Here is a 144,179-nt window from a genome sequence, read left to right on the forward strand (position 1 = left end):
TAGGGTCCTTGACCCTAGCATAAACTGTAAGCTCAAACCACTGTATCTTGGACTGCAACGGTCTTTGGAGTGATAATTGAGTGATAACTGCTGCTTTTCGACTCAATGTGTCTGCCACAACATTAGATTTCCCCAAATGATAGGTAATCTCACAGTCGTAGCCCTTCACTAATTCAAGCCATCTACGTTGCCTCATATTCAATTTCTTTTGGGTGAAGAAGTACTTTAAACTTTTATGATCGGTAAATATCTCGCACTTCTTGCCATATAAGTAATGTCTCCAAATCTTCAATGCAAAAACTATTGCTTCAAGCTCAAGATCATGAGTTGGGTAGTTTTTCTCGTGGATTTTTAACTGTCCCGGTGCATAGGCTGTAACTCGGTCATTTTGCATCAGAACTGCGCCCAAACCAAGTTTATAAGCGTCGGTATAAAGAACATACTCTCTTTGCCCAGACGATATAGATAAAACTGGTGCTAATATCAAGGCTTGCTTCAACTTATCAAAACTGTCTTGACACTTGGATCCCCAAATAAACTTTGCATTCTTCTTAGTCAAGGATGTCAAAGGTACTGCAATGGACGAGAATCCTTGAATAAATTTGCGATAATAACCAGCTAGTCCCACGAAACTACGAATCTCGGGAACAGTCTTCGGCACTGGCCACTCTTTCACTGCCTCAAATTTACTTGGATCGACTTCCACACCGTCACTAGAAATAATGTGGCCTAATAAAGCCACTTGATCAAGCCAAAACTCACACTTGTTGAATTTTGCATAAAGCTTCCTATCTTGCAGAACTTGCATTGCTGTCCTTAAATGGCGACTATGCTCCTCTTTGTTCTTAGAATAGATCAAAATACCATCAATGAAGACTACGATGAATTGATCTAAATACGGCTGAAATACGCGATTCATGAGATCCATGAAGATCGTTGGTGCATTGGTCAACCAAAATGACATGACCATAAACTCGTAGTACCCATATCTAGTGCGAAACGTTGTCTTGTGAACATCATACTCTTTCACTTTCAATTGATGGTATCCACAACGCAGATCAATCTTAGAAAATATCGATACTCCTTGTAACTGAACAAATAAATTTTCAATTCTTGGCAGTGTATACTTATTCTTGATAGTGACCCTATTAAGCACTCGACAATCAATGCAAAGATGCATACTACCATCTTTCTTCTTCACAAATAATACTGGTGCGCCCTACGGAGAATAACTCGGGCAAATAAAACCCTTGTCTAGCAATTTTTGGATTTGATCTTTTATTTCTTTCATTTCAGCAGGTGATAGACAATAAGGCACTTTAGAAATAGGTATTGTCCCCGGCATTAGTTCAATAGAGAATTCCACTTCACGATCGGGTCGAATGCCAGAAACGTCCTCGGGAAACACGCTAGGAAAATCTTTGACAATATCAACATCTTCTAACTTCTGACTGATAGGAGCATGTGTGGTAGTGACACATGCTAGAAAAGCTTGGCATCCACGTTTAATAACTTTCCTCGCACAAAGACAAGAGATAATGTGCGGCATTTATTTGTTTCTCGCCGTCTCAAAGACAAAAGATTTACCACTAGGCGGTCTAATAGACACTTATTGCTGGCGGAAATCAATCGAAGATCCATTTGCTGATAACCAATCCATACCGAGTATGATATCAAATTCAGGCATATGAAGCACAATACGATCTGCCCGAACCACATCTTTGAATAAGCGAAGCTCTAGATTCTTGACAATTTTCTATGTGAGCATTTGAAAACCGGAGGGAATATAAACTTTGAAACCCAAACTCATATCTTGAGGAGTAATATTCAGTTTTTTGATAAAGGTTTCAGATATAAAAGAATTTGTAGCTCCCGAATCTAGCAGTGCATAGGTTGCAACACCTAAAATGATAATCCTCCCTGCGGCGAAAATGTTTTTTAAATCTTTTCATGTTGGAGCTTAAGGAAATTTCTATCATTATTCTCCCAAAGTTAGGTGAAGATTACGTGTTGAACTTAAGCATTTCTTGAAAAATTACATTTTAGCCCTTCATTTTTTCGAAATTTACATTATAGTCCAAAATTTTTTTTAATATTTTCAATTTGACCCTTATATTTTCGAAGATTTAAATTTTAGTCCCTTAAATTTCAAAAACTACATTTTGACCACTTAAGAATTCGGAAATTGCATTGAAGCCCATAATGTTTTTGGTATTTGCAATTTAGTCCCTCAACTTTCGGAAAGATCAATTAAGTCCTAAAATTTTCGAAAATTGCACTTAGAACCCTTCCAAATTCGAAACCCCATAAAACCTTAATTATGATTTTTCTTAATTTTGGCCCTAAAACTTTTATTTGGAATTAATACATCCTTTGCATAAAATAAGGCTCAAAATAAAATACCATTTTCTATGGTTTCTAAAATCATATCTTAAATCCAACTAAGGTAGAGCATGCAACATAATTTCCACTAGGTTAATTTTGATTTGAATTCAATTCTAATAACTAATTTAACATTTCATGCAATAAAAGCAATATAAAAATGTTAAATGACTAGGTTACCCGTGATAAGCGTAGTGTCTGCCTCCTCCTCAGCTTCTTCAGCAGTCATAACATATGCTCTTCCAACAGTAGGTGCTTTTATCTTCGGGCAATCATCAGCCTTGTGCCCATTCCCTTTGCGATAGAAACATTTGAATGTCCCCACATTCAAATTGGCCAAGATGTAAGCGATTGCACTTCTTGCATGGTTGCCTCTCTGCAGGCTTTGGTGCTCCATGAATTTGTGGCCTTTTGGTGCTTGTTTCTTGACTTGACCTTGAGGCTTTTGAGGCCCTTGAGGTCTTGGAGGACCCGTATATGGTTTTTTATTTGGCTGATTGTTATTTTTGTGTTGTTGCCTCTTGCGCTGCATCTCAAACTCAATATTCCTCAAAGATTGCTCAGACTGGAATGCATAAGTAATAGCAGTGGCATAGTCCAAAGGACACATCATCATAACATTATTTCGTAAGGTGGGTCGCATACCATCCATGAAGTGTCTAATCTTCTCTGCAGGATCCCTCGCAATAAAGGGTACAAAGTGACAACCCCTATCAAATTTCTTCACAAACTCAGCAATATTCGAGTTTCCCTGACGGATGCTCATAAACTCTCTCTTCAGTCGCCCTCTAACATCAGCAGTGAAATACTTCTCGTAAAATAACTCCTTAAATCGAGCCCAAATAAGAGTAGCAATGTTAACACCATGCTCGTCTCCTTCCCACCATAAAGAAGCATCATCTCTAAACAGATAAGTGGCACACCTCCCACGGTCAGCATCCTCCATATTCAGATAACGAAAGTGTACCTCAAGTGTACGAATCCAAAGATCAGCAGCAAAGGGATCGGTGGTGCCAGAAAAGTTCTTTGGACCAAGCCTCCGGAACTGATCATATATGTCATGTTGTGGCCTAGGTGCTTGTTGGAACTGCTGTAACTGCTGTTGCAACTGTTGCTGCTGTAACTGCTGCTGCTGTAATTGTTGCTCGAAGAAACGATCCATTCCCTCTAAGGAACGAGCAGCAGCATCCCCATTAGGAGGCGGGGGTGCATTCTCTTGTCGGTTAACACTGTGCTCAACTTGATTCTCAATAATAGGGGCACGTCTAGAGACATTTTATCTGAATGTTTTCAAAATACTAACGTAACCAACATGCATTTAAATCTAAGTTTTCTAATCATGCAACATATCCTTATTCATTTTATCAATTTAAGCATACAAAGCATATATACTCAAAAAGCTAGTAAACATGTGACGTAAACATATTATTCATGTAATCATACAGGTAACATCATATTAAATCATATAAAACATGTAAAACTTACAATTTGAGGCTTGACGACTGATCTTTCCGGCGCTGATGGTGGCACAACCCTTTACAGGAAACTAGCTCTGATACCAACTGAAACGTCTGCGAATCGTTTTCTTATAAAGTACTAGAAATTTTTTTTTTATTTTTTTTAAAACCTCTCATGATTTCCGCCGAACCCTTACAAAATATATAAAATATTTTTGCACCATTTTTAAAATAAAACAACCAACTAGTATTTGAAATTCAAAGGAAATATTCCAATCGTAAAATCGTCAAACATTTACCAAACCTAAAAAGCAATAAATTTGAAAAGTATAGTCCATACTAAACCTCTCAAAAACCTCTCAAAAGCATAAATAAATAGTCTTAAAAATCTTTACCGTAAATCATAAACATAAATCATAAGTGCGAAAAAGTAGAAGCGCTGGTCCTTCGGATATGTGCACATTCATCCATCAAACTCACCTGCATCCATCACACCTGATGAGTCTAAAGACTCAACACGACATAATCTTTATAACAAATAATACGTATAAAACCACAAGCAACAATGAAAAATTTACGTAAAAATAACATTTAGATGACATGCATAACATAAACCTCAACATTTTTTCTTTTTCTCCTAATTTCATAACATAAATCCTTTCATCATGAACATATACATTTTTCTCTTTTTATTGAATTCAGATCGTTAATTGTGATTTTTCTCATCCTCAAAAAGTCGATGGATCCATCTACATATAACCACAGTACTGGGCGGCAGGGATATCATCGACACGCTCACCCGTCAACTAAGCCTTAGCCTATCCTCATCGAATGGAAATACGATTATCGGGCTCCATCTGGGGCCTCCTCCCATAAATTGGTTCCCTCTGGGGCATTTTCCCTCACGATATCCCCATTCATATCCTTATATCCGTAATAGTCACAATTACTTCACATCCTCCAATATTTTACATTTTCATCACTCTATAAAAATCATGCATTTAACATCATTTTCTTTTAAAAACAAGCATGCATCATATCTTTTAACTTTATCGTTTCATCATAAAAATCCATAAAAGTTTGAAATAAACTTTTTAACATCATAAAAATTCATAAAAAAATTTAGAATAAAAATATTAGCATATAAAACAGCATTTGGAGCACTTCCATGACGTTTACTAATTTTCGGTTGTAAAATTATCGTTGTACCCCTAGACGTAAAATTTCATGTTTTTAGACTTTTTCCTAATTTCATTGACTCTAACATGACCCAAATAATTATTTAAGCTTAAATTAATTTCTTCATAATTTTATTTTGCTTAAATAATTGACTTTTTAATTTATCTTTAATTATTCATTTTTAATACGTTTTAATCTCGAATAATTTCAAACAAAAAAATAAAACTCCTAAATTTAAAACTTAGACTTTTAATAATTATTTGACTCTCGTGAATCATGACTCGACCCCCGTGAGCCATGTTTCGATTTTATTCTCAAAAAGAAAACCCTTGACCCTCGCACCTAGCCATCTTCAAGCCAACTTGATTTTTCATCGAGCCAAGCTCGAGCCACCCCATGTCAGCCCATGCCTAGACCTTCTATGGACCCTACTAGACCGATATGAACCGATGAACCTTATCCTAGCTCAAAACCGAAGCTCCAACTCCAGCTGAAAGCAAGGCCGAGAACTCCTATGGCATGGACTCTATGTTTGTGAGCCTAGGACTCTAGCCTTCGACCCAACTCTTGAACCAGACCCCTGTACTCACACTAGGACCCTAAGGACTCACCCTAGCCCAGCCCGAGACCCCTGGCCGAGCCCCTCAACCCACGCGCAAGCTGCACCTCCGCGATGCCTTTGTTGTCCCTCGGGTGGAGTCCTAGCTTGCCAGGACTCCTCCCCAGCCCCCTAAATCAAGTCCTAGCGTGGATAGGGCCCCCTCCCTGACTTAGACATGACCTTGTCTAGCCCTGGTCCCAGCCGAGCCAAGCCATGCCAACCCTTACCACAAAACCTAACCCTCAAGACCACATGACAGAATATGAATTCAGTTTGATTGTTTCTGATGTGCAGCATTTTTGTGCGTGTTCCAGGACCCTAACTCTCGTGTAAACTTGACCCTTAACACCCTAACACATGGCAGTCCCCTTCGTGCACGGTATAAATTACGTTTTGGACATAACAACACAAGTTATTGGCATAGCATGTAGTAAAATGAAATTAAAATAATTCAAAAAGGATAATGTTTTTCATGCAAACTTTGATAAAAATCGTAGTAGGATGTGATCGATGAGAAAAAAGAGATGTATGGCGTGCCTTTGCGTTTTAAACACACGATTTTACGTAGACGACGAAGAACGACGACGACGAGGGCCTAGGATTGTGTTCCCTTGAAAGCTTCGACTGTTTCTCTTCAAATAAGATGTGTGTGTGTCGTGTATATGCTGGTGGAGAGAATTGGTGTGTGAGATCTGAATGTGGGCGTGAGTTTGTGGGGTTTAGTGTAGGTTTTTAGCTTATAAATATATAACTAAACCACTAATAAGGCTTAGGCCCATTAAGTAGGTAATTTAGGTCCATTAGTGTTTAATTGAAATATTAAAAATATTTTTGTTTAGTAAAGTTTTTGAATTTATTAGCCTGGTTGCCAAAACTTTCGTATTTTTGTTGAAATACCAACACCGATTAAATTTACGTCCCGACGTATAAAATTACCTTAAAACCCCTTATTCAATCATATTTTAAATAATTAAAAACAATTATTTAATAAAAATATTTTACATTCTTCAGCCCTCAGTCTCCGTTCCTCGATCACAACTCGAATAATTCCTTAAAAATACATTTTTAATGCATGTAAGTAGAAAAATACTAAAACATCATGTAAACATGTCACATAATCAATTAAACAATTAAAATAATTTATTTAGCCATTTTTCAAATTTCCTAGATTTGCATGCAGTTGGATTACGTCGTCTTAATTTTGGACCTTATGCTCAGCAACAGTCCAGTCTCCTTGCCGGAGGCTCATAAACTACTTCTTCAATCGCCCTCGAACATCAGCAGTAAAATACTTCTCATAGAATATATCCTTAAATAGAGCCCAAGCAAGAGTAGGGATGTCAATACCATGGTCGGTATGAGTTAATAAGTTTACACATCTTAAAAGCTTTAAACTGATTAGCTTTCTTAACAAATGATTATTTCGAATATTTTCTGCTTGTTTTAAAACCAAACTCGATCTAATTTATCGGTGTTTACATTCTTAGAACACGAGCTATTGCAACTCATTGAGAATATTGTGTTTGAAGCACTGTCAGAGGTGTACGAACTGATCTATCACCCTCTCACAGGTCTATATCCATGGAACGGATTGACCCGACAAATATTTACCATGAAATTTAATAATATTTTTTAAAAATATTATTTTTCATAATTTAGGCATGGTTGAAGATATGACTCACAAATTGACATGTGAGATGATCTCATAAAATTTTTCGTGTAATAATATAACAAGGTGCCGAAATTTCATAAAATATTTTCTAAAAAGCAATATCACAATAACTTATAATATCCACTGCAAATATTTTATTGTTAAAATTTGATTCAAGAGCACCTAATTTTTTTTTATATTCATCCGAAATTATCTTCTACTCTCTGTTTTTTATCTCGTTAATTTTTTTCTTTCCCCCTCTTTCTAAAAAATTGGACCTTCTTGCCTTGATTTTTCCTTTCTCTTCGGTTATAAATAAATTTAATCTTAATGTTGCAAGAAATCAATTTCAAAACAAAAAACGAACAAACTAACGAATTTAAAAATACATTTTAAATCTGAAATGAAATTTAATAATAATTTAAAATAAATTTATTAAATAGTATATCAAATTTAATCTACGTCACATTACATGCATTTATTTTTATTTTACAGTAAATTAAAGTCCGTCATTATATACATACATATTGCCTTGGAAATTCACTCTACACCATTCAAATTCAAGCTATCATTATTACTAGTAAAAAGGAAAATGGAGCGAAATGGATTGAAGCTTGAGTTTGTATCAATTGCTATGGTGCTTCTCGTATTCATGGCGGTGACTGCAAGTGCTATTGAAATTAATGGTAGAGGTGCACCTATTAATTCTAATGACTGCTATCTAGATTGCATAGAACGCAAAGGCTGCACAATGTATAAACTGCTTACCTGTTTCACATCTTGTGTGGAGGAGTGTGCTCAGAGATCGCCAACCAAGCCATTGGCACTGGAACCGTATCGTTCGTAATGGATGAAGCTAACATTTTAAATCTACTCGAACTAGAATTTTTTGAATGAAAAAAAAAATAATACATAGCAATTAAAATTAGAAGTAAGATACAAGTTCATAGTATAAACAAGATCATCAATATTTTGCTATAGAAATAGTAAGATTAAAAAACATTCGAAAAAACTTTTACTTTATAATATTTTGTATCCTCACCATTCTGTAAGAAATTAATGAATTTTAAATAAAAATGAATGTATCTAAAATCAATCATTATTCATGATTAAATTAAACATTTCTAACTAAAAACACAAAGATGGATCGATATGGACATACACATACTATTAAATTTGTGATTTACAATTCTTTAAAGTATAGTTTTTTATCACCAAAATTTAGGGGAGTGTCAAACACAGAATCGTGCCAAAGTTTTAAATACTCTGACTTCTTCTCTCATGTGACATTAATCTTGATTTGGTTGTTATTTAACTCTTTCGTAAGCCACAAACTAAGAAATTAAATGAAGAATTTGACAGAAAACGTGATCTTACAAAAGACCTTAATATTAAATCACGAATATTTACCTCTCTTGACTGTCATTTTCATCTTCACTTTGCACATGTTTATCATCTTTATTATATTTGATTAATCCAGGCCAAAATAAGGTTATATACATTCTCAAGGTTCTTCAATTGTTGATTCCGTGCGATGAAATGTATTCATAAAAGATCTCTCATCTGATAATACTCTTTGCGCCATCACGGACTAAAAGAAAAATATGATCGAGAATGCTTTCCCAATGCACGAAACCTTATTTCGCCCAAGTTGTTTATGAACTGGAAAATATTACGGGACAAACAGATCATGTTAGAGATTTCCAATGTTTTTCCATCAATTTCTTTTATTTTGTTGTATATTAGATTAGGAGATTAGAACTAGCGATCAAATTAAGGATTTCACATTAGAAGTTAGATATTTATTATATTTCACACAAAATGGGGCTTTTAAATCTCACATACTTACAACTCTAAATATTGTGCAAATAGATAGAATATAGAGTTAATGGTTTTCGGTCATGATTGTTAGGATCGGAAAAGATTGATAGGATTGATTAACGTATCAAGAGTGTTTAGAAGGGGGGGGGGAGGTTGAATAAACACTGACAGTTAAAACTGGTCTTTTCTAATTTTGAGTTCAGTTTGGTGACAAACTGATTCTCGGAATCTTGTTGGTCAAGGAAAATCAGTTAAACTAAAGTAGTTGCGGAAAATAACTGACTGAAAGATAGAATACGAAACTAAAATAAAGTAGGCAAGGGTTGTTTCTGGATGTTCGGAGAATTTAATTACTCCTACGTCACCCCTTCTATCTCAAGGATAGGATATCCACTAAAAGACTTTGATCAAATACAAGAATTGTACTGACCCACTTCAGTTTGGACTTAACACTGCCAAAAACTGAAACTCTTAGTTTAACGGAATGTTCTCAGTGCGTAACTGATCTTAGCAATATCGAATTTCAACGATTATTACAACTTGCTAGTGAGCTCAAATTGTAGCATTAACTGCTACGAATATATCAAGTAAGAGTGAGCTAAGATTTTGACAGAGTGACAGCAAGCTTTTGAATAGTGTTGACTCCCCCTTTTTCTTCAGCTGTTCTTCTATCATGTTTATAAGCTTCTTTTCTCCAACGGTAACTTGAGATGAATTTGAATCTTTGTATCCGTTGATTTCTACTTGATTATTCTTTGGACATTGTTTGCTTCATTTATTGTGATGCGGCGTCTTAATTGCTTTCGCCGAAATGCATTTTTCTAAGTTGTATTGATTGAAGTGCGGCGTTGCAATCTTCTATGTCTCTTGACGGTTGAATGTTCTTTCCCAAGACAGGTTCAGTTGAAGGGTGCTTAGCATACGGCTGAATATATCAACTGATCAGTTTCCATTTGATCAGTCTTCTTTATTAGATCAGCTGATTTCAGTTGTTAAGTACAGTTGCTGAGTTCAGTTTACTCGATCATTTGGTTTGTATTTTCAGTTAGTTCATATTTTGTCAAATGCCGGAATTTAGCTTCCAACAATTTCCCCCTTTATGGTGTTTGACAAAACTAAGTAAATAATAACTGAACATCTGAGCTCATTGTAGATAAAATAAGAGATTGAATTTCTTGAACTGAAAGGGATCTTGATTTAATAACAACTGAATCTAATAATCTGATTAACTGCTTCTGCTGTTTCTCAACATGTTCTTTGATCTTTGATTTCTTCCACCTTTTTGTCAAACAAATCCATCTTCTCAGATAATTTTCGAACGTCAGTGGAAAGAATTTTGACATCTGCGGAGTTACTTGAGACAACAGTTTGTAAACAAGTCCGCAGCAATTCCATTTTATTAGAAACAGAAGTTTCCATTCGCTCAACTCGTTGACTGATTATATCCTGAGTTGTATAGAGACTTTGAGCTAGACCTCTGTTATTCTTCATCTCAAGTACAGTTCGGGTAAGAGAATCCATGTTTGCTTGAATGTCTTTCAGTTTTGCTGAATCAGATTCAATAAGAATCCAATTTGACAGTATGAGACAATTGTGTGGATTGAATTTTCTTGATTTCAGTAATCATCTGCTGCATATTGTTCTGCATATTCTGGATTTCATCAAGAACAAGATCCATTTCTGTGGATTGAAGAGGAGGTGACTGATTAGATGTTCTTGGTTCATGTGAGACTTGATCAAAGACCACCATGGTCCTATCAGATAATATTGTTTCAGAAACAGTCTGTGCTAGAATGTTTGTTGCAGCAATTTCTTCGTGAATTTGAGGTGGTGAAAGTGGATTTTGATCAACAGATAACGCTTGGTCAGTTTCCACTGGTGCCTCTTGTTGAGAGTTTACTGAACTTGGTTCTGGCTCCTTTGTTTGAATGAGCAATCGACTCACCACATTTTCAGCAACTGCTTGACCTGGAGATTTTTCAAGTTCATCAGTTTGAGTGACTTGTTCAGCAGAGATTTCTTGCTGAACTGGTGCTTCTTGTTGTTCTTGCATTGAATCTGGGACTGGCTCTTCAGCAGCAAGTGGTTCAACTAGTTCTTCAGATGGTATCTGAACTTCTTGTTCTGGTTATTCAGTTGAAGGAGCAACTGATTCAGAATGTATTTCTTCTAGCTGAGCTTCTAGAGCTACAGCTTGAATGATTTCATCAATGTTTGCAAAAGATAGTTCAGTTTCAGAATACAGCTGATGTTCAAGCTGAGAAGATTGAGGCATATCCTGAACTGGCTCTTCAGCAGCCAGTTGTGGAGATGGCTCGTTCCGTTGGGAGGAGGATGAATCTTTTTCTGCATTTGAATTGGAGGATTTGTCAGGAAGAACCAATTCCTGATCCTGTTCCCAAAATCTGATTTCATCTTGTAGACCACTGAGATCTGTGTCCAGTTGGGTGATCACAGCTCTATCATTATATGCAGTTGGACCTGTGGGATTGTAGTTGGATTTCAGCTTTGCAACCATTCTAGTCAGCTTTTTGGCTCGAATTTGATCAAAGAAATATTTTTGCCTTTCCAATGCCTGGCCAATAGTAGCAGCTTTGACTATTTTCAGCACAATTGCTTCAAGTTTAATAAACTTTTTCAGTTGGGATTTGTGTTTCAACTCTTTGGCAAAAATCTCAGTCCTAAAACTTTTCCAATTATCAAAAGATTTTAATTTCGAAGTGGCAAATGCGTTGACCTGTTCCCAAACAAGGTCAATGTGAGTTTGGATAGTATTAGATGGCCTTGGTTCTTCAACTAGCTTGTCCTTTCCTTTTTCAGTTGTGAGAATGTGAGGAATATCCAAACCAGAGTGAGTGGTTTCCACTGGTTACCTCAATATAACACCTTTAGATCTGGCGCGAGGCAAAATGGTAGGTCGATTTACATGAGTCAAAGGAGTTCTTACCTTAGCGGGTGCCTTTTCTTTAGTAACTGAATCATCAGGTGGAACTACCTGCAAAGGGATAGCCTGAATAGGCTGTTGGGCAGCTGATTGAGTAATTTTCTCAGTTGGAATAACTTCCACCGCTGTTATTGGTTTAGTTCTTTGCGTACTCGGTCTGTTGACAAGCTTAGGAGAAGGTGTTTTCTCCGAATCTGAATCACTGAGAATCAGTTTTCGTTTTGCAGTTTTCAGTTGGGCCAAAGTTTTGGCCTTCTTAACTGATTTTGGAGCAGGTGATTGCATTCCAATCTCCTGTTTGGTTTTTGGCGGAAAGATATTTTTAGGAGTGAAGACTTTGAACTTTGATGATGTTCCAGCATTGTCAGCTACCAATCCCTTTAGTCTCAAAAGATAACTGATTGGGATGGCAAAGCCTCTTAACTGTTTGGTTGATTGAAGCATATTCTTCAGAGTATTGAAAATAATATGTCTCCAGTTGGCTTTCTTTTCTCCCATGATGATGGTCATCATCTGGAATTTCTCAAGTGTAAGGGCAGCATAAGATCCGGCCTTAGCCAATATGCCCTTCGCCACAATGTCGGCTAATAACTGTATTTCTGGTTTCAGCTCTTTCTTTGGATCGGAAACTTTAATTTTTCGTCCATTAGCAGATAGCAAAGATTGCATTTCCTCAATGTCAGATGTTTTGATTTCAAAAACGTTGACGTACCCATCTGATGGCAAAGAGAAAATTTCTCCAAATATTTCTACCTTGGGGTATATTTCCTGCGAAGATTGTCCCAAAAACATTCTGAGACCAGCAGATTCAATCTTCAGAAAAACGTTCTTAACATCAGCTTCTTGAACTGATAAAACTGAGTCAAAATCAATGGCCATAGCATTCAACATGTAAGCTGGGATTTGATTCGCCATTTCGACAGATAAAATGATCTGAAATTCGTAAACGATAAGCTCTTGAATTAGTATGCTATTAGAAACTGATTGTATGCGTAAGAAGAAAACTGAATTGAAGCGGGCTTAGTACAGTTGTTCGTGACTGTTCAAATTCGGGACATGTGTCAGTCCATTAAAAATTTTGAGTAAAACTATGTGTACGTGTGCTGTGGGCGTTTGGGAAAAAGATGAACGGTTTAAAATAGGCCACGTTATGAATCTGCAGTCACGTCAGTTGATTTGGAATATAATAAGTTTTAAATTTGTTAACTTATGTGAGAAGATTTGTAAAATATCCAGCCGAACGATCAGTTGGGAAACTGATTCATTTCAGTTGAGAGTTCACAAACAATTGTCTTCTCAGTTAACCTCTTCAAAACTGATATTCCCCCTTAATCAGTGCATAGAATTAAAAAGAATAAATTTAAAGGTCAGAAAGATTATCGTTTGTTGAATCGTTGACGACCCTTCATCTTCCATGACTCCTGGCTATAAGTAGAAGTGACATGGTTAGTTTCAGTCATATTGAAAAACATATTCAAAGTAAAAAGAATGGCAGATGCTAGTAGCTCGAGTGCTTCGCCATTTTCTTTGGAGACTAGGAAGGCTGTGATAGAAGATGAAGTCTTCTATGAGAGTCTTCTGTGATAGAAGATGAAGTCTTCTATGAGAGTCTTCACTACTGGGAGAAGCTTAAGAAGCTTGAGTTCCTATATAATTCTGGCGAGGCTACCACTCCCGAGCTGATGGCAGAGTTGAGAAAAGTGCGGGAGCACTTGCACATAGCTATGTGGGTGGATATCTTCACTGATGGTCATATCTATCAGCTGATGCTTCGAAAGGAGCTGAAGATCCTTAGGCGCATAGCTGGTTCTCACAGCTTTTCCAAGACATCTACTGGACCTTTATCTGCTTGGTTGAAGATGTGGATAATTGTTGTAGAAGATAAATATAATGATGTGATCCAAGCAAATATTTATGGTTGAATGAAACATTTATATTGGCTTAACTTTGTTTTTCTTTTTCCTGCAAATAATAAGTTTAATTAGTTATTATATATGAATTACGATCATAAACAGATGAACTGATGACTGGTTAAGCGTTAAGTAATAAATGTCAAACTGATATCAGTTGATAATGAACAAATGATAGTTAAGAAGCCTCGGTAAATGAGAAAGACGCTTCAGTTGATTTGAGTCTCTTCAGTTTCTTCAATATTTAAATTTCATCTGCCTATAAATAAGATGATAGAATGTGCGACAATAACAGTTCAATATGTAAAGCCCCGAAAATTTAAAGGTCCACGCAAACCACATGCATGCAATTATTAAATTACTTATGTATTCCAATTAAATGTTTTAATTACATTAATTAATTATGTTGTGCATATTTACATGTTTAAAATCTATTGTTGTACATAGTTGCATTAAAATATATTTTTAAAGGTTATTCGAGTTGCGATCGAGGAACGGAGACCGATGGCTGAAAATAGAAAAATGCTTTTATTAAATAATTATTTTTAATTATTTAAATTGAGGGGATGCTTTTTCTTATTTTTAAAAATATGGGGTTTTGAGGTGATTTTATACGCCGGGACGTAAATTTTATCAGTGTTGGATTTTCAACAAAAATACGAACTTTTTGGCAACCCGGCTAATAAATTCACAAACTTATTTAAGCAAAATTATTTTTAATGTTTTAATTAAGCACTAAGGGGCTTAATAGGTCTAATTAAATTTATTATTGGGCTAAAGCCTAATTAGTGATTAATTAGACTATAAAATATGTTAAACCCCACCCTTAAACCTACAACTACACGCCCCCTTCGCCAACAAATTCAGAATTCTTTTCCTCCCAATTTGAAGGTTCTTCAAGGAAATTCAAGCCATGATCGTTCGTCGCCGTTCTTCGCAAATCGTAAACGTTTTTATCGTGCGATTAATACGCAAAGGCACGCCATATTCTCCTTTTACTCATCTTTCACACCATATTATGTGTTTGATACATGGTTGCATGAAAAACATGATACAACTTTTATATTTTCGTTTTTATGGTTATACATGCACAAAACAAGAGTTTTTCTTTTTTAAAACTCTTTATAATGATGCACAAAGGGGCTGCCATGGTAGGGGTACTTGAAGGGATGTTTTTCCACATGTTTAATGGTCCCTAGGTGTATTTTTAAAGGCTGAAAAAAATAGGGAAAGAATAAAAACGAAAATAGACTCCTTAAGGGAAAGGACTCTTCGACTAGGAGTCTTAGCGGGTCACGGCTGCTAGATGCGGTTAGGGAGGGTCCACTAGACTTAATTGGGCTGCATAGGAGGGATGGGTAGAGGCTGGACATGGTGGTTAAGGGCTAGAGGCGAAGCTAGCCTAGGTTCGAATCATATTAGGACTAGGACTCTTGTGCAGAAAAATTCAGTAGCTTTCTAAGCATATTCAAGGGACTTAATGGGCTGTAATTTGGTCGTATATGGGTTAGTTAGGTGTTATTAAGCTTTGGTTCAAGTTTGGTAAAGTTTGGTTAAGTTTCGAGTCCATACGAGTCAAAATTAGGAAGTACGTCTAAGTTTAAAAACGAATAGGAAAACACCTAGATTTAAGCTTAATAAAATTATGAAAAATTATATTTAAGTTTAATGATTATTAGAAGTCTAAGTTTTTAATTTGGGAATTTTATATTAAGGTTTGGTTTAATTCGGGATTAAAACGTAGTAATACGTCACATTTAAAGATTTATTTAAAAGTCTTCGTTTTATGCTAAATAAAAATATGAAAAAATTCTTGTAGGCTAAAATAATTATTTGGGACATGTTAGAATCAATGAAATTAAGAAAATGTCAAAAACGGGAAATTTTACGTCTAGGGGTAAAACGGTCTTTTTACACCTAAAAATTAGTAAACGTCATGGCAGTGTCCCGAATGCTGTTTTATGTGATAATATGATTATTTTCAATGGTTATGTATGTTTATGAATTTTTATATGTGTAAATATGATTTTTAAATGTTCGTGAATTATTAAATATTAAATTGGACATGTAAAAGATATGTTGCATGCTTGGTTTCAAAATAAAATGATATTATATGCATGTTTTTATTAAGTGATGATAACATGTTGAAGGACGTGAAGGGATTGTGACTACTGAATATGTTGGAAATATCGTGAGGGTTATGGTCCCAGTGGGAGCCCGACGATCGTGTTTCCTTGGATACGGATACGAATACGTGATACGAATACGAATATGTTAATACGTAGGCCAAGGCCCAGTTGACCGGTGAGAGTGTTGCTGGTGTCCCCGCCGCCCAGTACTGTGGTTTTTTTTAGATGGATCCATCGCTCAATACGTTTAAGAATACGAGTCACAATCACGATCTGAATTCAACAAACACGAATATGAACATGATCATGAATATGATGATATGAATATGTTGATATGAATATGGATACGAATATGAATATGTTTATGTTTATATGAAAATGTTTACGCATAAGATTATGAAAAGATTTTTATTTAAAGGTTTTATGCATCATGAAAATGTTTACGAAAATATTTATGTTTATGCATCTTCATGAAAACGATATTTTAAGTACAAGTATTTTTCACTGTAATATGTTAACTGTATTACGTATTACTCGTTATCAAGAATATGACGTGTTGAGTCTTTAGACTCACTAGGTGTGATTGATGCACGTTATATTGATTATGAATATGATAATGGAGGTCTTGATGGTTGACTTTGCTGGACTGAAGGTGCACATAACCCGAGGACCGACGCTAGTTTTCCGCACTAGTTATGATTTATGATTTTGAGTTATGTTAAAGATATTTTTTCGACATTTTATTTGTGAGTGGTTTTTGAGAGGTTATAGTATGGGCTGTACTTTTCAAATGTTAGATGGTTGATTTATTTTAAAATGATGTCAAAAATATTTTATGTAATTTTTGGTTGTTCGACCGATGCTAAGGGAGGTTTTTTAAAAAAAAAATTTAGCACGTTTTAAGAAAACGATTAAGCAGACGTTTCACAGTATGTCGGATTCAAGTAACTCTGATGCATGCAGTAGTTCGCATATTCAATTTAATGAGCAATTAAGTTCTTATTTAGAAGAATTGAAGAAGACAATGGAAGAATATGTCTTGATGAAAGTGATGTCAACATGGTTCAAGATTCATGATTTGCAGAGGGTAAGTAGTAGTGGTGCTGTTCCTACTCGTGCTCAAGCAGCAACAGCAAGAAAATACATTGATCGTTTTGAAGTTAGGCATGTTACAGATCTGATTGATGACAAATGTCTGTTAGAAGCAATGTTATGGAAGGAATGGCATGTGGTTGAGAATATTTTTACAACTAGGTCATTTTCTAGAATCCAAATTTATGAGTTGAATAATTGGATTAGAGAATGGCAGGATTCAGTTGGTTCTATGATATCTTCTGTAAACTGGGATCGATGGTATTCTTAATAAAGTATTATTTTTAATTTGTTGTGTTCTTATTTCTGCAGATAATTCTATTAGTAAAGCAACATTAGTAATAATTTTAAGACAGATCAATTAAACCAAGAATATTGCGAAAGTAAGAAAACTTAGTCTCGGGTAATGGTTTGGTGAAGATGTCAGCTGCTTGTTTCTCAGTTGATATATACTCCAGTCTAATGTCCTTCTTCAAAGCATGATCTCTAATGAAGTGGTGTCTGACATCTATATGCTTTGTCCTTGAGTGAAGAACTGAATTATAGGTGATGGCAATTGTACTCGTATTGTCACAAAATATGGGCGAATTATTTGTAATTACTACATAATCTCTCAATTGTTGCTGGATCCAGATCAGTTGTGCACAGCAACTACCAGCAGCAAGGTATTCTGCTTCAGTTGTTGAGGTAGCTATATATGTCTGCTTCTTGCTGAACCAAGAGATCAGCCTGTCTCCTAAAAACTGACAAGATCCACTTGTACTTTTACGATCAAGCTTACATCCTGCATAATCTGCATCTGAATATCCAACTAAATTGAAAGTAGAGTCTTTAGAATACCATAAGCCAACATTTTGTGTACCCTTAAGATATTTCAAAATTCTTTTAGCAGCTGAGAAATGTGATTGCTTAGGATTTGCTTGAAATCTAGCACACATACACACAACAAATACAATATCAGGGCGACTGACAGTTAGGTATAACAATGACCCTATTAAACCTCGATATAATGTCGCCTCAACTGATATTCCCCCTTGATCAGTGTCCAATTTTACTGATGAGCTCATGGGAGTATTTGTAGCGGAACATGATTCCATGCCAAATTTCTTCAGCAGCTCTTTTGTATATTTAGTCTGACTGATGAATATGCCAGTCTCCAGTTGCTTCACTTGCAGTCCAAGAAAGAATGTCAGTTCACCCATCATGCTCATTTCAAACTTATCCTACATCATCTTAGCAAACTTTTCGCATAATTTGGGGTTTGTTGACCCAAATATGATATCATCAACATATTTTTGAACTAATAAAATGTGATTATTCTTAGTAAATTCTAACAAGGTTTTATCAACTGATCCAATAGAAAAATCATGATCAGTTAGAAATTTTGAGAGAGTTTCGTACCAAGCTCTAGGGAGCTTGTTTAAGACCATATAATGATTTGTTCAAATGATATACATGATCAGGAAAGTTGTGGTTTACAAAACCTGGGGGTTGTTCAACATATACTTCCTCTTGTAGTTGACCGTTCAGGAATGCACTCTTTACATCCATCTGAAAGATCTTGAAATTCTTGTATGATGCATAAGCAAAAAACATTCTGATTGCTTCCAGTCTTGCAACTGGAGCATATGTCTCATCATAGTCAATTCCTTCTTCTTGTTTGTATCCTTGTGCTACTAATCTTGTTTTGTTGCGTCCAACTGAACCATCTTCGTTCAGTTTGTTCCTGAAAACCCATTTTGTACCTATGACAGTTTTTCAAATCGGTCTTGGAACTAAGTTCCAGACATTGTTATGAGTAAACTGATTTAGCTCTTCTTGCATTGCATTTACCCAGTTAGGATCAGCAAGAGATTCATCAGTTTTCTTCGGTTCTAGTTGTGAAACAAAAGCTGAATGGATAAATAAGTTTAGCATTTGATTTCGAGTTCTTACTGGATCTGATGGATTTCCTATTACCAGTTCAGGTGGATGTGATTTTTTCCATCTGTACTCAGTATTTGTTGTATCAGCAATTCCTTCAGTTGGTAACTGAACACAATTTTCAGTCTCAGTTGGTGCTTCGTCAACTGGTATTTGAGTGTTATCATTACGCTCTATCAGCTGATCATCACTAACGACTTCTTGTGCATCTGATTTATCCAGTACTTCTGGTTCAGGTGTTTGAAATATGTTTTGATTATTATGAAATTCATTTTTGTCATCATCTTCCAAACTGATATCTGTAAATCGATCAACTAGCTCAACTTGATCAGTTGGCTTATCAGTTAGTTCAGTTTCATCGAAATCAACATGAGCTGATTCTTCAACATTTAGGGTTTTCTTGTTGAAGACTCTATAAGCTATACTAACTGATGAGTATCCAAGAAATATTCCCTCTGGAGATTTAGAATCAAACGCTTTTAAATAATTTTTACCATTATCAAGGATAAAACATCTGCAGCCGAATATTTTGAAATAAGTAATTATACTTTTTCTTCCATGCCAGATCTCATATGGTGTTTTCATAAGATTCTTATTAATCATTGATCTGTTCTGAGTATAACACGCAGTGTTTATTGCCTATGCCCAAAACTTTTGAGAAATACCAGAATCAGCAAGCATTGTTCAAGCAGCTTCTTTAAGGGTCCGATTTCTTCTCTGAGCTACACCATTTTGCTGAGGAGTTCTGGCTGCTGAGAGCTCATGCTTAATTCCAGCATTCTCTAGAAAATTTGAAAGAGTTTTATTGATGAATTCAGTTCCCCGATCTGATCTGATTCGATCAATTCCAACCGATTTTTCATTTAAAAGTCTTTTGAAGAGCTTTATCAGTTGTGAAGCAGTATGGTCTTTAGATTTGAGAAAAGTAACCCAAGTAAATCTTGAAAAATCATCTACGACTACCAAGGTGTATTTCATTCCCCCTAAGCTCATGACTGGTATAGGACAAAAGAGATCCATGTGCAACAGTTCTAAGCATCGGGATGAAGATTTACAACCATTGTTTTTAAAAAAAGATCGTACTTGTTTACCATACTGACATGCTGAGCAAAGTTTTTCTTTTGAAAAGTCTATTTTGGGCATACCCGTTACAAGTTCATGTTTATTCAGATAGACAATGGTTTTAAAGTTTAAATGGTTTATTCTCTTATGCCACAACCATTTTTTAGATGATTTGGAAGCAATAAAACAAACTGGTGCATAAGTTTGATCATTCCAACTGATTTTATATGTGTTTTCACAACGTTTGCCAGTTAGTATGATTTCATCAGTTGATGTTTTGACTGAACATGAGTTTTTGTCAAAATGTACTGGGAATCCACTGTCGCATAACTGACTGATGCTAATCAAGTTATACTTCAGGTTTTCTACTAATAGAACATCTTTAAAAGTAAAGTTACCATGGATAAGCTTACCCTTACCCACAGTTCTACCTTTGGAATTATCCCCAAAACTGATATTTGGACCACTGTATTTGATCAGTTGAGATAGCACACTTGCATCTCCTGTCATATGTCGCGAACATCCACTATCCAAATACCATATTGAGTTCTTGTTTGTACCTGTTACCTGCAGTCACACACATAATATAATTTGGTACCCATATCTATTTGGGTCCTGAACTGATTAGTCCTTTAGGAACCCATACTTGGATTAGTCTAATAGACTTTCCAGTAGCTGTATTCCAAATGGTTTTTCTCGGCTTTTGTGTGCTTGTGTAGTGTACGGATGATACAATATGTGTTTTAGCTTTATTAAACTGATTGTTCAGTCTATATCTCTTCTGAGCTGGCTTGCAGTTATAGTAATTGGAATAGCCATTCGAATAGTTTTTGTATAATCTCTTTGATTACTGACTTTGTGAATCAGTTGAGAATTTTTTACTATAACCAATCCCATATCTTCTAGCCTTGTTTATATTCTCAGTAGGTTGCTCAATCAGTTTACTGGGCTCAATTTGTTCTTGTACCACCGCTGATTTGACAAAGTGAATGTATTCCCTTTGTCTATTGTTAGCTTTGGTTGAGTATCATTTGGATACATTTCTCCTTGAGTGTTGAACCCTAAACCAGTTTTATCAGAAATTGATTTTTGTGAATTCTGCATCTCACTTAGTGCAGTTGATGACTTGTTCCAAGACTGAATAAGCTCAGTCTGTTTTGAGTTTTCAAGCATCAACTTTTGTATTAATGACTGATTTTTGTTTCTTTCTGCTTTTAACTCAGCAATTTCCCTTTTTAGACTCAACCCATCGCCTGATTCATCAGTTTTGGTTTTATTGTCTGTGGGATCTGTTTGCTTTGCTTTGATTTTTTCGAATGATGATGCAAGCTTTTGATACTCATTTACCATGTCATGTAGTGTTAGAATGAGTTCTTCTCATGTGAAATCAGTTGAGCAGAAATCAAATACCTGTTGGCTAGTTGATTTTTTTGCTGCATCATTAGCCATCAAGCACTTTACTTCCTCATCATCACTAGAACTGCATGAGCTTTCTGGTTCCGACTTTTCACTGTCAGTTTCTGCCCATTTAGATTTGTTTTCTTCAGCTAAGAGTACCTCATGTTTCTTTCTGAAGACCTTCTTATCTTCCTTGGGTCTTCTTTTGTGTTCAAATGATTTCTTTCTTCTATCAGTTGAGCCTTGACTGTCCTTCTTGGGTTTAGGACAATCAACAATAAAGTGACCTGATTTGCTACAGTTATAGCAGGCATTTGGTTCATCTTTGGAATTGTTCCTTTGGTATGGCTTCTAGAAGTTCCCTTGATTCTTTCTCATGAACCTTCCAAATTTTTTGATGAACAATAACATAGCATCATTACTCAACTGATCAGCATATTTTTCAAATGAACTGATTGGTTCAGTTCTGACAGCAGCTAGAGCAGTTGTGGCTGCAGAGGTAGATGGTTATCCTTCTCTGGTCTGCAGCTCAAATTCATAGGCCTTTAAATCAGCAAACAGATCATGAAGTTCGATTTGGTTCAGATCTTTGGACTCCCTCCATTGCCATGGTCTTGACATCCTATTCCTTGGGAATACCTCTTATTACCTTCAGTGCAATCTCTTTGTTGGTTTACACTTTTCCAAGTGCATTTAGCTCATTGATGATATTGCTTACTCTTTCATCATACTCGTGCATCGATTCTCCTGCTTTCATTTTGATGTTATCAAACTTTTGCACTGCAACAGAAAGTTTATTTTTTTTGGTTTGATCATTTCCTTCACACAGCTGGATCAGCTTTTCCCAAATTTCTTTGGCTGTCTTACACATTTTTATTTTGCTGAAGGTTACTTTGTCCATCGTTTTGTACAGAATGTCTTTAGCCACAGATTTGCTTTTCTTTTATCTTCAGTTGTCCATTCATCTCTGGGCTTTTCTATTCTTTGTGGTGCTCCTTCTGTAATGGCAACTGCTGTATTTGTTTTTAGAATCTTCATGGGTCCATCAGTTATGACATACCACATGTCATCATCTTGTGCAGCCAAATGAGCCTGCATTCTGATTTTCTAATCATCAAATTCTTCTCTAGAGAACATGGGAATTTTGTTGAATGAAGTCATGCTGGCAAGTTTTTAGATCAAAAGTATTCAAGAACAAGATTCAACCGCTCTGACACCACTTGATAGGATCGATTAACGTATCAAGAGTGTTTAGAAGGGGGGGGGGGGGGGGTTGAATAAACACTCAAAGTTAAAACTGGTCTTTTCTAATTTTGAGTTCAGTTTGGTGACAAACAGATTCTCGGAATCTTGTTGGTTAATGACAATCAGTTAAACTAAAGTAGTTGCGAAAAATAACTGACTGAAAGATAGAATACGAAACTGAAATAAAGTAGGCAAGGGTTGTTTCTGGATGTTCGGAGAATTTAATTACTCCTACGTCACCCCTTCTATCTCATCAGTTTGGACTTAACACCGCCAAAAACTGAAACTCTTAGTTTAACAGAATGTTCTCAGTGCGTAACTGTTATTAGCACTATCGAATTTCAACAATTATTACAACTTGCTAGTGAGCTCAAATTGTAGCCTTAACTTCTACAAATATATCAAGTAAGAGTGAGCTAAGATTTTGACAGAGTGACAGCAAGCTTTTGAATAGTGTTGATTCCCCTTTTTCTTCAGCTGTTCTTCTGTCATGTTTATAAGCTTCTTTTCTCCAACGGTAACTTGAGATGAATTTGAATCTTTGTATCCGTTGATTTCTACTTGATTATTCCTTGGACATTGTTTGATTCATTTATTGTGATGCGGCGTCTTAATTGCTTTCGCCGAAATGTGTTTTTCTAAGCTTTATTGATTGAAGTGCGGCGTTGCAATCTTCTATGTCTCTTGAAGGTTGAATGTTCTTTCCCGAGATTTTTATGGATGTTTGGAGATAAAACTCTCACTTCATCCCTTTTTCCTCTGTAGGAAGGATTCCACTAAAAGACTTTGGCTTTACAAACTTATTGCAATAGCCCACTCCAATTAGGACTTATTACACTTCTTGTTTTGGAACTCTTATTCATCACTTTACACTTCTGGATATTAAGAACCATCGGTTCACCAGACAACACATTCAATCAAATCATCAAAAGGTTAGTGATAAAAGAAAACTATATGTTTTGAGAAGCACGAAATTGATCCATTAATGATCATATATCTTTCTACTGAGTGCGTGCTTGATGAACGATGAATTATATGAAATTTAAGTGGGCTCAGATCTTTGAGTATGCAATTTTTAGAACTGTGTCAATCGCGTGGTTGAAAAGCTTAAAATGATCGAAATGTATTCTTAATTCTTCAACTCTTCTTTTATAAGCTATCATCCCAAAGGTCGGAAAAGATGAATAACATAAACATATATCGCTGGAATGATGTGTTACTATCAGCTGCAACTGCATTTAATGTTCTTCAGCAAACATTTAATGTTCTCTTTGCTTGTGTAGCTTTGAATCTCGTTCCTTTGAAGAGTTGCTGTTGAGCATCCTTTTATAGTAACCATTAGTTCCTTCAGAGCTTGTAGGATATTTAAGCACTCTTTCTATTCTTGGTTAGTGACATAAATGCAGATCTCTATCGAGACTAGTGCAGAACATGGTTTACTTGTAGCGGTGAATAATCATTGAATGTTCCGAGCCAGTCAGAGAATGTCTTTTATTAAGTGATCAATGAATGGCTCGTAAATAAAACGTTTTGAAGACTTTGAACATCCAGTTGAAAGTCTTCTTCTGCCTTTCTCTCTCCCCATTTTTGACATCACCATGCATCAGGAATTGCATGATTTTAGTAAGTTGTGCTCCTTGGGTATCCATGCGCTGATCAACATGTGCTTTAAGTTTATACATTTGGCTTGAAAGCTCAGTGCACATGTTGAGATGCAAAGAATTATGTCTTTCTTGTCGGAGGGTTATGCTTGTATTCATGGTAAGAAATTCCTTGGAAAGGTCATATTTCATGGATTGAAAGGCTTCCTTAAGAACAAATTGCTTCCGTTGAGGGCAATAATTGATTGATCCATAGTCTTCAGACGATCCAAAATCTCCTTCTAGCTGTCTTCTTCCACAATTTCTTCCTCTTTAGGTTCAAATAGATAGGATGAAGAGAGTATTCTAGCTTTGAAGGAGGCCGGTTGAGAAGAAGATGCTTTTACGGTAGACTTGGAAGGCTGAGGTTCGTCGATTTCATAAGCTAAAGCATCAACCGTGGTGGAAAATTCTACAGACGAAACAAGGATTGCTTCGCTGAGGTCTTTTTGTGCTACCAAACTGGTTGATGGATCCTCAGCAACAGAAGATACTAGTGGCAGAGAAGCAATAGTTACACTGTCATCCTTGGGTATAGCAGGTGAAGATACTAACGGTTATTGGAGAATGACCTGAGCAGTATCATCAGTAAATTCAGACTTTTAAAGAGAAGAGATCTCCATGTGATTTGTGCCCTGGTTAAATTCAGAAAGAGATTGAACAACTTCTTCAGCAGAGATAAGATGGGCTTCTGAAATACCGATATGCACCGAGAGAGGATGCACAAATGAGTCTGACTCTTGAACATATATATCTTCCTCATGGATCTCTTGAAGATCTATCGATGACACCGGTTCATCTGGTTGATAGATTTCCTCCGTGATGAGAACATCCTTTGTCTAATGATCTCAGCGGTTGGAAGAATGTAGTCCACATCACTGGGCATAGCGATTTCAACCGATATCTCAGAAACAAGAAAAGTGGTAACAGATGAAGATGGTGATATCTGACTTGTAGTTAAGTCGTTGATGGTCTCAGGTGCTAGAACTTCATCAATGTTCAGGTTTGAGTCAAACTTTGTTTTCTCTTCAACCGCAGGCAGTTGAAGTTCCTACCGTTTTTGATCGACGATCATTGAGAGTGATAGAGCGTCCATCTCAAGTTGAGAAATGACAGATGAGTCATCCTTTGTGGTTTGGAAAGTAGGAACAAAGTTGTTCCTCTTCAATTAAATCAGTGCTATGAGAGCACTTTCCTACATCTGTAATTCCAAGAAGTCTCTACAAAGAAAAGTGGTTGGAACATCATATGCTTATGTCCATTCCAATATGGAGGGTTCAAGTTTGGTAGCTGCTTTGATCTTGTCGGTTTGAATAAGCAAGTCGAAGGTTGTGACCGTTCGAAATTAAACCCACTTATCAAAAATTTCCATGTTTTGTCGAACATTCTCATTGACTTGTTTGCTTATCAGCACAATGGCAGTGTGAACACTGTTGTGTTTTGGTGGATCTTCGAGCAAAAATTACTTCCCCTTTTCTGTAGGATGGAGGAGAGGAATACTGGAGAAGGAGGATGTGATCTCTGGTTCAGTGATCTTAATTTCTTTTAGTTTTGTTGCTTTAGTTGTGGGGAATGGAGGAACCAACAGTGGAGAAAGATGTGATAGGATCGGGTAAAGGTGAAAAAGTGTTTAGAAGGGGGGGTTGAATAAACACTAAAAATTTTCAAAACCTTTTCTCTTTTTACTGATAGATAGAAAAAACTGAAATAAGAAGACACAAGATTTTATGCATGTTCGAAGATTTCAAACACTCATACGTCACCCCTTCTATCACAAAGATAAGATACTCACTAAAATAATTTGATCAATACAATGAGTTGTACAGACCCACTTCAGTTTTGGACTTAACAATGCCAAACTGAAACTCTTAGTTAAGAACCATTTTACGGTACTCAGTTGGACTGATGGGAATTGGGAATCAAAGCTACCTCTAGTGGAGTTTATCTACAACAACAACTTTCAATCATCGATAAGTTGGCTTCCTGCGAAGCATTGTATGGAAGGAAGTGCACATCAAAGATTCATTGGGATGAAGTCGGTGAGAGATCAAAACTTGGCCCAGAAATTGTTCAGCAGATCGCAGACGTAGTGATCAAGATCCGAGATAGGATGAGTACCGCCCAGAGTTGCCAAAAGAGTTATGCTGACAAGGGAATGAGAGATCTCTAATTTGCCGTATGAGATCACGTATTCCTGAAGATAGCACCCATGAAGGGTGTTATGAGGTTTGGGAAGAGAGGCAAGCTGAGTCCAAGATTTATCGGGCCATTCAAAATTTTCGACAGGGTTGGGACACTCTCTTATCGTGTAGCTCTACCGCCGAATCATGCCGGAGTACACAATGTGTTCCACTTTTCGATGTTGAGTAAGTATATGGCAAATCCTTCGCATGTTTTTAGTTATGATCCGTTGCAGCTTCCTCCAGATCTGTCTTCCGAGGAGACTTCGGAACAAAGTGACCACGTTGGTCAAAGTCTATTGGCTGAATCAATAAGTGGAGGAGGCCACTTGGGAGGCCGAAGAAGATATTAGAAGTCGCTACCCGAAGTTGTTTGATAAGATTTAATTTCAAGGACGAAATTTATTTAAGTGGGGGAGGAATTGTAGAGCCCAAAATTAGTACATGTAAAACCTATGCATTTATTTAATTGTTAAATTATTTATTTAAGTTTAAAATAATTTTAGAGATGCATGGTTGATGAATTTGCATTATCTTAAATTATTTCTATTTTTTGATTCATTTTAAAACATTTTCCTTGAGTTTTACGTTTCAGGCGAATATTCGATACGTGATCGAGGAAAAGGGACCAGCGATGATTTAGGCGATTTTAAAATGTGGTATTTTATTTTAAGTCAAGAAAGTTGCATTTTAATGATTTATTAAGTCTTTAAGCATTTTAAAGCCTAATTTAATTATTAGGTGATTTTTAATATTTTAAAGTTTCAAAGTCTATCACTTGAGTATTTTATTATAAATTATGCGATTTTTAGTAAAGTTAATAGTGGGTTAGTATTCTTAATTAGCAAGTTAATTATTAATTAAACCCCTTAAATCCCACTAACCCATTAACACACACACACGTTACTCACTCACACAAATGCACATATACACATACACACACTTGGCCTATGCACACACACACACATTTCGTTGCATTCCACTTCATTTCTTTGGAAGAGGTAAGGTACTTGGAGGGCACCAGCCACCCCATTTTCTCCTTCATCATTTCAGCAATTCTTGATCATTTTTGTAACAAGAAATCGCGCCACAATTCGTCTCGGATCAACCCTTTTTTCCGCTTCGATAGTCGTCGTTTCATGAGTAAAATCATCAAAGACATGTATATTCTTTCGTTTTTGCATCGATCTTGTCATAATATATGTTTTGATGTTTATTGTGTACAAAAATCCATCAATGTTATTCAAAGTTTGGGCAAAAATTGTTGTATCGATTTTGAAACAATTTTTAGAGCTTAAAAATCGAGTTTGCTGTAATTTTGAATACTGTGCATTTTTGGTGGATTTTCTGGAAACACTTTCAACATATAAAATATAGTACTATTTGATACCTTCTATTTGACAGTAAACTTGTAATTCTTGAACAAGAAACGAGTGAGCTATGGTCGTTCTAGTGGGACTGCTCAAGCTATGAAATTTTTGTGTCACAAAACCCGTCGCCCTCTGTTATTTTGAATTCTGCGACTTATAGATTGTTTTTCTGGAAATAATTTCAACATAAGAGTTGTAGTACTCTATGTTATCTTTGATCTGATAGCAAATTCATAATTTTTCTGATAAGAAATGAGAGAGATATTATTTTTATCGTAAAACCTCTCAAGCTGTGAAAATTTGGGCATTTTCTTCACGTTTTCTCAAGTTTTAGTTGCAGACTTCGTTGGGATCTACTGAATCTTTGCTGCTGTGGTTAGGACAGCATGTCCAGAGCATTCCAACGAAGCCCTCGACGTTTTTAAGTGAAACGTCTGCTTATTCGTTGTCTTAAAAAGTACTATAAATTTTTTTTTTACCCTCAAACTTTCGGCCTATGCATATAAATATACATAAAAATATTTTTGCACATTATAAAATAAACCCTCCAACTAGTATTTGAAAATCCAAAAGGAATAGTCAACACCAGAAATCGTAACGTATTTTACCAAACCTAAAAAACAATAATTTGAAAAGAATAACTCATACTAAACCTCTCGAAAATCTCTCAAAAGCATAAATAAATAGTCATAAAATCTTTAACTTAAATCATGAATCATAAACGTAAATGCGGATAAGAATAAGCGCTGGTCATCGGGTTGTGTGCACCGACAGTTCAGCAAAATCACCCATCAAGTCCTCCCACATCATAATTATTAATATCACCTGCATCAACACACCTAGTGAGTCTAAAGACTCAACACACATATTCTTGATAAGGAGTAATACATATAAAACCGCACGCAACAGTGAAAAATAATTGTACTTAAAATAACATTTTCATAGACATGTAAAATCATAAACATTTTCGTGTTTTTATAAACATATACATATCATCGTCAACATATACATATTCATATTCATGTCAATTACGTGTTTGTTGAATTCAGATCGTTGATTGTGACTTTCATATACGTGTTGGGCGATGGATCCATCTACATGTAACCACAGCACTGGGCGGCGGGGACACCAGCGACACTCTCACCCGTCAACTGGGCATTGGCCTTACGTATTAACATATCATCATATACATATACATATCCATATCCAAGGAAATACGATCGTCGGGCTCCCACTGGGACCATAACCCTCACGATATCTCCAACATATCATCGTGTTAGTCACAATCCCTTCACATCCTTCAACATGTTATCATTACTTAACACAAATCATACGTATATGTATCGTTTTTATTTTTGAAACCAAGCATGCACCATTTCTTTTAAATGTCCAATAATTAAATCCATAAAATTTCATGAACATTTAAAAATCATAACTTGACATAACAAAATTCGTAAACATCCATAATCATTGAAAATCATCATTTTAGCATAAAAACAGCAATTAGGACACTGCCATGACATTTACTAATTTTCTGGTGTGAAAAGAACGTTTTACCCCTGGACGTGACATATTACGTTTTTGACTTTTTCTTGACTTTCTTGACTCTAACATGTCCTAAATAATTATTTAAGACTATATTAAAATTCTCATAATTTTATTTAGTTTAAAACTAGACTTTTTCATTTATCTTTAATTAATTGATTTGACGGTGTTTTAATCCCGAAAAAAATCCCAAACCTTAATATAAAATTCCTAAATTTATAATTTAATTAGAGCGAAGTTGGTAAATAAGTTATTTAGGTTAATATTTAATTAAAGCTTAAATTAAAATGTGTAAACAAATAAGGATGAATTAATTTAGGTTTAATATATTCAAGAAATTTAAATATAGTATTTAAATACTTAAAAATTGTAAGCCATACAAAGCCATGCAAGAGTAGTCTAAATTAATGTGTTAATTTACAAAAAGGTTCAAATGGGTGTTAAAACATTAAGAAGCTAAAATACAAGATTTAAAATAATAATATACCATGCAAATTAATAATGATTTTGACTCAAAGTTTATAATATTTCAAAGAGTTTGTAACTCTCCATTCAAACCACTCCTAATTGCACATCATGGAGTATTCATTTCTCATTTTAATTCTTTAATTAGTAATAAGAATTCAAACACAATAATACACCTTAATCCTTCCTCAATCCATTGTGCCAGCAAATAAAAGAATACGTGCAACAAGAATAAGAACAAAAGCTACGGCAGCTAAGTGAAAGGAAAATATTTCAAAAACAATTCAAATTCTCACTTGTAACCTTCAACTAAATGCACTTCAAGACCCATTAATCCCCACTTATAACATTCATCTTCATTACTTACATATCCTACACTAATATACTCGAAAAATCAGAAGGGAACTGCTGAGCAAAAAGTTGTGAAAGGCAACGGCAACAAGAGAAGAAGAAACCATTCAAAACCATTCCACTCCTTGACTTGTAACTCCTAACTAAATGCATATTATTACCCCTTAACACCTCCTATATCATACACCTTCATCCCTAACATCAACTACACCCTCACATTCGAAATATCAGAAAGAACCAGCTGCTGAATTCGAGAGAACAACAGCAGAAACAAGAAGGAAAAGCCAACTTCGACTCCGTCGCGTCGTATTGTCGTTTTGATTTGTTTTTGTGTCAAAACAAATTCCATGCATGTATATATTATTCCTTTGCTCTTCAATCAAGTCATAATAAGTATTTTAATTCAATATATGTTCAGGAATCAAGTGACAACACGAAATATGACAGCAACTTATTCAAAACTCAAAACCTGCATCTCGGCTTCTTGTTTGTGCATTACCGTTGCTGGTTTTTTGTTGGTTTCAGGAGTTGCTTCGTTTCCAGGCACACATGGATGCTTCTAGGCATAATTTAGAGTGTGTTGGGGTGTTATTGGTCCATTGTTTTATATCCATAACCTCACAAATAATGAAATGACAGCAAAATCTTTCTTAAGTGCAGAAGTGAGTCTCCGTTTTGGTTCTTTGAATGGTTAAGGGGTGTATTCGAATCTTGGCTGTTCTAGGGACTGTAGCCACGGTTAGAACACTCCCTTAACATGTCTAGGACATGACCAAGGTGTCCTTTCCAAGCTTGGTTCACGGATCCATCAAAAGGTTTAAACAACAACACAAGTGCATATTTCGAATTTTTCATTTCCTGTGCTAGTCGAATTCGGTTTTTAGTGTTTGTATGAATGATGGTTGGATCCTAGCCCATAGCCATGGTTCATACCACACTTCATCATGTCTGGATCAAGCCATGGTTGATAATGTAGCCACTGGAACGATCTAAGATGACAAAACAACTCATACATTCCACTGCACAGAATTAGTGCTCTTGGTAGAAGCTTGGTATTGTCCTAGAGGTTTGCTTGGATTATGGTTGGCTTTTAGCCCTTAGCCACGGTCCAAGCCATGCATTAGGATGTTGGTATGAGTCTCTGGTTGATGGTTCAAGCCCACAGCCATTTGTTTCATATATATACCTCACGCACACATCATGGCTTCTAATGAAATTTCTGTATTTGACAGCAACTGTGCGTCCGATTCAGAAGGCTTGTGTGAGTTCTTGGTGGGCTTTTAGCCTATGACCTTGGACTGGACACTACCTTAATGAGTTAGGAAAGTCATGTTTTTGGCAGTTTGTGATTTGGTCGAGTTTAGAGGTCGTACGAGAATTTACGGTGAAAGGTGCAAAAATGACTCTCGAAAGAGTGTTTTATGTTTTTGGATTCCTTTCACCTATTTTCGTGTTTTACAGTTATTATGCATATTTTTCAGTATGTTTGGGGTATTTTTAATCATGGTTAAACGTCGGTTTAATGTTTGTTCGGGTTGGTACAAAGCCATGGTTAAAAATCAAGTTGTTGGTCCGAATCATCTCGTTTTTTGTTCTATTGTTAAAATTTTGTCAAGTTAAGATTTATTGCATGTGTCACATATAGTAGTATGTCGCAGCAAGCCTGGGAACGATCCAACTCATCCGGTAAAAATAAGGTTATAATTATATTACGTGCATAAAAATATAAAATGTTTATTTTTGAGATATATGCTATATGTCTTGTGGCCACCTTACGTTTATGGGTTTGGAAGTCGGTAGGCGCAACCGAGGACCTCTCCGCCCGGTGACTTACGACCGGTTTATGATTATGTATAGGTACGAACATCCAGTCCAAGAGCTGTGATTGATCTCTACCGCCCAGTATACTGTGGTTTAGTCTGATCAGGCGCTCACGTTATGTCATGGGCCACTTGCTTAGAAACATTATCTTTACTAGAAAATTATGATATGATATGACAGAGCTCTATGGAGCAAAGCTTTTACGTATGATTTTCAGATATGCACGTAGTTATAATTATTCATGATACGATTTTCACCATGCGCTTTACGATACCATATTTTTACGTTGCATGCGATTTTATGATATATTTACTTGTTATTCACGATATATACATGTTGAGTCTTTAGACTGACTAGACTTGATTGTTGTAGGTACTGATGAGGTCGAGACGGAGGGCGTAGACCAGTGAGCAATCTTGTGGCAGCAGTAGTAACCCGAGGACCTCATGTTTTAGTTTATGCACCTTTTATTATTCAAACTCAGTTTTAATACGTTGGATTATTTTTAAATTGTTGTTTACGTTGGATTATTTTTAGATTGTTGGTTAAAAACAATATTTGCTTCCGCTGTTATTTTAAAGGTAAATTTATTTACATGTTTATTTTATAAATAAGGCAAGATAATTATTTATTTAGAAAATTTTTAATAATTCTGCTAAAATATGAATACGAAATACGGGCCTTTACAGTTGGTATCAGAGCCAATGATCTTGTAAAGGGTTGTACTACTACTGCTTTCGAGAAGCTCATGAAATCACGTCTTCGGTCTGTAAGTTTTACGATTACGCATTTATTTTAAAGCTTGAAATATTTTTACATCATGATTGCATGAAAGATTTTATGTCAAGATTACGATTATGCATTATTTATTTAAATTTAAAGAAATAGTGGAATTATGCATGTTGGTTACGTATGGGTTATAATTATGGAACAGCATGCCTCCTAGACGTCGTGTTGGACGCCCGAGAGGTGATGATGAGCGCCGTCATGAGGACGGTGAGGATCAGAGACAAGGGGAGAACGAGGAGAGAGATTTACCACCACCCCCTCCACCAGACATGAATGCCCAGATGCTAGCTGGGATGACTCAGTTCTTCGCACAGTTTGCGGGGAACAATGCAGTGGGAGCCAGACAGACGGGGCCGAAGGCTATCTATTAGCGGTTCATGAAGATGCGACCGAAGGAATTTTTAGGGACTTCAGATCCTATGGCTGCCGAGGGCTGGATTAAGTCCCTCGAGGTTATCTTTTATTTTATGGGGCTTGAAGATGGAGATAGGGTTCAATGTGCGACCTATCTGTTCGGAGGAGACGCTCGCCTATGGTTGGAAGGAGCATCAGTGGCTTTGGATTTGACTACTTTGAGCTAGGCGCGCTTCATAGAGGTATTCTACTCTAAATATTTTACTGAAGAGGTGCGTTCGAGGTTGACCACGGAGTTCATGACCCTGAGACAGAGAGACTTGACTGTTACGGAGTTCATCCGTAAGTTCGAGAGGGGATGTAATTTTGTACCCCTAATTGCTAACGATGATGGAGCCAGATTGAGGCATTTTCTGAATGGTCTACGGCCGATCTTACGCCGTGATGTTAGGGTGGCTGGCCCTACAACCTATGATGTTGCTGTTTCCAGAGCGCTAGCGGCAGAGCAAGACCAGAATGATACTGAGCGCGATCGCCATAGTAAACGACCATTTCAGGCACCACATCGTCCCCCTCAGCAGCAGCATCAGAATAAGAGACCTTTCCGTGGTCCACCCAGGAACAGAGGGCCGCAGCAGCAACAGCAGGGACGAGCAGTCTCGAGGACAGTGGAGTATCTAGTCTGTGTCAAGTGCTCACGTCGTCATGCTGGGACTTGTATGTATGGTTCGGGAAAGTGTTACAAATGTGGTAGTACCGACCACATATTGAAGAATTGCCCTCAGAAGAATCTGCCTACCCAAGGCAGAGTTTTTGCTCTACATGCTGCGGAGACTAACCCGGAGATGATGCTCATGACAAGTATCCTAAATCTTTAAGTTTTATTTGAAGTTTAATGTTTTGGGTTAAGATTTTGAACTTAGAAGTATGATAGGATTGCATGTTCTAATCAGTGTTAGCTACGGGAATTTAGGTTAGAAGAATTTTGACCTTTGCATGTCTATAAGCATAGTTCTTGTAAAACTATTGGGTTTAGCATAATATTCCAATCTTTCAGGGAGAATCTTTATAGCCGGTTAAGCTACGAAAGCCTTGATAGATTCAGGGGCTACTCATTCGTTCATTTCAGAAACCTTTGCAAATTCTCTCAAGATCAAGACAATTGGGCTAGACATAGCGTATTCAGTAGCATTACCTTCAGGAGAGGAGATGACAGCTACTAATGTGATCCGAGATATAGACCTTGAACTTCATGGTAATCTTGTGTATGTGGATCTTACCGTTCTGCCGATGCCAGAATTTGATATCATTCTAGGGATGGACTGGTTATTGAGGAACAAAGTTTTGATTGATTTCCAGCGGAGATCTGTTCTCGTCCGACCGCCTGGGATGGAACAATTCTTATTCGAACCAGATAGGTATTTTAATTTACCGCGTCTAATACCTTATGTCTAGGCTAGGAAACTCATGCACCGAGGGTGCCGAGCATTTTTAGCTACTTTTGTATCTGTTCCCGAGAAGCCCAAACAGTCAGCATCCGATGTTCCTATTGTCCGGGACTTTCTAGACGTTTTTCCTGATGACGTCTCTTGTTTACCACCTGTGCGAGAGGTGGAATTTTCTATTGAGCTTATGCTAGGTAGCACACCGATATCGAAAGCACCATACCGATTAGCACCAACAGAGATGGCAGAACTCAAGAAACAAATTCAGGAACTTCTTGACAAGGAGTTCATTCGCCCGAGCTTTTCGCCATGGGGCGCATCGGTCTTATTTGTGAAGAAAAAGGATGGTTCGATGAGGCTCTGCATTGACTACGGGAGTTGAACAGAGTTACAGTGAAGAACAAATACCCACTCCCGAGGATTGAAGATTTATTTGACCAGTTGCAGGGAGCTTCAGTATTCTCCAAGATTGATCTGCGTTCTGGTTATCATCAGCTGAGAGTGAAAGACGCCGATGTTCTCAAGACTGCTTTTAGGACTCGTTATGGCCACTTTGAGTTCCTTGTGATGCCGTTCGGTTTGACGAATGCGCCAGCAATCTTCATGGATCTCATGAATCGCGTATTTCAGCCATATCTTGATCAGTTCGTGATAGTATTCATAGACGATATTCTTGTCTGCTCAAAGAATCAAAAGGATCACAGCAGACATTTGACCACAGTATTGCAGACCTTACAAAAGCATAAACTATTCGCGAAGTTCAGCAAATGCGAGTTCTAGTTAGAGAAAGTGGCGTTCTTAGGCCACGTCGTTTCTAGCAGCGGTATTGAGGTAGACCCAGCGAAAGTTGCAGCAGTCAGAGATTGGGTTGTGTCGCAAAATGCATCAGAGATCCGTAGTTTCCTTGGGCTAGCAGGATACTATCGGAAGTTTATTCGGGGATTCTTCTCCATCGCAGTTCCACTCACATCATTGACGAAGAAGAATGTTAAGTATGTATGGAGCGAGGAATGTCAGAAGAGCTTCGATACATTGAAGCAAGCTCTTATTTCAGCACCAGTGTTAGCCATGCCTTCTGGACCAGGAGATTTTGTTCTTTATACCGATGCTTCGAAACTCGGGTTAGACGCAGTATTGATGCAGCATGGGAAGGTGATAGCATATGCTTCTCGTCAGTTGAAGATTCATGAGAAGAATTATCCTACCCATGATCTAGAGTTGGCAGCCGTAGTATTTGCATTGAAGATTTGGAAACACTATTTGTACGGAGAGAAGTGTCAGATTTTCACCGACCACAAAAGTCTCAAATACTTCTTTACACAGAAAGAGTTGAATATGCGGCAGAGGCGTTGGTTGGAGCTAGTGAAAGACTATGACTGTTATATTAGCTATCACCCTGGCAAAGCTAATGTAGTTGCAGACGCGTTGAGCAGGAAAGTAGCAGGGATGGCTCATTTGGTGGTTTCGAGACCTCTTCAGTTTGAGATGCAGAGGTTTGATTTAGAGACATATCCTCGAGGTAGAGTTCCTCGTCTATCTACTTTGACGATTCAGTCTTCTCTCCTAGACCGTATTCGCAGTGGGCAGTTAGCAGACGAGCAGCTGGCTAAGTGGAGACAGAGAGATGAAGCCAAGGGCAGTATCTTGTTCACAGTTAGAGACGGTATTGTCAGATATTGAGACAGAATGTGGGTTCCGAGCAGCGATACTATTCGAGATGATATCTTATCTGAGGCCCATATGTCGTCGTACTCTATTCATCCTGGGAGTACGAAGATGTACAAAGACCAGCAGTTATTATATTGGTGGCCAGGAATGAAGAGGGATATCAGACGATTTGTATCCGAGTGTCTGATGTGTCAGCTAGTGAAAGCGGAACTTCAGAGACCAGCAGGTTTGCTCAAGCCTCTTCCTATTCCCGAGTGGAAGTGGGAGAATGTCACCATGGACTTCGTTGTCGGTCTGCCGAAGTCAGTCAGAGGGTCGAATGCTATATGGGTGATTGTTGATCGTCTTACAAAATCAGCTCATTTCTTGCCTATTAAGACGACTTTCTCCATGATCCATTATGCAGAGTTACATATCCGGGAGATCCTCAGACTTCATGGTATTCCCGTTTCTATCGTGTCTGACCAAGATCCTAGATTCACTTCATCGTTTTGGAAGAGTCTATACTCAGCTATGGGTACGAAGTTGTTGTTTAGTACAGCTTTCCACCCACAGACAGATGGTTAGTCCGAGAGAGTTATCCAGATTTTGGAGGATCTTCTTCGTGCATGTGTTCTTGATTTCTCCGGGAGTTGGGAATCAAAGTTGCCATTAGTGGAGTTTACCTATAACAACAGTTTTCAGTCATCTATAGGTATGGCTCCATATGAAGCACTGTACGGTCATAAGTGTAGATCGCCTATTCATTGGGATGAAGTAGGGGAGAGAGCAGAATTGGGTCCGGAGATTGTGCAGCAGGCTGCTGATGTAGTGGTCAAGATCCGTGATAGGATGAGTACTGCTCAGAGTAGACAGAAGAGTTATGCGGATCAGAGGAGGAGAGATCTGGAGTTTGCTGTTGGTGACCATGTTTTCGTGAAGATAGCACCGATGAAAGGTGTCATGCGGTTCGGAAAGAAAGGAAAGCTCAGTCCGAGATTCATTGGACCATTTGAAATCCTCGACAGAGTTGGGACATTAGCTTATCGTGTTGCTCTTCCGCCGAATCTTGCCGGAGTACACAACGTGTTTAACGTCTCCATGTTGAGAAAGTATATGGCGAATCCATCGCATGTCTTGAACTTTGAACCGTTACAGCTCACTCCTAACTTGTCTTATGAGGAAAGACCAGTGCAAATCCTAGACAGCCAAGAGAAAAGGCTTCGGAACAAAATGGTCAAGCTAGTGAAAGTCAAGTGGCTCAATCATTCGGAGGAGGAAGCTACGTGGGAATCTGAGCCGGAGATGAGGAGTCGTTATCCCGAGTTATTCGGTAAGTTTTAATTACGGGGACGAAATTCTTTTAAGGGGGGGAGAGTTGTAGAACCCGAAAATCAGATTACGTATAACCCATGCATAATTACTACTATTTAAATTAAAAATGAATATTTTATATAAATATGAAGTGTTTGATTTATTTTAATAATTTTAAGTCATGATTATTCATTTTAAAGATAGATGTTTTGTTTTATCTTTTCAGGATAAATACGCGAGGTCGGACCGGAGTTTGGAGATTAGAGATAAGATTAATAATAAGATTAATAATAAGAAAATATTCCTAAATTTAATTTAAGTCAAAGAATAATTTAATTTAAAGAAAAAGAATGTCCTTAGGATTTAATAAATTAATTAGAGCGAAGTTGATAAATAAGTTCTTTAGGTTAATATTTAATTAAAGCTTAAATTAAAATGTGTAAACATATAAGGATGAATTAATTTAGGTTTAATATATTCAAGAAATTTAAATATAGTATTTAAATACTTAAAAATTGTAAGCCATACAAAGCCATGCAAGAGTAGTCTAAATTAATGTGTTAATTTACAAAAAGGTTCAAATGGGTGTTAAAACATTAAGAAGCTAAAATACAAGATTTAAAATAATAATATACCATGCAAATTAATAATGATTTTGACTCAAAATTTATAATATTTCAAAGAGTTTGTAACTCTCCATTCAAACCACTCCTAATTGCACATCATGGAGTATTCATTTCTCATTTTAATTCTTTAATTAGTAATAAGAATTCAAACACAATAATACACCTTAATCCTTCCTCAATCCATTGTGCCAGCAAATAAAAGAATACGTGCAACAAGAATAAGAACAAAAGCTATGGCAGCTAAGGGAAAGGAAAATATTTCAAAAACAATTCAAATTCTCACTTGTAACCTTCAACTAAATGCACTTCAAGACCCATTAATCCCCACTTATAACATTCATCTTCAATACTTACATATTCTACACTAATATACTCGAAAAATCAGAAGGGAACAGCTAACCAAAAAGTCGTGAAAGGCAACGGCAACAAGAGAAGAAGAATCCGTTCAAAACCATTCCACTCCTTGACTTGTAACTCCTAACTAAATGCATATTATTACCCCTTAACACCTCCTATATCATACACCTTTTTCCCTAACATCAACTACACCCTTACATTCGAAATATCAGAAAGAACCAGCTGCTGAATTCGAGAGAACAACAGCAGAAACAAGAAGGAAAAGCCAACTCCGACTCCGTCGCGTCGTATTGTCGTTTTGATTTGTTTTTGTGTCAAAACAAATTCCAGGCATGTATATATTATTCCTTTGCTCTTCAATCAAGTCATAATAAGTATTTTAATTCAATATATGTTAAGGAATCAAGTGACAACACGAAATATGACAGCAACTTATTCAAACCTCAAAACATGCATCTCGGCTTCTTGTTTGTGCTTTACGGTTGCTGGTTTTTTTGTTGGTTTCAGGAGTTGCTTCGTTTCCAGGCACACAAGGCTTCTTTTAGGCATAATTTAGAGTGTGTTAGGGTGTTATTGGTCCATTGGTTTACATCCATAACCTCACAAATACAGAAATGACAATAAAATCTTTCTTAAGTGCAGAAGTGAGTCTCGGTTTTGGTTCTTTGAATGGTTAACGGGTGTATTCAAATTTTGGCTGTTCTAGAGACTGTAGCCATGGTTAGAACACTCCCTTAACATGTCTAGGACGTGACCAAGGTGTCCTCTGCAAGCTTGGTTCACGGATCCATCAAAATATTTCGAATTTTTCATTTCCTGTGCTAGTGGATTTCGGTTTTTAGTGTTTGTATGGATGATGGTTAGCTCCTAGCCCATAGCCATGGTTCATTCCACACTTCATCATTTCTAGATCGAGCCATGGTTGATAACGTAGCCACTGCAACGATCTAGGATGACAAAACAACTCAATACATTCCACTGCACAGAATTAGTGCTCTTGGTAGAAGATTGGTATTGTCCTAGAGGTTTGCTTGGGTTATGGTTGGCTTTTAGCCCTTAGCCACGGTCCAAGCCATGCATTAGGATGTTGGTATGAGTCTCTGGTTGATGGTTCAAGCCCACGGCCATTTGTTTCATATATATACCTCACGCACACACCATGGCTGCTAATGAAATTTCTGTATTTGACAGCAACTGTGCGTCCGATTCAGAAGGCTTGTGTGAGTTCTTGGTGGGCTTTTAGCCTATGACCATGGACAGGAAACTACCTTAATGAGTTAGGAAAGTCATGTTTTTGGTCGTTCATGATTTGGTCGAGTTTAGAGGTCGTACGAGAATTTACGGTGAAAGTTGCCAAAATGACTCTCGAAAGAGTGTTTTATGTTTTTGGATTCCTTTCACCTATTTTCGTGTTTTACAGTTATTATGCATATTTTTCAATATGTTTGGGGTATTTTTAATCATGGTTAAACGTCGGTTTAATGTTGGTTTGGGTTGGTACAAAGCCATGGTTAAAAATCAAGTTGTTGGTCCGAATCGTCTCGTTTTTGGTTCTATTGTTAAAATTTTTTCAAGTTAAGATTTATTGCATGTGTCACATATAGTAGTATGTCGCAGCAAGCCTGGGAACGATCCAACTCATCCGGTAAAAATAAGGTTATAATTATATTATGTGCATAAAAATTTAAAATGTTTATTTTTGAGATATATGCTATATGTCTTGTGGCCACCTTACGTTTATGGGTTTTGAAGTCGGTAGGCGCAACCGAGGACCTCTCCGCCCGGTGACTTACGACCGGTTTATGATTATGTATAGGTACGAACATCCAGTCCAAGGGCTGTGATTGATCTCTACCGCCCAGTATACTGTGGTTTAGTCTGATCAGGCGCTCACGTTATGTCATGGGCCACTTGCTTAGAAACATTATCTTTACTAGAAAATTATGATATGATATGACAGAGCTCTATGGAGCAAAGCTTTTACGTATGATTTTCAGATATGCACGTAGTTATAATTATTCATGATACGATTTTCACCATGCGCTTTACGATACCATATTTTTACGTTGCATGCGATTTTATGATATATTTACTTGCTATTCACGATATATACATGTTGAGTCTTTAGACTGACTAGACTTGATTGTTGTAGGTACTGATGAGGTCGAGACGGAGGGCGTAGACCAGTGAGCAATCTTGTGGCAGCAGTAGTAACCCGAGGACCTCATGTTTTAGTTTATGCACCTTTTATTATTCAAACTCAGTTTTAATACATTGGATTATTTTTAAATTGTTGTTTACGTTGGATTATTTTTAAATTGTTGGTTAAAAAAAATATTTGCTTCCGCTGTTATTTTAAAGTTAAAATTATTTACATGTTTATTTTATAAATAAGGCAAGATAATTATTTATTTAGAAAATTTTTAATAATTCCGCTAAAATATGAATACGAAATACGTGCCTTTACATCTCGGGTAGGAGTCCTTGCTATCAAGGACTCCTCCCAGCCCCTTAGCCCGAGTTCTAGCATGGCTAAGACTCTTCCCTTGACTCCCTCGTGACCTTGGCCAACCCCTGGAACCAACCTCACCAAGCCCCGCCCTTGAAACATAAAAACCGAACCCCCTTGGTTCCCATGACACCAAATTGCATGTTGTTTGTGTCCAGATTCGTTTGTGTGGTTTAGGTGATGTTTTAAGAGTCTGAAATTCATGTAAAACCATATCTTAACACTTTCTAGACATGGCAGCCCCTTTATGCACATAAACAACACAATTTGGATCAAAGATCTTAATTGAAAATTTCATGTTACATGCAAAAACAAAAATTACATAAAGTGTCACTTATTTTGCAAACTTTTCATGCATAAAACAATTAATATGATGTGCTGATGGTTTGAAAGAAAGAATAGTCGTGCCTTTGCGTTTTATACGCTCGAAAAATCCGTTGACGACGAAGAACGGAAGGACACCTTGGCTAGCTTTCTATTTGAACCTTCGAAAATCTCTTGAACGTGTTATGCAAGTGTGCCGTGTGTATATGAGAGGGGTGGGGAGAGTTTTTCCGATTTTTAAAATAGGGTGGCCGATCTCCTTAAGTTGCTAGGTATAGGGTTTTCAAGTTTTATATAATAATAAATAACTAATTAGATAATAAAAAGGCTTTAGACCTAATAAGCCTCTAAATTAAGCCCATTATTTTTAATTAGAATTTAATAAAATATTAACAAAGTTTTTGTTTAAATAAATTTGTGAATTTATTTGCCTGGTTGCCAAAACGTTCGTATTTTTGTTGAAAATCTAACACCGATAAAAATTACGTCCCGGCATATAAAATAACCTCAAAACCCCCTTATTTTAAAAAACAATAAAAAGTATCACCCTTAATTAAAATAATTAAAAACAATTGACCAATAAAAATATTTTCTATTTTTCAGCCATCGGTCTCCGTTCCTCGATCGTAACTCGAATAACCTTTAAAAATACATTTTAATACAACCATGAAGAAAAATATATTTTACACATGCAAATATGCACAACATAATTAATTAATGCAATTAGAACAATTTAATTAAAACACAAAGGAATTTAATAATTGCATGCATGTGGTTTGCATGGACCTTTAAATTTTCGGGGCGTTACATTAAGTATGTTCGACGTGCAAAAGAAAATGTTTTATTTTTGAGGTATGCTAAATGTATTGTGACCGAATATGAACGGGTTTTGAAGTCGGTGAACGTGGCCGATGACCTCTCCACCCCGGTAAAGCATGACCGAGTTTAGATCAGAATTGGAAGCTGTAAATCATGAACAGTGACAAATACACCCGGTAAAGCATGACTGAGGATCTCATGTATGTGCTAGTGGACATCCCTGCCAGTCCAGTGATGTAGTTTAGTCTGATCAGGCGCATTTTGTTACAGGTCACTTGCTTTGAAAGATATCTCTACACAAAATGATGTTATGCTTGTTCAATTATGTATGATGCCAGTATGTTTATGAAAAGTTTTACGATATGATGGCACGTCTATATTTATGTAAGTACGTTCAAGTTTCAGTATGTATGTCCTACTTTAATATGCATGTGATTTTATTATGTATTGCTAGTTATTCCCAGTTTATACATGTTGACTCTTTAGACTCACTAGACTTGATCGATGCAGGTGAGGACGAGTATGAGGAGTCGAGAGGTGTGGACCAGTGAGCTGGCTCAGACTGCGTGGAGGCTAAACCCGAGGACCACATATGTTTTAAGATTTATGCATGTTGATTCAAATGCTCAGATTTTAATAAGTTTATTTTACGATGCTTAAACGAATTACCTTTTTGCAAACTTTGGTTTTAACTATTTTTATTCCAAATATTTTAGACGAGTATTTATTTTATCTTTATTCGAAATGTTATTATTTATTTAAGAGATTTTTTTTTCCACAAATTTCAAGTAGTTCAAAAATACGGTACGTTATAGTTTCTCAACCATTCTCTTAGGATGCTCAACCTTCAACCTCTATTATCATCATTGTTCTACCAGTTTCTGAACAAGAAACTCCACTCACCACGTACACAGATGAAGAACTATATTTAGCCAATTTGGATGAGATCTTGCTATCAGGCACTAAAGATGTTCAGCAAGAGTGTAGGGAAGAGTAGACCATTGAACAATTTTTTGCTGAACAAGTTTCGGAGGCGGTAACTGAACCAGCGGCTGTAGCTGAGATAATAACTGAACAAATAAATGCTGCTAAAATCAAGCCAACTGTCCAGGAACTATCAAATTCAAGAGAAATTATCTCCACCACCTTGGTGGTTCCTGAAACCTTCAACAGCTGATTTCTGCTGGATTGAAGACTAATGAGTAACCAAGTGCATCTACTGTTCATCAAGATCAACCTCAGAGTATTTCTATACAAGAAGATGTTGTAAATGAAGTTGCTCGATGTGGACCAAGATGCTAGCCTTGACAATTAGCAACTGTCAATATCAGTGAGAAAGGGAAAGGGAAAGCCCCAGATATTGCTGAAAACTTCTCTCCTAAACTGCCGATTAAAACAGATGTAATGCTTGAGAATATAATGTCCATTTTGCAAGATCTTGGGTCTACAGTTTCTCTAGTCAAGTTGACTCAACTGCTCCATTCTTTAAGTTTTGATATGCTCAAAGATCACACCATGAAGAAATTAAAGAAACTGATCAAGGACGTGTCTACTCTATTCACCACTTTTGAAAAGATGAAAAGAGAAGTAGTCACGACACCAAAACTAGTCACCTGCCAGGAACTACTCAACCAACGGATTGATTTTGTGCACACAATCTTGTCAAAGGAAATTGATATTGTGCAAAATTAGTTAGCTGAAGTATCTGCACAAGTAAGTTCAGCATTCCCCCTATTTTCCAAGGCGACAGGTGTTGACAAAAAGGGGGAAGAGCAGAAGAAGACATTAGAAACTAGCAAAAAACGCAGTGAATCAGATAGTACAATTGATAAAGGGCCAGCTGACAAGACATCCAAGAAATGAAGAGTCTGACATCAATCATACAGTCTGAAAAAAGCTTTAATATTCTGTAACTTTTTTATTTTGAAATGTTTATGCGAATCTGTATTTACCACTTTAAAAATTAATGAAAAGTTCATTCTTATTTATATATGAATCTGTACATTTCAGAATAATTATTTTATCTATACATGAGTTCAGAAAATCTATGTCAATTAATTCAAAAAATCAGTTTTTCAGATAATCAGTTTCAAAAAATCTTAATACGATAAACAATTCAGAATTCTAAGTTTTGTCAAATATAGAAAAGGGGGAAATTGTTGGAAATTATAAGTTCAGAGTTTGACAAACTGTTCATGAAAAGTCAACTACTCGTTTTCTTAAAAAGTACTAGAATTTTTTATAAACACTCAATGATTCAGACGAAATACTTAAATATTTATGTAAATTTTTTTTTACCCTTTTAGAAATAAAGCAACCACTAAACTTGAAAATCAAATGAAATAGTTTAAATCATAAAAACGTCAACTGTATTCAAATTCTAACCTAGCAAAATTGCTAAAACTAACAACCTCTCAAAAACCAATCAAATTCTTAAAGAAGTAAAAAAATCTTTAACATAATCTTTAAAAAAATCATAATGTATAATCATAAGTCTAGTGCGGAAAACTAGCGCTGGTCATCGGGTTATGTGCACCTTCAGTCCAGTCAGATCAACTATCAATACCACCATTATCATTATTATCCTAATCACATGCATCAATTACACCTATTGAGTCTAAAGACTTAGCAACCCATAATCTTGATAACAAATCATACATATACAGATCAGATGCAACAGTAAAAATACTTTTACGTAAAATAACATTTTCATAATGATGCATAAACTTAAACATAAACATTTTCCATAGTCATTTTAATATCATCGTAAACTTATTCATATTCATCATAAAAATATTCGTATTCGTTATATTCATATATGTATTCATTTTCGTTGAATTCAGATCGTTAATTGTGACTTTTGTATTCGTATTCGTATTGGGGCGATCGATCCATCTACTTGTAACCACAGTACTGGGCGGCGGAGGGACAATAGCGACACTCTCACCTGTCAACTGAGCCTTGGCCTACGCATTAACATATCATTGTATCATCGTATCATCGTATTAGTCACAATTACTTTACTTCCTTCAATATTCCGTATTTTCATCACTTGTAAAAATTAAATATGCATATAACGTTTTTCTTTTAAACCAAGTATGCAACATGTCTTTTAATGTTATCGTTCATCATAAAATTCTATAAACATGCAACATAATCATATTAACATATAAAACAACATTTAGGACACTGCCATGACATTTACTAATTTTCGGGTGTAAAATTATCGTTTTACCCTAGACGTAAAATTTCAAGTTTTTGACATTTTATTAATTTCGTTGACTCTAGACCATCCCGAATAATTATTTAAGCTTACATTATTTTTCCCGTATTTTATTTAGCTTTAATTCATGACTTTTTAATTATTCATTAATCTTTAATTCTTAATGCGTTTTAATCCTGAATTGAACCAAACATTAATATAAAATTTCTAACAAAACATAGAATTTTAATAATAATTATCCCTCATAAACCATGACTCGAGTCGTGATCCATGTTTCGAATATTTATTAATTGAAACCCTAATTCAAACTAAGCTATTAACCCTCGAGCCATAATAGTTTTTCACCGAGCCACACCCAAACCAACCTGAGCCAACATCTAACCAGCCCCTCTATGGACCCTACTGGTCCCTTAGAACCCCTAGGACTCGACCCCAAGCTCAAAACCGAAGCCACAAATCAGAAGCAACAACCGGCCGAGAACCATGTCGCACTAGGACTCTACATTTTCACTCCTAGGACTCTAGCCATTGGACCAGCCCCAAGCCCATACCCTTGTGCACCCTCTTAGGACCATAAGGACCTAACCTATCCTAGCCCAAAGCCCCCTGGCCGAGCCCTGTCTTCCCTGCGCGACTGTTGCATGAGAGCGCTCCTACACGTTGGCTCTCAGATGGAGTCCTAGCTTGCTAGGACTCCTCCCCAGCCTCTTGTCTCGAGTCCTAGCATGGTAGGACTCCTTCCCTGACTCAGGACATGACCCAGCCGTGACCGAAGCCGAGCCATGCAAAGCTTGGCCCTTAACCCGAGCCCTTGACACCAATATCATGCAAATTCGGTTCCAGCTTAATCAATTATCGTGTGCAGCATTTTCGTGCTTCCTAGGCCTCTACAAATCGTGTGAAAGCACCCCTTAAATGGTCCCTACTCATTGCAGCCCCTTCATGAACATATACATCAAGTTTTTGGCTCAAAACATGCTTCAAAAATTCATGTGTTGTGAAAAAACGAAAATACATAAAAAGTGTCACTTGAATTTAATACAGTTCATGAATAAATACATAATATGGTGTGATGATGAGTAAAAAAAATAATATGGCATGCCTTGGCGTGTATAACGCACGAATTATCTTTGACGAATTGAAGAACGATGACGAGAGGGCGCTGGCTGAATTTCCTTGACAATTTTCGAAACTTTCTCCTTGTTTTTCTTGTGTGTGCCTTGAGTTTGAGAGAAAAAGGAGTCCTTGAATTTGTTGGGTGAGGGAGGCATGAGTTATGAATAATTATGGGGTGAGTTTGCACTTTAAATACTAAATAAAATACTAATGGTAGCTTAGGCCAATTAACTAGGTTAGTTAGTCCCAATAAGCCCATTAGTGCTTAATAAAATTATTTTGTTTAACAAAGTTTGTGAAATTATTAGACGGGTTGTTAAAACGTTTGTATTTTTGTTGAAAATCGTATACCGGTAAAAATTATATCCATACATATAAAATTACTTCAAAACTTCTTATTTTAAAAAATAATAAAAATGATCACCCCTATTTTAAATAATTAAAACCAATTATTTAATAAAAACATTTCCCATCTTTCAACTATCGGTATCCGTTCCTCGATCGCAACTCGAATAATCTTTAGAAATAAAGTTTTAATGCATTCAAGTAGACAACTACTATAAAATCATATAAACATATCCCACATAATCCATTTAAGCAATTAAAATACATAAGAAGTTGATAATCTTGCATGCACGTGGTTCATGTGGACCTTCGAATTTTCGGGACATTACAACCTCCCCTCCTTAAATTGAATTTCGTTCTCGAAATTTGCTTACCCTCCATAGTCAAAAGTTTAGATTCTTAATTCTAGTATCCCAATAATATACGCTTCTAAATTCTCGTTTGTGAATCTCAACTTATAACAACCCATGGTGACCTAGTTCTATTTTTCTATAACCTCGAATTTCGGATTTTCTTACAATCCCGAAATTCAAAATGGATGTCCACACTTATTGTATAATACTTTCCTTATATTATACAAAAAATGTTCAACAACCTATCATACTTCCACATTATGATCCCAAACACACTTATCAACTCTTAGAATTTCAAGCCTAATATCGATTCAACCTACAATACACCTTGATTAACATTCCCCATAACGTTATAACCAAAATATTTCAAGGTTCTAATTATTCTTTCAAGTCTAAATAATCGAAAATTTCTATCATTTAAACCATTCAATTCTCTCGTATTGCTAAAATAGTTCCCAAATTCCTTAACGATTACAAAATAAATTCTTAACTTCCTCGAAAATTATCCAATTGGTCCTAAATTTCAAAAATTCTACAATTAACCCATAAGTTCTTGGCATCCCTACTTCCATTCTAAAGGTTTCCCGTAACATAACGTTCGATAATCTTAGTCTTATTAAACCTAAAATCAATTTTCAAAAGAATTCTTACATTTCCATCAAAACCTAACATCCCAATTTATACATTTTTATACTTCTAAAGTCGTTGCAATCTTAGAATCATTATTCCTTATGTGTAATTCCCAAAAATTAACTTAACTAGTAACCACGAATCATAAGCATTTTCTTAGAAAATCTACAAGTCCCAAAAGCATTCCTAATTTTCATGATTAACTTGCGACCAAAAAAGTATAACATTAGTACTAAAACCAAAAGATCAATATACTCAATTCTTTTTCAACTTTTCCTAACACCCAATAACCAAATTCTTAAACATGTCCAATTCCACTACGAAGCCAGCATGTATGAAAATCATAATAATTTTTATTTCATATCGTAACATGCATAAAAGTTCTAAATCATATAGTCTTTTACCATTAAAAAAAAAAATCATGCGACCCTGCAGGTTTAATCGTAAAAATAATTTATCATGCAAACTTAAACATAAATGTCATTTAACTTCAAAACGTGTTTAAACATATAGCTTGAACGTATGAACCATGTAAACATGTAGGTGGTAATATTAAAAATATTTTAAAACATTTAAAATTACAGACTGAAGCTTGACGACTGAGCTTCCAGCACTGATGGTGGCACAACCATTTACAGGAATCATTGCTCTGATACCAACTGAAACGTCCACTACTCGTTTTCTTAAAAAGTACTAGAATTTTTTTTAAACACTCAATGATTTGGACGAAATACTTAAATATGTATGTAAAATATTTGCACCCTTTTATAAATAAAGCAACTACTAAACTTGAAAATCAAAGGAAAAAGTTTAAATCGTAAAATCGTCAATCGTATTCAAATCCTAACTTAGTAAAATTGCTAAAACAAACAACCTCTAAAAAACCACTCAAAATCATAAAGAGCAAAAATATATTTAACATAATCCTAAAAAAAATTAATGTATAATCATAAGTCTAGTGCGGAAAACTAGTGCAGGTGCTCGGGTTATGTGCACCTTTAGTCCAATCAGATCAACCATCAATACCTCCATTATTATTATTATCATAATCGCCTGTATCAATCACACCTAGTGAGTCTAAAGACTCAGCAACCCATAATTTTGATAAAAAAAATTACGTTTATAGATCACATGCAACAGTGAAAATACTTTTAAATCAAATAACATTTTCATAATGATGCATAAACTTAAACATAAAAATTTTCCATAATCTTTTTTATATCATCGTAAAACTTATTCATATTCATTATAAACATATTCGTATTCATCATATTAATATACGTATTCATTTCGTTGAATTCAGATCGTTAATTGTGACTTTCGTATTCGTATTCTTATTGGGGCGATTGATCCATCTACATGTAACCACAGTACTGGGCGACGGGGACATCAGCGACACTCTCACCAGTCAACTGAGCCTTGAACTACATATTAACATATCATCGTATCATCGTATTAGTCACAATTACTTCACTTCCTTCAACATTTCGTATTTTCATCACTTGTAAAAATTAAACATGCATATATCGTTTTTCCTTTAAATTAAGCATGCAACATGTCTTTTGACATTATCATCATCATAAAATTCTATAAACATGCAACATAATCATATTAACATATAAAACAGCCTTCAGGACACTGCCATGACATACTAATTTTAGGGTGTAAAATTTCCATTTTACCCCTAGACAGAAAATTTAACTTTTTTGACATTTTCTTAATTCCATTGACTCCATACCATCCCCAATATTTATTTAAACTTAAATTAATTTTCTTGTATTTTTATTTAGCATAAATTCTAGACTTTTTAATAACGTTAATTTTTAATTCTTAATGTGTTTTAATCCTCAATTAAACCAAACTTTAATATAAAATTCTCAACGTAAAAACATAGAATTTTAATAATTAATTAGCCTCCGTGAGCCATGACTCGACCCCCGTGAGCCATGTTTCGAATTTTTCTTCATTGAAACCCTAATTCGAACCAAGCTAATAACCCTCGAGCCATAATCGTTTTTCACCGAACCACACCCACCTGAGCCAACTTTGAACCAGCCCCTCTATGGACCCTACTGGGCCCTTAGAACCTCTAGGACTCGACCCCAAGCTCAAAACCAAAACCACAAATCAGAAGCAGCGACCGGCCGAAAACCATGTTGCACTAGGACTCTCCCTTTTCACGCCTATGACTCTAGCCACTGGACCCGCCCTGAGCCCATGCCTTTGTTAACCCTCTTAGGACCCTAAGGACCTAACCTAGCCCAGCCCGAAGCCCCCTGGCCGAGCCTTGTCATCCCTGCGCGGCTGCTGCATGAGCCCGCCCCTACGCGTTGGCTCGCGGGTGGAGTCCTAGATTGGTAGGACTCCTCCCCAGCCGCTTTTCTTGAGTCCTAGCATGGCTAGGACTCCTTCCATAACTCAGGCCATGACCCAGCCATGACCCAAGCCGAGAAGTGCAAAGCTTAGCCCTTAACCCGAGCCCTTGACACCAATATCAAGCAAATTAGGTTCCAGCTTAATCAATTATCGGGTGCAGTGTTTTCGTGCTTCCTGAGGCCTCTATAAATTGTGAAAAAGCACCCCTTAAACATTACCTAATCATGGCAGCCCCTTCATGAACATATACATAAAGAAAAACATGTTTCAAAAATTCAAGTGTTGTGCAAAAACTAAAATACATAAAAAGTGTCACTTGATTTTCATACAGTTGATGAATAAATACATAATATGGTGTGATGATGAGTAAAGGAAAGTATATGGCGTACTTTTGTGTGTATAACGCACAAATTATCGTTGACGAATATAAGAATGACGACGAGGGGACGTTGGCTGAATTTCCTTGACAATTTTCGAAACTTTCTCCTTGTTTTTCTTGTGTGTGCTGTGAGTTTGAGAGAAAAATAAGTCCTTGAATTTATTGGGTGAGGGAGGCGTGATTTATGAATAATTATGGGGTAAGTTTGCACTTTAAATACCAAATAAAATACTAATGGTAGCTTAGGCCCATTAACTAGGTTAGTTAGGCCCAATAAGCCCATTATTGCTTAAAAAAATTATTGTGTTTAATAAAGTTTGTGAAATTATTATCCTGGTTGTTAAAACGTTCGTATTTTTGTTGAAAATCGTAAACGATAAAAATTACTTCTCGGAGTATAAAATCACATTAAAACTACTTATTTTCAAAAATAATAAAAACCATCACCCCTATTTTAAATAATTAAAAACAATTATTTAATAAAAACATTTTCTATCTTTCAACCCTCGTTCTCCGTTCCTCGATCGCAACTCGAGTAACCTTTAAAAATACAGTTTTAATGCATTCAAGTAGACAACTACTATAAAATCATATAAACATTTCCTACATAATCCATTTAACCAATTAAAATACATAAGAAGTTGACAATCTTGCATGCACGTGGTTCATGTGGACCTTCGAATTTTCAGGACGTTACCGTTCAGTAACAGAACTGAAGCCATGAACGAAACAATAACTGAACAGAAAGAACGTAATTGATCTTAGAACTAAAGGAGATTTATCGGACTGAAATGGGCCAAGTAGAACTCAAGTAAATAAACTTAAGTTCTCAAAAGTATTAATAAGTCTCAAAACTGATAAATCGGAGATTGACAAACTGAAGAACTGAAAATATTATTCGCATAAATAATATAGCTAAATTGAAATAATAAAATTGAACTGATAGTATGTAATGCCCGAGATTTTGATTATTGTAATCTGAAATGATTTGTTGATAAATTGATGTGATTATAGACGAACGGATCAGACCAGGAAATTGGAAAGAAGAATTGAAGTATGTGCGAGGAATGAGCCTCGCGCATATGCGCGACCACGTCGGGCGCATATGCACGAAGTAGGCAGAGAACCTCGCGCATATGCGCGACATGGACCCGCGCATATGCGCGAGTATGGCAGAGAATTGCAAAGAACCTCGCGCATATGCGCCGGGTAAGGGCGCGCTTATGCACGAGCTGCCGTGATGTTACGCGCCGAGACAGAATGCCTCGCGCATATGCGCTGAGGAGGGTTGCGCATATGCGCGAGACCTGCAGATTGAGGGATGAGCCATTTGTCCTTAGCCATGCAATATATATGTATATTCAGTCCATCCTATTCGAAATTTAAGCATTAAAAATGAGAACTCTCCTGGAAAGCTTCAGAGTTTTAAAAGTAGAGATTTGTGATTTGTGAGAAATCCGTCTGTCTGATTCGCAATCCGAATTCAATACTGTGTTTCTATCAACGAGAGCTTTAACTGGACTTAATTTTTACTACGTTTTGTTATGCTTTGAAATTAAGATATTGAAGAAATCAGATATGATTCATATATGGTGTTTTTGACATAGTAAACATCGTATAATCGAACTGGATCGAAGAACAGATACCATATGGAATTGTTATGATTTTCAGAGTTTATTTGATTGAGATTTGATATCAGATTTGTATTGTTATCGATTATGAGTTGTGGGAATTGATATCTGATTGATATTGTATTGCTGGGTATATTTAAATTGTACCGTTATGCCGTTAAAACAAAATTAGATTGAATTCCGATTATATCCAGTATTGATTGAGATTGGGCATTGATATTGTACTTCTCGATATTGTCATTGCCAGATTGAATAATTGACAGATTCGAATTCAAGACTTCGACAGAGTCAGATCAACAGAAAGAAAGGTACAAACCAATGTTAACTGGGAGATCAACTCGAGTCAGATTGGACTTGAGTTTCCCAAAAATCACATACTTTATTTATTGCATTGATATTTGCAATTTATGAGATTGATATGCTTAGTCTATTGAGTTATAGCAAAGCGCGTATTGAGTCATGGGCGGAGATGCCTAGTTATTGGCGGATATGTCAAATCTTTGGCGGATATGCTAAGACACTGGATGTTTGATTTATATCGATGTTGCTTAGGAGCAAATCGGCTTCTATTGCCGAGATACAGTATATTGTAATATCCAGGAACCGGGATCACTAGATTAGAGATGAGTCGAGTCTGAGATGACGAGTCCAGAGTTTATTTACAGCTTTATATCGATACATGTCTTTTTGATTTGATACATGCTATTGATATCTGTTTCATGCTTTTATATTTGTTATATGATTGCATGTTACGTTGTTTATACTGGGATTATATTCTCACCAGAGTTATCCGGCTGTTGTCTTGTTTGTATGTGTGCATGACAACAGGTGGGACAGGATCAGGGTCAAGAAGAGGATGAGAAAGGACAATTAGCGTGGAGATCCGGCCCAGAAATAGATTAGTATTCAGCACTTGATATATAGTTGTTGAATCCTAGCTTGACACGAATGTATTTAGTACAAGACATGTACTTTTACTTGTGATATGTATATCAGATTGATTACATTACGTTTCCGCATTTGTATTTAAAAAAAAAATTAGACCCTGTTTATCTTAATTGATTCAATTATTCCCAAAGATGATTAAGAAATGAAATAGCGTCCGGGTCCCCACAGCAGGTGGTATCAAAGTCGTACGTTCCTTAGACTGAGATAGGAGCTAGTGAGTAGGGTAGAATGAGTTTTCTTTCCTTGCTTTCGATTGCTAGCATGCCTTACTGCTTTGAAATGCATGTTTACCTGTTTATCTGATTTGATTGGGAATATGTGTTATTGAGAATGAACCAGAACCGATTCTTGATCAGGAGTAAGATGATCAGAGGAGGACTGAAAAAAGTTTGTTGTATTTGGTTACTAACCCTTTTGGTAATCAGATATGCCTCCTAGAAAAATTCCAGAACAGGGCAGTACTTCTGCTAATTCGATGGATGTGACAGCAACTCCAATCGAAACATTACTGAAGAGATTTCAGTCGTTCAAACCGCCAACCTTGAAAGGAACAGAGACTTCTGTTGATTGTGAGTGTTGGTTAGATGATATTGAGATGTTGTTTGATTCCTTGGATTACACAGATGAGCGCCAAGTCCGATTGATTGGGCACCAGTTGCATGACGTTGCAAAGAACTGGTGGATCACGACAAAGAGATCATTGGAGCATCGAGGTACGAATATCACTTGTAATGTTTTTAAAGATGAGTTTTATCAAAGATTTTTCCCAGTGTCGTACAGAAAAGACAAGGGTGCAGAGTTTGCAAATTTAAGACAGGGTCAGTTGAATAGTGAAGAGTATGTTGCTCAGGAAGCACCAGATGATGTTTTTGCAGGTAACTGTTCCTGATGTGGTTATCCTGCTTATGTATTGATAGATACGGGTGCTTCTCATACATTTATATCTGAACGATTTGCATTGAGTCATGCATTTCCGGTTGAGTCTTTATCTGCTGTAGTGTCTGTCTCTTCTCTTTTGGGGACATGTTTAATATCAGTGGCGTCTAACAGACCATGTATGCTACAGTATGACGGGCACGAGATTGAGTTAGATTGTATCGTATTTGGGTTGTCTGATTTTGACTGTATTGTCGGTATTGATATGCTGACCAAGTACAGAGCTGCCGTTGATAGTTTTCATAAGATTGTGAGATTCAGACCTGAGATGGCTGATGAATGGAAATTTTACGGTAAGGGTTCTAGATCGAGAATTCTTTTTATATCTGCGTTATCTATGACTCGATTATTACAAAAAGGAGCAGAGGGATTCCTTGTGTATTCATTTGATTTACTGAAATCGAGCCCATCATTGGATGATTTGCCAGTGGTATGCGAGTTTGCTGATGTCTTCCCAGATGAGATTATGGGTTTGCCTCCGATTCGAGAGATAGACTTCAGCATTGAATTGGTACCAGGTACAGTTCCAATTTCTAGAGCTCCGTACAGAATGGCACCAATTGAATTGAAAGAGTTGAAAGAGCAGTTAGAGGATTTACTGGCCAAGGGTTACATCAGACTGAGTGTTTCTCCTTGGGGTGCTCCAGTTGTGAGAAAGAAAGACGGTTCAATGAGACTCTGTATTGACTACCGGCAACTGAACAAGGCTACGGTAAAGAACAAATATCCTTTGCCTCGTATAGATGATTTATTTGATCAGTTGCAGGGTTCTTCGGTTTATTCCAAGATCGATCTGAGATCTGGATATCATCAACTAAGAGTCAGAGATTCTTATATCTCGAAGACAGCGTTCAGAACCAGGTATGGACATTATGAGTTTATTGTCATGCCGTTCGGTTTAACAAATGCTCCACCTGTATTTATGGGATTGATGAACCATGTATTTCAGAAGTATCTCAATGATTTCGTGATTATTTTTATTGATGATATATTGATTTATTCAAAGAATATGATTGATCATGCTGAGCATCTGAGAACTGTGTTGAGAATTCTGAGGGCTGAGAAATTGTATGCCAAACTGTCGAAATGTGAATTTTGGCTGAGACAGGTTGTATTTCTGGGTCATATTATATCTGGAGATGGGATTTCTGTTGATCCTAGCAAGGTTGAGGCTGTGATCAGTTGGCCGAGACCGACATCTGTACCAGAGATACGCAGCTTTATGGGTTTGGCAGGATATTACCGATCATTCATTAAAGGTTTCTCAAGTATTGCTAAACCGATTACTCTGTTGACTTAGACGAATGCACCACTTATTTGGTCAGAAGACTGTGAGTCCAGTTTTCTTGAGTTGAAGAAGAGACTGACCAGTGCTCCGATCTTGACTATTCCATCAGGTACTGGTGACTTTGTCGTTTATTGCGATGCTTCTCACAGAGGCTTGGGTTGTGTTTTGATGCAGCGGGTATATGTTATCGCTTTTGCTTCGAGACAGTTGAAGCCACATGAGACTCGCTACCCAATTTATGATCTTGAATTGACAACCATTGTATTTGCATTGAAGATATGGCGACATTACCTATATGGTGAGAAGTTTGAGATTTATTCTGATAAAAAGAGTTTGAAATATCTGTTTTCACAGTCAGAATTGAATATGAGGCAACGAAGATGGCTTGACTTACTTAAAGATTTTGATTGTTAGATCAAGTACTATCCAGGGAAATCTAATGCAGCAGCTGATGCACTGAATCGAAAGGTATGTTCTTTATCCTTATCGGCGATTAGTATTTCAAATTTGATAGAAGATTGATGTCTTTCGAGATTGGTATTTGCGACAGATTGTAAACCGTTGCGACTTTATGCTGTTCAAGTTGAACCAGAGCTGATTTTGAGAATTAAAGCGGCTCAGATAGTTGATCGGAATGTTCAGAATTCAATTTCGATGGTCAGAGCAGGGCATCGATCAGAGTATCAGGTACGTTATCATGTACTTTATGTGAATAATTGTCTTGTTGTGCCAGATGTTTCAGATTTGAAACGACAGATTTTGTCAGAAGCGCATAGCAGTCGATTCAGTATTCATCCTGGTGGCAGAAAGATGTACAATGATTTGGAAAGACAGTTTTGGTGGAAACAGATGAAAGCTAATATTGCTGAATTTGTATCCAAATGTCTGAATTGCCAATAGGTAAAAGCTGAAAGAAAGAAACCAGGAGGACTGTTACAGAGCTTGTCTATTTCTGAATGGAAATCAGGATCACATTTCTATGGATTTTGTAACGAAGCTACCGAGATCCTCCCAAGGTTGCGATGCGATTTGGGTCGTGATTGATAGATTGACCAAATCAGCGTGTTTTATTTTGTATAAGATGACATACCGATATGACCAGATGGCAGAGATCTATGTCAGAGTGGTGGTCAAATTACATGGAGTGCCGAAGTCGATTGTATCTGACCGTGATCCTCGGTTTACTTCGGAGTTTTGGCAGAATTTACAGCATGCTCTAGGTACGAAGTTACATCTGAGTACCGCATATCATCTACAGACAGACGGACAGTCAGAGCGGACTATCCAGACATTGGAGGATATGCTTAGAGCTGTAGTGCTCACTAGTTGGCAAGATTCTTTGCCACTTTGTGAGTTTTCGTACAACAACAGCTATCAGACGAGTATAGAGATGGCACCGTTTGAAGCGTTGTATGGTAAGAAATGCAGATCCCCTCTGTATTGGGACGATGTCTCTGAGGTTCCTGAGATTGGACCTGATATGATTCGAGAGATGACAAAGAAAGTAAAGCTGATTTAGAAGATGATGAAGGCATCTCAAGACAGACAGGCCAAATATTCCAATGTTCGACGTAGACCGTTGGTATTTGAGGCAGGAGACAGAGTATTCTTGAATATTTCTCCTTTCAGAGGCGTCGTCAGATTTGGCAAGAAAAGGAAGTCGTCTCCACGATATATCGGGTCGTATGAGATTCTCGAGAAGTTAGAAGATCGTTCCTATCGACTCGCATTACCTCCTTCTTTATCTGGGATACATGATGTCATTCATGTTTCTTTATTGAGGAAATATCTTTCCGATGCTTTACATGTCACTCAGCCAGACGAGGCCGAACTTGACGAGACACTGAGTTACTTCGAGAAGCCGATCCAGATTCTCGATCGTAAAGAAAAGCAGCTCAGAACGAAGACTATTCCGCTTGTGAAGATTCAGTGGAGTCGTCATGGCATTGAAGAAGCTACCTGGGAGACTGAATCAGACATGAGACAGAGATTTCCCGAGTTGTTCTACTGATGTGAGTTTTCTGTTTAGCTTCTGTTATACATTTCTTTCTGATATGATTTCATTGCCTGTGATTTCGGGGACGAAATCAGATCTTAAGGGGGGGAAAAATGTAATGCCCGAGATTTTGATTATTGTAATATGAAATGATTTGTTGATAAATTGATGTGATTATAGACGGAACGGATCAGACCGGGAAAGACGAAAGAAGAATTGAAGTATGTGCGAGGAATGAGTCTCGCTCATATGTGCGACCACGTCGGGCACATATGCGCGGAGTAGGCAGAGAACCTCGCGCATATGCGTGACATGGACCCGCGCAAATGGACGAGTATGGCAGAGAATTGAAGAGAACCTCGCGCATATGTGCCGGGTAAGGGCGCGCATATGCGCCAGCTGCCGTGATGTTACACGCCGAGACAGAATGTCTCGTGCATATGCGCAGAGGAGGGTCGCGCATATGCGCGAGACGTTCAGATTGATGGATGAGCTAGTTGTCCTTAGCCATGCAATATATATGTATATTCAGTCCATCCTATTCGAAATTTCAGGATTAAGAACGAGAACTCTCCAGGAAAGCTTCAGAGTTTTAAAAGTAGATATTTGTGATTTGTGAGAAACCCGTCCGTCTGATTTGCAATCTGACTTTAGTACCGTGTTTCTTTCAACGAGAGTTTCAACCGGACGTAAGTTTTACTACGTTTTGTTATGCTTTGAAATTATGATATTGAAGAAATCAGATATGATTCATATATGGTGTTCTTGACATAGTAAACATCGTATAATCGAAACCGGATCGAAGAACAGATACCATATGGAATTGTTATGATTTTGAGAGTTGATTTGATTGAGATTTGATATCAGATTTGTATTGTTATCGATTATGAGTTGTGGGAATTGATATCTGATTGATATTGTATTGATGGGTATATTGAAATTGTATCGTTAAGCCGTTGAAATAGAATTAGATTGAATTCCGATTATATCCAGTATTGATTGAGATTGGGTATTGATATTGTACTCCTCGATATTGTCATTGCCAGATTGAGTAATTGACAGATTCAAATTCAAGACTTCGACAGAGTCAGATCAACAGAAAGAAAGATACAAACCAATGTTAACCGGGAGATCGACTCGAGTCAGATTGGACTTGAGTTTCCCAAAAATCACATACTTTATTTATTGCATGGATATTTGCAATTTATGAGATTGATATGCTTAGTCTATTGAGTTATACCAAAGCGTGTATTGAGTCATGGGCGGAGATGACTAGTTATTGGCGGATAGGCCAAATCTTTGGCGGATATACCAAGACACTGGATGTTTGATTTATATCGATGTTGCTTAGGAGCAGATCGGCTTCTATTGCGGAGATTCGGTATATTGTAATATCTAGGAACCGAGATCCCTAGATTAGAGATGAGTCGAGTCTGAGATGACGAGTCCAGAGTTTATTTACAGCTTTATATCGATACATGTCTTTCTGATTTGATACATGCTATTGATATCTGTTTCATGCTTTTATATTTGTTATATGATTGCATGTTACGTTGTTTATACTGGGATTATATTCTCACCGGAGTTCTCCGGCTGTTGTCTTGTTTGTATGTGTGCATGACAACAAGTGGGACTGGATCAGGGTCAAGAAGAGGATGAGAAAGGACAGTTAGCGTGGAGATCCGACACAGAAATAGATTAGGATTCAGCACTTGATATATAGTAGTTGAACCCTAGCTTGACAGGAATGTATTTAGTACAAGACATGTACTTTTACTTGTGATATGTATATCAGATTGATAACATTACGTTTCCGCTTTTGTATTTTTAAAAAAAGAATTAGACCCTATTTATCTTAATTGATTCAATTATTCCAAAAGATGATTAAGAAATGAATTAGCGTCTGGGTCCCCAAATAGTAGAAAGTTCAAACTGAAAGGACATCATATTAGAACTAATATAGACCAGCTGAACTAATCAATCGACCAGTTTTACTCCTGATCAGTTAGCCACGTCATCCATTGTAATATGAATCTTAGCAGACAAACTGACACTCCATATCAAAGAAGAACAGACGAAGCATAACAGTCTGATACATCGTACCTCTGCCATAAAAAAGATGTATACATGGACTAGAAGAAGGGCACACTTATTGTATACTAGCTTACAAGAAGTAATATGCACAGATTTGAGGGAACGCTTCAACGTGTTATCAGCTTAGATTAGAAGCACTTTTCCCTCAGTGTGTGAGAACAATTTCGTATCAGTTCTCACACACGCACATACAATCACTCACATATACTGAGATTTAAGCTTATTGAATAGTTGAGTGATTCTTGCACAAAGACGTTAAACTTGTGTATGTAATCTTTAACACATAGACGTTAAAAAAGTGTTGGCTGAAAGGTGCTGCCTTCAGTCTAGGCTAGTAGTTCAGTTAGGCAATAGCATAAGTCCTAAACTGAGTGAGTTTGTACAAGTTGTTGTATAAATCAAAGTCCTCTAGTGCTTCCTACCCGAGGTGGTAGAAGGGGTGACGTGGAGCAATTGAAGTCTCTGAACGGCTATAAACATATCTTGTTTACTTAACTGTTTAACTTCTGTTTTCAAATTGATTTGATTAGTTCGAGCTGATATCAGTTCAGTTCTCACCATATCTGAACTGATACAAGCAAGAACTGATACCTCTCATTTCAGTTATTCAGTTCACAAAGGTAAAAGGCTTTCAAATTAATCATCTTTCTTAACGAATTATTATTTCGAGTATTTTCTGCTTGGTTTAAAACCAAACTTGATCTAATTCATGGGTTTTTATATTTTTAGAAGACGAGCTATTGCAGCTCATTGAGAATATTGTATTTGAAGCACGCTCGTAGGTATCAAAATCGATCCATCAGAAGTGTTACAATTCTTTGGGAATGTACATAGATAAGTTGAATTATATTTTTTGGAATACTTTCAGATATAAGTTGACTTATATTTTTGGGAATACACATATCTGATATAAGTTGACTTACATTTTGGAAATTTACCTATCGAAGATAAGCTTCTGACTTAAGATACGTTTGACTTGGGGATAATAAATTATTTATGAAAATATAAGATAAGAATTATATAATCTTTTCAGATTTAGAAGTAGATTTTTGTGTCAAAAATTAATGGTATGTACATTAAATTTGGGATGATATATGTAGGATTTTGTAATATCTTCTGAAGGTAAGAAATAATATCTGTTAAGAAATTTATATTATTTTTAGGTCATTTTCATATGAAAATAAATTAAGATATTGATGGGCATCGAGGAAGTAAGCATACATAATAAGTTTAGACTCTTCTTATAGTACAAAAAAAGGGGGGAGATTTGAGGAGAAAGACATCGAACAAAACTAGTTTGTGTTAAAGCATTCTAGGCTCATAGTCTTGATTAAAGAAAGATTTAGTAAAAAAAGAATTGTTCGAGATATTTGATAAGTAAAATTTATTGCACTTTTATTACTTGTATTTAACTTGGAATTTTGTGATTCTTAAGCAGGTTTTATGCGATTTGTTGTTTTTGTTGTTGTAGTTTGGAAGCTTAGGATGAGAGTTTGGAGCATTAAAACGTTGAATTGGAAAGTGCAAAAGATCAAAAATACAGTAGCTGCACCGCATCCGCACAAAATATTGCACCACACCAGCGCTCACACACCAGCAGCTGCACCGCACCTGCCCTAGAAAATATATCGCACCTACGGTCCTTGCATGACATAATCCAAAAAATCTGTATTTTTGTGTGATGCGCATGGAAGTCCAAGATTTTGGTGTGCTGCGAATTGGGGCTTCTCTAAGACTATAAAATACATCATTTACTTTCCATCTAGGGTATGGGGGAGCCAAAGAAAGAGTGGAGGCTGTTGCAAGAAGATTGAAGACCCAAGTTCATAAGGTTTTTGGGGAAATCTTTTGTACAACTCCGGGGACAGAATCAGCACTTCAAACTTTTGTTCTAAGTTCTTCTTTCTTTTATTTTTCATTTGATATGTCTTGTTTTAGAACAATGTTTTGTTGTTTTTCTTGTGTTGTTATGAACTAATTTTTATTTCTAGAGGAAAGATGTAACAAAACTTGAAACCATGTAGTAGAATTTATGAACTAAGCTATTTAAATTCTTTATATTGTTCATTTGTATTGTTCTAATCTTAATACTTTCAATTTATTGGCCATAATTTGAATGATTTATATGTTTAAAATTTCTCACTCGGAAGAGGAAGTTATAAACAAAAAAGAGGAAAAATACATCAATGGAATTTATAGAGTTCGAGAGGGCCTATAATGCTATTGAAGCCCATAGAGAATCTAATGCTTGATATGTTATTTAATTGTAGATTGTTGATGGGGGCGTCACAATCTGTTTTTAGATAACTATTATCTTCTTAACACTCAGGAGAGGGAGTAAATAATTATATGATTCTTGACTAATGAATAAGAATGATTTTTATAACATAGCTACAAGAAAGTACACATGGTGGAAAATTGAGTGAAATCGGACCTCTAGATCTTTTATTCTATTGTTATTTGATATAATTTGGAGTTACATTTAAATCCATTCTCAATTTAGTTATTCTTGCAAACAAATCTTTTAATTGATTATTATAAATAAAATCAAGACTATTTTAAACACAAGAACTGATATACGTTTATATGCACACTCGTCGTGGGATCGACACTTGTACTCAAAAATACATTTTACTATAACTTGACATCATTCACTTGCGAGCAATCAAGAAAACACGCAACAATAGTAATCGTGGTAATTTTAAGATAGAATAAAATAAGTATGGATATTCATATATTCAGTGCCAATTTTATTCAGAGTACTGTGGGAATTGAATGGTTGGACAAGAATCATGCAATGGTAGATTGTCGGGGTAAGAATGCCAAACTCCAATCCAATAATAAATCGTATTTCATGGCAAGGATAAGGAACAAAAATCCTTCCTTTCTGCTTTTTAGACATAGAAAGACATGGAGCATGGCTAAGAAGTCTAACTAGCAATAATGACATAAGCAAAAGAAGGAATTGAGCTCAAGATATAAAATATTCCTGTGGTACGAGAGCTCATGAAGCGTTACTTTGAATTATCTCAGACCGTGAAGTAGAATTCGAAAGTAGCTTGATAGTTCCTGCAAGAACCTTAAGTTACGGTTAATATACAGTACGGTCCCTTCAACTCATATATTTCACATCGAATATGCAACCATTAATATATCTAGATATGTATATAAATTATATAGCGATGTGATGTATATATGAGTAATAATATTGACATCGTATGTGCAACTAGGAAAGCACTTTTAACTAAAACACATTTTTTGCCCTGACAAGAGATTCTTTTCACTATTAACTCATCAAATCACATATGATATCTTCATCCGTGGAAAACGGTGAATCCCCGAGTACAATGTATTGCCTTCTACATATTTCGAAACTACAGCCGACCTCGCAACCTATTGACCCTCAATGAAGTCAGTAATTGATCAAAGTGCATGGTAGTACGTAAAGGCTCTACGTTGTCCCTGATCAAAAGATTAATTGTGTACAACTATAATCAGAGACTATTCAACTCGATAAGTGATAAACACTTAAACAGTCTGAGGAAGGATTGTTCAATGTATCATCAAAAGATCATCCATCTATATGAATGGACATTTCCATGTCCTTACCAATGAAACATGACGTTAACATCACATATGCTTGTCTCAAGCTTAAACGGCATTTATTCTTGTTTTAGGGGGGTGATTTGACTAATAAACTGTTTAGAATATATTGTATACTTCTTAATGAGTTTAATGATCTTATGCTGAGGGCAAACCTCATGGTACCTTTTGCATATTCAAGGACTTTATCTATGCAGCTTGCATGATTACATAGATAAGGTAAATGACATAATTGGATAAAATCGTAAAATATTATTAAAATAAAGATTGTTTTTACATAAGAGTCAATAAAACGCAAGCCATAACTTGCCTCACTGGACACCTACTCAAATAATCTCTCATTTTCCATTTAGCCAACTTCCTATAGATTTCAGACCGATTTTGGGTTGTCGATTAAGACAAAACCAAAATAAATTGATCAACTATTTTTCGGGTTCTTAGGCTTTAAAGTATATAATGAGTTGCGTGAAACATCTACTAATTTCACATCCGTATTTTTTTAAAAAAAGCTCACATTTCCGTAAATATCTTTCAATTATTTTGCATGCATGCAACCCTACTCAAAAATACCCCAGTTAGAAATAATCATAAATGTTTAACAACTTAAAGCAGTGCAGTTTAAAATGACCAAACTCAACCAACAGAAAATGCGTAAACATAACAAGTCAAAATCCTAATAACCATCATCGTATCAAAACCAAAGTATAAAAATGCTCATGTCCTCTCAAAACTCATAAAAACATAGTATGCGGAAGAAATGTGGTCATGTCGTACACGCACATCCAGTACTGCCTACTCAGAGTTCTGCACCTATCCCCTCGTAAACATGCTCACCTGCATCACACAGGCCTATTGAGTCTAAATACTCTACACACATGTACTGAAAATAACAAGTACATATACATAGAACACAACAGTGAAAATATACTATAATCAACTTACCTTTCATGAACTTTAAAATCGTAATGTAAACGTGTCATATGAAATCAAAACATGTGAAAACAGCTCATCCTTATCATCATATACTTATACATCATTTCCTTTAATGAATTCAGTTAATTAGTTGTGACCTTAGTAACATCATTCATCATTATGCGATGGATCCATCTACATAAACCGTGGTACCCGACGGTTGTCGGACATCAGTGAAAGTATTACCCATCCACTGTGCCTAGGCCTCATCATCAGCATTTACATATAGATCTTAAGCATTTCCATATACATCGTTAATCACAACTAATTCACATCCTTCATAACATCATCATCATTTTCAACATTTAAAAAAATGATGCACATGTGTAATTTTTTTCTTAAAATCAAGCATGCAATGTATTTTTGATAATTTCATAAAAAAAATCATAATCATATGCATAAATATTTAATCGCATGATAAATTTATGCTCAGGGCGCTGTGGGGACCAAAAACTTCCCCTGGTGCAAAATGACCATTTTGCCTCCCGAATCCAAATTGATGTTTCACCCCTGTATCTCTAAATTTAAAACCGAAGCTTACCAGACTCCTTAAATCATCCCAAAACATATTTAAAAGTGGTTCTTAAACGTAAACTAAAGCCCATTACAAAACTTAACAGACTCGTTTTAAATCTTGTACTGGGTCCCGGTTTTAGCCCGAATCGACCCGAAACTTAACCAAATTGCTCCTAAATTAAAACAACACTTAATATCATCAAGGTAGACCTAAAAATCTAAAATTCAAACCACCAAAAGTCCCCAGAACCTTTCTGCTAGCATCTGAAATTTCCAGCACTGACAATTTGAAAAACCTACTCACCAATTCTCGGCCCTAGCTCGAAAGCCACCCCAACCAGCCTCGAACCAGACCACTTAGGACCAAGACAAGACACTAATGGAATCCACTAACCATGAATTTCAGCTACATGCAAACCCCATGACACCCCAACTCGTCACGGCCCAAAATCATTCCACCCGAGGCTCACCCCTCTAACATGCAATCGGCTCGCTACATGGGTGGTTCCAGAAAAGGTTAAGCCTCCCTGGGGCATGTCTTAGACCCACTAGGGTTTGGTCCATGCCTCGGTTCAGCCCTTGCACCGCCAGATCCACCCCTCTCTCGATCAACCATCAAAACAAGACACAACTCCAAGCGTAGCCCTTGGCCTATGCAACAACCCGCCAAATCATGACTCCAATCTAGTGTACCTTAATCATTGACGTGTTTCAGCCTATAAAAAACAGCAGCCGACAGCCCTTGCACAGCCACAACAAAAAAATCGAGAGTTTGCAAAAGAGTGGCATGCGTGAGCTATAAACCGAAGCTACAATTGAAAAACATGCAGGGACCGAGTTATTTACGTAAAAATCACACATGACAGCAGGTATATAGCGTGAATGATGTGAAAATGAAAGTACATAGCATGCCTTGAAGAATTAAGAACGAAAACGTGAAGAAATGCGCGTCAGGGAAGCGCCGGAGGAGCGGGAAATGATCTTCTTGAGAGCATGCAGCTATGGCCAAGAGTTGCTGATGTTTTTCTTACAAAATATCAAGGGGAGCCTTCTGAAATGGAGGGCAGGGCGGCTGCAAGCTTAGGGTTAGGTTTAGGGTTTGTGAAAATAGTTTTAGGTTTATTTAAAATGTACTAATGGGCCCTCACTTAATTAAAAAAAGATAAAAATGATTTTTGAGGCCATTTAGCAATAAAAAAAACTCAAGAAGCCCAAAAATGCTCCCGAAAAATATTTCGTTTTAGTACCTTTTTGAAAATATTTCCCGATGCCACAAAAAGTACTTCGAATCGTTAAAATTTGCGTACAGGTAAAAATACCCAACAGGGCCTATTTCCTGAAAAATACACTTAAAACACCTTATAATAATAAATAAAAATATAACATGCAATAAAAATAATTTTCCTGATAATTCTCCGGTCTTTGTTCCTTGATCGAGCATGAAATACATCTAGAAATCTTAATGCGTGAACTTTTAAAATTATCGTGAAATGAATCCTATCATGCAATGATTATGCATTAAATGCATAAAAAAATAAACACATCATTTAAATAAAACCCTTGATTGCATGGATTCATGTTACGTAAATTAAATTACTTGACCTTACAACTCTCTCCCCCCCCCCCCTAAATAAAATTTCGTCCTCGAAATTAAAACTTAACGAATAACTCTGGGTAGTGACTCCTCATCTCGGTCTCCGTCTCCCAAGTAGCTTCATCCTTGGAATGATTCAGCCACTTGACTTTTACCATGTGGATCACCTTATTCCAGAGCCTCTTCTCCTTTCTGTCTAGTATCTGTGTGGGTTTTCTCCTCAAATGACAGGTGCGGTGTCAGCTGTATTGGATCATAGTTCAGCACATGCGAAGAATTCGACATGTCCTTCCGCAGCATAGAGACGTGAAACACATTATGAATGTGGGAACCCGAACCTCATTCGTCTTCTTAATCATCATTAGGATCAATTAATTAATCTGGGTCTAAAAATATTTTTTAAAATACATAAGTGCGGAACATAAGATAATCAATCTGATATAACATCGAAAGTAAAGTACAAGTCTTGTACATCATATATTTATCTCAAACTAAGGTTCAACAACTATACATCAAGTGCTGAAACCAATTCTACTTCTAAGTCCGGATCTCCACGCTAATATTCAATATCTCATCCTCTTCATGATCCTGATCCTGTCCCACCTGTTGTCATGCACACATACAAACACAACAACATCCGGATAACTCCGGTGAGAATATAATCCCAGTATAAACAACATATACATGCAATCATATAAACAGATATAAAAGCATGAAACAGATATCAATAACATGTATCAAACTCTGAAGACATGAATCGATGTAAATATGTAAATAAACTCGTGACTCGTCATCTCAGACTCGACTCATCTCTAATCTAGGGACCCCGGTTCCTGGACATTGGCAAAATATGCCGAATCTCCGTAATAGAAGTCAATCCGCTCTTACGCAACATCGATATAAACCAACATCTAGTGTCTTGGCACATCCGCCAAAAACTTGGCACCTCCGCCAATGACAAGGCACCTCCGCCCATGACTCAATACATGCTTTGCTATAAATCAATAGACTAAGCATATCAATCTCATGAATTGCAAATAACAATGCAATAAAGTAAAGTATGTGATTTTGGGAAACTCAAGTAAGATCTAACTCAAGTTGTATCATCCCGGTTCAACTTTGAATATATCTTTCTCTTGTCGATCTGACGAAGTCGAAGTCTCGAATTCGAAGCCTGTCAATACTCAATCTGGCAATGACAATATCGAGGAGTACAATATCAATATAACACTCAAATCAATACTGGATATAATCAGAACTCAACTAATTCTGTTTCAACTGCATAACTGCACAATCTCAATATACCCAGCAATACAAATCAACAGATATCAATCCCAACTCAAAATAAATCAACAAACTCAATCTGATATCAAATCTGTATAATCTCAATCAATTCAAATCTGAAAATCATAACAATTCCATACGGTATCCGTTCTTTGATAAACATAAAAATTGTACATTAATTAAATGTTTTATAATATAAATATATAGTTTTTATTTTATTAAATGTTTAAATTTTATATGTTTTATAATAAATTGTATAAATATAAGTTATTGTGTAATTACAAGTTTTTACTATATTTTACAGGTTCGATAAAACAAGAATAAACTTGGCGTTGTAAAGGGGATTAAGATGATTCTTGGACCTGTAGAAAGTCGATGTTAATATCTACAATATTGGTGGCAAGCATGAGATAAAAATCCTCTCACAATTGGGATCAAATTAAGCAACAAATAAAGTTATCAAAGGAGTGGCAGTTTTACCATGCTCTAATATTTTGGCCATATCTCTCAAATTACTTGGTCAAATGGTCTGAAAAAAATACCACAACTAGACAACTCAATTATCCACATGTTTTTTTTTATGCGAAGAAGCAAATTCAGAGAAGAAGATTTTCAAAAGTGATGTGTAATATAATATTATATCTTGAAACACCAATGAAGACTTATGTGTAAAAAAATAATATTTTATTTGTGGTTGTCTCCCCAAATTTGGCTATAAATTGGGGTGCATTGTAATGTATTGAGATATCCCTCATTCTATGAACAAACCTTTGAGTTCATAATATTTCTCTCTATGTTTTTTCTTTATTTCTTCATTTAAATACAATTAGCATGTTAATTTCATATTCAAAGTTTTACACTTTGAATAATGAATAGCTAACTTCCTAAAGTTGAGATGATAAGGTGAAGCTCTTGGCATGATAATAAGGTTATTAAAAGATAAGAATCTATGTTTTATATTATTTAATCATTATTTATTGTTTATGTTATATTTATTTCTTTAAGCATTTTTATACCCTACTTATAAGTGGGAGTTTTGATTTATTGTTGCTATATGTTACACTAAATTCTTGGAACCATTTAAATGTTAGTTTGGTATTACCAACCATTTAAACTGGATGCCTTGATTTATTATATATAAATATATTATAATATTAAATTCTTGGAACCATTTAAATGTTAGTTTGGTTTTACCAACCATTTAAATTGGATTCCTTGATTTATTATATATGAATATATCATAGTATTAATTTATTGGTACCATTTAAATGTTTGTTTGGTTTTACCAACCGTTTAAAGTGGGAACCTTGATTTAGTGTTTACAAATATATATAGCACAATAAATACTTGACCACATTTATAAGTTTTGGTATATATTATATACTTATAAGATAATAATATATAACATAATATAAATATGATTATTTAATATTTTTGAACCATTTTATTAAGTGGATGTCAATATTGTTCGTTAATGTTAACTTTATTAAAATACCAAGAGTGGATCCTTTAATCTCAACTACTTAAATTAAAATTTGAACAATTAAAATTTACCCATTAAAGATTCAAAAAATTAAAATTAAAAAGAAACAAAAAGACATTGTAGTGGACTTGTAATTACCTTAGCTTCCCTGTGGATACGATATCGAACTCACCGAATTATACTACTTGTGGACAACCTGCTCTTGGGAATGCAACAATCAAAGTCGCAACAAGTTTTTGGCGCCGTTGCCGGGGAAGTATAATATAATTTCAAGTATATTTAATTTTGTTTATAGTTTATTTTTCTTTATTTGAATTTTTATTGCTTTTGTGTGTTTTTATTCTTTTGCATTTGCATTTGCATGAGCATTTGATCACGTACACTTAGTGGTCGACTCATTCGAAATAACCCTTTATTTTTACAAAACATGGCGGAAGAACCCATCCAAGAAAATGAAGATAAAATTCAATCTCAACATGATCATGATAAACGAAGAACACTTAGAGATCACATGAATCCTACACGTACTAGTGCACCTTCATGTCTAGTTTTTCCCCCTGATGCATCTCATTTCAATTTTAAGCCTGGTATAATCCAACTCTTACCCAATTTTCATGGCTTAGATTATGAAAATCCATACATGCATTTACGAGAGTTTGAAGAAGTGTGCAACACATATAATGATCTAAATTGTAGCATGAACACCATTCGACTTAAGCTTTTTCCTTTTTCTTTAAAAGATAAAGCTAAAACTTGGCTACAAAATCTTAGATCGGGATCCATTCGAACTTGGGATGAATTGCAACAACAATTTTTGAAAAAGTTTTTTCCATCTCATAGAACAAATTCTTTCAAAAAGCAAATCATCACTTTCACTCAAAAACAAGGAGAAACTTTTTATCAGTGTTGTGATAGATACAACGAATTGCTTAATCTTTCTCCACATCATGGTTTTGAAATTTGGAGAGTTGTTTCTCAATTTTATGAAGGCTTAACACCTAAAGATAGACAAATGGTTGAATTTATGTGTAATGGAACATTTGAAGATAAAGATCCAAACGAGGCAATTGAGTATCTCGATTCATTAGCTGAAAATGTTCAAAATTGGGACACTATAGGTACAATCGAACCATCAAACAAGATTCAATCTCCTACATCTGGTGGAGGTATGTACACTCTCAAAGATGAACACGATCTTCAAGCTAGATTTACCTCTTTGGCAAGAAAAGTTGAGGTGCTTGAATTGAAAAAGAATGATCAATTAAAATCTGTTCAAGAAATTGTGTGTCACATCTATGATACAAGTGATCATTTTACAAAAGATTGTCCCACTTTGCCCTCTTTTAAAGAATGTCTTCATGAACAAGCCAATGTTTTGAACAATTTCAAAAGGCCAAATTTTGAACCATTTTCTCAAAATTACAATCCAGGTTGGCGAAATCATCCAAATTTTAGTTGGAGGAATGATAATGCTGCACAATTTTCACAACCAAATTTCCAAAATCAACAAAATTTTCAAAATTATGCACTTTATGTTCCTCCACCTAAAAGAAATTTGGAAGATACATTGAATTCTTTCATTGCAAATCAAGAGTCTATCAATACTCAAACTGCTCAAACCATGACAGATTTGAAAGATACTCTTGCTAAATTTGCATCTGCATTTAATGTTCATGAAAAAGGTAAATTTCCTTCACAACCTCTGTCTAATCCCAAGGATCATCATTCACAAACTGGAACTTCTGGAACTCAATCGATGGATCAGGTAAATTCTGTTATTACCCTTCGAAGTGGTAAGGTTGTGGAAAAATCCATTCTTGAACCTTGTGAAGATGATGATAAATCAACTCCAAAGGGTAAGGAAGTGGAACCCATAACTTGCGAAGAGGAGGTTCAATAGACAGTGTCACCACCATTCCCTCATGCATTGAAAAATACAAAAAAATCAAATTTGAATTCTGATATATATGATATTTTTAAACAAGTAAAAGTTAATATTCTTTTATTAGATGCAATAAAATAGGTATCATCATATGCCAAATTTTTGAAAGACTTGTGCACTGTGAAAAGAAAATTGAATGTGAAAAAAAAAACATTTTTAGCCGAACAAGTAAGTGCAATCATTCAAAATAATAATACTTTGAAATACAAAGACCCTGATTGTCCTACTATTTCATGTATTATTGGAGAACGAAAGATTAAAAAAGCCTTGCTTGATCTTGGAGCTAGTGTGAATTTACTTCCATATTCAGTTTATCAAGAACTCAATCTAGACGAGTTAAAATCTACTTCGGTAACACTTTTACTTGCCGATAGATCTGTTAAAGTGCCAAGATGTATGGTAGAAGACGTATTGGTCCAAGTTGATAACGTTGTATATCCTGTCGATTTCATAGTTTTAGATACACAACCTATCGAAGCATGTAATGCAATTCCTGTAATTCTGGGTCATCCATTTTTAACAACTTCTAATGCTCTTATAAATTGTAGGAATGGAATAATGAAGTTGTCATTTGGTAACATGACCTTGGAGCTCAATGTTTTTAATCATTGTAAGCAACCACTTGACAAAGAAGATGAAAGTGAAGATGAAAATCTTATTGAAACTCTTGTGAAAGAAAACATTCAAGAAGGGAGTACTCGTGATCAATTAGATATTTGTTCAATTGAAACTGTTAAAGAAAATATTGAAATTGATCTTGATGATTTTATCAGGTATCACTCGTTACCAGGATCATAGAAAGAATTTGATGCAAAATATGAGAACAAAGACGAACCACCCATATTGGAGTTAAAACCCTTGCCAGAAGAATTGAAGTATGCATTTCTTGGAGAAGATGAAACATATCCGGTGGTAATTTCTTCCAAACTAGAAAGTGATCAAGAAGGTAAATTAGTTGATATGCTTAAAAACATAAAAATGCAATTGGTTGGACACTAAAAGAACTCAAGGGCATTAATCCACTAATTTGTACACACAAAATTCATTTAGAAGAAAATTCTAAAACATCTCAACAACCACAAAGGAGATTAAATCCACACATAAGAGAAGTTGTGAAAACTGAAGTTCTCAAACTACTTGATGTTGGGATTATCTACCCTATTTCTGATAGTAAGTGGGTAAGCCCAACACAATTAGTTCCAAAAAAATCTGGCATCACAGTGATAAAAAATGAAAAAGGTGAATTGTTAACAAGTCGAGTCCCATCTAGTTGGCGGATGTGTATTGATTATAGAAAATTAAATGACGCCACTAGAAAAGATCATTTTCCATGACCATTTTTGGATCAAATTTTAGAAAGAGTAGCAGGTCATCCATACTACTGTTTTCTTGATGGATATTCAGGTTATTATCAAATTCCCATTGCACTCGAAGATCAAGATAAAACTACATTCACATGTCCTTTTGGAACATTTGCATTTAGAAGGATGCCATTTGGATTATGCAATGCCCTAGCAACATTTCAAAGATGTATGCTAAGCATTTTTGCGACATGGTTGAAAATTGTTTGGAAATTTTCATGGATGATTTAACTGTCTTTGGGAATACATTTGATAATTGTCTTGAAAATTTGGAAAAAGTTTTAAAAAGATGCGAGGAAAAAGGTCTTATTTTAAATTGGAAAAAATGTCATTACATGATTATTTCTGGAATTGTTTTGGGATATGTCGTGTCATCTCATGGAATTGAAGTTGATAAAGAAAAAGTTGATGTCATTGCCAATTTACCCCCTCCAAAAACCATTAAAGAAATTCGCTCATTTTTGGGACATGCGGGATTTTATAGGAGGTTTATAAAGGACTTTAGTTTAATCTCTAAACCATTTGTAACCTCTTAACAAAAGACACTGCATTTGAGTGGACTCAAGAATATCAAAATGCTTTTGATAAAATCATTCGACATTTAACATCAGCTCTTATCATGCAACCTCCTGATTGGTCTTTACCATTTGAAATCATGTGCGATGCGAGTGATTATGCAGTCGGTGCAGTATTGGGTCAAAGAAGAAACAGTAAGCCTTATGTGATATATTATGCAAGTAGAACTTTAAACAATGCTCAAATGAATTACTCCACAACTAAGAAAGAACTACTTACTGTAATATTTGCATTAGATAAATTTCGTTCTTATTTGATTGGATCAACGACTATTGTGTATACTGATCATTCTGCTATTAGATATTTGTTGACCAAACAGGATGCAAAGCCACGACTGATACGATGGATTTTGTTGCTCCAAGAATTTGACATTGTGATCAAAGATAAAAAAGGAACCGAGAATGTCGTAGCCGATCATTTATCGAGACTAGTAACAAGATCATCTTGTGAAATGACACCAATTAATGATAATTTTCCTGATGAACATCTATTTTCAGTTACTACTACACCTTGGTTTGCTAACATAGTAAATTTTTTGTGACAAGAAAAATGCCACCGCAATGGAGTTCTCAAGATAAAACAAAATTTTTGAATGAGGTAAAAAACTTTTATTGGGATGATCCGTATCTGTTCAAGTATTGTTCGGATCAAATTTTTCGACGTTGCATACCCGACAATGAGGTAAGTAGTGTCATTAAATTTTGTCATTCAGAAGCATGCGGAGGACATTTTTCTTCAAAGAAAACAGCAGCAAAAATCTTGCAGTGTGGATTTTATTGGCCAACTTTGTTTAAAGACACCCACGAAATCTGCAAGATCTGTGAAAATTGTCAAAAATTGGGTCTGATTTCAAAAAAAAACATGATGCCTTTGAATCCTATTATTGAAATTGAAATCTTTGATTGTTGGGGAATAGATTTTATGTGACCTTTTCCACCGTCGTTTGGATACTTGTATATTTTAGTTGCAGTTGATTATGTTTCCAAATGGATAGAGGCAATTACATGTCGAACAAATGATCATAAAATCCTCATCAAATTTTTTTAAAAAAATATTTTTAATAGATTTGGAATTCCTCGAGCCATGATAAGTGATGGGGGAACTCACTTTGTTAATAAACCATTTGCTTCATTAATGAAAAAATATGGTATTACTCATAAAGTAACTACTCCTTATCATCCTCAAACAAATGGACAAGTTGAATTAGCTAATAGGGAGATAAAGCAAATTTTGAAAAAAACTATTAACTCAAATAGAAAAGATTGGTCTCTGCGACTTAATGATGCACTTTGGACATATCGAACAGCTTTTAAAACATCATTGAATATGTCTCCCTATAGGTTGGTTTATGGAAAACATTGTCATTTGCCTGTGGAATTGGAACATAAAGCTTATTGGGCGATCAAAACTTTAAATTCAAGCATGGATGAAGCCAAAAAATTGCGTAAATTGCAACATAATGAACTTGATGAACTCATAAATGACGCGTATGAGAATTCAAGGATTTATAAAGCAAAAATCAAATCATTTCATGATAAAACAATTTTTAGAAACTCTTTTGAGATTGGTAAAAAAGTTTTGCTTTATAATTCTCGACTTCACATATTCCCAGGAAAATTACGATCAAGATGGACATGCCCATATGTTGTAAAACATGTGTATACTTATGGAGCTGTGGATATTGAAAATCCTAAAAATGGTGATATTTTTAAAGTAAATGGACAAATGGTTAAACCATTTTTAGAAAATGAAATCTTTCAAGAAGAGTTTATTTCCCTTTCTGATCCTTGATTTTTTTTATTTTTTTTGGTGTTGCATTTAAGTTTGTTTGTTTTTATTTCAGGTTTTCTTAATCTTTTTATTTTCTCGGTTAAATGGCGGATAACGGTACTCCGTGACTCTCATAGTCGGTTAAATCAGTTTCCCACAATTGCTGATACAAAAAAAAAATCATTTCTTTTCCTTTCAAAATGGATGAAATTCTCTCAAAAATTTGTAAATATTTTCCCTCTGTTTCTGAAAATGTTCTAAGAAAAATTTGTGCAGGAAGGTGTGAAAGATTGAGATTGCTAATGCAAAAAGGAATTCCAGAAAATATTCGTCTTGTAATACAAGCTAAGGTCCGATTAGGAGGAGAAGTTCCACAATCATTGCTCATTCGGTATTTGCCTGGATTAGGAAAAAGCACTTATGCGAAAAAACGAAGGGCAAAAAGTTTAGGGGTTTGTCATAAGTGTGCAAGATGAACTTGTGACAAACGATGCAGATCTTTGGGATGTGTTTCCAATAACAGAGAAGATAAAATTGGTTTCATTAAGAATGGGCTGAGTAAGGAGTCTTTAGATAACATTTTATTGACTCTTGAGACGCATTCTAGTGGACATGTGCATATTGAACTTCTCCGTTTATAGAAACAATTCCAAGATGAGCGTCATAGTCTTGGGAATCCGACTAAAAAAGACCCTGTTTGCCAATTTATAAGAAAATTAGATGGGAAGCATATCCTCGACTCATAGAAGGCGTTGAAGCAGTTTCTGGACATAAAACCAGAGGAAAATTATGAGCCACAATCACACTACTGTTTATATGCATATGTGTCATTATTGTTTTTACTATTTATTCTGTTTACAGCTGTGACCCATAGTTTTGTCATGATAACATATTACCCCTATAAAATCTCTTATCTTTCTCTCTATTTTCGCAGACCCAAAAAAAAAAGTAAAAACATGGCTGGATCCTCTGCACAAACATTGAAAAATATTTGTGTATTTTGTGGGTCGAGTCATGGAAAAAATGAAGTGTTTGTAGAAGCAGCGAATAATCTTGGAAATATATTGGCTGAGAGAAAAATTCACTTGGTATATGGGGGAGGTAGTATTGGGTTAATGGGATCTGTTTCAACATCTGCTCATCTTGGAGGTAGTCAGGTTTTGGGTATTATTCCTACAGTTTTAGCTGAAGGAAATATTACAGGTGTTACGATTGAGGAGGAATTAAAAGTTTTTTCTATGTATGAAAGAATAACTCAAATGATTGAAAATTCTGATGCTTTAATCGCACTACCAGGTGGTTTTGGTACATTAGAAGAAATTTTTCACACTGTTTTTTGGGCACAACTTAATATCCATAATAAACCTGTGGGCTTGTTGAATATCAATAATTATTATGACAGTTTGTTGACATTTCTTGATAAAGCTGTGGAACAGAATTTCATTTCAGAAAATTCACGACGAATGCTCATCTGTGCTTCGACTGCCGACAAATTTATTGATGATTTGGAAGCTTTTGTTCATAAGCCTGATCCGATGATAACAAAGATCAATTGGTCGCAATCAAGCAGTAAGAAAAGGAAGTCGGATCATTGATTCAAAAGTCGTGGATTGGTTTGCGTTTGTTTCTGTTTGTTATCTTCAATAAAATTCCAAGTGTTATCTCTTTCATCATGTACTCTTTATTAATAGTTATTTTGACATTAGGGACAATGTCATATTCTGATTGGGGGGAGAACAAACTTATAAAAAAAAATAAAAAATATATATATAAAAATAAAATCATGTTTATTGTTTGTATCTTAGTAATTTTTGCAAAAATGCCATACATTACATGTTTGAAAGATTTAAATTAGAACATGTATTAATCTATTTAAGAATATTTAAATTTTTATTTGAAAAAAAAAGTCAATTTTAATATTCTGATCAATATAAAAATATGATTTATGAAATCTTATTGAGTGATTAACCATTTTGATAAAATCAAGTATTAAAGTATATGGCCCAAGATATATCTTATAAGAGTGCCTAAAATTTTAAACTCACACATATTTTGTGAGTGAGTGGAGAGGACTGAGAAAACAGCTTTCGAGCCTTTATTGATCATGAGAGACTATCTATTGTTTAGATCTTGAGTTCTTATTTTGAGAAAAAAAATGTTATTTCCTGAAAAAAAAAAGGAGAAAATACAAAAAAAAAGATATTGAAGATCTATGTAATTTTTAAGTTATATGCTACGACCCATATATATCTCATAAAAAAAAAAGAAAGAAAGAGAGAAATTTATTGTACAAATTAAATAAATATGTGGTCAAGAAGCATAAACTTAATCTGATTCCATGATGTTATGAAAAAAAATATATATAATAAGAACAACTAGATTTTGAATCAATGGATTTTCTATCGTTTGATTAGTTTGGCTCGTTTGTCTGTCTGCATTCTGTAAACCATTTTTCTGAGCATATCTGTATTCCAACTCCATGAAAGAAATCGTTGCCATAAATTGAAACATTTATTAACCTGTGAGGATATGGAGTTGAGACTCTTACTTGGAATTTCTGAAGGCCGTGTACATTTAACTACCTGAAATAAGCTTTGAATTGATCATCTCAAATTATTTCATAAATTATAATTATGATGATCTTGATATAACTTTGACAGTTTTCAAATTTAATTTAAACATTTAGATAGTTTTGATTACATTTCTATTTAAATTAATCAATATGTTTTGTATTGCTATTAACGCTTAAATTGATAGGGACTAGCAATAAGCTGGTTGGGAGGTGTGATAAACATAAAAATTGTACATTAATTAAATGTTTTATAATATAAATATATAGTTTTTGTTTTATTAAATGTTTAAATATTATATGTTTTATAATAAATTGTATAAAATATAAGTTGTTGTGTAATTACAAGTTTTTACTATTTTTTACAGGTTCGATAAAACAAGAATAAACTTGGCGTTGCAAAGGGGATTAAGATGATTCTTGGACCTGTAAAAATTTGATGTTAATATCTACAATATTGGTGGCAAGCATGAGATAAAAATCCTTTCACAATTGGGATCAAATTAAACAACAAATAAAGTTACCAAAGGAGCGGCAGTTTTACCATGCTCTAGTATTTTGACCATATCTCTCAAATTACTTGGTCAAATGGTCTTAAAAAAATATCACAACTAGACAACTCAATTATCCACTTGTTTCTTTTTATTTGAAGAAGCAAATTCGGAGAAGAAAATTTTCAAAAGTGATGTGTAATATAATATAATATCTTGGAACAACAATTAAGACTAATGTGTAAAAAAATAATATTTTATTTGTAGTTGTCTCCCCAAATTTGGCTATAAATAGGGGTGCATTGTAATGTATTGATATATCCCTCATTCTATGAACAAACCTTTGAGTTCAAAATATTTCTCTCTATATTTTTTCTTTATTTCTTCATTTAAATACAATTAGCATGTTAATTTCATATTCAAAGTTTTACACTTTGAATAATGAATAGCTAACTTTCTAAATTTGAGATGATAAGGTGAAGCTCTTGGCATGATAATAAGGTTATTAAAAGATAAGAATCTATGTTTTATATTATTTAATCATTATTTATTGTTCATGTTATATTTATTTCTTTAAGCATTTTTATACCCTACTTATAAGTGGGAGTTTTGATTTATTGTTGCTATATGTTACACTAAATTCTTGGAACCATTTAAATGTTAGTTTGGTATTACCAACCATTTAAAGTGGATGCCTTGATTTATTATATATAAGTATATTATAATATTAAATTCTTGGAACCATTTAAATGTTAGTTTGGTTTTACCAACCATTTAAATTGGATTCCTTGATTTATTATATATGAATATATCATAGTATTAATTTATTGGTACCATTTAAATGTTTGTTTGGTTTTACCAACCGTTTAAAGTGGGAACCTTGATTTAGTGTTTACAAATATATATAGCACAATAAATACTTGACCACATTTATAAGTTTTGGTATATATTATATACTTATAAGATAATAATATATAAGATAATATAAATATGATTATTTAATATATTAGAACCATTTTATTAAGTGGATTTCAATATTGTTCGTTAATGTTAACTTTATTAAAATACCAAGAATGGATCCTTTAATCTCAACTACTTAAATTAAAATTTGAACAATTAAAATTTACCCATTAAAATTCAAACAATTAAAATTAAAAAGAAACAAAAACAAAAACAAAACAAAAAGACATTGTAGTGGACTTGTAATTATCTTAGCTTCCCTGTGGATACGATATCGGACTCACCGAATTATACTACTTGTGGACAACTTGCTCTTGGGAGTGCAACAATCAAAGTCGCAACATTCTTCAATCTGATTTCGATTATACAATGATAACAATCTCAGCAACATATAATATAGATCATATAAGGATTTCCTCCATATCATATTTTCAAATCATATCAGAACATAATAAAACTTACGTTCAGTTGAAGTTATTGTCGAGAGAAGCACGACACTGAACTCGGATTGAAAATCAGACGGTTGGATCTTCCGTAAATCGCAATTCTCTGGTTATGAAGAAACTTGAAGCTTCTCTGAGATTCTCTCATTTTCTTGCTGAGCATTTGAAGAAATGAAGAAAAATAATAGATATCTTGCATGGATAGGGGCAAGTGGCTTCATCCTTGTGCTGCACGTCTCACGCATATGCGCGACCCTCCTCAGCGCATATGCGCGAGACATTCTGTCTCGGCGCTTGTCTTCTCGGCAGCTCGCACATATGCGCGTCATCCTCCGGCGCATATGCGCGAGGTTCTCTGCCATACTCGAGCATATGCACGGGTCCTGGTCGCGCATATGCGCGAGGTTCTCTGCCTACCTCACGCATATGCGCCCGGCTGGGTCGCGCATATGCGCGAGGGCTCAGTTCTCGCACATAACCACATTTCTTCTCCGGTCTTCCCCGGTCTGATCCTTTCCGTCTTTAATCACATCAAATATCAATACTCCCTAAGATACGATTTCGTCCCTGAAATCACAGGTAGTCAAATCATATCAAATAAGAAATGTATAATAGAAGATGAATAGAAACTTACATCAATGAAATAACTCTGGGAATCTCTGCCTCATATCTGATTCAGTCTCCCAGATAGCTTCTTCAATACCATGACGACTCCACTGAACCTTCACAAGTTGAATAGTCTTCGTTCTGAGTTGCTTTCTTTACGGTCAAGAATATGAATCGGCTTTTCAAAATAACTCAGAGTTTCATCAAGCTCTGCCTCGTCTGGCGGAAGGATATGAGATGCATCAGGAAGATATTTCCGCAATAAAGATACATGAAAGACATCATGTATTCCAGATATAGAAGGCGGTAAGGCGAGTCGATAAGCACGATCTCCTATCTTCTCGAGAATCTCATATGGATCAATGTATCGTGGAGACAACTTCTCTTTCTTGCCAAATTTGACAACACCTCTGAAAGGAGAACTCTTTAGAAATACTCTATCTCTTGCCTCAAATACTAGAGGTCGACGCCAAATATTCGCATATTTGGCATATCTATCTTGAGTTGTTCTCATTCTCTTCTGAATCAACTTCACTTTCTCGGTCATATCTCGGATCATGTCAGGTCCAATCTCAGGTACCTTAAAAATATCATCCCAATACAGAGGGGATCTGCACTTCTTACCGTACAATGCTTCAAATGGAGCCATCTCTATACTCGTCTGATAGCTGTTGTTGTACGAAAACTCACAAAGTGGCAAAGAATCTTGCCAACTAGTGCCAAAATCTAGCACTACGGTTCTCAGCATATCCTCCAATGTCTGGATAGTCCGCTCTGACTGTCCGTCAGTCTGTGGATGATATGAGGTACTCAGATGTAACTTCGTACCTAAAGCTTGCTGCAAACTATGCCAAAAGTGCGAAGTAAACCAAGGATCACAGCCTGAAACAATCGACTTTGGCACTCCATGTAATCTGACCACCTCTCTGACATAAATCTCTGCCATCTGGTCATGTCTGTACGTCATCTTGTACGGAATAAAACAGGCCGATTTGGTCAATCTGTCAATCACGAACCAAATCACATCACAACCTCGTGAGGAACGTGATAGCTTTGTCACGAAATCCATAGAAATGTGATCCCATTTCCATTCAGGAATAGACAAGCTATATAACAAAACTCCTGGTTTCTTTCTCTCTGCTTTCACCTGTTGGCAATTTAGACATTTTGATACAAACTCTGCAATATCTGCTTTCTTCTGTTTCCACCAAAACTGTCTTTTCAAATCATTATATATCTTTCTACCACCAGGATGAATACTGAATCGACTACTGTGCGTTTCTGACAAAATCCGTTGTTTCAAATCTGAAACATCTGGTACATCAAGACGATTATATACATACAGTACATCATCACGTACCTGATACTCTGATCGATGCCCTGCTCTGACCATAGATATCGAGTTCTAAACATTCTGATCAACTTTCAGAGCTTCTTTAATTCTCAAAATCAGCTCTGTTTCAACTTGAACAGTATAGAGTCTCAGCGTTCTACAATCTGTTTCAAATGCTAATCCAGACAAACAGCAATTTTCACTCAAATTTGAAACACCAATCGTCGATAAGGATAAAGAACATACCTCTAACGCCCCGAAAATTTGAAAGTCCACGCGAACCACATGCATATAAATTATTAAATTCTTTGTGTATTTCAATTAAATGATTTAATTGTATAAATTAATTATGTTGTGCATATTTACATGTTTAAAATATATTTTTCTACATGGTTGCATTAAAATGTATTTTTTTAAAGGTTATTCGAGTTGCGATCGAGGAACAGAGACCGATGGATGAAAAATAGAAAATGTTTTTTTATTGGTTAATTGTTTTTAATTATTCAAATTATGGGTAATGCTTTTTCTTATTTTTGAAAATATGGGGTTTTGAGGTGATTTTAAACGCCGGGACGTAAATTTTATCGGTGTTGGTTTTTAAACAAAAATACGAACTTTTTGGCAACCCGGCTAATAAATTCACAAATTTATTTAAAAAAAACTATTATAATATTTTAATTAATTCCTAATTAAGATTAATGGGCCTAAATTAAGAGCTTAATAGGCCTAAGCTTAACTAAGGATTTTATTAATATAATTTGTAAATCACCCACAAACCACACACAACCTACACGCCTCAAAATCAGAATTTTTCCCGCACCAAACTCCTCATCATACACGACACACACACATAAAAAACTAAAGGAGAAAGTTCAAAAGTTTGCTAGGAAAATTCAAGCCGTCGTCTCCTCGTCGCCGTTCTTCAATCGTCAACGGTTTTTCGTGCGTTAAATACGCAAAGGCACGCCATAATTCTCTTTTTACTCATCCATCACACCATAGTATTTATTTAATTGTGTTTAAAACGAAAAACAAGTTGCATCATGTAATATTTTCGGATTTTCATCATAAGTGATTTTTAAGGCTTGTGTTTTCATCAAAAAACTTGTTTATTGTGTTGTTAAAGGGGCTGCCATGATTAAGACTTGTTAGGGGCATGTTTTATACTTTTTAAAAGAGTCCTAGATTACCCACAACAGGCGGAACACTTAGGGATTAAAGCTGGAACCAAATTGATCATTATTGTAGCTTATGCAATCGGGTGAAGAAGAATTGATGCATGGCTTGGCCTTGGCTAAACCAGGGCTGGGCTAGGGACGTGCTTGGGTTAGGGGAAGAGTCCTAGGCACGCTAGGACTCAAACATGGGAAGGAGTCCTAGCTAGCTAGGACTCCAACCCGTGAGTGTAAAGGGGAAGGGGCGCAGGTTCAGAAGTTTATGCAAGATGAATGGCTCGGCCAGGGGGTCTGGGCTGGGCTAAGCTAGATCCGTTAGAGTCAAGAGAAGGTGGTCCAAGGTTATGAAGTGCTGGGCTTGGTGGTTGGGGGCCCTAGCAGCAAAACCGTGGGAAACATGACTTGAAGCAGCAAGATGGCGTGCAAGCTGCTTCTGGATTCAGAAGACTCATACGTGGGGTCCAGGGCTTGGGTTGGTCTGGGTATGGTCTGGGCATGGTCCAGGGAAGGTTAGGGTCGTGTTGACTCGGTGGTGGCTCGGCTGGGAGAGTCCTAGTTGGGTTAGGAGTCCTAGACATACAAGGAAGCACACTCACACACACATGCAGAAACATGGTCAAGTCCAGGAAGTTTTTATGTGGGCCAGGGCTGGTTATTTGGACTGGGCTTGTTCAGGAGGGTCCCTAGGTGGGTTGGCTAGGTTTTGTCTCAAGGTGGCTCGGGCGTGGCTCGAGTAAATTAGGAGATGGCTCGGTGTGTTCGATAAGGGGTCAATTTCGAAAATTAAAGGGCAAAATTTTAATCCATGTGTCCACGTGGTGGCTCATGACTGGAAATGGTAGAATAAATATTGAAAATGTTATGTTTAAAATTTGGGATCAAAATAACGAGTTTTGGATTTAATCGGGATTTAATCGCCGCACGAAACGCTAATTAACGAATTAATTGAATATCCTAGTTTTAAGCTTCATAAAATTATGAAAAAATATATTTAATCTTAAATAATTATTAAAAATCTAAGTTTTCAATTTTGGAGTTTTATATTAATGTTTGGTTTAATTCGGGATTAAAACGCATTAATACGTCACATTTAAAGATTTATTTTAAAGTCATCGAATTAAGCTAAATAAAAATATGTGAAAATTCATGTAGGCTTAAATAATTATTTGGGACATGTTATAATAAATAAAATTAAGAAAATTTCAAAAACGAGAAATTATACGTCCAGGGGTAAAACGATCTTTTTACACCTAGAAATTTGTAAACGTCATGGCAGTGTCCTGAATGCTGTTTTATGTGCTAATATGATTATTTTCAATGGTTATGGAATTTTTATATGTTAATATGTCAATTTTAAATGTTTATGAATTTTTAAGATGTTAATATGTTTAAATGTTTTATGATTTTATATGTTAAAACGTTTATTTTAAATGTTTATGATTTAAATAATTATTTTAAATGTTTATGATCTTAAAATTTTTATTTTGAAACATTTATGTCTTTTTATGATTTTTATACATTAAAACGTTTATTTTAAATGTTTACGGATTTTTAATCTGTTAAAAATGTTTATTTTAAAATGTTTATGGATATTTATGATTTGAATATGATAAATTATGATTTTTAAATCTTTATGAATTTTAAGGTTTAAATTGGACATTTAAAAGATATGTTGCATGCTTGGTTTCAAAATAAAAATGATATTATATGCATGTTTTATTAAGTGATGGTAACATGTTGAAGAACGTGAAGGGATTGTGACTACTACATGTTGAAAATATCGTGAGGGTTATGGTCCCAGTGGGAGCCCGACGATTGTGTTTCCTTAGATACGAATACGAATACGAATACGAATATGTTAATACGTTGGCCAAGGCTCAGTTGACGGGTGAGAGTGTCGCTGGTGTCCCCGCTGCCCAGTACTGTGGTTTTCTCTAGATGAATCCATCGCCCAATACGATCAAGAATATGAGTCACAATCACGATCTGAATTCAACATACACGAACATGAATATGAATACGAATATGATTATGTTGATATGAATATGGATATGAATATGAATATGTTTATGTTTATATGAAAATGTTTATGCATAAGATTATGAAAATGTTTTTATTTAAAAGTTTTATGCATCATGAAAATTTTTATGTTTATGCATCTTCATGAAAACGATATTTTAAGTACAAGTATTTTTCACTGTTATATGTTAACTGTATTACGTATTACTCGTTATCAAGAATATGACGTGTTGAGTCTTTAGACTCACTATATGTGATTGATGCAGGTGATATTGATTATGAATATGATAATGGAGGTCTTGATGGTTGACCTGACTGGACTGAAGGTGCACATAACCCGAGGACCGACGCTAGTTTTTCGTACTAGTTACTATTTATGATTTTAAGCTATGTTAAAGATATTTTTATGACTTTTATTTAAGTTACGAGAGATTTTTGAGAGGTTATAGTATGTGTGGGGACCCGAACTTAATTCAATTCTTAATCACTTTCTGGGAATAATTAATCAATTAAAATAAACAGGGTCTAAATTTTTTTTTTAAAATACGAGAGTACGCAGCATATGAAATAAGTCTTATCTCATTTACAAGATCACTATTCAGATCTAAGTACAAGTCCTGTACAACCATAAATCATAATAACTACTGTTTCTTCACTACATCTCAGGTGATATAACAGATATACTCCTAAGTCCGGATCTCCATGCTTACTGTCTTCTCTCATCCTCTTCTTGACCCTGATCCAGCCCCACATGTTGTCATGCACACATACAAAACAAGACAACAGCCGGATAACTCCGGTGAGAATAAATCCCAGTATAAACAATGTAAACATGCAATTATATAAAAACATATATAAACGCATAAATAAGATATCATTAACATGTAGCAACTCAACAAACATGAATGATATAAACACTGTAATTCGACATGTCGTATCAGACTCAACTCAACCAACGCGTCATCTCAGACTCGACTCAACTGAAGCGTCGTCTCAGACTCGACTCAATTCTAATCTAGGGATCCCAGTGTCTGAATAATGATAATTATACCGAATCTCAGTCGATAGGAATGAATCAATCCCTAAACGGCATCGATATAATTCATATATCCAGTGTCTGGGCGAATCGGCCGCAGAATTGACGAATCAGTCAAAGAATAGGAGAATCAGCCAATGACTAGACGAATCAGCCAGTAACTAGACGAATAAGCAAGAAACTAGGCGAATCAGCCAATGACTCAATACATACAATGTCTATGAATCAATAGACCATACAAATCAATCTCATCAATTACAAGTATCAATGCAATAAACTAAAGTATGTGATTTAGGGAGACTCGAGTCAAACCTCACTCGAGTTGTGCAATCTTAAATCAACATTAATTTATACCTTTCTTTCTGATACTCTGACTTTGTCGAAGTCTCGAACTCAAAGCCTGTCAATACTCAATCTGACAATAACGATATCGAGGGTACGATATCAATACACCACTCAATCAATACTGGATATAATCAGAATTCAATCAAATTCTGTTTCAACAACATAGCATCATAATTTCAATATATCCAGCACTACCATATCAGTCAGATATCAATCTCAATACCTCATAAATCGATAATACTTCAATCCTGATATCAATTTTTACTCAACTCAACTCTAAAAATCATAACAATTTCATATGGTATCTGTTTCTCAATCCAGTTTCAATTATACGATGTCTAACATACCAAGAACATCATATATGAATCATATCAGATTCTGACAACACCATAATTTCAAAATATATCAAAACGTAGCAAAACTTACGTCCTGTTGTAGTCTACGTCGATAGAAACACAGTACCGAAGTCGGATTCAAAATCTGACGGACGGATTGAAATATAAAGGCGTAAGGATTTTCAACCCTTTTTCAGAAAACTTTTCTCAATTTTCTTCTCGTTTCTTTGCTTCTGAAGAATATAGTATTCGTGTATATATATATATATATATACATCCACGTACATGCAAGAGGACGAGTGGCTCAATGTGCATTCTGCACGTCTCGCGCATATGCGCGACTAATATCGGCGCATATGCGCGAGACCTACTGGTCTCGTGGATAAGCTTCTCGGCAGCTCGCTGATAAGTGGAATTTATTGTACTTTTATTACTAGTTTTTAACTTGTAATTTTGTGATTTTTGAGCAGGTTTTATGTGATTTGTTGTTGTAGTTTGGAAGCTTAGAATGAGAGTTTGGAGTAGTAAAGTGTTGAATTGGAAAGTGCAAAAGATAAAAAATGGCCGAAGGTCCAGCGCACCCGCAGTCTACATTGCAGTGCACCCGCGGTTATGAAGATCAATTTTAGAAATTTTCACCGAAACAACACCGCACCCGCGGTCCTTCGCAAAACAGGGTCCGAAAAATCTGTAACTTTGTGGACTTCGAATAAAAGTCTATGAAAATGGTGTGCTGTGCGTGGGGAAGCTTGTCTGGACTATTACCAACTAGGGTATTGGAGAGCTAAGGAAGGAGTGGAGGCTGCTGAAGAAAGATTGAAGATCAAGTTCATCAAGTTCTTGAGAATTCTTTTGCACAAATCCGGGGACGAAATCAGCACTCCAACATCTTGTTCTAAGTCTTCTTTCTTTTATTTTTCATTTGATATGTCTTGTTTTAAAACCATGTTTTGTTGTGTTGTTTTTATTATTATGAACTAATTTTTATTTCTAGAGGAATGATGGAACAAAACTAGAAACCATGTGTTGGGATTTATGAATTATGCTATATAAGTTTTCCTTATTGTTCATTTGTATTTTTCCAATCTTAATGCTTTCATTTTACTGGCCATATATTGAATGATTCTTATGTTTATAATTTATCACTTGAAAAAGGGAATTTATAAACAAGTAAGGGAAAAATACATCGATGGTATTTATATAGTTCGGGAGGACATATATTGCTATTGAAGCCATTAAAAGAAGTTATTGCTTATTGTGTTATTTAATTATAGATTGTTGACGGGGACGTTACAATCCTTTGTTAGATAATTAGTATCTACTTAGCACTCGGGAGAGGGAGTAGATAATTATAGAATTCTTGGCTAATGAATAAGGACATTTATAATATAGCTACACAAAATAACACATGGTGGATAGTTGCTTGAAATCGGACCCCTAGATCTTTTATTCCATTGTTGTTTACTACTATTTTGTACTATAATTAAACTTATTTCCAATCTAGTTATTGGTGCAAACAAATCTGTCAATTGATTATTCTAAATAAAGTCGAGACTATTTCAATTACAAGCACTAATATAAGTTTAGAAATACATTCCTCGTGGGATCGACACTTGTACTCAAAATTACATTTTACTATAACTTGACGTCGTGCACTTGCGAGCAATCAAGAAAACACGCACCAAGTTTTTGGCGCCGTTGCCGGGAAGTGTTTATTATAAATTTATATTAATATTGTTACCAATTAGTATAGATTTTAATTTAGAGGTGTTTTTGCTGTTTTACATTAAACATTGATTTGTTTCTTATCTTTGTTTAACAGTGCATGCGAAGATCGCAAAATCTTGACTTGCTTATCTTTGATCCTGAGATCGAAAGAACCGTAAGAAGATTAAGAAAGGCAAGAAGAGAAGAGATTCAAGCAATGGCTGACAACAGAGATAATGAAAATCCACCCCCTGGGATACCCATCAGAGATCATTTTAGGCCGGTACTGAATGCTCATTACTCGGGCATAGCACGAGGGACTATCAATGCAAACAACTTTGAGCTCAAACCCGCATTGATAAACATGGTTCAACAGAACCAGTTTGGGTGAGCCGCTACTGCAGATCCACATCTACATCTCAGAACATTCCTTGAAATCACTGACACGGTAAAAATAAATGGTGTTTCTGATGATATAATTCGATTGCGCTTGTTTCCTTTTTCTCTTAGGGATCAAGCAAGAGGATGGCTCCAATCGCTTCCTCTGGGGAGTATCACTACATGGCAGGAATTAGCAACCAAGTTTCTTGCTAAATATTTTCCACCTGCGAAGTCTGCACAGTTGAAAATTGAGATAAGTACTTTTAGGCAGACTGACTTTGAGCAATTATATGAGGCATGGAAACGGTATAAGGAGTTGTTGAGGAGGTGTCCAAACCATGGTTTTGAATATTGGGTACAGATTGAATTTTTTTATAATGGTTTGAATAAACAAACAATAGGCACTATGGATGCAGCAGCCGAAGGCACGATATTTGCAAAATCACCTGATCAAGCATATGATTTGCTTGAACAGATGACCATTAACAGTTATCAATGGCCGTCTGAGAGGTCAGGAGTAAAGAAGCAAGCTGGAATTTATGCCATAGATCCTATTACATCACTCACCGCTCAAGTTTTAGCTTTAACAACTCAAATTGCAGCTATGAATAAGGCTAGTAAATCAGAGGTTGAAAATGCATCGGTTGTTACTAAAGAACCACATATTCCTGATAAGGCTCATTATATCAACAATAGGAATTTTGGTGGCTACGGAGGATATCGAGGTAACCCTCCCCCTAACACTTATCATCCCGGTTTGAGAAATCATGAGAATTTTTCATATGCTAATAATAAGAATGTGTTGAATCCTCCACCGGGGTTCAATACATCAAAGGGGGAAGGAAAACCTTCACTTCAGGATCTAGTTGAGACATTTGTTTCTGAATCTAGTAAAAGGATGGCTAGGACTGAATCTTGTCTTGATGGCATGGAAACTCACATGGGAAATATGGGTGCCACAATGAAATCATTGGAGACACAGATTGGAAAATTGGCTAATGCATTGAGAGATCAAAATAAAGGTCAATTCCCAAGTAATACTGAAGTGAATCCAAAGGAGCAATGCAAAGCTGTAACTTTGAGAAGTGGAAGAGAACTAGAGGTTAAAAATTCCAAAGAGAAGGAGGAAAATGAGATGACAGTTGAAGAAGTTGAAACTGAGGGATCCAAAGCTGAGGTTGAAGTTGAACAACCTCCAGTATTTAAGCCGACTCTTCCATATCCGCAGAGGTTCAAAAAGAAGAAATTGGATGATCAATTTGCAAACTTTTTGGAGATTTTCAAGAAGATTCACATTAACATTCCATTTGCTGATGCTTTAGAGCAAATGCCAAACTATGAAAAGTTCATCAAAGATGTGATGTCAAAGAAGAGGAAGTTGCATGAGTTCGAGACAGTAAAGTTGACCGAATAGTGTAGCGCCATACTCCAAAGGAAACTACCACAGAAACTCAAAGATCCAGGGAGTTTTACTATTCCTTGTGTTATTGGTGGTTCTAGAATAAATAAAGCTTTATGTGATTTAGGTGCCAGTATTAATTTAATGTCTTTTTCTATTTACAGGACTTTGGAGCTTGGCGAGGTGAAGCCTAGCAGTATTACCCTGCAGCTAGCGGACAGATCACTTACATATCCACGGGGGATAGTGGAGGATGTTCTGGTAAAGGTAGACAAATTTATATTTCCTGCTGATTTTGTCATTCTGGATATGGAAGAAGATCAGGAGACTCCGCTTATCTTTGGAAGGCCATTCTTGGCCACCGAAAAAGCTTTGATTGATGTGCACAAGGGCGAGCTCACATTGAGAGTAGGTGGAGAAGAAGTCATGTTCAACATCTACAACACAATCAAAGAACCAAATGAGGTAAGTACTTGTAATAGTATTGATGTAATTGATTCATGTTTATCTCATGTTGGTGCATGTAGGATGACGAAAGATTCCTTAGAGAGATGTTTGTTGGAATCGGCGTCTACACTGGATGAAGATGATTGGGATGTGCAAGAGGAGTTACTTGCTCTCAATACACTGCCTAAAGAAAAGAGTGATGTGCATCATGTAGAGGTACTTGAAGATGCAAGTAAAGAGGTACCAAAAGCATCCCCTGAATTGAAGGAACTGCCAAGCCACCTTTGTTATGCATTTTTAGGTGAAAATTCGACATATCCGGTAATCATCTCTTCCTTTCTTACTTGTACTGAAAAAGAGAAATTGTTGAGAGTGTTGAGGAAATTTAAATATGCTTTGGGATGGACAATTGCTGATATAAAGAGGATTAGCCCTACTGTTTGTATGCATAAAATCTTGATGCAGGAGTCATATTCACCCTATGTTGATCATCAGAGAAGGCTTAATCCAGCAATGAAAGAGGTTGTGAGGGCTGAGGTATTAAAATTGTTAAATGCTGGTGTTATTTATGCTATATCTGATAGCTCGTAGGTTTCACCAGTACAAGTAGTGCCTAAGAAGGGGGGAATAACTGTAGTGAGAAATGAGAATAATGAATTGATTTCAACTCGTCCAGTGACTGGTTGGCGAGTATGCATAGACTACAGGAAATTGAATGATGCGACTAGGAAAGATCACTTCCCTCTTCCCTTATTGACCAGATGCTTGATAGAGTAGGTGGTTATGATTATTATTGCTTTCTATATGGTTATTCAGGTTACAATCAGATTGTCATAGCACCGGAGGATCAGGAGAAGACTACCTTCACTTGCCCCTACGGTACATTTGCTTTCAGGAGAATGCCATTTGGTCTGTGCAATGCACCTGCTACTTTTCAGAGGTATATGATGGCCATATTTTCTGACATGGTCGAGGAAATAATGGAAGTTTTTATGGATGATATCTCTGTGTTTGGTTCATCTTTTGATCACTGTTTGCAAAATCTAATGCTTGTTTTGCAGAGATGTCAGGCGAAGAATTTAGTTTTGAATTGGAAAAAATGTCACTTCATGGTTCCAGAAGGTATTGTGCTTGGGCATAAAATTTCGGCTAAAGGAATAGAAGTTGACAGAGCCAAAGTTGTGGCAATTGAAAATCTCCTACCACCGAAGAATGTGAAAGGGATCAGAAGTTTCTTGGGACATGCCGGGTTCTATCGTCGTTATATCAAAGATTTCTCTAAAATTACTAGACCATTTAGTAATTTGTTAGAGAAAGATTCGACATTTATTTGCAGGCGTTTAACAGGATCAAGAAAGCACTGATTTCTGCTCCCATTATGATAGTGCCTGATTGGAAAGAGCCCTTTGAGCTCATGTGCGATGCTAGCGACTATGCTGTGGGAGCAGCATTGGAACAGAGGCGAGACAAAATGTTCAAGGCTATATACTATGCAAGTCGTACACTTAATGCAGCCCAACAGAACTATACAACTACTGAGAAAGAGATGCTTGCAGTGGTGTTTGCATTTGACAAGTTCAGAACATATCTCATTGGCACCAAGGTAACTGTTTTCACCGACCATGCAGCTCTTCGCTACTTGTTTGCCAAAAAGGATGCCAAGCCCAGGTTGATACGATGGATACTCCTACTTCAAGAATTTGACTTTGAAGTAAAAGACAAGAAAGGTTGTGAAAACCAGGTGGCAGATTCACTTGTCACGACTAGAGCTGGAAGAAAGAACTGAAGGTAGAGTTATCAATGAGTCGTTCCCAGACGAACAACTGTTTGAGGTAAATTCTAAACTCCCTTGGTTAGCTAACTTCTTGTCTTGTGGTACTCTTCCTCCAGATCTGAATCACCATCAGAAAAAGAAGTTCTTCCATGATATCAAAATTTTCTTCTGGGATGATCCTTGTGTGTATAAGAGATGAGCTGACCAAGTGATTAGGAGATGTGTTGATGGCGATGATGCAAACAAAATTCTGGAACAATGTCATTCATCACCTTATGGTGGACATTTTGGAGCAAAACGAACAGCAGCTAAGGTATTGCAATCAGGTTTTTTCTGGCCTACTTTGTTTAAGGATAGCTATACCTTAGTAAAGTCATGTGATAGATGCCAGAGGTTAGGAAACATATCTAGGCGTCATGAATTACCACTGACAAATGTTTTGGATGTGGAACTTTTTGATGTTTGGGGCATAGATTTCATGGGACCCTTCCTCCCTTCTTTTGGTAATTCTTATATTTTATTAGCTGTTGATTATGTGTCGAAATGGGTGGAAGCAATCGCCACCAATACTAATGACTCTCATGTTGTAGCGAAATTTGTGCATAAGAACATCTTCACCAGGTTTGGAACACCGAGAGCCATCATAAGTGACGAAGGTACGCATTTTTGCAATATAATTTTCAACTCACTGTTGGCTAAATACAATGTGAAGCACAAAGTGGCACTAGCTTATCATCCTCAGTCGAATGGACAAGCTGAAGTATCAAACCGGGAAATTAAGCAAATACTGGAAAAGACTGTCAATACCAACTGGAGAGATTGGGCTATGAAGTTGGATGATGCGTTATGGGCTTATCGGACTGCATTCAAGACGCCTATTGGGATGTCTCCCTATAGGCTAGTGTTTGGGAAAGCATGTCATCTACCATTGGAGTTGGAGCATAGAGCATTTTGGGCTGTGAAGAAATAAAATTTTGATTTGAAAGCTTCTGGTTACGTTAGAAAACTGCAGTTGAGCGAGATGGATGAATTCCGAAACGACGCATATGAGAATGCCAAGATCTACAAAGAGCAAATTAAGAAGTGGCATGACAAAATCATTGTAAGAAGGGTGCTCAAACCAGGACAACAAGTACTACTGTTCAACTCTCGTCTGAAGTTGTTCCCTGCTAAGCTAAAGTCGCGTTGGTAAGGGCCGTTTGTTGTGGAAACTGTGTCACCTTATGGGGCTATCGAGTTAAAGTGCAGTGATGGGAGAACCTTCAAGGTCAATGGACAGCGGGTTAAGCCGTACTATTGGACTGAAGTAAGGAATATCGACAATGTCAAGCTGAGCGAACCAACCTAATCAGACTAGTGAAAGTCGGGCTGAAGACGTTAAAGCAAGCGTTTATTGGGAGGCAACCCAAATTTTTGTTTCTCTTTTGCATTTTGTTTTCGGTTTTGCTTTTATTTTTGTATCATGATTATTTTTGGTTGTGTACTTTTAGTATAGTGTGTGCTTATATCTTCCCAAATCTAATGAATCTCAATTATTTTCTTTTCAGGACTAAAAATTGGAGAAGAAAAAAAATTTCCCGAAGGAAAACCGCATCCGCGGTATAGTTTGAAGCGCCCCCGCGGTAGCTTTGTAACAAAAAAATAAAATTTACCGAAGGTACACCGCACCCGCGGTACATGTTGCACCGCACCCGCGGTCAAGGAAGAAAAATTTTCAAGAAATTGCCGAGACAAGACTGCACCCGCAATCTGTATTGGAGTGCACCCGCGCTACATTTTTCGAAGCTATACCGCACCCGCGGTCCCTTGCACACAGCACCCGCAGTCTATGAATTAACATTTTGAAAAGAATTTCCGAGACCATACCGCACCTGCGGTCTTTGATCTACCGCACTCGTGGTCCTGGAATATTGAGTATCAAAAATAATTCGAAGCCATACCGCACCCGCGGTCCTTCTTGCACCGCACCCGCGGTCGATGATTTTAAAAACTGAATCGGGCAGAATTTAGACATAAACGAAGAACACATCTCAAATTTTCCTCCTCCACTTCGAAAAAACTCCACTCAAAATACATTCCACACTCACATTTTGATCTTTCAAGCACAAAAATACACTCCACACCTACATAACTTCACAAATTCCACTCAAATTTCCATCTACATTTCATACAATCAACACTAAACCTAGGGTTTCAAAGGAGCTCAAAAATTTCTTCAAGAATTGAATGGAGCTTTGATTTTGTTCTTCAAGAAACATTTCAACACACTCAAGGTGAGTAAATCCATTGTATATTTGTTGAAAATTTGAAATTTTGGTGCTCTTGGATATGGAAGATAATTAAATTTTTGTGGAGTATATTTGTAACATTGTTATTTGGATTGGTGTGTATAATTGTTGAGGTGTGGATATTGTGAGTATTAAGTTTGGGGGAGTGCAAGAATCATTAAATTTTGTGAATTGGATTGAGGAGAAGTTGGTGATTGAAAGGTGTTCGATAAAATGCCTCCAAGAAAAAAACAATTCAAGGGTGCATCATCTGCAAATTTTGAAGCAAACAGGTTTTGGGAAGAGAATGCGGAGGAAAACTATGGAAAAATTTTGAACAAGAGCATTATAAAAGAAAGGGGATTTGATCTTAGTTTCCCTCGAACTGAAATTGGATTAATGCTTACTGCTCGGCATTGGGAGGAGTTTGGCAGGCAGCCACAAGATGCTGTCATTTCGTTGGTGAGAGAATTTTATGCTAACCTCAAGGTTAGGCATGATCAATTGAAGGTGTTGGTGCGAGGAAAAATGGTAGCCTTTGATGCACATACGATCAATACCTTATATGGTATCCCTCATGTAATGCACGATGAATATGAAGAATACAGGACTGAGCATGTTGATTATAATAATATTCTTCAAACAATTTGCATAAAGAGAGCGGAGTGGAGAATGAGGGATGATGTGCATGTCAGCCTAGCCAAATCTGATCTGAAAAGAGTTGCCAAAGATTGGTATTCCTTTATTTTTGCTAGGATTAAGCCTACCGAGCATACCACCACAGTCATCAAGGAGAGGGCTATTCTTACTTTTTGCATTATGACGGGGAAGACAATTGATTTAGGTCAATTGCTTCAGAGTTCGATGCTTGATTATGCAAGAGGTAACTCTCCTAGTGGACTCTTCCACCCTTCTCTTATCAGTGCATTATGCCAGAATGCGGGAGTGACTTGGGCAGTGAATGAAGAATTGTTAAAGCCGAAAAATCCCATTGTGGTAGTTCAAACACATAGGGTAGTGAGAGGTGAACAAGCGGCGGCACGTCGAGCTGAAAGGGAATTTAACAGACGAGCTGCAAAGAGACGTGCCCAGGCTCAAGCTCAAGAACCACAACCACAACCGCAACAACGAAATAGGAGAGATAGGTTGACCATTTTGGAAGAAGAAATGCGAAATCAACGCCAAAACATGGATGAGTTTCGGTTTAGGACCGATACATTTATGGGATATATGATGGATTTTACATCTGTCTTGACTCAGAAATTTCCATCGGCTTCAACCTCTGGCATTCCATTTCCACCTCCTCCACAGTGGCCACCAATATACCACCCGCCGGAGTTCCATCCACCCCATGATGACGCAGATGATGAGGATTGCGATGACCACTGACGGTCGTTGCCCGAGGTATGTGTATTCCTCTAATTTTCATGCTTATTTACATCGAGTACGATGCACATGTTTTAGTTTGGGGGAGATGTTGTTTATTTATTTATTTTATTTTATTTTATTTTGTGTGTTTATTTATTTATTTAGTGTAATTTGAGTGTTTTAATTACTTTTGAGTTTTTTTTTTTGTTTGCTTGTGTGTTTATAGTGTTTTAGTCATGAAATATTTTTTTTTTATATATGGCCAATGATGAAAAAAATGTTGCAATAAGAAGAAAAGTCATGCATTACATTCATGTTAATCGATCAATTTGAAAAATTTAGAGAACAATCATGAGATTTGGTAAGTTTGAGACTTATAGTTTCTATACAACTCTGTGATTTTCATTTGACATCGAAATAAATTTTTGCAAACACATATATGATTGAGGCAATCTTTGACTTTATTTGGGCCTATTTATATTGTTCATAAATATTCATTTGAAGCCCTCTTGAGCCTATATGAGAAAAGAATTGTGTTCTTGAAATTTCTTGGAAGCCAAGCACTTTTATTTTGAATATATATGTATTTGGTTAATGCATTGAGACAACATTTTTCACGATGATTAGATTCTACTTTGCGTTGGTGAATTGAGATTTTTTCTAGAACTATCCAAACATCACTCGAGGCGAAATACGGACAAATTATGATTTAGGAATGATTTAGGTGATTTTTGGATAGATTGAGCCGTTCAAGCCACCAAATAAAATTAATTTATCATTTGTCACCTCTTTAAGCTTATATGAATTTGAATGACACACGTAAATATGTGTAAAAGACCCCATTCGAATATTCTTTCAATTATCCCACATTTACCAATCTTTTGAATATCTTATACAATTATTTCCTACCTTCTCAAGGGAGTAAGAATTCAAAAGATTAAAGAAAGTGATATTCTCCTACAAAAGAAAAGAAAAGAAAAGAAAAATTGATGAATGATGTGTGATTGAAGAAGTTGGAGAAAAAGGGGAGAAAAAGAGATGAAATGAATAAAAAATGGAGATAAAAGAAAAAGTGGAGTTTGCAAAAGAGATAAAATTCAACTTACTCCCTTATTTGAACACCTAATTTTTATTTGTAGCCATGAGCCAAGGCCTAACATTACAACCATTGAAAATCCTATTAACCTAGTCATAGTTGTCCAATATACTAGTGGAGAGTGATTGGGAGGATCTAGTTTATGGACAATCGATAAACACTTTCATTGAGTACGAATCTTGATCAATTTTACACACACCTCATTGCATCAAATATTTATTGGGTATTCCTTTCTTGAATGAATATTTCTTTGAACCCAATTTTTAACCGGAAAAGACCTCTTGATTTGTGTTTGTAAAAATTGAAATCGATTGAGAATGTTTTGAAACATGAGTTGAAGAGATTAGAAGTTAAGAAAATTAACCGATTGCATGATTATATCCGGATGAAAAATTGGTTGAATTGATTTGAACTGTGAATGTATGAAGAGTTAGTTAAAATATCTTGAGGCCAATTTCTTTAAAGTATTTCATGACTAGATTGTTTATGTTGTTTTGTTTTGCTAGGGACTAGCAAAATCTTAAGTTTGGGGGAGTTTGATAAGTGCAATTTATTGTACTTTTATTACTTGTTTTTAACTAGGAATTTTGTGATTTTTGAGAAGGTTTTATGTGATTTGTTGTTGTTTTTGTTGTTGTAGTTTGGAAGCTTAGAAAGAGAGTTTGGAGTAGTAAAGTGATGAATTGGAAAGTGCAAAAGATAAAAAATGGCCAAAGCTCCAGCGCACTCGCGGTCTACATTGCAGCGCACCCGCGGTTATGAAGATCAATTTCAGAAATTTCTACCGAAAGCACACCACACCCGCGGTAACATTTCAAGCGCACCCGCGGTCTTCATAGTTCGAAAATGAAAGTTTCCCCGAAACAACACCGCACCCGCAGTATGTGTTGTAGCGCAATCGCGGTCCTTCGCAAAACAGAGTCCGAAAAATCTGTAACTTTGTGGACTTCGAATAAAAGTCTATGAAAATGGTGTGCTGCGTGGGGAAGCTTGTCTGGACTATAAAAAGGAATCTTTTACTTACCATCTAGGGTATTGGAGAGCTAAGGAATGAGTGGAGGCTGCTGAAGAAAGATTGAAGATCAAGTTCATCAAGTTCTTGAGAATTCTTTTGCACAAATCCGGGGACGGAATCAGCACTCCAACATCTTGTTCTAAGTCTTCTTTCTTTTATTTTTCATTTGATATGTCTTGTTTTAAAACCATGTTTTGTTGTGTTGTTTTTATTATTATGAACTAATTTTTATTTATAGAGGAATGATGGAACAAAACTAGAAACCATGTGTTGGGATTTATGAATTATGCTATATAAGTTTTCCTTATTGTTCATTTGTATTTTTCCAATCTTAATGCTTTCATTTTACTGGCCATATCTTGAATGATTCTTATGTTTATAATTTATCACTTGGGAAAGGGAATTTATAAACAAGAAAGGGAAAAATACATCGATGGTATTTATATAGTTCGGGAGGACATATATTGCTATTGAAGCCATTAAAAGAAGTTATTGCTTATTGTGTTATTTAATTATAGATTGTTGACGGGGACGTTACAATCCTTTGTTAGATAATTAGTATCTACTTAGCACTCGGGAGAGGGAGTAGATAATTATAAAATTCTTGGCTAATGAATAAGGACATTTATAATATAGCTACACAAAATAACACATGGTGGATAGTTGCGTGAAATCGGACCTCTAGATCTTTTATTCCATTGTTGTTTACTATTATTTGGTACTATAATTAAACTTATTTCCAATCTAGTTATTGGTGCAAACAAATCTGTCAATTGATTATTCTAAATAAAGTCGAGACTATTTCAATTACAAGCACTAATATAAGTTTAGAAATACATTCCTCGTGGGATCGACACTTGTACTCAAAATTACATTTTACTATAACTTGACAACGTGCACTTGCGAGCAATCAAGAAAACACGCACCAAGTTTTTGGCGCCGTTGCCGGGAAGTGTTTATTATAAATTTATATTAGTATTGTTACCAATTAGTCTAGATTTTAATTTAGAGGTGTTTTTGCTGTTTTACATTAAACATTGATTTGTTTCTTATCTTTGTTTAACAGTGCATGCGAAGATCGCAAAATCTTGACTTGCTTATCTTTGATCCTGAGATCGAAAGAACCGTAAGAAGATTAAGAAAGGCAAGAAGAGAAGAGATTCAAGCAATGGCTGACAACAGAGATAATGAAAATCCACCCCCTGCGATACCCATCAGAGATCATTTTAGGCCGGTACTGAATGCTCATTACTCGGGCATAGCACGAGGGACTATCAATGCAAACAACTTTGAGCTCAAACCCGCATTGATAAACATGGTTCAACAGAACCAGTTTGGGGGAGCCGCTACTGCAGATCCTCATCTACATCTCAGAACATTCCTTGAAATCACTGACACGATAAAAATAACTGGTGTTTCTGATGATATAATTCGATTGCGCTTGTTTCCTTTTTCTCTTAGGGATCAAGCAAGAGGATGGCTCCAATCGCTTCCTCTGGGGAGTATCACTACATGGCAGGAATTAGCAACCAAGTTTCTTGCTAAATATTTTCCACCTGCGAAGTCTGCACAGTTGAAAATTGAGATAAGTACTTTTAGGCAGACTGACTTTGAGCAATTATATGAGGCATGGGAACGGTATAAAGAGTTGTTGAGGAGGTGTCCAAACCATGGTTTTGAATATTGGGTACAGATTGAATTGTTTTATAATGGTTTGAATGGACAAACAAGAGGCACTATGGATGCAGCAGCTGAAGGCACGATATTTGCAAAATCACCTGATCAAGCATATGATTTGCTTGAACAGATGACCATTAACAGTTATCAGTGGCCGTCTGAGAGGTCAGGAGTAAAGAAGCAAGCTGGAATTTATGCCATAGATCCTATTACATCACTCACCGCTCAAGTTTTAGCTTTAACAACTCAAATTGCAGCTATGAATAAGGCTAGTAAATCAGAGGTTGAAAATGCATCGGTTGTTACTAAAGAACCACATATTCCTGATGAGGCTCATTATATCAACAATAGGAATTTTGGTGGCTACGGAGGATATCGAGGTAACCCTCCCCCTAACACTTATCATCCTGGCTTGAGAAATCATGAGAAGTTTTCATATGCTAATAATAAGAATGTGTTGAATCCTCCACCGGGGTTCAATACATCAAAGGGGGAAGGAAAACCTTCGCTTCAGGATCTAGTTGGGACATTTGTTGCTGAATCTAGTAAAAGGATGGCTAGGACTGAATCTTGTCTTGATGGCATGGAAACTCACATGGGAAATATGGGTGCCACAATGAAATCATTGGAGACAAATATTGGACAATTGGCTAATGCATTGAGAGATCAAAATAAAGGTCAATTCCCAAGTAATACTGAAGTGAATCCAAAGGAGCAATGCAAAGCTGTAACTTTGAGAAGTGGAAGAGAACTAGAGGTTAAAAATTCCAAAGAGAATGAGGAAAATGAGATGACAGTTGAAGAAGTTGAAACTGAGGGATCCAAAGCTGAGGCTGAAGTTGAACAACCTCCAGTATTTAAGCCGACTCTTCCATATCCGCAGAGGTTCAAAAAGAAGAAATTGGATGATCAATTTGCAAAATTTTTGGAGATTTTCAAAAAGATTCACATCAACATTCCATTTGCTGATGCTTTAGAGCAAATGCCAAACTATGAAAAGTTCATCAAAGATGTGATGTCAAAGAAGAGGAAGTTGCATGAGTTCGAGACAGTAAAGTTGACCGAAGAGTGTAGCGCCATACTCCAAAGGAAACTACCACAGAAACTCAAAGATCCAGGGAGTTTTACTATTCCTTGTGTTATTGGTGGTTCTAGAATAAATAAAGATTTATGTGATTTAGGTGCCAGTATTAATTTAATGTCTTTTTCTATTTACAGGACTTTGGAGCTTGGCGAGGTGAAGCCTAGCAGTATTACCCTGCAGCTGGCGGACAGATCACTTACATATCCACGGGGGATAGTGGAGGATGTTCTGGTAAAGGTAGACAAATTTATATTTCCTGCTGATTTTGTCATTCTGGATATGGAAGAAGATCAGGAGACTCCGCTTATCTTTGGAAGGCCATTCTTGGCCACCGAAAAAGCTTTGATTGATGTGCACAAGGGCGAGCTCACATTGAGAGTAGGTGGAGAAGAAGTCATGTTCAACATCTACAACACAATCAAAGAACCAAATGAGGTAAGTACTTGTAATAGTATTGATGTAATTGATTCATGTTTATCTCATGTTGGTGCAGGTAGGATGACGAAAGATTCCTTAGAGAGATGTTTGTTGGAATCGGCGTCTACACTGGATGAAGATGATTGGGATGTGCAAGAGGAGTTAACTTGCTCTCAATACACTGCCTAAAGAAAAGAGTGATGTGCATCATGTAGAGGTACTTGAAGATGCAAGTAAAGAGGTACAAAAAGCATCCTCTGAATTGAAGGAACTGCCAAGCCACCTTTGTTATGCATTTTTAGGTGAAAATTCGACATATCCGGTAATCATCTCTTCCTTTCTTACTTGTACTGAAAAAGAGAAATTGTTGAGAGTGTTGAGGAAATTTAAATCTGCTTTGGGATGTACAATTTCTGATATAAATGGGATTAGCCCTACTGTTTGTATGCATAAAATCTTGATGCAGGAGTCATATTCACCCTATGTTGATCATCAGAGAAGGCTTAATCCAGCAATGAAAGAGGTTGTGAGGGCTGAGGTATTAAAATTGTTAAATGCTGGTGTTATTTATGCTATATCTGATAGCTCGTAGGTTTCACCAGTACAAGTAGTGCCTAAGAAGGGGGGAATAACTGTTGAGAAATGAGAATAATGAATTGATTTCAACTCGTCCAGTGACTGGTTGGCGAGTATGCATAGACTACAGGAAATTGAATGATGCGACTAGGAAAGATCACTTCCCTCTTCCCTTTATTGACCAGATGCTTGATAGAGTAGGTGGTTATGATTATTATTGCTTTCTAGATGGTTATTCAGGTTACAATCAAATTGTCATAGCAACGGAGGATCAGGAGAAGACTACCTTCACTTGCCCCTACGGTACATTTGCTTTCAGGAGAATGCCATTTGGTCTGTGCAATGCACCTGCTACTTTTCAGAGGTATATGATGGCCATATTTTCTGACATGGTCGAGGAAATAATGGAAGTTTTTATGGATGATATCTCTGTGTTTGGTTCATCTTTTGATCACTGTTTGCAAAATATAATGCTTGTTTTGCAGAGATGTCAGGCGAAGAATTTAGTTTTGAATTGGGAAAAATGTCACTTTATGGTTCCAGAAGGTATTGTGCTTGGGCATAAAATTTCGGCTAAAGGAATTGAAGTTGACAGAGCCAAAGTTGTGGCAATTGAAAATCTCCCACCACCGAAGAATGTGAAAGGGATCAGAAGTTTCTTGGGACATGCCGGGTTCTATCGTCGTTATATCAAAGATTTCTCTAAAATTACTAGACCATTTAGTAATTTGTTAGAGAAAGATTCGACATTTATTTGCAGGCGTTTAACAGGATCAAGAAAGCACTGATTTCTGCTCCCATTATGATAGTGCCTGATTGGAAAGAGCCCTTTGAGCTCATGTGCGATGCTAGCGACTATGCTGTGGGAGCAGCATTGGAACAGAGGCGAGACAAAATGTTCAAGGCTATATACTATGCAAGTCGTACACTTAATGCAGCCCAACAGAACTATACAACTACTGAGAAAGAGATGCTTGCAGTGGTGTTTGAATTTGACAAGTTCAGAATATATCTCATTGGCACCAAGGTAACTGTTTTCACCGACCATGCAGCTCTTCGCTACTTGTTTGCCAAAAAGGATGCCAAGCCCAGGTTGATACGATGGATACTCCTACTTCAAGAATTTGACTTTGAAGTAAAAGACAAGAAAGGTTGTGAAAACCAGGTGGCAGATCACTTGTCACGACTAGAGCTGGAAGAAAGAACTGAAGGTGGAGTTATCAATGAGTCGTTCCCAGACGAACAACTGTTTGAGGTAAATTCTAAACTCCCTTGGTTAGCTAACTTCTTGTCTTGTGGTACTCTTCCTCCAGATCTGAATTACCATCAGAAAAAGAAGTTCTTCCATGATATCAAAATTTTCTTCTGGGATGATCCTTGTGTGTATAAGAGATGTGCTGACCAAGTGATTAGGAGATGTGTTGATGGCGATGATGCAAACAAAATTCTGGAACAATGTCATTCATCACCTTATGGTGGACATTTTCGAGCAAAACGAACAGCAGCTAAGGTATTGCAATCAGGTTTTTTCTGGCCTACTTTGTTTAAGGATAGCTATACCTTAGTAAAGTCATGTGATAGATGCCAGAGGTTAGGAAACATATCTAGGCGTCATGAATTACCACTGACAAATGTTTTGGATGTGGAACTTTTTGATGTTTGGGGCATAGATTTCATGGGGACCCTTCCCCCCTTCTTTTGGTAATTCTTATATTTTATTAGTTGTTGATTATGTGTCGAAATGGGTGGAAGCAATCGCCATCAATACTAATGACTCTCATGTTGTAGCGAAATTTGTGCATAAGAACATCTTCACCAGGTTTGGAACACTGAGAGCCATCATAAGTGACGAAGGTACGCATTTTTGCAATATAATTTTCAACTCACTGTTGGCTAAATACAATGTGAAGCACAAAGTGGCACTAGCATATCATCCTCAGTCGAATGGACAAGCTGAAGTATCAAACCGAGAAATTAAGCAAATACTGGAAAAGACTGTCAATACCAACTGGAGAGATTGGGCTATGAAGTTGGATGAAGCGTTATGGGCTTATCGGACTGCATTCAAGACGCATATTGGGATGTATCCCTATAGGCTAGTGTTTGGGAAAGCATGTCATCTACCATTGGAGTTGGAGCATAGAGCATTTTGGGCTGTGAAGAAATAAAACACTTTCATTGCATCAATAGTTGTCGAATATACTAGTGGAGAGTGATTGGGAGGATCTAGCTTATGGACAATCGATAAACACTTTCATTGAGTACGAATCTTGATCAATTTTACACACACCTCATTGCATCAAATATTTATTGGGTATTCCTTTCTTGAATGAATATTGCTTTGAACCCAATTTTTAACCGAAAAAGACCTCTTGATTTGTGTTTGTAAAAATTGAAATCGATTGAGAATGTTTTGAAACATGAGTTGAAATGATTAGAAGTTAAGAAAATTAACCGATTGCATGATTATATCCGGATGAAAAATTGGTTGAATTGATTTGAACTGTGAATGCATGAAGAGTTAGTTAAAATATCTTGAGGCCAATTTCTTTAAAGTATTTCATGACTTGTTTGTTTATGTTGTTTTGTTTTGCTCGGGACTAGAAAAATCTTAAGTTTGGGGGAGTTTGATAAGTGCAATTTATTGTACTTTTATTACTTGTTTTTAACTTGGAATTTTGTGATTTTTGAGAAGGTTTTATGTGATTTGTTGTTGTTTTTGTTGTTGTAGTTTGGAAGCTTAGAATGAGAGTTTGGAGTAGTAAAGTGTTGAATTGGAAAGTGCAAAAGATAAAAAATGGCCGAAGCTCCAGCGCACCCGCGGTCTACGTTGCAGCGCACCCGCGGTTATGAAGATCAATTTCAGAAATTTCTGCCGAAAGCACACCGCACCCGCGGTAACATTTCAAGCGCACCCGCGGTCTTCATAGTTCAAAAATGAAAGTTTCCCCGAAAAAACACCGCACCCGCAGTATGTGTTGTAGCGCACTCGCGGTCCTTCGTAAAACAGAGTCCGAAAAATCTGTAACTTTGTGGACTTCGAATAAAAGTCTATGAAAATGGTGTGCTGCGTGGGGAAGCTTGTCTGGACTATAAAAGGCATCTTTTACTTACCATCTAGGGTATTGGAGAGCTAAGGAAGGAGTGGAGGCTGCTGAAGAAAGATTGAAGATCAAGTTCATCAAGTTCTTGAGAATTCTTTTGCACAAATCCGGGGACGGAATCAGCACTCCAACATCTTGTTCTAAGTCTTCTTTCTTTTATTTTTCATTTGATATGTCTTGTTTTAAAACCATGTTTTGTTGTGTTGTTTTTATTATTATGACATAATTTTTATTTCTAGAGGAATGATGGAACAAAACTAGAAACCATGTGTTGGGATTTATGAATTATGCTATATAAGTTTTCCTTATTGTTCATTTGTATTTTTCCAATCTTAATGCTTTCATTTTACTGGCCATATCTTGAATGATTCTTATGTTTATAATTTATCACTTGGAAAAGGGGATTTATAAACAAGAAAGGGAAAAATACATCGATGGTATTTATATAGTTCGGGAGGACATATATTGCTATTGAAGCCATTAAAAGAAGTTATTGCTTATTGTGTTATTTAATTATATATTGTTGACGGGGACGTTACAATCCTTTGTTAGATAATTAGTATCTACTTAGCACTCGGGAGAGGGAGTAGATAATTATAGAATTCTTGGCTAATGAATAAGAAGGACATTTATAATATAGCTACACAAAAATAACACATGGTGGATAGTTGCGTGAAATCGGACCTCTAGATCTTTTATTCTATTGTTGTTTACTACTATTTGGTACTATAATTATATTTATTTCCAATCTAGTTATTGGTGCAAACAAATCTGTCAATTGATTATTCTAAATAAAGTCAAGACTATTTCAATTACAAGCACTAATATAAGTTTAGAAATACAATCCTCGTGGGATAGACACTTGTACTCAAAATTACATTTTACTATAACTTGACGTCGTGCACTTGCGAGCAATCAAGAAAACACGCACCACTCGCGCATATGCGCGACTCATCTCCGCGCATATGCGCGAGGTCCTCTGGACTTCGCTTGTACAGGCTCGCGCATATGCGCGACTCACTTCATGCATATGCGCGAGATCCTCTGCCCACGTCGCGCATATGCGCGCATCTGTGCCGCGCATATGTGCGAGGGCTACTGTTCCTCGCACATTTTCATGCATTATCTCGTCTTTTCTGTCCGATCCTTTCCGTCTATAATCATATAAATTATCCCCAAATCATTTCAGATTAATAGGATAAAATTCTCGGGCCTTACGTTTCTCCCCCCCTAAGATATGAATTCGTCCTCGAAATCACAGGCAATCAATCATATCATAAGAAGGTATATGGAAGAAGCTAAGTAAACAACTCACCTTAGTGAAATAAAACTGGGAACCCCTGTCTCATATCAGACTCAGTCTCCGAAGTAGCTTTTTCAATGCCATGTTAACTCCACCGAACTTTCACAAGTGGAATAGTCTTCGTTCTGAGCTACTTTTCCTTCCGATCAAGAATCTGAATCGGCTTTTCGAAATAACTCAATGTCTCATCAAACTCGGCCTTATTTGGTTGGATGACATGTGAAGCATCAGACCGATATTTTTGCAAGAACAAACGTGAAAAACGTCCTGTATCCCATATAATGAAGGCGATTCAAGCGAGTCGATAGGCACGATCTCCTATCTTCTCAAAAATCTCGTACGACCCAATATATCGTGGAGATAGTTTCCCTTCTTGCCAAATCGGACAACTCATCTGAAATGTGAAATCTTTAAGAACAATCGGTCTCCAGCCTCAAATACCAACGGTCGTCGTCGGACATTGGCATATTTGGCTTGTCTGTCTTGGGCTGTCTTCATTTTCTTCTGAATCAGCTTCACTTTTTCAGTCATATCTCCGATTATATCAGGTCCGATCTCAGGAACCTCAGAGATATCATCCCAATAAAGAGGGGATCAACATTTCTTTCTGTACAACGTTTCGAAAGAAGTCATTTCAATACTCATCTGATAGCTGTTGTTGTACGAAAACTCACCAAGTGGCAATGTATCTTGCCAGCTAGTGCTAAAATCAAGCACTGCTGCTCTCAGCATATCTTCCAATGTTTGGATCGTCTGCTCAGACTATCCATCGGTCTATGGATGATAAGCAGTACTAAAATATAATTTCGTATCCACAATCTGCTGTAAATTCTCCCAGAAGTACGATGTAAACCGAGGATCATGGTCTGCTACAATCGACTTCGGCACTCTATGCAGTCTGACTACCTCTCTGACATAAATCTCAGACATCTGGTCATGTCTGTACGTCATCTTGTACGGAATAAAGTATGCAGACTTGGTCAATCTGTCAATCACAACCCAAATTGTATCGCAACCTCTGGAGGAACATGGTAACTGCGTCACAAAATTCATGGAAATGTGATCCAATTTCAATTCAGGAATGGACAAACTTTGTAACAATCCTCCGGGTTTATTTCTCTCAGCCTTTACCTGTTGGCAAGTCGGACATTTGGCTACAAATTTAGTAATATCTTCTTTCATTTGTTTCCACCAAAACTGTCTTTTCAAATCATTATACATTTTCCTGCCACCAGGATGAATACTGAATCGAATGTTGTGCGCTTCTGATAGTATCTATCGTTTCAGCTCCGAAACATTTGGCACAACAATACGATTATTTACATACAGAACATTGTCACGAACCTGATACTCGGATAGATGTCTTGCTCTAACCCTCTCTATCTAGTTCTGTACATTTTGATCAACTTTTTGAGCTGCTTATATTTCAAAATCAGCTCTGGTTCGGACTGTTCAATATAAATTCCCCACTGTCTACTATCTGATTCAGACACGAATTCTGAATAACAGCAATATTCAATCAGATTCAAAACATCAATAACTTTCATATCATTGGTAAATCAGCCAATGATAGACTCAACTTCAGTAAATCAACTGAATGTATAAGGAGTCCCTCTGCTCCTTTCTGTAATAATTGAGTCATAGATAGTATGGATATCAAAGGAATTCTCAATCTAGAATCCTTATCGTACAATTTTCATCCCTTGGCCATCTCAGGTCCGATTCTCACCATCTTCTGGAATTAATCTATGATAGCTCTGTACTTGGTCGGCACATCAATATCAGTAATGCAGTCCCAAAATCAGACAACACTAGTACAATACTAGCTATTAGACGATCTAACTCAATCTCATTCTCATCCTATTGTAGTATACGATATTTTACAGAATTTACTGCTATAAAAAACTCTCCCCAACCAGTAACGAGATATACTACAGTAGATAAAAACTCAACAAGTAATGCATGACTCAATGCAAATCGTTCAAAAATAAACGTATGGGAAGCATCCGTATTCATCAATACAAAAGCAGGATAACTACATCAAGAACAGTTACCTGAAACATCATCATCTGGTGCTTCCTGAGCCTGCTCCTCAGTCAAAGCAAATACTCTGGCCTGCTGTCTAGGAGGCTGGCCAACTGTCTGACTTCCTCCTGGCCTCTGCTGTGACTGAGATGGTGCTGGCTGAAATGAATGAACAGCAGCTGATCGTCAACTCCACTGTGCCGCTGATCCAGATGATTCGGCTCCCTGGGATCTTTGGGAACCCCTCTGTGGACACACTCTGGCAAAATGTCCCTGTTGTTTGCAGAAGTGGCAACTACCAAGTACTCCTTGGCATTGCTCAGTGGAATGTCTCCCTCCACAAGTTCCACAGTAAGCCCCGGTATAACTCTGTTTGGAACCACTGGAGCTAGAAGAACTGCCGCCAGACTTCTTAAACTGCTTTACTCTAGCCTTCAGAAAATCTTTCTTTCCACCACTGATACTATCACTCTCAAATCGGGGAGATGGTTGTTGTGGTCTCGGTGCGGGAGGAACATCTGCAGCTCCTCTCTGCCTTATCAGGCCCGCTTCAGCGCCCTTTGCTCTATTCATGGCATCACCAAAGTTATTCGGTCGCCCTGTGTTCACCGATGTAAATATATCGGGATTCAAGCTATTGATGAACTGATCAGCAACGGCTTCGTCATTTCCAGCCACATGTGGAGCAAACTTCAACAAGGTAGAGAACTTGGTCATATATTTTTCAATGTTCAGCTGACTACCCTGATCACTAGCTTCTATCTCAGCCTAAAGGATCTATCGCTCTGATACCACCTGTTGTGGGGACCCGAACTTAATTCAATTCTTAATCACTTTCTGGGAATAATTAATCAATTAAAATAAACAGGGTCTAAATTTTTTTTTTAAAATACAAGAATACACAGCATATGAAATAAGTCTTATATCATTTACAAGATCACTATTCAGATCTAAGTACAAGTCCTGTACAACCATAAATCATAATAGCTACTGTTTCTTCACTACATCTCAGGTGATATAACAGATATACTCCTAAGTCCGGATCTCCACGCTAACTGTCTTCTCTCATCTTCTTCTTGACCCTGATCCAGCCCCACCTGTTGTCATGCACACATACAAAACAAGACAACAGCCGGATAACTCCGGTGAGAATAAATCCCAGTATAAACAATGTAAACATGCAATTATATAAAAACATATATAAACGCATAAATAAGATATCATTAACATGTAGCAACTCAACAAACATGAATGATATAAACACTGTAATTCGACATGTCGTATCAGACTCAACTCAACCGACGCGTCATCTCAGACTCGACTCAACTGACGCGTCGTCTCAGACTCGACTCAATTCTAATCTAGGGATCCCAGTGTCTGAATAATGATAATTATACCGAATCTCGGTCGATAGGAATGAATCAATCCCTAAACGGCATCGATATAATTCATATGTACAGTGTCTGGGCGAATCGGCCGCATAATTGACGAATCAGTCAAAGAATAGGCGAATCAGCCAATGACTAGACGAATCAGCCAGTAACTAGGCGAATCAGCCAATGACTCAATACATACTATGTCTATGAATAAATAGACCATACAAATCAATCTCATCAATTACAAGTATCAATGCAATAAACTAAAGTATGTGATTTAGGGAGACTCGAGTCAAACCTCACTCGAGTTGTGCAATCCCAACTCAACATTAATTTATACCTTTCTTTCTGATACTCTGACTTTGTCGAAGTCTCGAACTCAAAGCCTGTCAATACTCAATTTGACAATAACGATATCGAGGGTACGGTATCAATACACCACTCAATCAATACTGGATATAATCAGAATTCAATTAAATTCTGTTTCAAAAACATAGCATCATAATTTCAATATATCCAGCACTAGCATATCAGTCAGATATCAATCTCAATACCTCATAAATCGATAATATTCTAAATCCTGATATCAATTCTTACTCAACTCAACTCTAAAATCATAACAATTTCATATGGTATCTGTTTGTCATTCCAGTTTCAATTATACGATGTCTAACATACCAAGAAGATCATATATGAATCATATCAGATTCTGACAACACCATAATTTCTAAACATATCAAAACGTAGCAAAACTTACGTCCAGTTGTAGTCTACGTCGATAGGAACACAGTACCGAATTCGGATTCAAAATCTGACGGACGGATTAAAATATAAAGGCGTAAGGATTTTCAACCCTTTTTCAGAAAACTTTTCTCAATTTTCTTCTCGTTTCTTTGCTTCTGAAGAATATAGTATTCGTGTATATATATATATATATATGTCCACGTACATGCAAAAGGACGAGTGGCTCAATGTGCATTCTCCACGTCTCGCGCATATGCGCGACTAATATCGGCGCATATGCGCGAGACCTACTGGTCTCGTGGATAAGCTTCTCGGCAGCTCGCGCATATGCGCGACTCATCTCCGCGCATATGCTCGAGGTCCTCTGGACTTCTCTTGTACAGGCTCGCGCATATGTGCGACTCACTTCGCGCATATGCGCGAGGTCCTCTGCCCATGTCGCGCATATGCGCGCATCTGTGCCGCGCATATGTGCGAGGGCTACTGTTCCTCGCACATTTTCATGCATTATCTCGTCTTTTCCAGTCCGATCCTTTCCGTCTATAATCATATCAATTATCCCCAAATCATTTCAGATTAATAGGATAAAATTCTCGGGCCTTACAGTATGGGCTATACTTTTCAAATAATGTTTTTAGGTTGGTAAAATGTTTGAGGATTTTATGCTTTAAAATATTTTCCTTTGGATTTTTAAATGGTAGTTGGATGTTTATGTTTAAAATAATGTCAAAAATATTTTATGGTTCGGCCGATGCTAAGTGAGGTTTTAAAAAAAAAATTTAGCACTTTTTAAAAAAACGAATAAGAAGACGTTTCAATACCTTTCGACTCAGTGCATCAACTGCTGAATTCGATTTCCCCGGTTAGTATTTGATTTCACAATCAAAATTTTTCAGTAAATCAAGCCATCTTCGTTGCTTCATATTCAATTCAGACTGTGAAAACAGATATTTCAGACTCTTATGATCAGAATAAATCTCAAACTTCTCATCATATAAGTAATGTCGCCAAATTTTCAGTGCAAATACATTGGCTGCCAATTCAAGATCATGAATTGGATAACGAGTCTCATGTGGCTTCAATTGTCTTGAGGCATAAGCAATAACATGTCCTCGCTGCATCAAAACACAACCCAATCCTCTGTGAGAAGCATCGCAATAAACTACAAAATCACCACTACCAGATGGAATAGTCAACACCGGTTTAGCTATACTCGAGGAATCTTTAATAAATCGACGGTAATAGCCTGCTAAACCCATAAAACTGCGTATCTCTTGCACAGATCTCGGTCTAGGCCAACTGATCACTGCCTCAACTTTACTATGATCAACAGAAATACCATTTTCAGTTATAATTTGACCCAGAAATATAACTTTTCTCAGCAAGAATTCACATTTCGACAGTTTTGTATACAATTTCTCAGCCCTCAGAATTCTCAATACATTTCTCAAATGCTCAGCATGATCAATCATATTCTTGGAATAAATTAGAATATCATCAATAAATATAATCATAAAATCATCGAGATATTTCTGAAATACCTGGTTCGTCAGACCCATAAATACAGCTGGAGCATTGGTTAAACCAAATGGCATGACAATAAACTCATAATGGCCATACCTGGTTCTGAAAGTTGTCTTCGAAATATCAGAATCCCTGACTCTCAACTGATGATATCCAGATCTCAGATCGAACTTGGAATAGAGAGAAGAACCCTGCAACTGATCAAATAAATCATCGATACGAGGCAAAGGGTATTTATTCTTTACCGTAGCCTTGTTCAGTTGCTGGTAGTCAATGCAAAGTCTCATTGAACCGTCATTCTTTCTAACAAACAGTACTGGAGTACCCCAAGGAGAAACACTCAGTCTGATGTAGCCCTTGGCCAGTAAATCTTCCAACTGATCTTTCAATTCTTTCAATTCAATCGGTGTCATTCTGTATGAAGCTCTAGAAATCGGAACTGTACCTTGTACAAATTCAATGCTGAAGTCTATCTCTCTGACTGGAGGCAAACCCGGAATCTCATCTGGGAAGACATCAGTAAACTCACATACCACTGGCAAATCAGCCAATGATGGGCTCGATTTCAGTACGTCAACTGAATACACAAGGAATCCCTCCGCTCCTTTCTGTAATAATCGAGTCATAGACATAGCAGATATCAAAGGAATTCTAGATCTAGAACCCTTACCATAAAATTTCCATTCATCAGCCATCTCAAGTCTGAATCTCACAATCTTATGGAAACAATCAACGGTAGCTCTGTACTTGGTCAGCATATCAATACTGATAATACAATCAAAATAAGACAACCCAAGTACAATACAATCTAAATCAATCTCATGCCCGTCATACTATAGCATAAAATGTCTAACAGACGTCACTGATACAAGACTTCTTCCCAAAGGTGAAGAGACAGATACTACAGCAGATAATGACTCAACAGGCAATGCATGAATCAATGAAAATCGCTCAGAAATAAATGTATGGGATGCACCCGTATCAATCAATACATAAGCAGGATAACCACATAAGGAACAGTTACCTGCAACAACATCATCGGGTGCTTCCTGGGCCTGTTCTTCCATCAAAGTAAACACACTGGCCTGCTGTCTAGTAGGCTGGCTAACAGTCTAGCTTCCTCCTGGCCTGGGCTGTGACTGAGTAGTCGGTGGTGGCTGGAATGAATGAATAGCTGATGATCGTCTATCAGTCTAAGCCACTTATCCAGATGATTCTTGTGGGGACCCGGACGCTAATCGTGCTCTTAATCATCATTTGGGACAATTTAATCAATTATAATAAACAGGGTCTAATATTTTTTTTTTATACAGTATGAAATGTGGAATGTAATGGAATACATTCTAATATACATGTCAGTATTAAAGTATAAGTCTTGTACTATATACAATTATTCAAACTAAGGTTTAATGACTACAAATCAAGTGTTTAAACCCTATCTCCAATCAAAGTCCGTAGTCTCCACTCTAATCACGATCTCTCTTCATTTCCTCGACCCTGAACCTGTCCTACCTGTTGTCATGCACACATACAAACACGACAAAAGCCGGATAACTCCGGTGAGATATATATATCCCAGTATAAACAATGTAAACATGCAGTCATATAAAAGCATATATAAAAGCATGAAACACATATCAATAACAAGTATCAAATCTGAACAACATGTATCAATACAAACTCTGAATCACACTCTGTGACTCCTATACTCTGACTCGACTCATTCTAATCTAGGAATCCCGATCTGAATAAGAACGCAACGTTCTCCCATCTACTTTACCCCAGCTAGATGGTGGTACGTTCTTAGTCCCAGACTTTGGCTGTCTATATTGAAGATCTGCAATAGGAGTCGGTCTTCTCCTCAGTCTATCAATATATATCCAAAAGTCCAGTGACTTGGCGGTTCTGCCATGGCGGTTCTTCCAAAGACTAGGCGGATCTGCCCAACTCTAACTCATGCTTTGCTATAAATCAATAGAGTAAGCATATCAATATCAAATATTGCAAATATCAAGTTCAATAATCATTCAGTATGTGATTTTGGGAAACTCAAGTCAAATCTAACTCGAGTTGTGCAATCCCGAATCACTTTCAGTCAATCTAATTCTGTCGATGTCTCGGATTCAATGCTTGTCAATACTCAATCTGGCAATGAGAATAACGAGGAATACAATAACAATACCTCCCTCAATCAATACTGGATATAATCAGAACTGAATCAAATTCTGTTTCAACAGCATAACTGTACAATCTCAATATACCCAGCAGTACAAATCGATACATACCAATTCCTGTCAATCATGGTTAATAACGATACACATCTTATATCATATTTCAACCCAATCAACTCTGAAATTCATAACAGTCTGTTTTTCAATCTGTCTTCGGTTCTACGATGTCTAACATGTCAAGAACATCATATATGAATCACATTCGATTCTGGTAATATCATAATTTAAAGACATGACGAAACGTAGTAAAACTTACGTCCAATGGTAGCCTGCGTCGATAGAAACACAGTACTGAAGTCGGATTCAAAATCGAACGGGCGGATTTCTCGCAAATCAAATTATACTCTTCGAAGGAATAACACTTCTCTAGAATTTCCTTTTCCCTTTTCGTACTGAGGAATGGAAGAATGTATACATATATTGCATGTCCAAGGCTAGGTGGCTTCATATTTGAGCAGCACGTCTCACGCATATGCGCGACATCACTCGGCGCATATGCGCGAGACACCATGTCTCAGCGCGTAGCATGCACAGCGCCTCGCGCATATGCGCGCCCTCAATCGGCGCATATGCGCGAGGTCCTTCGAAATTCTTCACAACTCTCGGGTACACTCGCGCATGTGCGCCGATCCCTGTCGCGCATATGCGCGAGGTGTTCTGCCCATTTCGCGCATATGCGCCCGATCTGGTCGCGCATATGCGCGAGGCTCATTCCTCGCACAAAATTCCAACTTCTTTCCAGCTTCCCCGGTCTGATCCGTTCTGTCTATAATCACATCAATTAATCAACGAATCATTTCAGATTAAAAACACATCAATTCTCGGGCATTACAATTCTGCTCCCTGGGATCCCTAGGAACCTCTATGTGGACAAACTCAAGAAAAATGTCCCTGCTGTCTGCAAATGTGGCAACTACCAATTACTCCTTGGAATTGCTCTGTGGGATGTCTCCCTCCGCAGGTTCTGCAAAAGACCTCTGTACTACTATGATTATGACGGGAACCACCAGAGCTAGATGAACTGCTCCCTGATTTCTTGAACTGTTTTCCTCGGGCTTTCAAGAAATCTTTCTTCCCACCACTGCTACTGCCACTCTCAAATCTGGCAGGGGGTTGTTGGAATTGAGTAGAAGGAGGTTGCTGTAGTCTCAGTGCTGGAGGAACATACGAAGCTCCTTTCTGCCTAATCAGACCAGCTTCAGCTCCTTTTGCTCGATTCAAAGCATCAGCGAAGTTATTAAGTCTCCTAGTATTTACCAAAGTAAAAATTTCAGGATTCAGTCCATTATTGAACTGATCAGTAACATCTTCATCACTCTCAGCAACATGTGGAGCAAAACGCAACAAGGTAGAGAACTTGGCCACATACTCGTCAATGTTCAACTGACCATGTCTCAGATTTGCAAACTCTGCCCCCTTGTCCTTCCTGTACGATACTGGGAAAAATCTTTGATAGAATTCAGTCTTAAAGATTTTCCAAGTAATCACTGTACCTCGATGCTCCAAAGCCCTCTTAGTCGTGATCCACCAATTCTTTGCAACGTCATGCAATTGGTGTCCAATCAGTCTGACCCTGCGCTTGTTGGTATTATCTAGTGAATCAAACAGCATTTCTATATCATCGAGCCAACTCTCGCACTCAACAGAATTCTTTGTGCCCTTCAAATTCGGCGGTTTAAATGACTGAAACCTCTTCAGTAGTGTTTCCATCGGAGTTGCTGTGACATCCATTGGATTAGTCGAAGTACTACCCTGTTCTGGGACTCTTCAAGAAGGCATATCTGATTATCAAAAGGGTTAGTAACCAAATACAACAAATCTGTTTCAGTCCTCCTCTGATCATCTTACTGCTGATCCAGTATATGTTCTGATTCATTTCTCATAATACAAATTTCCAATCAAATCAGATAATCAGGTAAACATGCATTAAAAGCAGTAAACCATGCAGTAGTGCTAGCATGTAAAAGCAGGAAAGAAAACTCAATCTACCCCGCTCACTAGCTTCTATCTCAGTCTAAGGAACCTACTGCTTGGATACCACCTGGTGTGGGGACCCGAACCTCATTCGTATTCTTAATCATCATTAGGATCAATTAATTAATCTGAGGCTAAATTTTTTTTGTTAAAATACATAAGTGCGGAACATAAGATAATCAATCTGATATAACATCGAAAGTAAAGTACAAGTCTTGTGCATCATATGTTTATCTCAAACTAAGGTTCAACAACTATACATCAAGTGCTGAAGCCAATTCTACTTCTAAGTCCGGATCTCCACGCTAATCTTGAATCTCTCATCCTCTTCGTGACCCCGATCATGTCCCACCTGTTGTCATGCACACATACAAACACAACAACAGTCGGATAACTCCGGTGAGAATATAATCTCAATATAAACAACGTATACATGCAATCATAAACAGATATAAAAAACATGTATCAAACTCCGTAAACATGAATCGATGTAAAACTGTAAATAAACTCGTGACTCGTCATCTCAGACTCGACTCATGTCTAATCTAAGGATCTCGGTTCCTGGACATTGGCACAATATACCGAATCTCCGCAATAGAAGTCAATCCGCTCCTACACAACATCGATATAAACCAACATTCACTGTCTTGGCACATCCGCCAAAGACTTGGCACCTCCGCCCATGACTCAATACATGCTTTGCTATAAATCAATAGACTAAGCATATCAATCTCATGAATTGCAAATAACAATGCAATAAAATAAAATATGTGATTTTGGACAACTCAAGTCAGATCTAACTCGAGTTGTATCATTATTATACCTTTCTCTTGTCGATCTGACGAAGTCGAAATCTCGAATTCGAAGCCTGTCAATACTCAATCTGGCAATGAAAATATCGAGGAGTACAATATCAATATACAACTCAAATCAATACTGGATATAATAAGAACTCAACTAATTCTGTTTCAACTGCATAACTGCACAATCTCAATATACCCAGCAATACAAATCAACAGATATCAATCCCAACTCATAATCAATCAACAAACTCAATCTGATATCAAATCTGTATAATTTCAATCAATTCAAATCTGAAAATCATAACAATTCCATACGGTATCCGTTTTTCAATCTGATTTCGATTATACAAAGATAACAATCTCAGCAACAGATAATATAGATCATATCAGGATTTCCTCCATATCATATTTTCAAATCATATCAGAACTTAATAAAAATTACGTCTAGTTGAATTTCTTGTCGTGAGAAGCACGGTACTGAACTCGGATTGAAAATCAGACGGTTGGATCTTCTGTAAATCGCAATTCTCTGGTTTTGAAGAAACTTGAAGCTTCTCTGAGATTCTCTTGTTTTCTTGCTGAGAATTTGAAGAAATGAAGACAAATTATATATATCTTCCATGGCTAGGGGAAAGTGGCTTCATCCTTGTGCTGCACGTCTCGCGCATATGCGCGTCTTCCTCGGCACTTGTCTTCTCTGTAGCTCGCGCATATGCGCATCATCCTCCGGCGCATATGCGCGAGGTTCTCTGCCATACTCGCGCATACGTGCGGGTTCTGGTCGTGCATATGCGAGAGGTTCTCTGCCTACCTCGCGCATATGCGCTCGGATGGGTCGCGCATATACGCGAGAGCTCAGTCCTCGCACATAACAACATTTCTTCTCCGGTCTTTCCAGGTCTGATTCTTTCCATCTATAATCACAACAATTATCAATAAATCATTTTAGATTACAGTAATCAAAATCTCGGGCATTACAATGAACTCCTGTCAGATTTGGCGGCAAAGCTACTCTGTATGCGTGTGTCCCAACTCTCTCTAGGATTTCGAATGGTCCGATGAATCTAGTTCTAAGATTGCCCTTCTTCCCAAACTTCATCACACCCTTCATTGGTGCGACCATCATAGAAACATGATCCTCTACTGCGAACTCAAGTTCTCATCGCCTCTGATCTGCATAAATCTTTTGAAGGCTTTGAGCGGTCCTCATCATGTCTCGAATTCTAACCACTAACTCTGTGGTCAGCCTGACGACATCTGGACCCAAATCTTCTCTCTCTCCCACCTCATCCCAATACACTGGCGACCTACACTTCCTGGAGTACAGCGCCTCGTATGGAGCCATACAAATCAAAGCCTAATAACTGTTGTTGTAGGTGTACCCCAATAGAGGTAACTTCGGCTCCCAGCTGCCCTGGAAGTCGATCATGCAAGCTCGGAGTAGGTCCTCCAAAATCTGAATCACCCTCTCTTATTGTCCATCAGTCTGAGGAAGGAAAGCAATGATGAACAGTAACTTAGTACCCAAAGCCTTATGCAGAATCTTCCAGAACGCAGACGTGAACCTTAGATCCCTATCGAACTTGATGGAAACTGGAATCCTGTGCAGTCTGACTATCTCTCTGATATACAATTCTGCGTACTGAGTCATGGTGAAATTCTTCCTGATCGGTAGAAAATGAGTTGATTTAGTGAGCCGTTCAACAATAACCCATATGACATTATATCCTCTGGTAGTCCTCGGAATCCCTGTCACAAAGTCCATTGCGATGTTCTCCCATTTCCACTCTGGAATGGGGAGTGATATCAGCTTCCCTGTAGGTCTCTGATGCTCTGCCTTAACCTGCTGACATGTCAAACACTCGGAGACGAAATGCAGAATATCCCGCTTCATGCCCGGCTACGAATAAAGAATCTAAAGGTCCTTATACATCTTCGTTCTCCCAGGATGGATTGAGTACGGGGTGCTGTGGGCCTCGCTCAAGATAGCTGCTCTCAGGGAATCACCGTCAAGAACCCATAGACGGTCCATATATCTGAATATGTCGTCCACAAATGTATACAGTCTCTGGCCCTTAGCCTCATCCCTCAGTCTCAAATTCTGCAACTGCTCGTCAGAAATCTGCCCTATCCCGAATTCTGTCCCTCAATGTCGACTGCATTGTCAGAGTAGCAAGATTTGGGGCATTGCCCCTGCCATAAACTACAAGCTCAAATCTCATAATCTTCGCCTGTTTTGGCCTCTGTGCTGACAAATGAGCAATCACTGCGTGTTTCCTACTCAGAGCGTCTGCAACCACATTAGCCTTACCCGGATGGTAGTTAATGTCCAAGTCATAATCTTTCACTAGCTCTAGTTATCTCCTCTATCTCGTGTTCAACTCTTTCTGTGTGAAGAAGTACTTCAGGCTTTTGTGATCAGTAAAAATCCTGCACTTCTCCCCATACAGATAATGTCTCCAAATCTTCAGGGCAAATACCACTGCTGCTAGCTCGAGGTTATGAGTCGGATAATTCTTCTCATGGATTTTCAGCTGTCTGTACACGTATGCTATAACTCTGTCATGCTGCATCAAAACCGCCCCCAAACTAAGCTTCGATTCATCTGTGTAAACCACAAAATCTCGCTGCCCTCATGGCGCGCATAGCTAAAACAGGTGCAGTGATCAATGCTTGCTTTAGTCTATCAAAGCTCTCCTGGCACTCAGATCCCCAGATAAACTTGGCATTCTTCTTCGTCAAGGTGGTCATAGGCACCGCGATAGAAGAGAAGCCCTTAATGAATTTCTTGTAGTACCCAGCCAATCCCAAGAAGCTACGGATCTTTGTCATGCTCTTAGGCACTGACCAATATCCGACTGTTTCGACCTTACTGAGGTCGACCTCAATACCATCCCGAGATACAATGTGGCCCAAGAATGCCAGTCTGTCAAGCTAGAACTCGCACTTAATGAACTTGGAATACGGTCGTCTGTCCTGTAATGTCTGCAGTATGGTCCTCAGATGCTGGCTATGCTCCCTTCTGCTCCTCAAATAGATTAGATATCGTCAATGAAAACTATGACGAACTGATTCAAGTATGGCTGAAACACGCGATTCATGAGATCAATGAAGATTGCTGGCGCGTTTGTAAAACCGAAGGGCATCACCATAAGCTCATAGTGCCCATAACGCGTCCGGAAGGCTGTCTTACGCACGTCATACTCTCGCACCTTCAGCTGATGGTATCCGGATCTGAGGTCTATCTTCGAGAACATTGATGCTCCCTGAAGCTAATCAAACAAATCATTGATCCTCTGCAACGGATAGTTGTTCTTGACTTTGACACTGTTCAGTTCTCGGTATTTGATGCAAAGTCTCATACTGTCATCTTTCTTCTTGACAAACAATACCGGTGCGCCCTATGGAGAAAAGATAGGGCGAATGAAATCCTTATCTAGCAAATCATGTATCTGGTCTTTCAGTTCTTTCATCTCTGCTTGTGCTAGATGATAGGGTGCCTTAGAGATTGGCACTGTACCTGGCATGAGCTCAATAGAGAAGTCCACCTCTCTGTCTGGTGGAATGCATGAAACATCGTCAGGGAAAACACTGGAGAACTCACTGACCACATCCATGACCTCGAGCCTCTAACTAACTGGCTCTGACACTGATGCAATGCTAGCCAAAAATTCCTGGCAGCCTCTCTTCATAAGCTTTCTCACACACATGCAGGAAATGACGTGCGACAATTGTTGGTGTCTGTCTGCCTCAAAAACAAACGGCCTACCACTGGGCGGTCGGACAGAATTGACCTCTGTCGAAAGCCTATGACAGCTCTGTTCCACGAAAGCTAATCCATACCCAGAATAATGTTGAACTCCGACAACTGTAGAACTATCAGATCTGCCTGCACCGTATATATCTGTAATCGAAGCTCAAATCTCTTCACTATCTGAGAAGTGAACATCTAATCCATAGATAAGATCGATACTCCGAACCCTGAATCCATCGCGCTGGTATGATTCCTAGTCGCTTGATGAATGATTCAGATATAAAAGAATGTGTAGCCCCTGAATCTAGCATTGCATGTGTGGCTACACCTGAAATATATATCCTCCCTGCGACAAAACATACCATCAAATCTTATCGTGTTCAAGTTTAAGAAATTTTTTATCGGCAATCATCCCAAAATTCTCCAAAATTCATCGAATTAACACAAATATTCTTCAAAATTTCGAAATTAACCCTCAGAAAAAATCGAAAATTGCCAATTTGCCCCTTAAAGTTTCGAAAATTGCACTATGGTACTTAAAAATTTTCGAAATTTGCAACATCATGACCTCATAAAAGTTTTTGGAAATTAATCTCATAAATTGTGAAATTATCGAAAACCTAAATGTTAAATTTCCCAAATTACAGAAAATTCAAGAATCATCCCTAAAATTATCGGTTAATACAACTGTGTCTTTAAATTCTCCAATTAACCAATTAAATTCTTAATCCCAACCACGTAGAGCATGCGTCCTAATTCCTTCTAAGTTATCAATCTCATAATTAAATTCTCAAACATGCATAAAATCCAAGCAATCATGCGATAAATTAAAATTTTAAATATAAGGGTTACCAATAATCAACGTCGAATCTGGCTCTGCATTGTCCTCCTCGGCATGCATCACATAAGCTCAGCCAGTAGTAGGACCCATGTTCCTAGGGCAGTTTGCTTCTTTGTGACCCTCCTGTCCGCAAACGAAGCATCTGTAGGTCCCACATAAACACTTGCCGGTGTGGAAGTTGTTGTACTGCGTGCATCGCTGTATGTCATCTGGCTGAGGCGCCCGTGGCACCTGAGGAGGTCTCTGCTGCTGGGGCCTGCTAACCTGTCCCTGGGGCTTCTGCTACCCTTGCTGCCTCGGTGGCCCTAAATACTGTTTCTTCTGCGGCTTGGAGCTGGACTGAGTCTTATGCCGCTTCCTTTGAATATCAAAGTTTATATCCCACAAGGCCCGCTCTTCCCGAAAAGCGCAGGCGGTGGCCTCATCATAACCTGCCGGCCTCAGCAGCATAACGACCCGGCGAAGGGTGGGTCTGAGTCCGTCCAAGAAATTTCTCAGCTTCTGAGCCGCATTTTTACCTATCATGGGCACGAAATGGCAGCCTCTGTCGAACTTGCGGATAAAATCCGCCACAGATAAGTCCCCCTGGCGGAGCCTCATAAACTCCCTCGTCAGGCGGCCCCTGACGTCAGCTGGAAAATACTTCTCGTAGAACAACTCCTTGAATCTATCCCAGCTGAGGGTAACCAAGTCTACTGCATGAGTTTCTCCCTCCCACCATAGGGATGCATCATCCATCAGCATATAAATGGTGCACTTGACCAGGTCGCCATCTCTCACCATCAGATACTCATAGTGCAACTCCAAATATCGAATCCATCCCTCTGCTAAGAATGGATCAGTAGTGCCCCCGAACTCCTTCGGGTTAAGCCACCTAAACTGCTCATAAGCATCAGACTGTGGTCTGGGAGCCTGCGGTACCTGCTCCATTAACCTAGCCATATCATCAAGTACTCGGGTAGCTGCATCTCCTGACAACGACGGTGGTGGAGGAAGGCCTCTATCGCCTCCAGGAATATCACCCTAGCGATCAGTACTAGGTGTATGTCTGGGAGGTATATCTGAATACAGTCTAATTTATAAATGTAACGCCCTTGACTGATTTTATAAAATAACACAGCGGAAAATTTAAAATTTACTTAGAGGGAAGAAGGATAAAAATTTTTATTGACATAAAAATATTTACAATCAAATGTATATACATGATCAATAAAGAGTTGCCTCAAAATACAAAATATCATTTTTGATCATGTCAAAAGCTAACAAAATATCTTTCTTCCTTCCATCTCATTATACATATGACCTCGGATCCAATCAACGTCCTGGCTCGTCACTCTTATCTGTAAAACATGACTTTGAAATCATTAAATACCATCTAACTCTTAAAACATGAATAATATAGTAGAACATGAACATAACGATGGTATTTCTCTTTTCTCTGATGGATTGATATTTCAATAGTATCTCTGTCTCTGTACCTATATCCCATCGATATAGATCGATTACTCTGTTGAGATATAAGCCTATGGTCGTTGATCAACTAATTGCATGCAATCTCTGACTATTTATTTATCAATCCAATAAATCATTTGAACTCTCTCTTGGACATTAAATCAAACACTTTGAAAACTCTTCTCTTTTGCATTCCCTTTGACATAATTGAGACATACAATTGCCTCTAATATACAACAAAGTGTATCAATACATGACATGAATCAAGTGGAAGGGAATAGCATGTTAAAACCATTGAAATACAATACATATAACTCATGTGAGCACAAGAAAAGAATTCCACTTACAACCAATGAAAACTTTGATTATAATCTCTTGGTACAAATCCTACAACAATAAACCATGTATTGAATCATCATCAACTTAATAATAATAAACCCATACCATAAAACCCATAAAACCAACACAATCAATAATCCCATAATTTACCCCAACACCATAAAACAAGAAAAAACTAAAGCCACAAGATTACCTTAACTCCTTGAACCCAAAATGATCTTGTTCTAACTTAAATAACCCAACTAGGAGCTTGAATCAAAGAAATAAAAGAAAGGAAATGAGAACCCTAGCTTCCCTTTGAGCTAAAGAACCGATAGGAGTGGGAAAGAATGAGGAAAATCTAGCCAACTCTTGTATTATATCACTTAAATCTCGAAAACACGACTTTACTATTCACCGACCGCGGGTGCGCTAGCCCTTGGACCGCGGGTGCGCTACACATACTGTACCACTTCCGAAAATCCGAAGAAGACGACCGCAGGTGCGCTGCTCAATGGACCGTGGGTGCGCTGAAGGTTCGGCCCAAACACCGCGGGTGCACTTAATAATGGACCGCGGGTGCACTCTCCTCTGTAGCCAACAATATACTCTTTGCAACTAAAATCGAATCGCAACGTCGCTTCTCCTCATAATTCGGCAACACTCTCAAATGAAAGTTGCACCACTAAGTCTTATCTAACCACTATAATTGGCCTCATACCAATTGGCTCAACATACAAATTATCAAGAATTATATCGTAACGACGCTACAATAAGACTACACCCATCTAAAATCAACAATACTATAAATTCTAAATCAAAATTCTTAACATCTAAGCTATACTTAAACTTAACCAAATAGTCTAAAAACATAAGAAATCTTAAACCATATCGTTCACCAAGCTTGGATATTACGATCTCCCCTCCTTAAAGAAATTTCGTCCCCGAAATTGACGTCATTGCGCAAACAACTCAGGATAATTTCCTTTCATCTCATCCTCTGGTTCCCACGTGGCTTCTTCAATTAATTGATTCCTCCACAAGACTTTAACAATGCCGATCTCTTTATTTCTCAATACTTTAAATTTGCGATCCAGAATCTGGACTGGAATCTCTTGGTACGTTAAATTCGGTGTTAAATCCAATGGCTCGTGACGAAGAACATGGGAAGGATTCGCAATATACTTCCTGAGCATGGAGACATGAAAAACATTATGAACTCTATCAAGATCTGGTGGTAAGGCTAACTTGTAAGCTCGATCACCGACTCTGTCCAAGATCTCAAATGGGCCAATAAACCTCAGACTCAACTTTCCCTTTTTGCCAAACCGCATCACACCTTTAAGAGGTGCTATCTTCAAGAACACGTGATCGCCAACCTCAAACTGTAACGGCCTTCGTCTTACATCAGCATAAATCTTCTATCTCGACTGTGCTGTCTTCTATCCTTTTGTGAGGCCCGGGGCCGAAGAGGGCGGGGGGTGATCGCCGGTGCCATCAGTTGCACGGACAATGAGCGGCTCCTAGCAGGCTTCTAGGTGAAGGGAACATGAATGAACCGAACCCACACGGGAATGAGAGGGATTCCGAGACTGTTCAATGTAATGGACTGTACAGTTGAAGAGGGCTTAAAAGATTTGATTTGTACTACTCATATCACGAAGGTGCATCTTCTTTTCGGTAGCTCATCACATAAGAACTCCAAAGTTAAGCGTGCTTGACTTGGGGCAATTTTGGGATGGGTGACCTCCTGGGAAGTTTCCCAGGGTGCGTGTGAGTGAGGACATAAGCACGCTGGAAAGACTCGTCTTGATACAGTGAGGACAGTCGTCGAATCTGGGGCGTTACACCTTTCCTGAATAACAGCAACAACATCAGTTGTCTGTTGGACCAACTCTGAACCCAACATCTTTCTCTCACCAATCTCGTCCCAATATAAGGGTGATCAACATCATTTGCCATAAAGTGCTTCATACGGTGCCATGCCAATCGTCGCTAGGTAAGTATTATTGTACGTGAACTCAACCAGAGGCAATTTGGAATCCCAACTACCAGGATAGTCGATAGTACAAGCTCTGAGCATATCCTCCAAAATCTGAATAACTCTCTCTGATTGACCGTCGCTCTGGGGGTGATATGCTGTACTGAATGCTAACTGTGTACCCAAGCTCTGTGCAAACTCTTCCAAAATTCTGAAGTAAATCTAGGGTCACGATCAGACACGATTGACACAGGAACACCATGAAGTCTAACAATCTCTGCTATGTACTCTTCGGCATACTGGTTCATGGAATATGTTGTCTTGACTGGGAGAAAATGCGCTGACTTGGTCATTCGATCAACGATAACCCAAATAGAGTTATAGCATTTCTGCGTTCTAGGAAGACCAATCACGAAGTCCATCGTAATGTGCTCCCATTTCCATTGAGGAATCGGCAGAGACTGCAATGTCCCAGAAGGTCTCTAGTGTTCGATTTTCACCTGCTGACAAGTTAGACACTGAGAAATAAACATAACAATATCCTTCTTCATACCTGGCCACCAATAGAGTAAACGAAGATCCTGATACATCTTGGTACTACCTGGATGTATCGAGTATGGTGTGGTATGTGCCTCTGTCAAGACATCTCGCCGAATATCATCACCAATAGGAACGCATATACGGCCTCTGAATGTCATCAAACCATCTTTATTCATCCCAAACTCTGAATTACCTCTCTCTTCTGCTCTGGCTCTCATCTCTGTCAACTGTACATCATTGGCCTGCTCTCTATGGATTCTGTCCGTCAATTTAGCCCGAATGATCAACGCTGAAAAACAAGCAATGGTTCGCTGTCTACAAAAGCTATCTCTTCTCGTTTCAAGTCTAACAACAACGGTTTCTGGATCATAGAACTTAAAGAGGAACTCGACTTATGGCTCAATGCATCCGCTACAACATTCCCCTTCCTAGGGTGGTAACTAATCGTCACATCATAATCTTTGACAAGCTCTAACCACCGTCTCTGTCGCATAATGAGTTCTTTCTGGGAAAACTGTGGTCCGTGAAAATTTCACAATTTTTGCCATATAAATATTGTCTCCAGATTTTCAGGGCGAATACCACAGCTGCCAGTTCCAGATCATGCGTAGGATAATTTTTCTCGTAATCTTTCAACTGACGAGAAGCATAAGCTATAACCTTTCCACGTTGCATCATCACTGCACCGAGACCCTTCTTCGACGCATCGGTATAAACAACAAAGTCCTCTGTACCACTAGGCAATGCAAGTACCGGAGCTATCGTCAACCTATCTTTCAACTCTTGGAATCCACTTTTGCATTCATTGGACCACTCAAACTTCACAGTCTTCCTTATCAGATTGGTTAACGGCAGGCAATTTTTGAAAAATCTGAAATAAAACGACGATAATAACCCGTCAAACCAAGAAAACTGCATACCTCTGATACAGTGGTAGGGATAGGCCACTTCTTTATCGCCTCGATTTTTGCTGGATCAACAGCTAAACCATCCTTCGAGACAACATGGCCTAAGAAAGAAATCTGCTCCAACCAGAACTCTCATTTCTTCAACTTAGCATACAACCTTTTCTCTCTCAACAACTGAAGAACAACTCTGAGGTGCTCTGCATGAAGCTCTCTGGTCTTGGAATAAATCAATATATCAACGATGAAAACAATGACAAAGCTATCCAAATACGGCTTGAACACCCGGTTCATAGGATCCATGAAGACCGAAGGAGCATTAGTGAGACCGAACGACATAACAAGAAATTCGTAATGACCATACATGGTCCGGAACGTCGTCTTAGGGATATCAGACTCCCTAAATTTCAACTGATAATAGCCAGATCGCAAATCAATCTTCGAAAATATTGTAGCCCCATGCAGCTGATCAAAAATATCGTCTATACGCGGAAACGATATTTATTCTTAATTTTCACTTTGTTGATTTCTCTGTAGTCAATGCACAGCCGCAAAGACCCATCTTTCTTTTTGACGAAAAGAACCGGAGCTCCCAAGGGCGAAGAACTCGGCCGTATAAAACCTTTATCCAATAGATCCTGCAACTGCGTCTTCAATTCTTTCATCTCTGTCGGGGCCATTCTGTACGGAGCTTTAGAAATAAGAACCGTCCCCGGAACTAGATCAATCACAAACTCTACATCTCTGTCCGGCGGTAAACCCGGCACATCAACCTCATATACATCAGGGAACTCTCTCACAACATCAATATCATCAATATTCAACTTCAAAATTCTATCCATATCTACAATCGAAGCCAAAAACCCATCACAATCTCTACACAACAACTTCTTAGCCTCAAGACATGAAATAAAAGGAAGGACCAGCGAAGTACCTGCATTGACGAGCATACCTTCCTTATTTCCGTCATCTGCAAATTTCACAGTCTTGGCAACACAATCAATCACTGCACGGTAAGTTGATAACCAATCCATGCCAAGTATAATATCAAACGCAACTATCGGCATAAACCACTCGCTCATCAATTTGAACAGGACACGCATACATAATAGACGTCGGGCACAACACATCCCCAGAAGGCAATACAACATTAAACTGAAGGGGAAGAACAGAAGGAACTAAACCCAAAGATCTCAAAAATATTTCAGACATAAAAGAATGAGTAGCACCTGTATCAATCAATGTCGTAGCTACTCTGCCTGAAATTAAGATAGTGCTAGAGATCACAGAAGAATCAGGATTAATACCTTCCTTTGTCATGGTGAAGATGCGACCCTGCAACTTCTCTTTACTCGAGCCTCTCGAACATTCCTTGGCGATATGGCCTGCAGTACCACATCGGTAGCACGTATGAGTACCAAACCTGCACTCACCCCTATGATGCCTACTGCACTTGGGACACAACGGCTTCTCTGGATCAAATGGGACTGTCGGTGCTTTAGAACTCGGCTCCATCTTGCCTTTCCCCTTGTAATTACCTTTTCCTCTTTGGCTTGAGCCTTGACCCCTTTGAGCAATAGCCTGCTACCTCGCCTGTCTCTCTCTAGCAATGTCTTTTTCATCTTGCTCGGCTAGCAATGCTTTAGCCACAATCTCTTTAAATGTCACCGCCTTAGACATATTGATGTCCCTCCTGATCTCCGCTCGAAGCCCTATAATGAAATGAGCACCCTTGTCTTTGTCATTTGAAGCAATATATGGGGCAAACAGACAGCCTTCCTCAAACTTCAAAATATACTCGTCAACATTCATACTTCCCTGTCGAAACTCTAAAAAATCAGTCACCTTCCGAGCTCGAAGTGCATCCGGAAAATACTTGTCGTAGAAAAGATCCGTGAAATCTTGCCACTTCAATGCCGGAACATCAACACTTACCTTAGTAGCATTCCACCAAATACGTGCAGCTTTGACTAGCATGAATACTGCACAACCAACTCTGTCCTTGTCTTCATACCTGAGATGATCAAATATCGCCTCAAGTGCTTTAATTCACTCTACAGCCACCAATGGATCAGTGCTTACTGCAAACTCAGGCGGATCCATCCTCTTAAAAGCAGTAAAGATCCCATCAGTCCCAACTGCTTGAACCACCTGGCCTCTCCCTTGGCCTCTACCCTGACCTGAACCTTGCAAACGGAGCAACTGCTGAATCTGTTCACTGTGAACCTTGGCTTGCTCTTTCAGTAATTTGCCGAACTCGTCGACAACTCTCGATGAGGAGCTATCCTCACCCTCTGAAGCCTTTCTCTTAGGAGGCATTAAATCCTACAATGTGGTCACATAATACATATCAACTGATAACAATAAATAGATGTAGAAGAAGACATACCCGGACTGTTGAAAGTAGACGAAGTCATATGCATTGGTCCTAAGAATGTTGCTCTGATACCACTAAATGTAACGCCCTCGACTGATTTTATAAAATAACACAGCGGAAAATTTAAAATTTACTTAGAGGGAAGAAGGATATCAAATTTTCTTGACATAAAAATATTAACAATCAAATGTATATACATGATACATAAAGAGCTGCATCAAAATACAAAATATCATTTTTGATCATGTCAAAAGCTAACAAAATATCTTTCTTCCTTCCATCTCTTTATACATATGACCTCGGCTCCAATCAACGTCCTGGCTTATCACTCTTATCTGCATCACATGAAATAACGGGAATGAGTTTAAAACTCAGCAAGTGAAACTCTTACATAACAATCTGTACATATCATACTCTGTAAAACATGACTTTGAAATCATTAAATACCATCTAACTCTTAAAACATGAAAAATATAGTAGAACATGAACATAACGATGGTATTTCTCTTTCATCTGATGGATTGATATTTCAATAGTATATCTCTCTCTGTACCTATATCCCATCGATATAGATCGATTACTCTATTGGGATATAAGCCTATGGTCGTTGATCAACTAATTGCATGCAATCTCTGACTATTTATTTATCAATCCAATAAATCATTTGAACTCTCTCTTGGACATTAAATCAAACACTTTGAAGACTCTTCTCTTTTACATTCCCTTTGACATAATTGAGACATACAATTGCCTCTAATATAAAACAAAGTGTATCAATACATAACATGAATCAAGTGGAAGGGAATAGCATGTTAAAACCATTGAAATACAATACATAAAACTCATGTGAGCACAAGAAAAGAATTCCACTTACAACCAATGGAAACTTTGATTATAATCTCTTGGTACAAATCCTACAACAATAAACCATGTATTGAATCATCATCAACTTAATAATCACAAACCCATACCATAAAACCCATAAAACCAACACAATCAATAATCCCATAATTTACCCCAACACCATAAAACAAGAAAAAACTAAAGCCACAAGATTACTTTAACTCCTTGAACCCAAAATGATCTTGTTCTAACTTCAATAACCCAACTAGGAGCTTGAATCAAAGAAATAAAAGAAAGGAAATGAGAACCCTAGCTTCCCTTTGAGCTAAAGAACCGATAGGAGTGGGAAAGATTGAGGAAAATCGAGCCAACTCTTGTATTATATCACTTAAATCTCGAAAACACGACTTTACTATTCACCGACCGCGGGTGCGCTAGCCCTTGGACCGCGGGTGCGCTACACATACTGTACCACTTTCGAAAATCCGAAGAAGACGACCGCAGGTGCGCTGCTCAATGGACCGCAGGTGCGCTGAAGGTTCGGCCCAAGCACCGCGGGTGCACTGAATAATGGACCGCGGGTGCACTCTCCTCTGTAGCCAACAATATACTCTTTGCAACTAAAATCGAATCGCAACGTCGCTTCTCCTCATAATTCGGCAACACTCTCAACATGAAAGTTGCACCACTAAGTCTTATCTAACCACTATAATTGGCCTCATACCAATTGGCTCAACATACAAATTATCATGAATTATATCGTAACGACGCTACAATAAGACTACACCCATCTAAAATCAACAATACTATAAATCATAAATCCAAATTCTTAACATCTAAACTATACTTAAACATAACCAAATAGTCCAAAAACATAAGAAATCTTAAAACATACCGTTCACCAAGCTTGGATATTACAATAAACGTAACTCATCATTCATTTAATCTAGTTTATTTTAAAATAATAAGTCCTTAAATCATAAAAGCAGTTAAACATGTACTGCAAAGCACTACAAAACACATATCATACAATCATGCAGGTGATAGCAGTAAATCATTTAAAACATTTCAAATATAAAATCTTACAGACTTGATGATTGAAGACTGAGCTGTAGAAACTGGCGGTGGTACAACCCTATACAGGAACCTGGCTTTGATACCAACTGAAACATCAACTAATTTAAAATGCGGATTTTTTTTTTAAAAAAGCTCACATTTTCTTAAATATCTTTCAAATATTTTTCATACATGCAACCCTACTGAAATATATCCCACTTAGAAATAATCGTAAATGTTTAACCATTTAAAGATTTGCAGTTTAAAATGGCCAAACTCGACCAACTTAAAATGCATAAACAAAACAAGCCAAAATCCTAGTAACCATCATCGTATCAAAACCAAAGTATAAAAATGCTCATGTCCTCTCAAAACTCATAAAAACATGGTGTGCGGAAGAAATGTGGTTCTCGGGACGTGCACGCACATCCAGTCCTAACTACTCAGAGTTCGGCACCTCCAGTCCCCTAGTAAACATGCTTACCTGAATTGCACACGCCTAGTGAGTCTAAAGACTCAACACACCTGTACTGAAAATAACAAGTACATATGCATAGCACACAGCAGTGAAAATATACTGTAATCAACTTACCTTTCATGAACTTTAAAAGCGTAATGTAAACCTGTCATATGAAATCATAACATGTCAAAACAACTCATTGTTATCATCATATACTCATACATCATTTCGTTTAATGAATTCAGTTCATTAGTTGTGACCACTGTAGCATCATTCATCATTATACGACGGATCCATCTACATAAACTGTGGTACCCGGCGGCTGTCGAACATCAGTGACAGTATTACCCATCCACTGTGCCTAGGAACCACATACAGTGACAGTGACAGTATCAGCATTTACATATACATCTTAAGAATTTTCATATACATCGCTAGTCACACTAATTCTCATCCTTCAAAAAATCATCATTATTTTCACCACTTATAAAAATCATGCACATGCGTAAATTTTTCTTCAAATCAAGCATGCAATGTATTTTTAATAATTTCATAAAAAAAATCATAATCATGATGCATAAGATTTAAAAGCATTATAAATTTGTCCTCAGGACGCTACCGACACCAAAAAATCTCCCCGGGTGCAAAATGACAATTTTGCTCTCGGAATCGTTTTACCCTTGGACATCTAAATTTCGACCCAAAACTTATCACACTCCTTAATCATCCCAAAACATATTTAAAAGTGGTTTTTAGACATAAAATCGAGCATGTTACCAAACTTAACCGATTTGTTTCAAAACTTGGACCGGGGTCCCGGTTTTAATCCGAATCGACCCGAAACTTAACCAAATTTCTTCCAACTTAAAACACCACTAAATATCATCAAGCTAGACCTAAAACTCTCAAATTAGAACCACCCAAATTCCCCAAAACCTTGCTACAAGCTAGTGAAATTTCCAGCACGAACAATTTGAAAACCCTACTCACAAATTCTCGGCCCTAGCTCAAAAGCCACCCAAATCAGACCACTTAGGACCAAGACCAGACCGTACTGGACTCCACTAATCATGAATTGCAGCTACATGCAAACCCCACGACTCCTTAACTTGTCACAGCCCGAAATCTCTCCACACGAGGCTCATCCCTCTAACATGCGACCGACCCGCTACATGGGTGGTTACACCAATGGTTAATCCTCCCTGGGGTGTGTCTCCGACCCACTAGGGTCTGGTCCATGCCTCAGTTCAGCCCTTGCACCACCAGCTCCAACCCTCACTCGATCCACCATCAAAACAAGACACAACTCCAAGCGTACCACTTGGCCTTTGAAACAACTCGCCCAAATCATGACTAGAACCTATTTTTCCTTAATCATTGACGTGTTTCAGCCTATAAAAAACAGCAGCAAACAGCCCTTGCACAGCCACAACAAAAAAATCGTGAGTTTGCAAAAGAAATGCATGCGTGAGCCAAAAACCGAAGCTACAATTTAAAAACATGCAGGGACCAAGTTATTTATGTAAAAAGCACACATGACAGTAGGTATATAGCGTGAATGATGAAAATATGAAATTACATAGCATGCCTTGAAGATTTAAAAACAAAAATGTGATGAAATGCGTGTCGGGGAAGCGTCGGCGGAGCAGAAAATGATCATCTTGAGAGCACGCAGCTATGGCCGAGAGTTGCTGCTTTTTTTCTTACAAAATGTCAAGGGGATGCTTCTGAAATGGAGTGGAGGGCGGATGCTAGCTTAGTGTTAGGTTTAGGGTTTGTGAAAATGGGTTTAGATTTATTTAAAATGGACTAATGGGACCTCACTTAATTTAAAAAGGATAAAATGATTTTTCAGCCCATTTGCCAATAAGACAAACCCAACAAACCCAAAAATACTCCCCAAAAATATTTCGTTTTCGTACGTTTTTGAAAAAAATGCCTGAGCCCTCAAGAAGTCCTCCGAATCGTTAAAATTTGCGTACCGGGTAAAAATATGCTTTTGCGGGTAAAAATACCCAACAAAGCCTATTTCTAGCAAAATACACTTAAAACAACTTATAATAATTAAAAAAGTTAAACATGTAATAAAAATAATTTTCCTAATAATTCTCCGATCTCCGTTTTTCGATCGAGCACGAAATTCATCTAGAGACTCTAATGCGTGAACTTTTAAAGTAAACGTGAAATGAATCATATCATGCAATAATTATGAAATAAATGCATAAAAATAAATAAACACATCATTTAAATAAAATCCTAGATTGCATGCATTTAGGTTACATAAATTAAGTTCACGGACCTTACATCGCGGGCCTTTAATATGTAGAGACATATGTATAATTTCTGTTTTTATGATGTGATTTAAAAAATATCATAAGATAATGATAGTCATTATCTATATATGGTTTATGGTTTTCATATCACGTGCTTTCGCATTTCCTATTATCTACCCCATTATAGAAAATAGTTCTGAAGAGAAATTGAAAGATTATCTCAAAGAAAAGAATGTGCGTATCTAAAAGATCAAGACTCATTCTTAATCCATGACGATTGTGGCTTCAGGTACGCTTCTAATTATGTTTTCAATCAAATTCTTAATGATTTAGCATGATGGATTTTGTAATTTATGGATTTCCTCATTTCATTTTATTTATTTCAAATATGATTCTTAATATGGTTTGTTTTGAGGTTAATATAACTGCAGTTCCTAGACACACGTGGTGAATAGATTCTAGTGCAACAACATGCATTAGTGTGTCTATACCAGGTTGCCTGGATTTTCGAAAACCAAGTGATGCTGAAAGATTCATCTATATTGGTGATGACAACATGGTTGAAGTTGAGGCAATAGAATAATTTATATTATTATTAAAGCTTGGAATATATATGGATCCTTTTGAAACATTTGTCTTCCTTTGGAATATTGTTAAAACATGGAATATATCTGTATTGGAAAAATTAGGTTATTCTTGTTCATTTGTAAATGGAATATTCAGATTGTTTAATGTTTCAAAATTGGTTGATTCTGGTTCTTTATCAAGATACAATAATCTTTATTCTTTGGATGTTATTCTTTCATTTAATGAATCACAACAAACAAATAGAGACTAAAAAAAATTGACCAGTGAGAATTTAGTTGTATTATTACATAAGAGATTGGGTCATATTTATGAAAAGGAATAAGAAAACTAGTGTCTGACGAAATTCTCAAGCCTTTAGATTACACAGATTTTAATAATTGTATTAATCGTATAAAGGGAAAACAAACCAACAAAAGGAGATTTGAAGCCAAGAAGAGTTGAGGCGTCTTAGAACTTATACATACTGATATTTGTGGAACATTCCATTTGACTTTATGGAATAATAAAATGTATTTTATAACGTTCACCAAATATTTTTCAAGATATGACTTCATTTATCTCATTCATGAAAAGGCACAGTCATTGGACGTGTTCAAAAGTTATGAAGCTCAAGTTGAAAATCAACTTGGCTTAACGATTAAAAGCTTCATATCTGATAGTAGTTGTGAATATTATGGTTGATATGATGCTTCAAGTTAACAACGTCCAAGACCTTATGCTAGATTCTTGGAGGAATTTGGTATCGCCCCAAAGTACATTATGCTAGGTTTTCCCACTCTAAATGGCGTTCCTGAAAGACGAAATTGAATGCTTAAGGACATAGTGAGGAGTATGATTAGTCATTATACCTTGCCATAATCACTTTATGGGAGAGGCACTAAAGGACGCAACATGTATCCTTTACAGAGTAATAACTAAAGCAGCGACCAAAACGCTTTATAAACTTTTGACCAGCAAAAGGCCAAGTCTTAAGCATTTTCATGTTTGGTGATGTCCAGTTGACTCAAGGCCTTATAAATCTAATGAAAAAAACTGGACTCAAGGAAGGTCAACTGTTATTTTATTGGATATTTTGAAAGATTCAGGAGTACAAGTTTTATAATCCCAGAAATATGCCTATTTTTGAGTCTGGAAATGCCCGATTCTTTGAGGATGTTGAATATTCGGGGGGGGGGGGGGGGGGGGGGGGGAGATAATGTAAGGGATATTGTTTTTGAAGATGAATATGTAACTATTCCCACATGTGTCTTGGTCATTGATCATTATCCCTCACTTTGACCAACACACAAAACGGGAAGACAATATTAGAGATCATTCCATTCCAAATGAACATACATAAGAAACTCCAGAACCTCTATCATTAAAAAGATCCACTAGATAACAGAGAAATGCAATGCTAGATGATTACATTGTATTTCTTAAAGAACATGAGGCAAACATTGGAATGATGGAGGATGATCCACTTGCGTTAAGCCTTGGAAAGTTCTAACTCTCAAAAGTAGAATGATTTCATGAATGAGGAGATAACGTTCATGAAAGACAATGATATATGGGATCTAGTCCCATTGTCTAAAGGTGCAAAGCCTATTGGTTGCAAATGAATATTTAAAATCAATATTGATTTGAAAGACGAAGTGAAAAGATATGAGGCTCGTCTTGTCGATAAAGGCTTTATAAAGACTTTCTCTCTAGTTTCTTCGAAAGACTCTTTAAGGATATTAATGGCTTATGCAGCATATTTCAATTTTGAGTATCATCAGATAAATGTAAAGACTGTGTTTCTAAATATTGACATTGATTAAATGATTTCTATGATACATCCAAAAAATTATGTTCAAAGACAAATAATATGGTTTTCAAATTAAAGAAATTCATCTATAGACTAAAGAAGACATCTCGACAATGGTATTCTAAATTTCATCAACTGCTCATCTCGGTTGGTTTTGAGATGAATTTTTCCAATGATTGTGTGTACCATATGTTCAGTGAGAGTAAGTATATTTTTCTAGTTTTATATGTTGATGACATCCTACTTGCTAACAACTATATAGAGTTGTTGCTTGACACCAAGATTTTCTAGCTAAAAATTTTGAGATGAAAGATCTTGATGATGTATCTTTTGTACTGGATATTCATATGCATCGGGATCGCTCTCAAATTATTCTTGGAATATCTCAGAAAGGTTTTATCGAGAAAGTTCTAAAGAAATATGGAATGCAAGACTGTGAACCAATGGATAGCTCTGTTTCTAAGGGCGAAAAATTTAGTCTCAAACATGCCCCAAGCATGGTTTTGAGGAAAATGAAATGCAGAAGATTCCATATGCATCTGTAGTGGGGAGTCTGATGTATGCCTAGGTTTGTACACATTCAGATATTGCGTCCATGATAGGAATGTAGGGAAGATATCTAAGTGATCAAGGAGTGAAACATTGGAAATTGGTCAAAATAGTTTTACACTATCTACAGAGAAAAAAAGATTACAAGTTCATATACCGAAGGTTGGATCAGCTTGAGATCATTAAGTATACTGACTCCGATCTTTCCAAATGCTAAGATAATAAGAAATCTACATCGGGCTACATCTATTTCCTTGCTGGAGGTGGCATTTCCTTGAAGAGTTCTAAATAGTCTTTTATAGTCTTTTCCACCATGGCAAGTGAGATTGTAGCGTGTTATGAGATATCCCATCATGGAATATGGTTGCCAATTTTGTCACGGCACTGCAGATTGTTAATAGCATTGAAATGCCACTAAGAATACATTGTGACAATAAATCAGCAGTTATGTATTTCTAGATCAGCATTTTGTACCGTTATGTGCCGAAACATATTAACATAAATTTCCTTGTTATAAAAAGAAATTAGAGTGACAAGTTGTCTATTGAGCATATCGGTACAAACTCCATAGTTTTGGATCCACTTACTAAGAGACTGCCACCTGAACAGTTTTATGAGGACATTGCTCGTATGAGTGTTATGTCAATTGAGAATATACAATTTTAGTGAGAGTTTGTAATTTTAAATGCATTTCAGTTGTAGACATTTTCAGTTACAATTATGTAAATTTATTTTCTGCAGAATAAATTTCAAGTTAAGCCACACTCTGATTATGTTTAAAATATGTTGCAATAAGGTTTAAGGAAGACCAGTTGAAAATAGGCACGTTATGATCAAATTGCATGAAATTTGCATGCTACACATTCATTTCATAATCCATATCATTCAATAGTGTTAGCATATGTGATCATTGACGGGTCTAGTTGACGTGAGTGTAACAAAGACAGCTTTGATCCTATGTTGATGTGATTGATGAAACAGAATGGTTATATATGCATTTCAGAATGCAATAGTTTTGAGTTCATAAGGATATTTTCACAAACATAATTAAAAGATTATACATATAGCCCCTAGTGGGATATTGTTGGCACAATTTTTATTTATATGAGCTTATATATAAATAATTCTGCATTGTGGGTTATCGGTTAAGTCAAGTGCAAAATAAAGTGATCTAACTAATATTTTAGATTTTTGGGCTTTAATATATCTAATATGTTGGGGGTCTTTAATGTGTAGAGACACAAATATAATTTTGATTTTCATGAGCTAAAACAAAATAAATCAGAAGATAATGATAAAAAATATCTATACGAAGGTAGATGGAGGATCCTCAGTTCAAAATCTTCCGTTGTTTATGAATTTCCAGGCATGTGGAACTTGGAGAACTTGGTGGTGACGATCATGGATGATTATGAAATTTGATGATAACATTGGCAAGATTTTGAATTTTCCAGAGCAAGGAAGTTTTTCAGGTAACTCGATGACTACTGATGCAGCCTAATACTACCCAGGTTGTTCACGACAGATAGAGTCTTCATAGGAGAATGATGCATGTTCCAAAGAGACCGAGCTCGAGGACGTGATAGAGTCATGATTAGGATAAAACTTGCCAGTTTATGAAATTTTAATGCAATTGTCATATGTCGATGGATTGGAAGAAGATGTTGAATTCAAGATGCTAACAGGGAAAAACTAAAGATATCGGATTCTAATCTACTTGAGAAAACTAAATCAAATACGAAGAAAATTGATTTTTGAAAGATAACGAAAAATGGTCGGACTAAAACAACATTGGACAATATTTTAACAAAGATAATGAAAATGAAAAATAATATTGGGATCAATTTGTGACCATTGCTGTAAAGAAAACCGCTAGCGTTAGGTTGGAGCCAAGATTATAAAGTGCTTGGGGCTGGATCCACCTCGTGTTAAAATTGAACCAAACTTTCTAAAATAGAATTAAACGAACTTTTTTAACAAACCAAACTAAAAAAATCGATTATAATGTTCGATAATAACCGGACTTTTAGAACGCTTTTTTAAAAAACAATTTAAAATTAAAAAATGTAATATAAAAATTGAGTTAAATATATTTAAATTTTATTTATTAAAAATATATATTTTTAATCTTCTATTGTCCAAAAAAATTTTAATTAGAATTTTATAATAGTTATATCTTAATAAAATTTATTTGAAATTTAATAATATTAGTTTTTTTTTTGTAAAACTTCGGTTTGTTCTGTTAATTGAAGTTTTAAATTAAAAATCGAAACTGCACCTCACTAACTGATGTTTTAGAAAACTAAAACCGAACTTGAATTTATGTCATCCTTTACTCGTAGATGCCCGCTTTTTTAGTTTAAAAATAACTTGATATGATATTTTTTCTTCTTTCCTTTAGTTACCTAATTAGAAAAATCCAATCATCTCAAAAAATTTTAACAAGGAATTATTTGCCTAATCTCGGCAGGTAGGACAGCTTCAGGCCCATACCCAAGCTAAGAAGAGTTTCTCCAGTAGCCGTTCAGGGGGTAGTCCGATAAGCCCAAAAGACACTTAGCAATTTTTCAACCCAATCCTTCCCTACACCTTGCAGCCTGGCTCTCAAAGCCTGAAATATTATGCGATTAGTGACTTCGGTCTGCCCATTATCTTGCAGGCTGAACTAAAAGACCGAGCGATATTCATTTTCATAAACCAGACTGTCATTTTTCATCCTTGAAACTTTCAGCCATTGTCAGATATCAACTTTCTCGGTACCCCGAACCAGCAAACTATGTTTTTCCATAAAAATTTTGGTACTTCTTCTTCTGTAATCTTTGCCAGGGTCTCGGTCTCAACCCACTTGAAAAATAAACAATTGTCGGCATAAGAAAGTTCATCTGTGCTCGGGCTATTGAAAAGGGTCCTACAACATCCAAGCATCTTTCATCAAATAGGAAGGATGCTCAGACATACTTCATGACTGTGGCAGGATTATGAAGGAAATGGTCATGCCTTGGGCATCCTTCACATAATCAGACTATTTGAAAGGCATCTGAGTTCATAGTAGGCCATTAGAGTCTGACCGTTAATGCTTTCCAATTGAGTGCCACAGCTCTGAGATGATCCACACAACACTCTTCACGAATTTCTCTAAGAACTTATGAAACGTCCACTACTTTTAAACCTGAAAATACTACTATTTTTTTAAACATAAAATTCGATATTCATATTTAAAAAGACTTAACATCCCAACATCCAAAAATAATTTAACATATAAAAATTTAAAGTGCATAAAATCCCTAACTCGTCATATAATAAAATCTTACGTCGACCATTTAACATGATGAACATTAAATTTCAAAATAAAACATAAAAATCTCTAATTAAATCATTAACAAAATCTTTAAACCTCTGACTATCAAGCTAATGCGGAAAATAATGTCCCTTGGATGTGTACTGCCAGACTCGATCCACTCAAGCGTCAGCGCCTCCCTCAATCTCATCCTCACCTGCAACATTCAAATCTAGTAAGTCTAATGACTCAACACGTTATAAACATGAGTAAAAAATAATATATATACAAGCACATTCATTAAAAATCATACTTTTATTCAAAATAAGCTCGCATAAATTTGTAAGCATAATTTAATCATAAATCGTCAAATCATACAGCTTTTAATCATTTATCATTTTGGGTGAAGTTTGATATTTGAAAGTGACTAGCTGTATCATGTGGTCGACTGATCAGTCTTAGCTCACCATTGCACATGTGGACGGGCACTAGGCACCGACGTAAAAGAAAATACGTTCCTTGGGCCCCCTATAGGGCCTTCTCCCGTAAACAGGATCCCTCTGGGGCCTTCACCCTCACGATATTCTCAATAATCATATATAATATACTTTTTGTCACAGTCAATTCACATCTTTCAAAATATTTTTAATTTCTTTTTAATCATAAAATATTGTACCCTTTCCAAATTTGTAAAATAATATTTAACAGTAAAAATTGCACAACTTTATCATAAATCAAAAAATCCCATATTTACATCATAAACGTTTTAAAATATCATTTAGCATGCGTTATGATTCTTCGGGACACTGCCAAACCTTTTAGTACTACCCAGGTGTAAATTGACTAATCTGCAAAAGCCCAAGCCCTGACCTGAAGCAAACATCCCTAGACCCTACTGGACCAGCCTAGACCACCACTACGTGAGCCGCGTACCCCCTTTAATAATCCAGCTGCCGCATGCACGTGTGAGAGTCCTTGTGTGCGTGAACTCTCCCTTCGCTGCAACCGCCGAGTCCAGCCTTGCTAGGACTCTTCCAAACATTGAGTCACGTCCAGTCTAGGCTCTTGACCAAGCCCCGATCGAGCCCTGGCGAGATCCTTCAAGCCATAGCCTCCCCTCAAACGAGAAGCCCCATAAAATCCTAGGTTGGTTGCTTCCCTTGCCAATCTCGGTTTCAGCCACATATCATCCCTTAAAAACTCTTTTCTCATCCCTTAAACACCTCCTATTAGCAGCGTGTCCTTAGAAATCATAACGTTTTTCAAACAAGCATAAAATCCTAAAAACTTTTAAAATATTTTTTCTATCGTTAAACGCTTCATGATTCAATATTTTTCATTTAAAAATAATTAAAACAAGCATTATAGGATTTGAATGTTGCGTCAAAGAAGTTTAGAAACCTGCCTTTGCGTTTTAGAACGTTCGAATATACGATCGTAGGCGTGGGGTGCGAAGAAGGACGAAAGGGCGACGAGGACTCCTTGTTTTTTCCTCCTCATATTCTCGAAAATATGGTGTGTGTGGTGTGTCAATTTTCGGCTGATGTGAGGCTTAGGAAGACCCTATGTTTCTATTTTATAGATTTAAAATTTGCATGTTAATGGGCTTGAGTTTTGGGCCTTTGAGTTTAGGAGCAATTGGGCCTACTAATCTTAGGTAAATTAAGTACAATAACACCTATTTAATTGAAAAATAATAGTTTTTTAAAAAATAGTTTTTAAAAATAATACATTTGGTCCTTTAAAAGTCCTCTGTTTGCCCAAAATCGGCTTCCCGAATAATATAGTTCTTGTCTCGTAAAATAATTTAGGCTCTACTATTTTTAGAAAAAAATAATCATATTTAATCATATTAATAAGCCTTGAAAATATATATTTAAAAATATATTTTATCTTGGTCGTCCCAGTCTCCTTTCCCAGCTTATTATCGATTATTTGGATAAAATCTTCAATTCTCATGAAATAATGCAATCTAATCATTTAATCATGCAAATTAAACATTCAATCATATAATATACATCAAGTAAACATTTAAAATCAATTAAATAAAATAATTAAGCAATTTAAATCATTTACATGCATGTGGTTTACGTGGGTTGGGCTTTTAAACGATACAAATCTTCCTCCCCTTAAAAAAATTTCATCCTTGGAATTTAGGCTTACCGAATATTTCGGGGTAGCGACTTCTCATCTCTGACTCAGTCTCCCAAGTTTCTTCTTCCTCCGAGTGATTTAGTTACTGGATTTTGACCATTTTAATTACCTTGTTCCGCAACCTTCTCTCTTGATTGTCCAAGATTTAAGCATACCTCTCCTAATAAGACAGATTTGGTGTAAGTTGTAGTGGCTCAAAGTTCAGTACATGTGAAGGGTTTGACATGTACTTGCGGATCATCGATATGTGGAAGACATTGTGGACTCTTGCGAGATTAGGTGGAAACGCCACTCGATATGCTAATGCTCCCACTCTTTCGAGTATCTCAAATGGTCCAATGAATCTTGGACTAAGTTTGTCTTTCTTGTCAAATCTCATAACACCCATCATAGGTGCTATCTTTATAAACACGTGATCACCTATTACAAACTCGAGATCTCAGTCTTCTTTTGTCTATGTAGCTCTTCTGTCGAATATGAGGTGTTCTCATTTTGTCTCGGATCTTGGTGACCATTTCAGTGGTGTGCTGAACTATCTAGGGTCCCATCGTAGCCCTCTCTCCTACCTCGTCCCAATGGATAGGTGATCTACATTTCCTTCCGTAGAGTGCCTTGTATGTATCCATTCCAATAAATGACATAGCTGTTGTTGTAAGTGAACTCCACTAGAGGTAGTTTTGGTTTCCAACTACCTTGAAAATCAATCATGCAGGCTCGAAGTAGATCCTCTAAAATTTGTATGACTCTCTTAGATTGACCGTCAGTCTGAGGATGAAATGCGGTACTGAATAGCAGTTTGGTTCCCAAGGCCGCATGTAAACTCTTTTAGAATGATGAAGTGAATTGTGTGTCTCTATCCGACACTATAGAGACAGGAATTCCATGCAGTCTATATCTTCAATATATAGCTCTGCATATTGTGTCATGAAAAAAGTCATCTTCACTGGTAGGAAAGTGCTGACTTAGTAAGGCGGTCCACTATTACCCAAATGACATTGAGTCGCTTCAACCATATTTGGCAATCCTACCATGAAATCCATATTAATGTTCTCCCACTTCCACTCGGGAATGGGAAGGGGTCGAAGCATTCCCACTGGTCTTTGATGTTCTGCCTTCACTTGTTGACATGTTAAGCATTCAGATACAAAGGGCATATAATATCTCATTTCATTACCGGCCACCAATATAAAAGTTGCAAGTCCTTGTACATACTGGTACTTCCGGGATGAACATAATAAGGGGTATTGTGAGCTTCAGTCATAGTATCAACTCTAAGTCAATCACCACTAGGAACCCATAGTCGACCTCGATACTTAACAATGCCATCCTCAACTGAATGACATGTTCTCCTTCGATTCATCTCGTTGTCTCATTTCTTTAATTGCCCATCATTAGACTGTCCAGCTCGAATTCTATATCGCAGAGTGGAATGTACTGTCAATGTAGCGATATTAGGGGCCTTTCCCCTAGCATAAACTTCAAGATCAAACCGCTGAATTTCCACATATAGAGGTTTCTGTACTGATAAATGGGCCAAGACTGACCATTTGCTACTCAAAGCGTCCGTCACTACATTAGCTTTGTTAAGATGATAGCTAATGTCGCAGTCGTAGTCCTTTACAAGTTCTAGCCATCTTTTTTGTCTCATGTTCAGCTCTTTTTGGGTAAAGAAATACTTGAGGCTTTTGTGGTCCGTAAAGATCTTACATTTCTAGTCATACAAGTAGTGCCTCCAATTTTTCAACGCAAATATGACTGTTGCAAGCTCAAGATCATGCGCCAGATAATTCTTTTCATGTACTTTCAGCTGTCTTGACGCGTAAGCTATGACTCGCTCATGCTGCATAGGAACAAATCCTAGCTTCGAAGCATCAGTGTACAACACATAGTCCCCTTGTTCTGTCGGCATCGCTAGAACTGGAGCGGTAATGAGTGCTTGCTTCAACCGATCAAATATATTTTGACACTCTAGTCCCCATAAAAATTTCTCATTTTTCTTCGTCAATGATCTCAATGGTACTGCAATGGACAAAAAACCCTTGATGAACTTATGATAGTAGCCAGCCAAACCCAAGAAACTGCGGATTTCTGTCACACTTTTAGCACTAGCCACTGCTTGACGACTCGAACTTAGATGGGTCGATCTCCACTCCCTCTTCTAACACGATGTGGCCCAAGAATGTCACCCTCTCTAGCCAAAACTCGTAATCGCTGAACGTTGCATATGATATCCGATCTCATAACACATGAAAAGTCATCTTCAATTGCTGCTCATGCTCCTCTTAGCTCTTGGAATAGATCAAAATATCATCGATGAAAACAATAACCAACTGATCGAGGTACGGCTGAAATACGTGATTCATGATATCAATGTAGATCGCCGAAGCATTAATCAATCCAAAAGGCATCAATAAAAACTCATAATGCCCATAATGCATTCTGAAAGCCGTCTTGTGTACATCCGTCTCTTTTAATCTCTGCTGGTGATATCCAGACGTAAATCTATATTTGAAAATACAGAAGCTCCTTGCAATTTATTAAACAAATCTTTGATTTGGGGTAATGGATACTTATTCTTAACTTTTACTCTATTCAGCTCTCTGTAATCGATACACAGTCTCATCCTCCTATCATTTTTCTTCACAAATAGTA

The 144,179-nt window shown here is 36.9% G+C and overlaps 1 protein-coding gene and 1 pseudogene across 1 annotated transcript; one reads left to right on the forward strand and one right to left on the reverse strand.

Moving 5' to 3' along the window:
• Nucleotides 1-26,006: 26,006 nt before the first annotated feature.
• Nucleotides 26,007-91,798, forward strand: LOC142538604 (uncharacterized; annotated as a pseudogene).
• A 29,449-nt stretch (nt 91,799-121,247) lies between these two features.
• LOC142538605 (uncharacterized) lies at nt 121,248-121,748 on the reverse strand. Its single transcript, XM_075643917.1, has one exon. It carries the CDS (start codon nt 121,746-121,748, stop codon nt 121,248-121,250), a length of 501 nt encoding a protein of 166 aa, XP_075500032.1.
• Between the last annotated feature and the right edge of the window lie 22,431 nt (nt 121,749-144,179).

The sequence above is a fragment of the Primulina tabacum genome, chromosome 3 (genome assembly GCF_025594145.1).
Source record: "Primulina tabacum isolate GXHZ01 chromosome 3, ASM2559414v2, whole genome shotgun sequence".
Classification (NCBI taxonomy): Eukaryota; Viridiplantae; Streptophyta; class Magnoliopsida; order Lamiales; family Gesneriaceae; genus Primulina; species Primulina tabacum.

Excerpts from the sequence above, each read along its gene's own strand:
- LOC142538605 (XM_075643917.1), bottom strand. The coding sequence starts at position 121,748 with ATGGTGAGAGATGGCGACCTGGTCAAGTGCACCATTTATATGCTGATG.